Here is a 120,472-nt window from a genome sequence, read left to right as displayed (position 1 = left end):
ATTACATATTAATAATAATTATGAATAAGAAAATATTAATTATATAATAGTAATATATTATGAGATGGGCTATGGTGCATTGCAATGTATAGGCCATGGTGTGCATTGGACCATAAATCACCGATTCAAAGTCCAAATGACCGATCCAAACCGTTCATCTTGTTCTCCATATTAATATGTGTTACATTCTGAAATTTTAAAACATGATTAAAATTCTTAATCAATCATTTGGTTTAAATAAAAAGTTTAATTAATTTAAACAATCGTTCAGAAAACTTCTGACCGACTAAAACGAAACTAAAATTTCGAAATATAAAGGAAGTATGAAATTATGTATATTAAAAGTTAGAGTTAAACATAAAATAAAATATAGCACTATAGATAAATTGTGACTATTCGGTAAATTCATAACTTAGAAAAATTTGTTACGAGTTCATGGAATTTTAGAAAAGGAAATAAATTGACTCGTTAAGTAATTGACCTAGTTGAACTCTAGATTTAAAATATAACAATACGAATTATTTGTACACATAAATTATGAAATTTATAAATCTTGTTTATTAATGAATTATAGGAGTTTAATCAAATAAATATATATATATAAATAGAGATGTACAATTAATACCAAATGATTTGAATATTAGAATAGAGAAATAAAAGTACAAAATATTCATACGAAATTAATTGCAAAATTTTACGAAACTTCGATTCGAATTTATAAAAGAAACAAACTTTAAAACCAATATAAAGAAACAATGTTAAATTCTGAATTGTTTAGACCATTTGATTCATCTAGCACGGATCTTAAATGCTACAAATTAAGTGTTGGAATTTTATTAGCCACCCATCCCACCCAGCACGAATCTTAAAGCAACCCATTTAATATCCCACCCTCTCCCTTCTCTCTTTCTCTCCTCTCCCTCCCAACCCGTGACAGACCCAGCCCCCCCCTCCCCACCCGTCCCCTTCCCTCCCTGTTACGCCAAAGGAAAGGAAAAAAAAAAAAGAGGGGCTCCGCCCCCTCCGCCCCATCCCGTCGCCGGCGAGCCGCCCACGCCCACGCCCCCCCTCTCCTCTCTCTCTCTCTCCTTCTCGGTTTGGGAAACCCCAAACCCCACTCCCTCCCCTCTCTTCTACACCGAAAACAGGGGCTGGCCCCCTCCCTTCCGCCGCTGCCACGGCCAGAAGCGCCGCCGCCGCCACAGCCTCATCTCTCCCTTTCCTTCCCGGTCCGACCCGCCAGATCCGCCAGACCCGTCAGACCCGCCTAGGATCCGAAACCCTAGAAATTAGGGTTCGGTTTGGTGCTGCACGGGTGCTTGATTGGTGCTGCCTCGGTGTTGCTTGGTGCCGTTCTGGTGTTCGATTTTTCTGACAACCGTTCTATTGCCCTTTTCTTTGTGCTTGCCCTAATTGGGTAAATTATCGATTCTCTTGTTCAATTGGTTGTATTTTGTAAAATGAATTGTTGTTAATTTCACCTTTGCTCGGGTTGTTGATTTTCCCGGCAAAGGTGCTGACTTGTGGCTTGTGCCTTGCTACTGACTTGTTGATGCCTTGTTTGATGTATTGTTGAGTTAGTGGTGTTGTGCTAATTACCCGAAATTGGTACTGTCTGGTTTTACATGTTTACCAGAATATTGGATTGACAGGGACCAAAGTTTAAAACTTATGCTATTTGGGGCTGTCATGGGAAATTGTAGGTCATACGTGAATTGTAGAAATTATAAGGGCCTAAGTGAAAGAATGTAAATTTTAATAAGATGGCCAGCCATATACGTGATTTGAATAAAATGGGCCATGAGTGAATTGGGCTTGTATTTTATAAGCCTTGAAAATAAATTAATTGGGCTCTGATTTTTGTTGGGCCTATGTCTAATTTATTAATGAATTAGAACAAGGCTTGGGCCTTGGTACTAATAGGCTTGCCAGATTTTTAAAAAGGATAAAAAGAATTATTACGGTACCTGAAATTTTTCTAGAAGGCATAATTTATCGGATAAAACACGGCTTTAAAATTTAGGTTTTTATAATGTAAGTGAAGGGGGCCAAATTGTAAATGTGGTGAAATTTATGTATAAGACCGGCCATATGTATGCATTGGACTAAATTAAATAAGTAGGCCATTGGATTAAAATGTATGACATGCATGAGAATTTTATACATGGGCCTTGAAAGTGAAAATAGTTATAATGGACTTGAAATGAATTGTGAACTGTTAATTAGAGGCTTAAACCTTTGCTAAATTATGAGCCTTTAATTAAATTGAATTGAAATGATTGATTGTTTTGGACCTTATTAAATTGGACTTGAATTAAAATAATTATAAATGAGCCGAAAGGTATAAAAGAATTGACGAATTGAAAGACGGCTTTTGGAATTTAAGTTTTGAGAATGTAACCGAACTAAACCAAGTAATCGTATAATATAGGTGTAGGCTCAATCGAGCCAGATTTCGCGAGGCAATTCGAGACGCCTGATCTTTAAATTAAGCGGTACGCTCGTCATAATAAGGTGCGGGATTCTTGGACTTGTTTGATACTTTATTTTTAGGAATTAAACTGTGTTTTCGTTTGTCATGTTGAATATCATTGATTGCATCACTGAATTGCGTAGAGCATTTGCATAGCCCAATTAAATTAAACTCGAATTGATCTGAATTGAATGATTTGCATGCTGGTATGGTTATAGGTTATGTTGATCTATTGTGATATGATTTTGATTGAAAGTCACCACGAGCTGTGTATGTGAATGTATGTGAATGGATTTACGAAGTTAAGCACTTGGATCCAATGAATTTGCCAAGTCGGGCTGTATGCTGACTTGGATTCCCAGGATCCTAAATGGCCTTAGGTGAACGGCCCTCGATATTCCCAGTACCGGTTGGGACGAGGGAGGGTGATTATGTTATGAGATGTGTGATTGGAAATCGTGGGTGACATGTGTAACGTCTATGGCTCGGTGGCATTTTCCTATGTGTTAATGCATTTGAAAGGTCAATTGAATATTACGACTATTGGAATGATTCCAAAGTGGATTTTCTTTATATGATTCGAACCAGACCTTAATAAACTGTTAAGCCAAGCGATTGCAGATGGGTGTCAGATAAAGGGTCCAGCGGTTGGCCATCTGTAGGTGTCAGTAACCCTACAGATGTGGGTTTGATAAAGGTTCAGCTCGAAAGAACATCTGTAATTGCTACAAGTCCTAATGAACTGAGTTATGAATCGAGTTAAGCCAAAATATATGTTGTGTTTGAAATTCATCTTGGAAATTCCGTAAACTGTGTTGCAGGTTGATTTAACTGTTGTCGTGCATTGGCATTCTGTTATTTATGTTTATGATTATATGTATCTGTTTGAACTGTTATTGTTTGGGTTTCATTTTTGAATATAGAGTTTGATTGCAAGTCCAATAGTCTAAACTGTGGCAAAATTCGCACTGAGAATTTATTCTCACCCCCACCCTCCCGATTATTTTCAGGTTTGTTACTCGGACGCAGCGAGTGAGGATATTGGCAATGCATATAAAAAGATCAACTGCCTTGCGTGTATATGTGACCCCTGATAGATACACGCGGCAGGCTGTCAGACCCGGTGGATTTGGGGTGTGACAATATGTGCTTGGAGACCAAATTTTATATTTTTTGGAATTTTTTTACTATTTATTAAGCCACTTTTGAAAATCGTTGATCCAACGGTGGCTTCTGATTTTACTGTTCCAAACAGTCACCGTTGGATCAGCGATTTTCAAAGTGGCTTAATAAATAGTAAAAAAATTCCAAAAAATATAAAATTTGGTCTCCAAGCACATATTAATATGGAGAACAAGATGAACGGTTTGGATCGGTCATTTGGACTTTGAATCGGTGATTTATGGTCCAATGCACACCATGGCCTATGCATTGCAATGCACCATAGCCCATCTCATATATTATAATATTATTATAATATTATTATAATAATTATTTAATATATTAACAATATAGGGTATTAATTATATAATTATATATTAATAATTATTATTAATAATAAGATACTAATTATATAATATTAATATATTAATAATAACTATAAAATATTATAATAATTATTATAATAATTATTTAATATATTAACAATATAACATATTAATTATATAGTTATATATCGTTAATAAGATACTAATTACACAATATTAATATATTAACAATATAACATAATAATTATATAATTATTTATTAATAATAATTATTAATAAAAGGATATTAATTATATAATATTATTATAATAATTATTTAATATATTAACAATATAAGATATTAATTATATAATTATATACTAATAATAATTATTAACAATAATATACTAATTATATACAAATAAAATATTATTATAATCATTCAAGTTAGGCCACGAGATGGAATAAAAATTAAACCACCATGTGAGGTGGCTTAATTTAGGCCGGCCTAAAGATCGGCTTATGCCATCTTAGTACGGCTCAATTAAGACATGTTTGGTGGAATAACTAAACCTAAACTCCTTATTCCACCATTTAGGCCACAACCAAACATGGTGAAAGTGCTTAACAAAGATAAATCAGTTTCGAGGTACACCAATGTTAGTGTAATAATTTAGAAGTCAATCATAGAATAATATTATTCTAAATATTTTGTTCATGAATTGGATGATTAATAAAGATATTATTTTGTTCTTTGAAATTTATTGAATTTATGAATTCGAGTTCATGACTTAAAATTGTAGAACTTCATAATATAGATAATAAATATTCTTAATAGTCTCTAACAATGATAATTAGCAGGAACACTAATTTGCCATAAAAAGGTTAGTATGTGAATTAAATGATGGTTAAGTTTTACAGACCATAGACAAATGAGTTGTCATTTTAATCACATAGATACATATTACAGAACATAGTATTTGACAGACCCTAAAATGAAACGTTAAATGGATTGTGTTCGTATCATTAATATTTCATTAAGTGTTAAGTTCTAAAGTATGAAGTATTCGTCTTTCCTACATGAGAAATGTGTATTCGTGAGTATTGTCTAACACTATATGTAAAAAGCAGCAATAACAGTGACATTTCAGTATACATGACTTCTGCGGAGGGGAGATGTTCACCAAGACTACTATTGTCTCTCGTACTACTATACGAGTGATAGTATCACTAGGCCTCTTGATGAAGTAAGGTTATCTACATGCGGTATGATTACAGAGTTAATCATATTTGATAATCTGCTTAAGATCGAGAAAAGATTAAGTTTGCAAGGATGACACACGCCTACCTTGAAACTGATCTGATATTATGAGACAAAATAATTAACACGAGTAAATTGTTTACTGGATCGTGATATTGTAATGTACAAGATCATCTGGTTAAATTGGATGGTCATAATGCATTCTGCCAGATGTCACTTATGATTTGTAGAAGTTAAAAAGGTTTTAATTCTATTTACCAACATAACACAAATCCTATCGGATCACACCAATAGAAAGTTAATCAAAGAAGTTTATGATTAATTATAAATGTTATAATTAATATAAATGTCATAAAGATGATAAGTTTAAATATATTATATTTATAAGCGTGTATGACACGTTGTATAAATATATCACAATAACATGGGCAAGATATAATTGTTCAGAACAATTATATAGATATCAAATGAATTACAAATATTAATTATGAATTAATATTTTGGGCCTAAAGTCCGTTTCAATTTGGGCCTAAATAGTGATTTACTTACTGGCTTACAAATATCCTATCGGGTCATTTTATGTGTTGTAAATGATTTTTTATATTAATGAAATTAAACTACAACAAAGTAGATACTTTTTGCGAGGAAAAAAACGTATTTATGACGGTCGTCTGTCGCAAAAAGAAAAAGTTGAACAATGAGGGTAGTCCGTTGCAAAAGGTCATTTTTTTATCCTCGCGAAAAATGTCTCATTCTTGTTGTGTTATTATTAGACATTCAAAGCTACTAATTTTATAGAAAAAACAAACCATATTAAGAAATCTTTTATATCATAGAGTTGAAGATTTCAAGTCTTCTATCGCCTCAAATGTTGTTTGATTCGCATTAAGATTTTTAGAGACAATTTTAAATTTTTATGTGTATCAAATACACACGTATTTTGATGTGAATCGAACGACTTCGACTGAATATTAAATCGAATTTGATCTGATATCCAACCATGCAACCACCTCACTCCATTTGAAAGACATATCATGATCAGATAACACCCCAAATCTAACCAAAATTAACCATTGTTTCGAGTGCCATACGGTGCAAAGACTGCAAACCGTACCGGCGCAACCAGAGATGGAAGTTTGCCGCTGACACGAAGAAATGCACCGTCTGACCGGTGCTCAGAATCTGAACTATCCTAATAACAGCATGCTTCCTCAATCTATCAGCCTCATACAACACTGCACGTATCATCTCCACCACCCTCTGCTCCGCATCACCTCTCGCCTCTCCATTTCTTATCGGTCCATGCACTGCTGCCAGAGCCATCAAGACCATCATCGTCTCCTCCACCTGTCGCATCGTTTCCTCCAACTCTGTCTGTCTCTGCACTACCTGCCTTTTCAGTTTCTCCATCATCCTTCTCTGATCATTGATGAGATTTGATGGCACAAACTGAAAGATCGTGCTGGGTTTCACGTCGCCGAGCCAGAGGAACGACCGCTCAACTGGAGTAAGCCAGTAAGCTGAGAACACCTGAAAAATGTCTCGTTCTGCGAGTTGAGACTTGAGGTTGTAATACTCGGCACAGTGCGACAACATACGAATGATCAGAGGGATTTGGAGGTCCGGACGGTCTTGCGGTACAGATAAGAGATGAATCAAGAGGTCTTGTTTTTCAAGGAGCCATTGTGAGTACAAGGCATCCATAGCCGGGTGTTGAGGGGACAAGGTGCTCATCATAAATATCTATCTATCTATCTATCTATATATATATATATATTTATACAAGGGGGAGATATATGCGGACATGAAGTTCGTCTTTTACTTTTTTTTGGGAAGATGCATGTTTGGAGGTTTTCTTTCTTGTTTGCTTTGGTTTTCTGTTTTTTATTTTATTTTAGTGTTAAATTAAAAACCTTAGGAGACAAGTTACATAAATATATATAGTAGTGCAGTCAGGGATCGAACAAGTCAATTATATATAGCTTGCGTCTTTTGACTCTTGCAACTGTGTATATACTATGTTTAAGTGACGGTTCTTAATTTGTTGGTTGCATGCATGTAGGGGTGTCAATGACACCCGTTTACCCGTTTACCCGTTTACTCTATCCGTATCGTATTCGATAAGACGGGTATGGGTAAGGTTTTTTTTTCGTTAATTTATTAGGTATATATGGGTATGGGTAAAGAATTTTTTTCATTAGATAAACGGGTATGGGTACAGATAAAGGTTATTTCGTACCCGTTGGGTAATGGGTAATTATATGAAATATATTATATATAAATATATCAATATTATATTCAATTTATTTATTTTTCTTCTTTTCATATTGTTGTATACCTGTATCAACGCTAGAGACATATATATCAACGAATTCATTTCCTTGTTTCCTTCCTTATTCATCGTTATTGTCTTTTTCTCAATTCTACAAATGGAAATATTCCATGTTTCAAAGAAAATATATCCTCACCTTATTTTCTGACAATAATGTATTGTTTGGTCTAAATAAGTAATCCATTAATGTCAGCTCAGGTGTTAGCGTCTGAATTTTGCATTACATGTCACCTTTCTCAAAGTTATACTATGAATATATATATTTAATAATTGAATGAGATGAAATGAAATGTTAGAAGAAATAATGTAGCAAATGACAAAATTGACCATATGCTGTCCGAACCATTATATTGGTATTTTCGTTATTCGCCCACTACCGTTTCGTTACCTGTTAATCATAACGGGTATGGGTAGGGTAGGGTAAGACAAATTCTTAACGGGTATGGGTAGGATATGAGTAAGGTCAATTCTTAGTGGGTATGAGTATGAAAATGGTTCCACCCTCCCCGTATCGTACCCATTGACACCCCTACATGCATGTAACACATGGTACTTCATTTCTCGTGGTGACTTGAATAGTGGATACCATCGGTGTTCATGAATGAAATGAATCCAAATACAGGTCCGGCCCTCGTGCTGGGCAATCAAGATTCAAGGGGCAAGAAAAAATATATTTTGCATATATTAAAAAAATGTATATATTAAAATAAATAAAATTTGAGGATCCAGACTTTGAATATATAATGGTATGATCTATTGACATATAAATAAAAAATTGTATATATCAATATTATAAATAACAGTATGCGTTTGTCGAACGGACGAGATACCGTTAAGCGATTAATCGGTATGTGACAGATTAATCAGAATCATGCGGACAATTTTGTATTTTTATTAAAATTATGTGTATATATTCATACTTTATTAAAAAAAATTATTTAACTCATCAAATTTATCAAATAAACTTAATTTAACTTAGTTTTATTATTATAACATAACACTACGCTTAACAATACACACACTTTACATGTGTAAGTAACACATTGATTTAATGAAAACATAAATTCGAGAATTAAATATTTTCAAATACTAATAATATATTATATGAAAGACATGAAACATTTCAACATAAAATCACTAAAGTTAGTTTGTAATAGCAACTTAATTTAATATATGAACATGCTGTACTAATTGAAAAAATTACATCAGTAAGTAAGAAAAATATATGGTATATAAATAATAGAGGAATTAATCAATTGATTCAAAATAAGTAAGAAGAAAAAACATATATAAAAGAATTGAATGTATAGCCAAGCACAAATAAAACTGCAATACATATTTATGAAACTTATTATCACACAGTCACAAAAAAAAAACAATGTAAAAATAAATAATCACTGGAATAAACAAAAATAAATGAGAATAAACGAAAATAAACGGGTGATCAAACAAGAATAAACAGAATAATTGGGAATAATCGGCCGATTAATTGAAAAAATTCACTAATAGACCCCCGATAAGTGTATTCATAACAGTTTGACCGTCATTAACGATTAAATAGGCATATAATCGGTTGTTAAGACCGTTTTTTACAACACTGGTATATATAAAGGGTCCAAAATTTTCTTCCGCTCCGGCCCTCAAAATATTCAAGACTGGCCCTGTCCAAATATGATGTATGTCCTTTGACCTTTGTGAAATATAAAGGAACTAATTATACTGTTTTCATGTTAAGTAGTTAATTATCTTTCATTGGTCTTTATTTTGAGTTGGGCTACAGTGTTTTGGGGAAAAATGTATTTTATTTTCTGCTTATATTATCTTTTTCAAAATTTTAACTGTCGATTCAAAATAAATGTTCTATTCAAAGACCATAATTTTGCAACAGTCCACACATTCTACAATTTGTATTCTTTCTTTTTTATGCGCAAGCCAGAATCATTAGCGACAATCCAAAATTTAGATATGTTTGTGTGAGTGCGCGCTAATTTAGATTTTTGTGTACAGTACAAATTTGTAGCTCAAAAACAGAAAAGAAATAAGAAAAAAAATAAAATTAACTAGGAACATAACCCAAATTAGTGACATATATATCACTCCTCAGCTAAACATAACACAATTACGCAAAGAAAAAAAGAAAAAAAAACGTCGCTCTCAGCGACACATAATATTATTTTTAATATGTAAAATGATATAATAAAAAAAAAAGCGCTTGCTTCGGCTACCTAGTGGAAAGTCTTTTTTTTTTTTGGCGTTTATTAATACGTATAGGGATACTATTTTTTATTGCCTTTTATTTTGTTAAATAGATTTGGTTTCCGTTCAAGTAAGAAATAATGTCTTATTTTGCTATTTGCTTGTTGACGTGCATGGCTGTTGATGTTCACAGCAAAATGTGCCACACTGCAAGTGCCACAATAAATTATTATTGAATCTGTGTTTTCAAAGCAGGTGACGTGGATTCATCACATGCATGAATAACCCGATCAAGCAATATTAGAAATATTTTGAAATGTATCATGCGTTGTGGATCACAGATTGTACACGTAAATGCTTATTTTAACAAAAATTTCAACTTACTAAATAATATTTTATTTTCTAAAAGAAATCGATCAAAAAAAAAATTACAACGAATACTGATACAATCTTAATTTTATTAAATAATAAGGTCATATCAACAATTTTATATACTTAACAAGATTTAAAAAAATAGAATATGAACCTTGTTTATTTTTTAAGGTTTAGAATATGTACATTGTTGATGATGCAATGCGTGTTTTCATGAACAGAACATGTATTGTATAAACATAGGGAGCAGATCACCTGCCCCCCAGGGTGCAGGATTTTCCTGCCCCTTCAGTCACTGTGGGGGTGGGGTCGGGTTTAGAGTGGGTGGGGCCGGGTTTAGGGTTTAGAGTTTAGGGGGCCCACTAACAGTGACTCTGGGAGCAGGAAATTCCTGCCCCCAGGGGGGCAGGAGATTCGATCCCATAAACATATGTTATAGCGTGAAGCCAAGAGTGAATTGGGCCAAAAGGCCCATGTCGTTAATTCACGGAAATTATTTCCGTATGGAAATAAAAGGAAACGGTTAGAGAGTTCAAGGCGTGACTTCTTTGGTGTCTTCTTCTCTTAGTCATCTCTACTTTAGAGTTTTGCTCTTTTGATTCAAATCTACTTATACACTTGAGAATCTCATAAATTAGTGTATGAAATGGTAAGAGAGTATTAGAGTGTTAATGGCTTGTTATCTTCTTGTATTTGTATAAACTCCTTGATATAGTGAAGTTGTGTCGTGTGCTCTTATGATTTTTTTTCCGAAGGAATTTCCACGTAAAAACCTTGTCTCTCTTTCATTGGTCTTTATTTTGAGTTAGGTTACAGTGTTTTGAAAAAAAAAAGTTTTATTTTCCGTTCATATCTTTATTTTAAAATTTTAAATTATTGATTCAAAATAAATCTCCCATTCAAACGGAAAAGAAATATAAAAAAATGAAATCAAATAAAATCAATTAGAGACAACCAAAATTAGTGACATACCACTCTTCAGCTAAACATAACACAATTACGAAAAAAAAATAAAGGAAAAAAATAACGTCGCTCTGAGCGACACATAATATTATTTTTAATATATAAAATAATACAAAAAAGCGCTTGCTTCAGCTATACCTAGCTAGTATAATGTCATATTTTTTATCGTTTATTAATACGTATAGGGATACTATTTTTATTGCTTTTTATTGTGTAAAACTGATTTGATTTCCGTTCAAGTAAGAAATAATGTCTTATTTTGCTATTTGCTTGTTGATGTGGCTGTTGATGTTCACAGCAAAATGTGCCACACTGCAAGTGCCACAATAAATTATGATTGAATCTGTGTTTTTGAATTTTTGATTGTGCGGCGGCATAATTTATATATATAGGTCAATACAAAAAAGGGAGAAAGAGAGAGAAGGCTGGCCAAAGCTGGTGACGTGGATTCCATGCATGCATGAATAACCCGATAAAGCAATATTAGAAATATTTTGAAATATATCATGCGTTGTGGATCACAGATAGTACACGTAACTGTTTATTTCAACAAAAATTCCAACTTACTAAATAATATTTTATTTTCTAAAAGAAATCGATCAAAATATATATTATAAAATGTTTAAATATGTATATTGACTTCATTTACCTTATAAAATTAATTGCTCTTTGTCTATTATAATATGTAATACCATGAAGTATAAACTATTAAATAATGTTACTTTTTAGATTTTTTTTCCTTCTTATTTGCATAATTGATAAAAAGTATAGACTTAGATTAGTTGTCATACAACAATTCTCCAATATTGATTATGTTGATAATTAGTATAAATATAGAATATAAAGTTTGAAAAGGGAAATCGCTATGTGTGATAGCTTCCGCTATAGCTACGCTATTCGCAATAGCTTTTGTTTTTGGTCTCTCCGCTATGCCGCTATAATCGCTATTTAGAACCTTGTTATTAAATGATTCGGAACGGTCCGAGTAGTCAAATTTTCTGATAAAAGTTTACTTATTATCCGATTATTAATTAAACCGGGTAGGAAATAGAAAGAACAACGAGAAAACGTTGCTAGCTCTAGCTATAATTAACCCAATCATGACAGCAGATGCAAATTTCCCAGTAAACTGATCCCCCTCTGCTAATCACCACCCAGCTGAGTCCAGACATCCATCGCACCTCGCATCTCGCGCGCATTGCACAAAATTATAGAAGGCTAGCTTCCATGCATACAAAAAAGATCCATTAATCCCTTGCATTGTCATTCAAACCATAATGGCGCAACCTGAGATGGAAGTTTACCGCTGACACGAGGAATAGCACCGTCTGAGCAGTGCTCAGTATCTGAATTATCCTTGCAACAACATGCTTCCTCAGTGTATCAGAATCATAAAACACTACACGCATCATCTCAGCCACCCTCAATGCCTCCTCACCTCTCGCCTCGCCATTTCTGACATGTCCATGCACCGCTGCCAGAGTCATCAAAACCGTCATTGCCTCCTGAATTTGCCACATTCTCTCCTCCAGCTCTGTCTGTCTCTGCACTACCTGCCTTTGCAACTGCTCCATCTCCCTTCTCTGATCATTGCTATGACTCGATGGCACAAAATGAAATATGATGTCGGGTTTCAGGCCACCAAGCCAGAGGAATGTTCGCTCAACTGGAGTAAGCCATAATGCCGAGAACACCTGAAAAATGTCTCGTTCGGCAAGTTGGGACTTGCGGTTATAATACTCCGCACATTGTGACAACATGCGAGAGATCAAAGGGATTTGAAGGTCAGGACGGTCTTGTGGCACTGACAAGAGATCATTTAAGAGGCGTTCTTCTTCAACGAGGCACCGAGAGTAGAAAGCCTCCATTGAAGGAATGTGTATGAGGCAATGGCGATGGTGGACTGGTGGTATCCAAACAGGAGACATGCATTAATATAGAGAGAGTGCTAAACGTGTATTGAAATCGGTGCAAGGTTTAATTTGCTAGAAAACAAAAAAAAAAAGTGTTATTGCAGGAGCTTAAGAGGTAAGGTCTCTCAGTAGAGGTACATGCATGAACGCTAATGCATCCTGCAAGTCGGATTGATGGAGTACAGTACAGGGAGGGTAGATTGGGGATTTTTGGAATGGAGCGGCTGATAGCGGCGCCTAGGAAATCAGTTAATGGCAACTAGATCAGTGTGTTGCTGTTACAATGTTTATGTTTATGTCTTTGTAATGGTCTACAGGTCTAGCAGTTCAAAAGATACTTTCTTTGGTGGATGGATTTAGAAAATGAAATTAAGAAAAACATAAATGGCAATGTTTATGTAATTAATTAATGTTTTCTACAAGAGATATATACTTCTTTTATTGGCGCCTAGCTAGTGAAATTAAGAAGAAACATAATATACTTAAATTGCTTTGTTTGTTCTTAAAGCTCTAATTGATTATATATTTTTTTTGAGAAAAGGCCGAAGCCCAGTTCCATTAAACGAAACCAGGTTAAATTACATGCAACCAAACTATTGACTGTCATTTGCTTGAGCAAAGCTGACAAGCAAATCACACAACTAATTGATTATATATAATTCATTATAATGATTAAAAGAATATCCCCATATATTATTATGCTTAAATAAATTTTATTCAATTGAGATATTGATATAGGATGACATTAGGTTTTAGCTCTTCTTTGTTTCATATCACCTCTGAGGTGACATAATATTTCTATTTAGATTTTGGAACCGTCCAATCAAAATTCAAACGAAATTAAAAACCCTCCAAGTCTTAAATTCTGATCAAATGGTTCAAATCTAAACACAAATATTATGTTACCTTTATTCATGCTGCATTGTAATGGCCACAAGACATGCTACATTGTAATGGCCACAGGTGCTTGGGATTAAATTCCGGCGCTCTTGGTTTTAGACTTATAGTTGTACTTGGTAGCTTGGTTGACCTGTCTGATTGTGCAACCTTTAGGTTCGTTTACGAGGTCTCAAAGGGCAGAACGCGTATCCTCTGCATTAACTCCAAAGGGAATCTTTTGAGTTAATAAATTTCAACCGTTTGATTTTAAACGGAGCCAATCCGGCTACTGCCTATAAATATATGGAGCCTTTCAATATTAGCGCGGATCTAGTCCGCACTAATCTTAAAACAGATCAAACGGTTGAGATTTATTAACTCAGAAGATTACCTTTTGAGTTAATGCAGAGGATACGGATTCCAAAGGGCAAAGAAGCAAAATCTGGTGAAGCGGCAATGTGAGGTGGGAACTGGGAAGAGCGCATGAATGACACGATTCGCTCTCAAAACAGTTTGATTGGAAACGAAAGGTTTAGATTACTAATACGTGCCTCATGTTCTGACCATCGAATGGAAGCTGATTTCGCTTGACGTTCTCCTCTAGCGGCACCTGTACGCGGAATCGCTAGCGCGTGTGATTGCGTTTGGACCATGGATCGGGAAAAAAATATAGTAAAAGGTGATAAAAAAAATACAAAAGGGTCAATGAAGGCTAGCTTGTAGGGGTGAAAACGGTACGGATAATATTCAATTCGTATTTGATTTGTATTCGAAAATTTAGACGTAGATATATATTATTTGAATATATGTGTAGATAAGAATATTGATATAGTTTTACATTTTAATTATCTGTATCCGAATAGTAAATATATATTATATATTTTAATATATATTATGAAAAAATATGTTATTTATCATTATAATTAGATAATATTACGAATTATAATTTTTTTATATTATTTTAATAGATATCCGATCTGATCCGGATCCGTATCTGTATCTATCTGATATCCACTCCGTATCTGTATTCGAAAATTAAAAAATAAAATATAAATATGGTTTTATCACTATCCGCTACGCTTGTTTTCACCCCTGTTAGTTTGACCCTTATTTTTACTAAAAAAAAGAAAATACAAAAAGGTACGTATGCATAATTTATCATCTAAGATAATAATGTAATGCAAAAGGTAATAAAAAATGCTTTAAACAAAAACTTTTAATATATAACTTCTAAATAATTTGTTGTCAGTTACGTTTACAACAAACCAATTGAGAGTAAAAATGTCAGCTAGAAATAAAAATAAACAAGGAAAAGGGCATTTTATTCGTCGATCATTTGTTGTCACAAAGAAAAAATATTGCGAAAAAATATAGCGTGTGTGATTGCATTGACAAAGTTTTGGTGTGTTCTGTTTTTTATGACTGTTGTTAATTTTGTGATGTACGTTGCTTAGATTGTGCTGTAGAGAGGGGTAGAAACTCATTCATTAACGCCTTGTTTGGATGGAGAGTAGATCGAGGAAGGAAGGAGAGGTGAAGAATAGAAAAGAATGGAATGGAATAGAAATGAATATTAATATATTTAACATTTTTGTGTTTAGATGATTAATGAGAGAAAATAAATTTAATTTTTATTTCCGTCTTATTTGTTGTTTGGTTAATTAAAATTTAAAAGGTTAATGAGAAATTTGGTTGCTGTTGTATATTTGTGATAAAAAAAATTTGTATGAGAATTATATTGGTAAGATACAGGGTTGGATATTTGTGTTATTTTTTCTAAAAATATTTGCAATAACATTTCTTTCCATCCGTTACACTCCAAATTGGTAAGGAAACCAATTCAATTGATTATAATGATACAAGGTTAAACCTTTCACCTCCGATATAATTTTGTCAACCAAACACGATTCGAAGGAAAATTTTATTTTCTTTCCATTCCCTCCCTCCCTCTACTCTCCATCCAAACAAGGGAAGAAATGGGAACGAAGGAGAAGAGGAGAGGAACGCAAGTTGCCCATGCTGTTCACCCGCTCCAGAAGAACAAAATTGGAGAGGGAAAGGAGCGAAGGCGCTACTGTAGTGAGGATAATGCCCTATACAAAGTGTCCAAATTTGTACCTCCCAAATTAGAGTGTAGGAATCACTGTAGCGAGGAGAACTGCAGCTGCCTCCGTCCTTTCTCTTCCTTCTCATTCCTCTCTGCATGAATTTTGTGGAGCAGGTTTGTAATAAGGTGCACGACACCGTGGATTTGAATTTGAACTGTTCGATCAAATTCGTGTCAATCTGGCTCAAGTACTTTTTAAGTTTCTTGGTAATATATAACGAACGGATATATCGTATCCAAATTCAAATAATAAGGTACCTTAGGTGATATGATTCGTGTTTTGATATCATTGCATCATAAAAGTGGGTTAGTGTTTGGATGAATGGTAGGGTTAATGAGGTTAGCAACTAATTAAAGACTTAAAATAGCCGTTAATTCAACATTTTATTAAAGAATGCGTTTGGATCACTCAAAAATAGAGCTAATTTTGAATTAGCTTTACTATTTTTAAACTTTGGTGATCCAAACACAAATTAGCAAATTGAGTTAGCTCTGTTGGGGCAAAATAGAGATAAACAAATAAATGAATTACAAGAGAAACCAAGACAATAAGCAAGCAAGCACAAAAAATTAGAGATGACACAAGATTTTACGTGGAAACTCTTTCGGAAAAAAATCACGGGAGCACATGACACAAATCTACTAAATTAAAAAGTCTTACAAGTACAAAAAATTAAAATTCTTAATAGCACTCTCTTACACACTCTCTTATAAATTTTAAGAAGAAGTGAGCAAACTCTAAACAAGACTAAGTGAAGAGGCAAGAGAGAGACAGAGAGCAGCTTCTCAATTTAACTTACAAAATTGGCTCACTAACTCACAGAAGTAGCGCAGGCCCTTTTTAATTAAACTCAAATGAATCGGCATCAGAAAAAGTTGCAGCCGCAACTTTGATTAAACTCAAAATAACCAAGCACCATCGGTGCTATATTTTCTTTTCTTTTATTTTTTATTTTTTATTTTTTATTTTTTTGATTGAATCGGTGCTATATTTTCTACCGATAGAAAAGGGTCAAAGCAGCCTTTTAATTAAAAGCACATCACCAACGCTTCACTTCAATACCAATAGCAAATAAGTCAAATTACCATCGGGTGACTTTTTCTACCGATGCCAAAAACATCAAATGCCAGCTCAGAACCGATGGGAAAAGCCAAAAGGCCTTTGTTTGTCTTCAATCTCAACAAGCTCAAGTACAATGAATTATAATTAGCCAAAAACAAAAAGAAGATAAAAAATTCGGCCGATATGCTTTGAACCGGCTTTTCATCAAACTGGTTCATCGGTTTCTAATAAAATTCGGCCGATTGAACCAATTTTCACCGAGTCTACAGCATAAGCGATCTTTTTAACGGACCAAATCGGAAAGGGGACCGGGTCCGATTTTTTTCGGTTTAACCAACGGTCCGATCCAGTTCTGATGACACTGATATAGCCGGTAACTCGAGAGAATATAAAGAATTGTGTTCGAACACGGAATAGGGTTCCGCATTAGCGTTATTCCTGAGTTAGAACATAGAACCGATGAGAGATTGAAGAACAAACGATTTTGAATTATCTTTCTTGATCCTCTTTAGAGACTGTTCCCCTTTATATAGAAGTATTACATGTCTAACTATCAGTCAAACCAATTCAGAACATCTACATCCCAACAATTCAAATGAGTTTATAAAAAACTGTTAACTACTTTTTAAAAATTAAGGTCTTTAAAACTTCTAACTCTTACATTTCTAAAATTAATTTTAGAGTTTCTATTAAGTCACGTCAACAACAAATTAAAAAAGAGAAATAATTTGAACAAATCATTTAGCCAGTGTGAAATTTATAAATATTTTCTTAATAAAAAATTTTATTACATAGTTTTTAAATAAAAAAAATTTCAAACTGAATTAGAAACTACTGCATATTACTTAAATGGTTTGACCAGTCAACATCCCTAACAAACTTTCTAATACACTGTTCTATTATATGTTTGACTGGTCAACCTTTGTAACAAACCATCCCTATACAGTGATCTATAGTTCTATACTGAGTTTTTCAAAATAAGAAAACTTCAGATGCTACATTTTCTTGTCTTGGAGAGGTTTTTGATATTACACTTAACCAGACGTTTCCTAAACACAAATTAGGATCGAGCAAAACTGAGATTGATTAGAAACAGGTTACAGGTGATTTTAAAGCCACTTTTTCCAAAAAAAAATAATAAATAATTGTAAGAAATTGCTAACTCTATCGTATATCTTGATTGGAATCAGAGGACGGTCAATATCAACTCGGAGCCGTCCAATCCACATCTAGATTTGTACTAATAACTTCAAGATCAATGCGAATCAAATCCGCGTGAATCTTGGTTTAAATTTGGGTCCCGAGAAGGAGATCATTGAACCATACTTCATGGTTTTTTTAGAGAGGCCGCGTAAGATATCAACCGATAAGCCCAACAGGTCACAAAATGAAGCCCAGAAATTGGAGTTCATACAATATTAGAGGAACTCCTCTCCTTTATAGACCTTTCCATTTCCCTCCAATCAGTATTGCGCAAGTGATAAAAATGGAGAGACATTCTTCGAAGCAAATGGAGGTCAATTAATACACAAATCTAGAAACTAAAACATAACAAACCAGCTTCCCCCATTCCTTTTTTGTTTTGAATTTTAACGTCCTTCCCGCTTGCTTTTATGATATTTGGGAAAGCTTTCTTATCAGTCCTTTAATATTTGAATAAGCAAACCATTTGTTATAGAGCATGTTCAAATCTTAAATCCATTTTCCGTCAAATAGTTGCTATAATGAATGAAAATGCACATTTTCAGCACAACATTGGATTGATTTTTCTTCCCAAAACTTAAAAAAGTATAAAAATGTATAATTAAAAACAGATACAAGCGGGAAGCACAAATTAACCATCTTTCCAGGTAGCATCAGAATCATTATCAATAATTCAAACATACAGCTACACTTTTTCTCAATGATATGTATCCTTAAATTCAATTTTATAAGGCAAGTATAAAGAAAAGAGGAGAACGAAAAAATTAGAGAAAAAAGAAAGAAAAAGAAATGGGTCATTTTTTGCTTTTAAATAAGAAATGGACATTGATGGGGGGCGGCCATGTACGAAGGGAATGACTTTATTTTATTGCGAATGGAATGGTAATGGGGCAAGATGACCTTCAATACAGGTCATCTTTGTTAGATTGGCAAGAATGGCGATCTAATCAAGAATTGAAAAGAAAAATAAATAAAAAATAAGTCTACTTTAACCCCGATTAAGTATGGTCACGGCCACATCTCTGACAAAGAAATCAAAACAAGCTGAGCAAGAACCAGCCAGAAGAGATGTCTGTTCTGAGTCGCGAGTTTCATGAGAGCAACCAATCGGGGCAGAGATGGAATTGAAAACAAGGTGCCTGTTGTGTTCGACTCCAAATCCACAGGCCGCTAGAACTGTGTAGGTGGCCCTTCTTGCTACGTCCTTGAATGCATCCCGGTCTTCCCAATTTGCACAATGGCACAAAAAAAAAATGAGCACTAAGAACTCAGCTTCACTGTGTATGAACAAATTTATGAACTAATACAAATAAGAGAACTGAATCTTATCATAAGAGACTTTGCTTGATACCTAGTGGAGCGTTTGAGCAAATTTGTTTCAAGTGATTCTTCACCATTGACCGCACCTGCTCCTTTGCCCTGTCAACATCGTGGGGCCCACCTCGCTCTCTTTGAGGTGCCAGAAAACTGCGTTGCTGGCCAACAGACCCGCCAACCCGTAGGCCTAACCCAACACCATTTCGTTCCTCTCCATTCCTTCTGACAACCTGCATTGGCCGGGTGTTGGACAGTAGAATCCGTATCCGGTTCCGTATGGCCCGCCGGCCAGAGAGTGTGGCAGCCCCACCAGCTGATGGTGACGCCACCTGGGATGGGCCCACACCAGGATCCTCAAGAACGTCTCTGGGAGGGGCATTCAGATCGATTTCAAGTGGAGAAAAAGACGGAGCTGTCGGTTGCAGATTCGCAAACAGATCAAGCTCGGTAGGAGCAGGGTCGGCAGGGCCCATGGACGGTTGAGGTGGCAGGTTGGAGGGGCCCACACCAGCGGAGCGGCAGCAGTCACAGTACCAGTTGCCCTCTGGTACTGCGTTGCCAAGGCCCACACAATAGGTGTGGGCTGAGGAGTCACAAATGTCGCACAGCAGCATCAAGTTGTCGTCGCCGCCTTGCTGGCACTCCATGCACAACACGTTTTCATACGGGTCCAGCATGCCCCTTATATCCTCCTCTGATGGCTGGTACACCTGTTTCATTACATACAATAGAAATTGAGAAACTTTTTCATATACTGGAGATGAGACAAAAGTTGCTTAAAGGAGAAATTATTCCCAACCCAAATCTAGTACCCTGCCTTTGTGGATTAAAAACATGCTTTAGGACAAAGTTGGAGGAAAAGATGACAGAATCTTTTGTTACCAGTAAATGATTGCCCAAGTCAAATTAGATATCTAACCAGATAAGATAATTACTCTTTACAGGAGAATATGCCATCACTCATAAGTTCAAAGCAATTGAAATAAATTAAATCTATTTGACACCTTTGTTTGACCTATATGTTATATTACACCTAACCAAACAAGCAGAGAAAATAATCATAATTCTAGACAGAAAAATAATATATAGATAACCCAAAATAATTCAAAGAAGTTACCTGATCTCGCTTGGGAACCTTGATGACCTTCCTTGGGGCGCCAAACCCTAGATCGTCAGAATCTGAACTGGATGCCTTGGTGATGGTCTCAAACCGCCTCTTACAAACAGGGCACCTTGACTCTACCTTTGACCATTCGACTATACATGCAAAACAAAAGAAATGAGCACAACAATCAAGCACTCCACGCGTTGTTCTTCTCTGCTCCTCTGACAAGCAGATCCCACACATCTTCTTTCCAGTATCTTCCTCTTTCTCTCCCTCCTTCGCCTTCCCCTTTACATGCTCTCTCTTTCTCTTTCGCATCTCCTTCGCCACTTCCTCTTCCTCATAAATTACATAATCTGAATCAGATGAGTCAGATCCTGACCCTGACTCAGAACAGCATATGTTGTTCTTCCTCCTCTTTTTAGGTTCGATCTGTTCCTGGATAACAAATTCATCTTCATCAGAAGTAATGAATTCGAATTCTGACGTGTCAGAGTCTGATACAGGTTTTCTCTTGTTGTTTTTCTTTTTAGCCTCGACCCGATCTTCCACAATAAAATCATCATCATCAACGATGAAATCATCATCTTTGATCTGACCCGATCGTCGCCTTCGTTTAGTCGCAGGCTCTTTTGGGGAATTCCTCTTTCTCCCTCTCCCTCTTTTCTTTCTAGATTTCTTTTCTTTCTTATTTTTGGGGACAGTAGGTTTCTTTCGCCTTGATACTTTTGATTTTGTATTCTTTCTTGTTCTTTTAACAGGTGACCTACTAGCCTTCTCTTTTCTGTAACCTTTTATTCTCTTAGAAAAGGAAACAGATTCTTCATCTTCGTCTTCTACATCTGGTGTAAAATCTTCATCTTCATCCAAATCATCGAAATCATCTTCCTCTTCTTCCTCATAATCTGATCCTTCAGAATCGTCTTTTCGAGATTGCTTCCTTCTATTTTTGTTCGGAACTGATTTAATATCAAAATCTTCGTCATCTTCGTCTGAATCTGATACCTTCCTTCTAGCTTTCGTCTGTTTTTTCCCCGATTTTTTTCTCCCTTTCTTTGAACTCTTCGCCCGGATCTCCTCCTCTTCTTCAAATTCTGAATCATCAAATTCAAAATCCGAGTCTTCCTCAAAGGATCTATCAGATCCACTAAATTCCTCCAAATTCCCCCCAAATTCGCCACCACCATCATCCTCTGAATCTGACGACGAGGCAAGGAATTCGTCGTAGCTTTCAGATTCAAGCTCCTCTTCTTCTTCGGCTATATATTCTTCATCCTCCTCATCTTCTTCATCTCCTTTCCACCTCGAAATTCCCCTTCTTGATTTCTCCACGATCACTCGCCCTCCCTTCGCCATGTCCAATCCTACAAAACTAATTCTAAAATTCAAATTCTGAGGCCTAACATCTTCTACCTTTAATTTATACTTCGATTATCTCTCAGAAAAAAATTCTCTCTTTTTTTTTTTCCCCCCTCAACGCACGAGATTGAGGCAGCCAGAATAGTAGCTTTATTTATCCAGATACAATTACGAGATTACCCTCTCTCTATTTTTATTTACTTCAAGTTTTATTCCGTGGGCTGAACACTTGTATTTTTCTCTTTCATCTCAGCTTCGTTCCTTGTTCCGTAATTTCAGTTTTGTTCGTTATAATTTTTTCAAATAAGTAATTTTTTTTTTTTTGATAAAAAAATTAAGTAGATAGGTTCGGGATACCGTACCTCGCGAGAGAAAGAGAGAGTGGGGAAGGCGGCTCGGCTCCAATGAGAGGCTAAAACGAGAAAAGAAAGAAATCGCTATGAAAGGGTGGGGTCGCTTTTATCAGCCCCTGTATGAAGGAAATTATACCCTGCGCCTGGAGCACCAGCTCATCGAAAAGTAGAATATTCGAATCAACCCTTACCCATTCGGTTAATTTTACACCATCACAAAAGTAAAACATCCCGCTTTTATAGGTGTGCAAACAGATCAGATAATATTCGACCGTATTTGAATCCGTATCCAAAAATTAGATACTGATATCCGATATCCGATTATCCGTGCAGATACGGATACAGATATGGTTTTGAATTTTAATTATCCATATTCAAATAGAAAATATATACCATATAATTTAATTTAATATATATTATGAAAATATTTATGCATAAGTTTACAGATATCTAATATCCGATCTGTATCCGTACATATCCGTCAAATATCCGATCCGTTTGCACCCCTACAGCTTTATCTTTATTTTTTTTTAGTTTGCAGTGTTATAGCGAAAAAATATATAAATAGTAAGAACTAATATCATATCATGATGTTATAAATTAAATTAAAGTGCATTAAATAAATGGTAGAGTGGGAATTTTTTAAATGCATTTCCTTGATTAATATTGACATTAAATAGCAAGTCATGAATCATCAAGTTGTAATAAGTTATATTTTTGTACCGAATAATATATTGTATATTTAGCAACAAATATGTTTGTTTCTTACTTTTTTTTCCCTTTTTTTAAGGAGGGACGATTGTTTCATTTCATTATTAGATAACTTCGGTTATTCAAAAATAGAAGATCATAAAATTTTATTATACAACTTTGTAGAAAAAAAAAAATCAAACAACTTATCCAAACAACTCGTATTGCTATACGTGTTATATATTAATTTCTAGTAAAAAACCGTTTGTCAATATAATCAGGAGCGGAACTAAAAATTTAAAATTAAAGGGCTAGAAAATCAAGTTGAGTTTAATTTTATATTATAAAGGGGACTATAGCATATACAAAAATTATAAAATTTAATGAACAAAATTGTAAAATTTTAATTTATAGAGATGACTTGGCCACCTTTTTAATACATTATTTTTGTGCTGAATATAATTTAGTTACACTACTTATATGTTATCATGATAGATAATACAACACAAATTTGCATATCTATGGTTTTGAAATTATTGACTATTTAATTTCATACACAATGATAGAATACAAATTTAAATAGTATATTTATTGAACAGATCTTGAATTATTTCATTTGATATACATAAAAAATTGAAAGTTTTGACAATTCTTAAATGAAAACATGTCAGATCAGAAAAAAAAAAAAAAAAAAGTTAGATCCAAACACAGTTATACAAATTGCCAATTGATCACTTTTCGAAGACGAAGAGAGGCACATAAAACTAAATATATTAAGAATTTGAATTTTTCAAAAACAAAAATTTACATTTGTATCTAAATATTTACCTAATTATGCCACGAATGATTCAAATTGTAATAATTTAGGCAGTTTTTAATTATATGCAGGATTCGAATTGTAAAAAATCAGCTATTTTTTTTTTAGTTATATGTGGTACATTTTACATTTTAGAGAACGAATCATGACAGTGAAAAAAAATGAATCAAACTTGTCAATTTTGTTTTAGCATTCACCGATCAACTATACTAAAAAATAATTTGAAAGAAGGACAAAGATGGCACTGAATTGAATGGTTAGCTTAATCAATTAAACCAGCTTCCTAAAATATTCCCCATAAAAATATTAAATTATACATTAAATCCGATTTTTGTTACAAATTACACGAAACAAATCATGCATTATATTGTTTAAGAAAATACTTATAATTTGTACAAAATATAAGTTTTAATTGTTTTATTTCAATTTATTTATCACTGTACCCATTTGTTGTTGGACATAGATTTGCAAAAATTATAATTGCATAAAATTGATAATTTTCATATTTTAAGATTATCACAAACAAACGCTTACTTTCTCCAGAAACAATAAAATGTTCACAAGAATATAAGACACGTGTTTATTTTATTTTTGAACTAAAAATTTATTTATCTCGAAGAGTATTTGAATGATATTTATAGTTTATCTGTTGAAATTTAATATTGACATTTTTCAAGGTTGAACCGTAAAACATAACGGGCTCCCAAAGACGCTGTTCGTCTCCATTCCATCGTCTGTGTCTCTGTTCCTTTCGAGCGATTAGAACAGCTCAATATAAACTTGATCCAACGGCTTCGTTTTAAATGGAGAGAGATATCCGGTCGGGGACTCGTAGCAAAGCAAGGTAAATTAAGACAGTAACAGGGGACCACTGGGTGGTCCCACTTGTCGGTTTCATTGATCGCTTTTATGAGGTTTTACTTATGGAGCCACGATTAATAGTTTAATACTTGCCTCTAGTGGCGATAGGTAGGCTAATTGTTATTACCTATTCAGATTCCTGTGGCATAGAACATCATTTGTATAACTGACAAGTGGGCCTGAGGCGCAGAACCATCGGAGGGTTATACACCAAGTGGGAGACCGTATCAGCCACAAAGGATCTGATAGGTTAATAGCCAACTTGGCACGATCTAAGCGAGTCAGAGTCAGAGGGCGAGGCGTCGTAAACGCACCAGGTATTATTTGGCACAGTACAGTACCAGAACGCTGGTCCCACCGTCCAGAGTCCTGGTCCAGCTTAGCCAGGTGTCGTTTGTTTGGCGCCTAAATAAATAAATTTATTTATTTATTATTATCTAAAACCGGGCGCTGTTGTCTGTGTGCGTAAATCGTAATTATTGAAAAATTAATCGCCCGATTGAAACCGCGAGCTCCTGTTACATGTAATCAGCGTCTTGATTTCAATCCGGATTCGGATTTAAGCGCGTGAACCCGAAACCCGTTTATACAATTGATGCTTGAAAGCCAAGTCTTAGTTGGCTTGGATTAGATTGCAATCATTTGAATTATGGGAAATACAAAGACTGGTGCAATTTTGGTAACGGCAGTTGTTCAACAAACAGTTTGATTCTCTCCAAGCGCAAGATTTCATTAACAACATTAACGACTACCACACATCTTTTAACCTAAACAAGACTTCAATTCTGCTTATTTTTTAAAAAATAAATATAACCTTCCGTTAGCATTTTCACGAAAGCCCTTTTGAAATTTCTCATTTTTCTTGATCCAAAAAACTATTCCTTTTTAACCCGGAGAAAAATATATATTTTTTCATTGTTTATTAAAAGCATATGGATAAATTAGTATGAGTTGAAACTTGTATAGTTTTTTTGCATTTGAGTTTAAAAAAAGTATATTAGCATTTAAGTTTTGAAATTTTTAATTTTATAGTTTGTTTGTATATTTTTGTGCATTCATTTTTGTGAAGCAGACCGAAATGAACAATTTAAATTTTGACATTTAAAGTTAAACTCTATGTTTTTTTCCCCTTATAATGAATTTAAGGATTGAAAATTCTCTGCGGCATTACAGAGATAAAATAATTTCAACTGGGACAAAAAAAAATTAGAATTTACATTTAAATGTGCTTTAAAATTCGTACGAATTTAAGTGAAACAGTGAGATCTAACTTGACGTTATCAAGTACCGACTTCACACAAAATATATGAAGCGGCAGAATAATTATTCTTAAATTTTTTTTGGGTAAGGCTAAGGTGCTATGGGTTGCATAGAGACCTACAGTGCTACGGCTCAATATTCGAGTTTTCAAAATTCAAACGGTCGATCTGAACCGTTCATCTTGTTCTCCATATTAATATGTGTTTAGAGACCAAATTTTATATTTTTTTGAAATTTTTTACTATTTTTTTAGATAGGTAGAAAATCAAATATCTGAATGGTGCATAATTTTTTAGATCAACTGGTTTTCTACCTATCTAAAAAAATAGTAAAAAAATTCAAAAAAATATAAAATTTAGTCTCCAAACACATATTAATATGAAGAACAAGATGAACGGTTCGGATCGACCATTTGAATTTTGAAAACTCGAATATTGAGCCGTAGCACTGTAGGTCGCTATGCAACCCATAACACCTTAGCCTTACCCAATTTTTTTTATTAGCATGATTTTTTGGCCTTACATACAACTTTTTTGTACGGAAACAGAAACCCGTACTTAGAGAATCTAGAACTCAATTTAAAACATTTTAGAAATAGAAAAATTATGAGCATTCATTACAACCCGAATAATTTGGATAATGATCTATCCTAAGTTATTTCGGAGGAAAAATCCGAAATTTTTATTAATACCACTTAAAGAAAAAAAATTAAAACACTACTGAAATTGAAGATTTTGAAAAAATATCATGACCTCCAAATCAATATGCGACCTCATTCTATGGAGACCGCATATTTACGTTGAGCCCCTCAAAAACTTGATATTATATTACATTTTTGAGTTTTTGGAAGGCCTCAACGTAAATATGCATTCCCCAAAGAATAGGCCACATAATGATTTAGAAGCCCTATTATTTTTACGAAATCCTCGTAATCTGTGGTTTTTTTTATAGCGGTATTAATAAAAATTTCGGGGGAAAAGTATTATAAAAGTTTTCCACCGTGGAAGTCAAATTCAAATCATACTTTTGTAAATATTTTAATTAAACAATACATAATCGTTCTTATTTTATTGCACCATGTCTAGGCAGAATTAGATATCCAGACTTCAAATTTCAAAAGCCTAAATTTATAAAAAAATTAAAATTAAATTACTACTGATTTTGTGAGGTTTGGAATTCATTGATGATGATTAAGTTGACAATCATAATGATCTTTAAAATCAAGCTAAAACGAGTTTAAAAAATGAATTTATAGATGCATGGGTTCCATTTTAAATTTGGGCATTTGGTTCGTGCTATGGATCATGTCAAGGAATAAAAGGATTTTATTTGAAATAAAAGTAAATATTTTGTTAATTGAGTGAGTGATAAGGTGATGATTGATTTTTTTTTTTAATTATCAATTTCATTTGACTCTAAAATTCAAATACAAATGGTTCTTTTTTGGTCAGATGCTGATTTGTTTTTTTTTTTGGAAGCTCGTAGGCATAGATTAAAATTGAAAAATAAGTTTACATCATCACATTCCATTGGTTCTCCCTTGAGTAAATAATTCTAACTCCCAACAAACATACTGGTACCTGACAAACAAATTTGATACCCAAATCAAAAGACTGATACCAAACTGAAAATAAAGTAAAACAACCAAACTACTAAATCCTATTACAACAGTGAATCACTTGTGGGAGTGCCTGTTAATTCTCTGAAAATTCTCCAGTTTAGCATTATTTCTAATTGTAAGTGCGCCACCGTATTCAAAGGGTGTGTACCACTTCCCGATTGACATATGCTTGATTTAATCCCTCTTCTCATGAAAGCAAAAGGGATCTTTCCAAATACAATATTCTGGTGCACCTGACCTCAGCACACTAAGCATATCCTGTGCTGTTTCCGAAGCTGTACTCCACGTGCTATCTTAAGCCAAACCTGCTCTGTTGAAATCTTTACCCTTAGATTGCATCATTATTTAGTCATACAGAAAGGTAATATCATCTCTGGAGTGAGGCTCTGGTAATATGAATAGCGCAGATTGCGCCGTAATACGGATCAATAATTCCACTGTCGAAGTCCGAAATCATTATTTGATAGAAAATCTGTTCATCTACTCAGCTAAGAAAGACTCATCCAGTTATGTCTTAGTTTGCATTGTTTGGTTCGGAATGAAATCTCATAGGATTCACATACTTGGACATAATTATCTTCTATGAGCTTCTCTTGTTTGATGATTCAGGTGGCTTTATTGGGTCGTAAGCATAAGCAATGACATATATGCTCGTCAGGTTTGAGGAGAACTGTGTCTTTATCTTCTATTCTCTCTCTCTCTCTCTCTTTTTTCCCTTTCTAGGGTTTAGTCTAAGTTTCATGAATGCATACACTGAACACAAACTAAACAATAAGATACTGGTTCAGTAATAAGATTTCAGGGCCAGAATGAATAAAATAGAAGCATTTATGAACAACTTTTAGACTCTATCACTTAAAAACCAGCACCTTACGGTATGGTATGGGTAGGTCCCGTCCTAACCCTAACTTTCCCAGCCCTGCGGCTCAACCAGTCAGCAGCCTCAAATTTACCATTGGATCTCATCTTTTGTGCCATTTCTTCTAACTTATTGGGTTCTCCCACCCGACAAAAATCGGCTACAAATTTGTTGTAGTCAATCAGAGGTGCCTTCATGTCTTTGTTTACCATCTCCAATATGTACCTTTCCGCTTCTCTAACTCGACCATGCTGTATATGACCCGCTATAAAAACAGTGTAGGAGTTTGCATTAGGAGAGACCTCTTTCTTGCTAATCTCCTTCCAGACCCAACAACCCATTTCATGATTTCTAGAGAACAACGACTTCATGATCATGTTATATGTGTTGATAGAGGGTTCAAATCCTCTCTGTACCATGCTTTTGTAGACCCGGTTTGCTTCTTCAGGCATGTCGTGGCTCGTCAAGAGCTTGCTGATGGCATTGTAAGTGTGCAAATCAGGTGCAGGACCTGATTCCTCCATTTGACTTAGTAAACTGATAACCCGATCCATTCGACCCGCATTACCAAACCCGGTAAGCAAGCATGTGTAGATTGCAACACTTGGTTCACAATTGGCCACCTGCATTTCTTCAAAAACACTAAGGGCCAAATCCATCTTTCTTCCTGTGCAAAAGGCGCGAATGATTATAGTATAGGTATGTGTATTAGGAATTGGCCCCTTGGCCTTCATTAAATCAAACAGCTTCACGGCCTCTGATCTCTTTTGACCGTAGAGTAACCCTTCGAGCATTATATTATAGGTAGCAATATCGGGCTTCAAACCACGATCCAGCATCTCGTTCCAAACCCGACATGCCTCAACCAGGTTCTTCACCTTGCACCAGCCAGCTAACAGTGCTGTATAAGTTCTAATATCAGGGGTGTACTGGCCCGACATTTTGTCAAACAGCTTATGTGCCTCCTTCCCAAGCTTTTCTCCGGCCAACATATCCAACAAACAGTTGAAGGTCTCCAAACCCGCATCGAACCCAAATCTTTTCATGAGTTGAAAAACCCATAAACACCTTTTAATCTGACTGGAAGAAGAAAAGGAGTGGATGGCAATTTTGAAACTTTCCAAGGACAACAATTGCAATGTTCCCATTTCTTCCAGAAGGTTCGCCAGGATTTCGAACTGCCGGTTTCTACCTAACACATTGACCATTTTATTGTAGGTAACAGGATCATGCGCAAAACCGGGCACAGACCCGGCCCAGCGAAAGAACCGGTAAGCCAGCTTGTGGGCATGGTGAAATCTATCTATGACACTGACAACTAGGGACTGTGTGGGGCCAATGCCACACTCAGTCAGCAGCAAGTCCATGTCACGGTCAGAGGTTAACGACTCATTGATAACCTTACACATCTGCTCCACCTCCAGCTCAACCTTATCGGGTACCGGATCTGGTTGAGAACCCAGATCCAAACTGGAATCTTTGTTGGATCTGGTTGTCAGGTGGAGCAAGAACGCTTGGAGAGGAGGTGAGAGAGAGAAGGGAGGTAGCAAAAGAGGCGGAGCTCGAAAAAGAGAATGAAGGAAGTGACGATGACGAATCCCTGTACTAGTAAAAGTGATGGCAGCTGCTGGTATAGTTCGCAGTAAATTTGTTGCACAACCACTGTAAAAACCAGAGATGCCATCTTTGTAACGAACCTTTCTTATGCAATCAATTACGCCTTTGTACTTGTTTTCTTGATGGAATCCCTGCTCTTGCACCACCTAACATTTTAAGAAGTTCTCAGAGGCAAATAAAAAAAAGGTAGACATGATTTTGGTGACCAGATAGGCATCTGGGAAGCAGCCTCCAAAAAACCTCAGTATTCCCTTTTTGGTTTATTATATGATTTTAACAAGTATACCATTTCGATTTAATATCATGTTATACCTTATTCCAATCAACTAATTTTGTTTATTTTCACTCATTAATTTTCATAACAATGATCATCGAACAGCAATTTTTAAATTAATAACTCTTTGTGCAAAATCCAGAAGGAAAAAAAAAATGTTCAAATTAGAAAATTAAAATGGCAGACGTTTTCTTAATCTCTTACGTAGTGTGTATCAAATTTGGGCCGATTTGAAAGATGTTTAGCCTTCCACCAAACAATTAAAAAAATTTTAAGGTCTGGGTGAAATGTCCACTAATAATTTGGATTAAATAAGAAAATGTTTACAATTAAGCTATACAGTACAATCCCATTATAAAGTGATGACAAATTTTTTAACAGTGGAGTTAATTACTTTATAATGGATGACAAATAAAAATACCCACTTTACTTCAATTTGATACGCGCTGTCAAAATAATTAAGAACACATTTGCAACTGTAATTTTCAACTACAACAATATTTTTCATGATATCAAATTGATGCACCATAAAAGTTGGATATATGCTAGAATTACCCTAATGAATAAAGAGAGGGACAACAAAAACCTACACTTAAATCCCTCTAAGAGGAAAAAAAAAAACTAAACACCATGAATATAGAAAGACATGAAGTACCTCATGAGGGTATGTCAATGTGGAAGCGATTATTTTTGAGACCGATGAAGCAATAGCAACGTCACCTGAATGTAACGAGTCTACAGTAGTGTTATATGCATAAAGCAAAGTCATTGTAATTTGGATGTTTTATTGTTTTTCATTTCTTCATTCAATACAAGAAATGACACTGAGAAAGTAATTTCTTTCTTGTCTTATTCTGAGGTCTTGACATTCCTGGCCTGGATAGTTATTGGTTCTCCATTTTTTCTTCTTCCTGGTTCTTTTTCTCAGAAAAGAATCTCTGAATCCAGATTTTTACAAAGCCCACCCATTGTTTGATTTTTTTTGGGTGTTTATTTGCTATCCTTTTTTCTTATGTTCCATCAAACTATATTATTCTATGCTGTTTTCATTAATATACGAAGAAAGGGTACCTCTCTGTGCAAGATAAAGTTTGATTTTTTCATAAATAGGGAACTGGATGGCCACATGGCTGATACCAGCCAAAGCCAGAACAAGACCACTGTAGAAAAATAAAAAGGAGAGAAATCACAATTTAGCAACAATAATTTGAATGGATATGAAATTTGCAGTTCTCGTGATTTTAAATAGAATAATGATAATGGTAATAATAATAAGAAAGTATACTAATAATAAAAATAAGGTACCTGTATAAACCTCTAACGCCTTCTTCATGAGCTATTCGTCTAAGAGCATCTGTTATTCCTTTGTATGGTATGACCCCAATTCTCATTCCTTGAGTCTACATTCAACGGATATAATAAGTAGCATTTAGTAAAACAAGTTTTGTCCAAAAAAAAAAAAGATTAATTTCCAGTACTCATCAACACATTAAGTGGTGCAACTGCAAAAATCATTACAGCATATTCCAAAATATTAATGGTGTTAGGAAATGGGAAGTACTACAAACTAGAAGCTAGTAGAAAATTTTGGTTTGACTATTTTAATTCGGTTTTAACCGGACCAACCATTAGAACACCCCTACCTCCAACTATCCTTGATTTAAGGAAATAGCTAATAAAAATGAGAAGGACTAAGAGAAACACCAAAAAAGTATCAAAAATGCTATTGCAGCCAGATTGCAAATGCTATCACGAACATACTGGTAATACCTGGCTTCTACAGTATGATTTGTAGCAACTAGCAACAAAAGCCCAATTATGCAAGCAAAGATTACAAAACAAAAGATTTGGAGCAGAGAGTAGACTAACCATTTGAAGACAACAAGCTCTTGAGCTGCTCGTATATGCTAAAATACACCTGGTATAATACAACACCATGCAATAAAATAAAATATAATAACTGAAAAAATTATTCAACTCAACAAATTTTCAAATCCATCACCAATAGGTGCATGACATAAACCAAATTTAATGTTGGTACTGAATATTAAGAATAAAAATAAAGCAGGAAAAGTCAGACAAGTGGGCCTAAAGTCCAACAACTTCCTGTTTGGTCCATGGAATTCAAAGTTGCCAATTTAAACTACTGAATTCAAACTTTGTGCTACAGAATTACATAAAATAAGGAATATTTCCTGTAGACTTTGCACACACACATTATATCATGCATGCTACTAAAAGCATAAGGACTGCAATACATACTCCGATAAGATATGAGAAGTGTTTGAGTATCACTCATTCCTTCATTAACTTCAAATGGGGAAGGAGGGATCTTTCGATGCTAAGCATTCCTACTTTTTGCAACCTTTATCTATAGCAGATCAGAAACTTAATAGGCATAATTCACAAATTTTAAGGAAATTGAGGGGCATGATATGATGTGATGTTCTATGTTCTAGCTGGGTATATGCCTAGGTTTTCAGGGTATTAATTGATGAAATTGTCACAAAAAAAGAAAAATATATCCATGCATGATGAACTAGAAGTTTACCCAAAAAGCATGTTTTAAAGCATACAGAAAAATATTTACGGAAGAATTCTCACCATTTTAATTTGTCCAGGCAAACATACAGAAACTTAGATCTTTATTTTGTACTCTCCAAACTAATTAGGTAACTGATAACTCAAACGGAGCAAATAAAATTGAAGCTAACTCCGCACAAACATAGCAGTTCCCAATTTTAGTCAAATGAGAGTATCAATATCTAAAATCCAATGATCAACACCTTTGGTCTTGTTTATAACACTTTTCATGGGATAAGTTTAAGGATCCATCAGATAAGTGTCATTCCCTTAGCGTCAATAATTGCCTGATTAGGAAATAATTGTTCTTATAATTACTTGATTCCAAATTTGAAAAGCACTCACCTTTTCTACCAGGGGGCAAACCCTGAACTTGTAATCTTGTTTTGATTACATCCAATGGACAAACGAAAGTCGCCGCAATTACACCTTGTTCATAACAAAATTGATTCAAATTCAATAAATCTCAAAAGAAAATTAATATAGATTAACAAGAAGTAAACGACATTTTAAACAACTACAAAATCGTACCTGCGGAAGCACCAGCTACGGCATTAGAGAAAACGCCCCATGTCGAAGGATCAAAATTATCGCGCACCACACGAAAAATCAAACTTAAACCGAGCGTTGTGATCCGATTCTAGGGTTTCCTCTCTCCAGACTCCAGAGGAATCGATCAGACAAGCAAGCTCGCATGGCCAGAGAAAAGAATTCGAATAAATCTTCTCCTCGAGGAGGCGCGAAATAGGAAGTGAAGAGGCGCCGGAGACTACTTTAGGTTATGGTTTGTCAGTTGTCACGAATTAGTTCAGAATTGATTTGTTGCAATCAAGCTAGGTTATGGTTTGTCACGAATTAGTTCAGAATTGATTTGTTGCAATTAAGCTATGTTGCATGGATACGGATACGGATATCATATCGGATACGATATGAATACGGTGATACGGCAATTTTTAAAAATCTCGGATGCGATACGCCTACTATACATATTAATATTAATTATATTATTAATTCAATATTTATATTATATAAATTAAATATCAAAATCTTCAATAAAGTATTTTATGGCCGTTATATATAATATGTTACAATGTAAGAACAATAAAATTAAGTTACTGCAGTGGTTGAGCCGTTGAGGTTTATGTCCGTTTACCCTCAGGACATGGGTTTGATTCCAGCTGGAGAAGGATTTTTGCTTAAAATTTGCTGGTCTATGCTTGGTCTATCTGCGGCGTGCACACAGAAGAAAAATGGCCGGTGCACACGCGGCTCACAGATTTCTAAAGGCGTATCCGATCCGTATCTGACAAAATGAGTCGTATCGTCGCGTTTCAGTGATTATCGTTGACCGTATTAGACTGTCAAGGATATGCCACGTCAGCTGGCGTATCCGATACATATCATGGCCGTATCGGGTGCGTATCGGATACGGTGCCTAAAGTGAAGTACCGGAGTAACATAGCAATCAAGTGACTTAATTTTCTATTTGTTTCAAATTAGTCATCTTATAACTTAATTGATTGTTTGAAATTTAAAAATAAAAATAAAAATATAAAGTATACTTGAAAAATAAAATCCCATTTTAACCCTACTCTTATTTAGTTTTAATATTTAGCTTAAAATTTCGAATACTGCTACCGAGAGGTATTCAAGTAGCAATTTATCTTTACTTTTTTTTTATTTAACTTTTTAGTTTGAAATGTTAGAAAGCAAGATGCATGTTGCATTTTTGTTTTAGATTTTCACCGACGTTAAATTTAATTTTGAAGTCATAGTTTCCTTAATGCAATAAATATTGCTGTGATCTTAACTTTTTAAGTTTTCCTGTACCCTGCAAAAGTGTTCTGCTAAACTAGGAGCCGATTTGTTTATTAATTGAAAATAAAAATAAAAATATCGGTGGTATTTTTGTTGAAAACCAAAATATAAGTAAAACATAATTATTTATTTAATCTAATTAACTAAGAAGATAGAGAAAAAAAATTTGTGGAACGGATTAATTTATTCTATCCCACATTTTTTCCCTCTACTTAACGCAACAAGAAGGAAATTATCCCTCAAAATTAATTGTCAATTTTCGCATAAAAAAATCAATTTCCCCATTATAATTAAGAGTCATTTTTTTTTCAATCCTTTTCAGTACGGTTTGTAGGCACTTTTGAAAACTAGACATGATATATCATATATGTTTTTTAGTGACAAAAATATTCTTCCAATGAGAATACTTATCTTAGCATTTAGATTCGGTGAGGAGTTAGCGAGATCAGCAGCTAACTAAAGAGTTCGAAATAGCTTTTTTTTTTTTTTTTTTTTTTTTGAATAAATACCAAGCAGTGGCTGCCAGGTTTTGCATTAATAAAGTCAAAGAAAGAATACACACCACATAGTCAATCCCTACAAGTCAGTAGCCCCATCACTAGCATAACTCCATTCAACTTACTAAGACAGCTACAACTCTACTAGCAATCAGAACAGTATAAATGTAAAGGCCGTGTATCTATGTTTGTATTAGTCTTCATGCCTGTCTATTTGCACACGACCTTTCCCATAACGTGGCCTGCCTCACAATCCACATCGCAACCCAGTCAATTGGGTCTTTCTTTCCTTCAAAAACAATATTGTTCCTTAGTCGCCAAATCGACCAACAAGCTGAAGTAAAAAAACACTGCCATTTCCCTGTCAGAACTTTGCAATGCCTGACCAGGTTTGATGATCTACACCATACTTGCTGTACCGAACCACCCTGTACCAGTATGGTACTGTGAACAAGTTGCGCCACTTTGACCCAACTACTTTGGCTATACTGACATTGGAAAAACATATGCAGTGATGTTTCCAAGACCCCTAAATTGCACAGGGGGCATGAGTTGTCCGGCAGATGAAAATTCCTTCGCATTAGAACTTCTCTCATCAAGAGCTTGTCTTTAAGGAGAAAGAAGACAAAGATCTTGGCAGAGGGGGTAATTGCATATTTCCAAATGGTGCTGAATTCCCATTTAATTCGGCCACCCATTGCCAAAGTCTGATAAATGGATTTAGCACTATAAATACCCATGGACTCCCATTTCCATGTCAGTTCATCCACTTGCCTATCATGCAAGGCAATGGTTAAAGGACGTTGTAAAAAAGTATCTTGTAAGGAGCATGCTTGGTTGATACATCTACTTCCAATTGGTGCCAGAGGCATCTCACCCCAATGGTAATACCAATAGGATATCAAACTGTCATCACCAATACTCCATGAAGTGGACCAATTAAAGAGATGCTTGATACTGATGAGGTCTCCCCAGAAAAAGGAACCCTGTTTCTACCATAAAGCTGGGCCCACAACAAAATTCCCTTGCCAACTTATTTTCACGATCATCTCAGTCCACATCTATTGCGGTTCTTTGTACCCCTTCCACCACCATCTCATTAAAAGGGAAACATTCCTTAGATATAGATAAGCCAAACCTAGGCCCCCTACCTTCTTTGGCAAACATGCAACTTCCCAATTACAGAGAGAAATACCCCTTCTCTGATCTCTTGATTTGCCCCACAGGAAGGTTCTTCTCGCCTTATCAATTCTGGCTAACACCCACTTAGGTAATTTGAAGCAAATCATATAATAAATGGGTATCATGGATAGAACCGACTGAACCAATTCCATTCTGCCTCCCCTAGATAGCATTTTTGATTGCCATCCTTGTAGTCTTTTCTCTACCCTCTCAGCCAAAGGCACAAATAATTGTTTGTTGGGTCTTTTTAGGGTCAATGGCATACCTAAATAGGTCACAGGGAAGCTTGTTTCTTTGCACCCCATCACGGCTTGGATCTACGGCAGATCCACAGAATGGATATTCAGGGGAATAAAATGTTAGTGTAATAATCTAGAAGTTAATAATACGATAATTTATCATAAAGCTTTGTTCATGAATTGGATGATTAATATCATTTTGTTGCCTTGAGTATTATTGAATTTATGGATCATTTCGAGTTCATGACTGAAATTGTGAAACTCCATAATATAGATAATATATACTCTTAAAAAGTCACTGACCAAGGTAATTAGCAGGAACACTAATTACCACGATAAGGTTAGTATGTGGATTAAAAGATGGTTAAGTTTTACAAACCATCTGACACGAGATGTCATTTTAATCACATAGATACATGTTCTAGGAACATGGTATTTGACAGACCCCGAATGAAACATTAAATAGAATTGTGTTCGTGTCATTTATGTTTTCATTCAGTGTCAAGTTCTACAGTATGAGGTATTCATCTTTCCTACTAAGAAATGTATATGTGTGATTGTTATCAAACGCTGTTGGTAAAATGCAGTTATAACGGTAGCTCTTCGGTATACATGGCTTAGCTGAGATAGTGATGGTTTACCAACAATACTATTTGTCCCTCGTATCTCTATACGAGCTATAGCATCACTGGGCCCCTTGATAGAGTAAGATTATCTGCTAGCGGTATAATTACAAGAGTAATTATATTTGATAATCTACTCAAGATCAAGAAAAGATTCAGTTAGCAAGGATGACACACATCTACCTTGAAACTAATCTGATAGCTATGAGACAGAAGAACAGACACAAGTAAATTGTTTACTGGATCGTGATATTGTACTGTACAGCATCATCTGTGTAATTGGATGTTCATGATGTGTTTCCAGATGCCGCTCATGATTATAGAAGTTAAAACAGTTTTAACTCTGTTTACCAACATAACACAGATTCTATTGGGTCACACCATATAGGAGTTAATCGGAGAATCTTATTGTGATTGATTATAAATTGGTTATGATCAATAGTAAGATGGTTATAATTAATTATACGTGTTATAATTAAATTATAAATGTTATGTAAAAATAACAAGCAAAAACATTGGTTAATTTATAAACGTGTGTGACACGTTGTATAAAAGTTAACCGGTTAATTTATAAATGTGCAGGACACGTTGTATAAATTACCGAAACAAACAACCGCAAGAAAAATATATATAATTGTTCAGAATAATTATACGAATATTATTTGTATTCGGGCTGAGGGCATTCGGGTCCTTTCAGATTCGTCCTTATCCGCATGACATGTCATTGATCCTATCCAGATGACACGTCATCGATACTGAAACAAACAACTGCAAGAAAAATATATATAATTGTTCAGAATAATTATACGAACATTATTTGTGTTTGGGCTGAGGGCATTCGGGTCTTTTCAGATTCGTCCTTATCCGCATGACATGTCATCGATCCTATCCAGATGACACGTCATCGATCTTATCCGCATGACATGTCATCCTTATTCATTCAATGGCATATCTTGTAAATAGGCCGAACTTGGAGGGCATTTTGGTCTTTTGGCAACCGACTCTAAACCCTATAAATAGGGGTGGAGGGGTAGAGAGATAAATCGCTAATTCACTCATACCGTTTTGTGTCGAAACGGATCGGTATTTTCTCTCTTTCTCGGTTTCTCTCCCAAATAGTGTTTCGGTTGAGAAAAGAAAGTTATACGTAGTTGACGTATAATCTTGCGAGTTGTTGTGAAGTATATTTACGGGATCGATGAATAGTGTTTTACCGAATTTCGCGGTATGTCAGTTTTGCTTATTGATGAAACTGAGCAACCAAAAATTCGTGTTTACAGGTTTTCGTCTTTTTCCCGTGTATAGTGTTTTTGCAGAATTCCGCGGTTTACGGTATTTCTGGCAGAAGAAATAAACCGCTCTCCGGTTAGTCCTGGTGGATGACCGATAGAGGTATCACACGTGTGATACTCCGAGTCGATTCCTTCCCTGGTGAGGCTCTACTCGCTCGGTCTGCATTCCAACTGTGATTTGGAAACAAGGTATAAATATGCTATATTAATCTATTTAATTGGTAAGTAGATTAAAGTTTTAGAAATCAATCATGGAGTAGATCTGTAAAAAGGATTAAATTGGGTTTTGATACCAAAGGAATACTGAAGGTGGACCGCCTTGGAAAGTTTCCTGACATACCCCGTTTAATCCTGAGCTTAAGTTGGCTGTAGAAATTTTTGTTCTACGGTCATTCCGCAGCTTAAGCCTAAACGGGTTTTGGTTAGCACCGTGAAACCCCAACATAAAAGAACTCTTGTCATAATTCACCTGTAAACCGGACATTGCCGCAAATGATCTCAATATCAGTTTGAAAGATATAAGTGTGTCCAAGTCAGCCTGCGCAATAACTGCCGTATCATCCGCATATTGCATTGCCACCACTGCTTGATTGATTTTATTTGATAAGGGTCGTTGCAAAACCGAATTGGCCACTTGAACCATACGTTGGAAGACATCAACGGCCACATTAAAGAGCATTGGCGAGAGGGGATCGCCTTGTCGAAGGCCCCTTTTGTGAAAAAACAGTTCTGATTCCATCCCGTTGATGCACACCTTTGAAGAAGATGAACACCACAATGTTTGAATCCAGCCTACCCAACGTTCCGGGAACTGTCTTGCTCGGATGACCCTAATTAGGAAATCCCAATTTATAGAATCAAATGCTTTTCGAAAATCAATTTTGGCAAACACAGCTTGTTTCCCCGAGTGCGAGATATGTTGTATCAGCTCGCGTGTTGTGACAAAGTTCTCCGATATTTGTCTTCCGTGAATGAAAGCTGTTTGATTTGAAGAAATGAGGTCGGGTAGCAACAGCCGCAGTCTATTGGATAGGATTTTGGAAATCAATTTGGGAATTAGGCTAAGAACGCTGATTGGGCGGAAATCTGAAGTAGTGATTGGAACCTCAATTTTGGGAATCAAGATTATGTTTGCTTGATTGAAAGGCCGAAGGTCTAACCCACCATCATAGAACTTGAGCAGGATTGAAAAGATTTCACCTTTAATTTCATTCCAATATACCTTGGCGAACTCATTTGGAAGCCCATCTGGGCCAGAAGCTTTGTTGTTTGCGAGTTGTTTAACAGCAGCCTCCACCTCTTGCAATGTGAAATTGACAGCCAATTGATCAAGGCAAGGGTTAATTGGGTATAGCCTCTCTGCAGTGAATGGTAATACAAGCTGATCCGTTCCCAACAGACTTCTCATTGACTCAGTGAAGGCATGCAAGATCTGAGGCGGCTCTGTGACTAGGCAGCCATCAACTTCCAGTTTTGTAACTAGGTTCCTTGATAAGCGGGATGATGCAAAAGCATGGAAGAACTTGGTGTTACGATCACCATTAGCTAGCCAGTTGCATCTAGATCGTTGCTTCCACTTCAATTCAATATTATTCGCCAACTCAAAGGCCTTTTCCCTTATTTTTAGTCTCAATTTGAATTCATGCTCAAACAACACTCTCTTCTCTTCAATTTGATCAAAGAACAACATTGTTCTTTTACAACGATCAAGAATTCTTTCCATTTCCCCAAACAACTCCTTCTGCCACAAAAAGAGAGCCCTCTGTAAGAGTGTCACCCTGTCATGGAATGCAGCGATCGAGCCTTCATTGGTATCAGATAGGTTTTCCCAAACCTGCTGCACCATGGTTTTAGGTAATTGGTATCTGAACCAAAAGAGCTCCATTCTTGGGTTTCTTCTTTGTTGTTGTACCCCTTTGCAAGTGAGCACTAGTGGGGTGTGGTCAGAGACAAGCAATTCTAGAGCCTCCAGTATGACTACCGGGTAAGTGGTGATCCACTCCGTTGAGACAAACACACGGTCTAGTTTGGAGAAGGAAGGCACCGGTCGCTTGCTTGTCCATGTGAAAGATCGGTTTTGTAATTGGATATCACTGATACCCGCATCCGAAATGAACCCATTAAAGAGATCCATCAAGGCAAAGCTATGGTTGCCGCTTGATCTGTCAACAAGCCAACGGGTTAGATTAAAATCACCTGATAGGATCCATGGGTGGGTATTTAATTCGGCATAGAGCCGCAATTCCTTCACAAAATCTCCTTTGAGAGCATCAGCTATTGGTCCATATGTGTTTGTGACACAAAATTCCTTGTCAGAACCCACTTTCTTTAGCCGAACTGACACTGTATGTCTAGTTGACCAAGAGGATAATAATTGATAAGAGTGCTTCCATGCAATAAGAGTACCACCTGCCGAGTTGATTGCTAAATTATACACCACGTCATTGCTGAAAAAAGAAGGTAAAAAACGCACCGCATAGGCAAAATCCATTCTATTGCATTTAGTTTCTTGAAAAATGACTACATCACATCTCGACTTTTTAATCACATTCCGAACCACATTGCATTTTTCATCTCCACCCAATCCCCTCACATTCCAACTCATTAATTTAATTTTTTTTTCTAACATTAAGAACATAATAAAAATGACTAACAACTGATCAACAATTATTCAATTATTCTGCCTCATCCCCAGACAGCAAGTCTTCATCTGAGTCAAAGTCTAGTGTTGGCCCTTCATGTTCTTGAGATGGATTACCTCCTTGTGAATTGTTTAGAGCCGCGTGACACCTTTGCATGTTGTCATCTTTTAGGGCCCGAGAAATATCCTCAGATCTTAGGCCACAGCCCATTCCCAACTCAGAACACATGTCGTATTGCACTGCTACCTCAAAGAAACCTGAAGGATTTAAATTAATCTCGGCCCTGTTGGAAGGTTCCCTTTGACTGGGCTGCTTGGGCCTATTAGTGTGTTTAAAAGAAGTTTGTTCTGGAGGAACTTGAAGATTTATAAGTCGGCCTATCTTAGGTTGTATTTTTGCAGGCCTGTTAGGTGCTCTCTTGGGCTTGGGCTGAGTCGCCTTATTTTTTGAAGGCCCCGGTTATCTCCCACTGATTTAAAAGTTCGAAATAGCTAGTAACTCAATTTTTCATTGGAATAACATAATAGCAGAGGTTAGTTGCTATTCAGAACAACTTTACCCATTCAAATCAGAATAGAGATCGGAATAGCTCCCTAGCTAACTTGGATTAGCAGTATTCTTCTATAATTCGAACGTATTTGATTTATGAATCGGGAGCAGTTTGATGTTTGATCAGTGTCGTTAGATCCTCATCAAGATTTACACAGGCAGCTTTAGAATTCCTGCTTATCAAATGTGTATAAATTTTGAACACCTCCAATCGGTCATCGGACCCAATATGATACGCACAAATTTTGACTGTTAAGCTGGTATCGTTACCAGTTCTGTCTGGTTATATAAAAAGTATACATTTGTAAAGGTAACATCTACTTTAGTATCCCTCCTGGTTTCCGATTATTTTATTAATCGAGATAAAAAATAAAATATCAAGGGATTGATTTGGTAAAATTTTGATATCTATGTAAATCGGGATTGATTATCCTGTCTTGCGGAACGGGACAATTTATCCCGTCTCACTAATTCAAATTCATAACTCCGCTAAATTAACTAAGCAGCAAATAAAAAAAATTGTAAGACCAGATAATCTATCCCGTTCTACAATTTTTTTCTTCTTCTTTCTTCTTAGTTAATAAATTAAGCAGAGAAAAAAATATTTGTGGGAAGGGATAATTTATTTCGTTCCACAATTTCTTTTTTATTTCCTCTCTTCTTAGTTAATGGACTAAGTAGAAAAAAAAATGAGACGGAATAAATTAACCCGTACCACAATTTTTTTTTCTCTCTTCTTAGTTAATTATATTAAATAAATAATCCCGTTTTACTTATATTTTAATTTTTGAACAGAAATACCACATTATTGTGATATTTTTATTTTTATTTTCAACTAATAAAAAAATCGGCTCCTAGTTTAGCGGAACACTTTTGCAGGGTACAAAGAAACTTGAAAAGTTAAGATCATAGCAATGTTAATATGACTTCAAAATTAAGTGTAACGTCGGTGAAAATCTAAAAAAATGTAACACACATCTTGGTTTCTAACATTTCAAATTAAACAGTTAAATCAAAAAATAAATATAAATTGCTACTTGAATACCTCTCGGTAGCAGTATTCGAAATTTTAAGCTAAATATTAAAACACAGAATTATATAGTAGATAAATAAGAGTAGGGTTAAAATGAGGTTTTATTCTCCAACTATACTCCATATCTTTATTTTCGTTTTCAAAGTTCAAACAGTCAATGTGAACCACTCAACATGATATCCATGTTAAAATTTGCTTAGAGACTAAATTTTATATTTTCTTTGAATTTTTTTTACTATTTTTTTAGACTGGTACAAAATCACTGTTTTAGAATGGTCTAGAAGCAGTGGTTTTGAACCTATCTAAAGAAATAGTTAAAAATTTCCCAAAAATATAAAATTTGGTCTCTAAGCACATTTTAATATGGATATTATGTTCAGCAGTTCAGATTGACGGTTTGAATTTTAAAAATAAAAATAAAGATGTAAAATATAATCAAAGCCCATTTTAATCCTACTCGACAAATAAAGAGCAAGAATTTAATGCGGCATGTATATATAGTAAAATGAAATTATTTTCCCGAGTTTTTTACAAATATCCATTTTATAAAATAATTTAATAAAAATAATCAGGTTCCGGGTGAAATTTTAAAAATACTCAAACTGCTGAAAAAATTTGCGGCTCTGAATTTTTATTCCCACCCGCGGAAAATATTTGCGGCCCGGGGTATAAATAGGCAGGAGCAGTGGTTTCTCTCTCCTCTCATTTCATTTTCTCAAAATATCTCTCTCTCCTCCCATCCTAATTTTCTCCTCTCTTCTCCCAATTTGCAAGTAAGTCCCTATATTTTTTAAAAATTTCATTTGTAGTGTAAAAATAGTTGTAGATTAGTCCAATTAAGTTAATAAGGTACTAAAATTAGTGTTAATTATATTTAGTTAGTTGAGTTAGTGCTAATTAGTTATAATTAGAGTTAATTAATTACGGTACCAATTTAGTGGTAATTAGTGTTAATGTAGGTACCAAAATTATTTGTAATTAGTGATAATTAAGGTACCAAAGTTAGTTTTAATTTTATTTTGAATTTTATAGTCCAAAATTTTACATAATTAGCGTATTTTAGCATATTTTAGCATATTTTTACCGCAATTAGCGTATTTTAGCCAATTTGAGTATAGTTTTGCTTGTTTTAGCATATTTGACCTGAATAAGCATATTTTTACTGTAATCAGTGTATTTTAGCAAATTTTTTTACTGCAATTAGCGTATTTTAGTAGATTTGAGTATAGCTTCACTTGTTTTTGTTATTCTTAATTCACCGCTAATTACTCAAAAACTGATAATAATTGCAATTAAAAGTAAATAAATGAGTTTAGAGAAATTTGACACGCGGGATGATAATAGAGTTTAACAAAACAAAGGTCTACGTCTCCGGGGCGTCACAACCTCTTCTAGGTGCGCCTTTCTATACCAAACAAGAAAAGTTTACAACTTGTGAACCGATGAGCCCTTACAACCAAGGGAAGTCACACGGCCAATTAGAGATGAGAGCCGGCGAGCCCTTACAACCAAGGGAAGTCACACGAACAACTCAAGAAGAGAACAAAGTCTCTAAATCAATGTTCGCAAGAGAAACACTCAAAAGCTCACTCTAACCTAATATAACTCAAGATTAGTGAAGTGGATTTGAGGTTGTTTGAGGGATATTGAAGTTTTAAGCTCTCACAACAATGGAGGAACTCAAGCCCACAAAAAATAGGTTTTTGCAATGTTAGAGGCGGCTAGGTTACTTTGGGAAGAAAGCCCTATTTATAGAGACAGCTGTTTAATGAGTTGTTTGACTTAAAACGTTACCAATGTTTTAGTTCAAAATGCAATTTAGGGTTTCAATTTTCTGATAGCTCAGTAAAACGTTACCAAGGATTGTAAAACGTGATCAAAATCAGAAATTTTTGAAGTTTGGAAATTAATTAAAACGTTACCAACTTTTTAAAACGTTATCAACGTTTTAAAACGTTACAGCTTTTTCCACAAACGTTATAACTTTTTAAAACGTTACAACCATAACTTTTTAAAACGTTACAGCAACATTTTCGATTCCTTTGACTTTGATTGAGTTGTTTCACAATATTTTCTTAAGGTATAATCGTTATAACGTTTTACAAATGTTACCAACGTTTTTATCATGTTGAAACAACATCAAAAACACTTTACCAAGTTTAAAATATTACAAATTAAATTATTGATAAATATCTTCATGATTTCTTCAGTTCAAGTATTCTACATTGCAATTCCAATTCGGCTTGAACCTACATAATTCTAAAATAAAAGAAACCGTAAAATTCAATAATTGTATGTTTAGCAAATTAGTCAAATAGACGAAAAAGATTATTGCTAGAATAATAGTTTTAGCATATTTGACCCGAATAACATATTTTTTTTTTCATATTATAGTATATTTAGCTTATTTTTACCGCAATTAGCGTATTTTAGCATATTTGACCCGAATAATTTTGTTTTCCCATATGAGCGTATATTTAGCATATTTTAACCGCAATTAGCGTATTTTAGTAGATTTGAGTATATTTTTGCTTGTTTTAGCATATTTTATCCGAATAACATATTTTTACCGTAATTAGCGTATTTTAAGCCAAGTTGAGTATATTTTTGCTTTTTTTAGCATATTTTACCCGAATAAGATATTTTTTTTCATATTAGTGTAATTTTTACCGCAATTAGCTTATTTTAGCATATTTTGACAGTAATTAGCGTATTTTAGCCAATTGTAGCATGTCTAAATTTTTTTTCAACGTAGGATGGCTAGGGGACGACCTACGAGACCACCACCAGCCGACCCTGTTGATGAGCCCATTCCTGTGAATAGCACGGAATATTTCAGGCCTTTATTATGGATGAGTCACAGTGAGCACCGAGTCTCATTGGCATCCCAAGAGGTACTTTATTACTTTTTTCTATTTTTAAGTTTAAATTTTTTCGAGTTCTCGTATTTTCAAGTTTTTATGTTGTTTCTTTTTTTCAACGCAAAGTGAGGACATTGTAGATGTCAGGAGTCGGTTTTATGGTATGCAGTACTACTCGCAGATGGACCCGTATCTACGAAATTTGGGGTTGTACCATTTGGTCGATATTTTGGAGGAAGAGGCTAAGGCAATTATGTCAAGTTAGTTAAAATTTCCCCCTTCGGTAAATTAAGTCAGTTAAAATTTATTGGTATCCTTGCAGGGTCCTGCCTACATGCTGGCATGCTGCCACCGCCTGAGCAGCATGAGTCTCCTGAGATCCAGCCTACGCATGAGTCTCCTCCACAGATCGACCCTGATTTCCATATTAGCGTTGATTTTTTTTATCATCCTTCGCTCAGCCGTATCCAGCGAGGGCTCATGATTGGGAGGCCTCTGGTAGCGGGACTCAGCCTGACTATGCGTCCCAGCTTGCGGATTCCATATTCCATACCCCCGCCGCCGCCAGCTACCCACGCGCCCGAGGATCCATGGAATAGAGCACTCATGATGAGTCGAGCCCGAGGATGAGATTACACCAGCTCGCAGAGCGCAGGATGGAGAACTACAGTGGAATGAATGGCGTCGTCAATTTTCCAGAGAGAACAGGGGTAGACCAGCTAACCGTTTCACCCCTTCAGAGTTCCATTGATAGAGAGTTTTTTTTTATAGTTTTAGTTCAGTTTAGCTATGTTATTTTTTATTATGTTTTAGTTTAGTTTTATAGTTTTTGTTTTAGTGTAGTTTAGTTTCGTTATGTTTTATTATGTTTTGGGTTGAGTTATGTTATATTTTTTTTTTATCGTTTTATGGTAGTATTTATACAACAAAAAAACATTACACTAAAAAATAAAAAAATAACAACCAAAAAGTAAAAAATAACAAAAACACAAAAATCACTTGTTAAGTTCGCAAAGTTAAACAACAAAATAAAATTAAGAACAACAATACGATATATTTTAAAAATAACAAAAATTAAAAAATTAAATATAATGAAAAAACTAAATGCATTGCAAAATAAAAATTGTTTCGGCTCTGGTCGAACCATACCATTTTCTGCACTATCCAGGAACAATCTGTTTCCGCCAGGAACAGAACCTCCTTTAGCAGTTCGGGTAATTTTTAAGAGCTGATATCTCACGATCTGTTTGGAGATTTTTTATGAAACTTCACAATCTTGTTATACGATGTCAAGACTACATGTCGGTCAATTTTCATGATTTTTGGAGATGTTTTGCTATGTTAACCAGAGGAGCAAAGTTGGGCTCAGAGAACCTCCTTTAGCAGTTCGGGCAATTGTTGAGAGCTGATATCTCCCGATCTGTTCGGAGATTTTTTGTGAAACTTCACAGTCTTGTTATACGATATCAAGAATGCATGTTGGTCGATTTTCATAATTTTTGGAGATGTTCTGCTATGTTAACCAGAGGTGCAAAATTGGGCTCAAAGTGAACTACTTTAGCAGTTCGGACAATTTTTGAGAGCTGATATCTCACGATTTGTTTGGAGATTTTTTATAAAACTTCACAGTCTTGTTATACGATGTCAAGACTACTTGTTGGTAAATTTTTATGATTTTTGAAGATGTTTTGTTTTGTTAACCAGAGGTGCAAAATTGGGCTCAGAGTGCACTCCTTTAGTAGTTCGGGCAATTTTTGAGAGCTGATATCTCACGATCTGTTTGGATATTTTTTATGAAACTTCACAGTCTTGTTATACGATGTCAAGACTGCATGTCGATCAATTTTCACGATTTTTGGAGATATTTTGCTATGTTAATTAGAGATGCAAATTTGGGCTCATATTGCAAATTTATACCCCCGGGCCGCAAATATTTTCCCCGGGTGGAAATAAAAATTCGGAGTCGCAAATTTTTTCAGCGGTTTGGGTATTTTTAAAATTTCACCTGGAACCTGGTTATTTTTATTAAATTATTTTATAAAATGGATATTTTTAAAAAAACTCGGTTGTTTTCCCGTGATGTGATTATAATATGCAAGCATTTTTTGGTTGGCAAAACCTTTGTATGTGCCAATTGATACCATTTAATTACTCATGGCTGAACTTTACTATTTTGAAAATTAGAGCAAAAAAAAAAATCATATTATAATTCGATTCATTAAATCTTGGAAAAAGTCCTTGCCAACCATGAATGCTGTTAATAACAGTGCAAACGGATCGGATACAAATCAGATAGTTGTAAAACTATATCTGTACTTGCTTTTATTTTTCGGATATGGATAAATAATTTCATAACATAGATATTAGACGGATACATATAGATACGGATCAGATATTGAATATCCATAGATATATACATAAATAATTTCATAATATATATTAAATTATATAGTATATATTTACTATCGGATAAAAATTCAAACTATATGTCTATATTCGTATCTGTATCCACACGGATATTCAAATATCGGATATCCGTATCTAATTTTGAGATGTGGATTCAGATATGATCATATATTATTGTTGTTTCTAGCAATAATATTTTTCGTCTATTTGACTAATTTGTAAAATATACAATTATTGAATTTTACGATTTCTTCTATTTTAGAGTTATGCAGGTTCAAGACATTTGGAACTGCAATGTAGAGTGCTTGAACTGAAGAAATCATGAAAACATTTATCAAGAATTTAAATTGTAAAATTATAAACTTGATAAAGTGTATTTGATGTTATTTCAACATGATACAAACGTTGGTAATGTTTGTAAAACGTTATAATGATTTAACCTGTGGAACAACTTGGTCAAAGTCAAAGGAAGCTAAAACGTTGGCTCAACGTTTTAATTAAATTTCTAAACTTCAGAAATTCTTGTTTTTGATCAAGTCTCCATAGAGTAAAATCGTTTGTAACGTTTTATAAACGTTAGTAACGTTTGAACTGAGCTTCCAGGAAAAGAAAACCTAAATTCAAATTTTGAACTAAATGTTGTAACATTTTAAGCCAAAAAACTCTTTCTGGAGCTATCTCTATAAATAGGACTTGGGCGTTCTTCCCAAAGTAACTCAGCCGCCCCTAACATTTCAAAAGCAGATTTATGTGAGCTTGATTTCCTCCACTGTTGTGAAAACTTAAAATTTCAAATTTCTCAAACAGCCTCAAACCCACTTCACTAATTTTGAGTTATATTAGGTTAGAGTGATCTTTTGAGTGTTTTTCCTTGAGAATCTTAAGTTAGATACTTCGTTCTCTTCTAGAGTTAGCCGTGTGACTTTCCGTTGGTTGTAAGGGCTCACCGGTTCTCTTCTCTAGTTGGTCGTGTAACTTCTCGTTGGTTGTAAGGGCTCACCGGTTCATAAGTTGTAAATCTTTCGTATTGGGTAATAGAAAAACACACTTAGAAGAGGTTGCGACGCTCCGGAGACGTAGGCCTTTGTTTTGCTGAACTCCGTTATCACCCCGCTTGTCAAATTTCTCTAAACTCATATATTTACTTTTAATTGTAATTATTTTTAAATTTTGAACAATTAGCGGTGCATTTAGTATAGCAATTATCCTATCCATTTACACCCCTAGCTGTTATGTTAAAGTATAGGGCTTTATTATGATGAATTAAAACGTGCTTTGCAACTGGACCGTTAATTTCTTATTTTCATTTTTTTTTTTTTTTTTTTTTGGTTTTGGTTTTGGTTTATGGATTGAGCCCGCGTGTTTGTTTCTCTGAATTAGAAAGAGGGGCTTGAGAGAATGCGTAAGGTTGAAATGGAGACCATAGTTATGATAGTTTCTCTTTAGTTTGGCTAATGTGTTTTTGGTAACATTTTTGTTAGTACGTTTTTAGTTCGGAATTCATTGGTTTGATTTTAAACGATAAATATAAATCTTTGAAACTGATCTTCTTCAAGAGAATTTCGTTTACATATAAATTTTTAAATTCACCTAATAATAAATCAAGCGGTAAAAAAACAAAAAAGTTACAGAAAAAATAATATATTAATATACGCACAAAAATTATCAACGGAGGCAGATGCAAAGATAGACTCATAGACGAAGAAAGGAAATCACATGTCGCTACCGAAGCTGATGGAGTCGTACTTAAGGCACGCCCTCCTACCTAACCGTGCATAATATTCACGGTCGGGCCAAATCAATTCAATGCCTATTTAGAATCTCATTCTACACGGTTAGGTAATGCACTAGATCTGAATTTGGCTAGTAATAGTTAGAGCATTTTCAATCTTGCAATTGGAATTAATTGCTAAATAGCGGTTATGGAAATTTTAGGAATTAATCTGCTGCATTGGTGCAATTAAATTAAATTGTTTTTTACGTCCACATCAGCGTATCCTTTTTTATTATTGGAGAGAGAGCACTAAAAAAGATTTTGAACTAATCAATTAAACAACGCGTCATTAAATAAACATTTTCTTATAAAGGAAATTTATTAATTTAACAATTGTAACACATTCCCTCAATTATATTAGCAATTAACACATCAAATCAGTAATTTTAAAACAACTATCGTTGTAGATACTCTTGGAATCCTGATCATGGATGCTTGGGTCTCACCAGAGACGGATCGAAACTGCTTAGAAGAGAGAACTGGGGCATAAGGTTGGAAATTCCAATAATGGGCTTCTTGATTTTCCGAGTAGAGCCTCGATTGTAAACTTCTGAAAACCGGAAATGGTCGACATGTCAATGGTATTGGCACAGTTAGTTCTTTTGTATAAGTTGAATCTGGACTCCTTTTACCCGTTCCGTGACGGATTGGTTTAATTGATTTTTCGCCGAGGACCTGGACAGACTTGTCAAGACTCGAGAGAGTTGAAAATGCTCTTTCACAAACGAACGGTTGTGATGTTCCTATCTTCCACACGGATCCGCAGCGACCATCTCTAGACCCCACCAAGCTAACTACGACCCACACCTGGAATATTTACATGACGGAATTTATTATTGGTGGACCGCACATTTAGGCGAATGAGTGTATGCGCCGCGCCTATTCGACGCGTATATAACAATTTTCCGCGAGATCCATCGAACTGTCAACATAAAAATTAATAGCCGTTTGATTTGGTCCAGTCAACAGATCCAACGGAATGGGTTACGCTCCGCGGCGATTCTCTCTGCCTCGTAAAATCTATAAATAAAATAAACAAACTCCAACAAATTCTCTCAACCCGAGAAGAGGTGGCCAAGACAAAGGTTGCTACTTCTCTAACCAACCAAAACCATACTCTCTCTGATGCCGATTTCTCTTTCGCTCTCGATCCAATAGAAACCCTAGAGAATTCGAAAGTAGTTTCAGGCGCCTCTTTACTTCCTATTTCGCGCCTCCTCGAGGAGAAGATTCATTCGAGTTCTTTTATCTGGCCATGCGAGCTTGCTTGTCTGATCGATTCCTCTGGAGAGAGGAAACCCTAGAATCGGATCACAGCTCTCGGTTTAAGTTTGATTTTTCGTATGGCGCGCGATAATTTTGATCCTTCGACATGGGGCGTTTTCTCTAATGCCGTAGCTGGTGCATCCGCCGGTACGATTTTGTAGTTGTTTAAAATGTCGTTTACTTCTTGTTAATTTATATTATTTTTCTTTTGAGATTTATTGAATTTGAATCAATTTTGTTATGGACCAGGTGTAATTGCGGCGACTTTCGTTTGTCCATTGGACGTAATCAAAACAAGATTACAAGTTCAGGGTTTGCCCCCTGGTAGAAAAGGTGAGTGTTTTTCAAATTTGGAATGAAGGAATTATAAGAACAATTATTTCCTAATCAGGCAATTATTGACCCTAAGGGAATTACACTTATCTGATGGGTCCTTAAACTTATTTCATGATAAATGTTATAAACAAGACCAAAGTTGTGATTATTGGATTTTAGATATTGATACTTTCATAAATTGGGAACTGCTATGTTTATGCGGAATTAGCTTCAATTTTTTTGCTCCGTTTGAGTTATCCGTTACCAAATTAGTTTGGAGAGTAGAAAATGAAGATCTAAGTTTCTGTATGTTTGCCTGGACAAACTAAAATGGCGAGAATTCTTCCGTAAATATTTTTCTGCATGCTTTTAAAACATGCTTTTTGTATAAACTTCTAGCTCATCATGCATGGTTATATTTTTCTATTTTTGTGACAATTTCATCAATTAATTCCCTGAAAACCTAGGCATATACCCAGCTAGAACATAGAACATCACATCACATCATTCCCCTAAATTTCCTTAAAATTTGTGAATTATGCCTATTAAGTTTCTGATCTGCTATAGATAAAGGTTGCAAAAAGTAGGAATGCTTAACATCGAAAGATCCCTTCTTCCCCATTTGAAGTAAATGAAGGAATGAGTGATACTCAAACACTTCTCATATCTTATCGGATTATGTATTGCAGTCCTTATGCTTTTAGTAGCATGCACGATATATTGTGTGTGTGCAAAGTCTGCAGGAAATATTCCTTATTTTATGTAATTCCGTAGCACAAAATTTTCAACGGACTTGAAGGTTATGGTACAATTGCAAAGATAAGATTATTTAAAACAAAACTTCTTTTTAGACATTATTTTATCTTTCGTGTTATACTACTCCAGGAAGTGTAATCCTCAGGAGCTTCAATCAAATAATACAACAGGAAAGTAGTGTACGTGGCCTATACCGCGGCCTTTCACCAACTATTTTGGCATTGCTTCCCAATTGGGCAGTAAGTTCTCCCTTCTTTCTATTACTCAATGAAATTGATATTTCCAGGATCAATTTCAATGGAATTTATTTATCCAAATATTGTGTACTTAAGTGACCATTCAGTCTTCCAACTATTTCCCACTTGTGTGGCCATTCAGTCTCAATGAGGATATTGTTGCACTCAAAATATGGCCGCACTTGTGCTATTATTGAAGCACCAATATCCCCAAATAGAATCCAAATCTGTTTTGGCCCCTAACAATTTTGAAGTTCTTTTTATTTTGTCAAGACATTTGGATTTGGAAATTTACTCTCTTGGGACATGTTCAGTGAATAAGTGGTTGGAAATGCCTGGCAATTATGATATGAACAAAGTTTTCTTTTTTCCTTTTTAAATTCATTACATATTAGCTTTTATTTAGGTTTCATTCATTTTTTATTAGAAGTTTGTAATACCAAATGCTGCAGATCAGAATTTTTGGGTGTCAAATTGGCAACTTTGAATTCCATGGACCAAACAGGAAGTTGTTGGACTTTTCCTGCTTTATTTTTATTCTTAATGTTCAGTACCAACATTAAATTTGGTTTATGTCATGCACCTTTTGGTGATAGATTTGAATATTTGTTGAGTTGAATAATTTTTTCAGTTATTATATTTTATTTTATTGCATGGTGTTGTATTATACCAGGTGTATTTTAGCATATACGAGCAGCTCAAGAGCTTGTTGTCTTCAAATGGTTAGTCTACTCTCTGCTCCAAATATTTTGTTTAGTAACTATTGCTTGCATAATTGCGCCTTTGTTGCTAGTTGCTTCAAATCATACTGTAGAAGCCAGGTATTTACCAGTATGTTCGTGATAGCATTTGCAATCTGGCTGCAATAGCATTTTTGCTATTTTTTTGGTGTTTCTCTTAGTCCTTCTCAATTTTTATTAGCTATTTCCTTAAATCAAGGATAGTTGGAGGTAGGGGTGTTCAAATGGTCGGTCCGGTTAAATCCGAATTAAAATAGTCAAACCAAAATTTTAATCAGTTTTTTAAATTTAACCAAACCAACCGAACCAAAAAAAAAAAATTGAAGTAAATTTCGATTTGTTTGGTTGAACCGAAATAAGAGAGATTGAATTTCAAAAGGTCAAAACTCAATACATACACAGATACATTTAATAGTCATAGAAATAAATATCAAGATATATATCAGTCAAACCAAAATAAGAGCGATTAAACCGAACCAAATATAAAAAACCAAAGTAATTCAAGTAAATATTAAGTAAATTTTTGTTTGTTTGGTTGAATCAAAATAAGAGAGAGACTAAACCGAACCAAATATCAAAATATCAAAGTAATTCAAATGTTTAACCGAACCAAACCATTTAATCCAAAGTTTATCGGTTCAATGGAAAACCAAATAAACTGGATCCAATGAACACCCTAGTTGGAGGCTAAAATGTATAACTGCAACCCAATGAGTATTTTAGAGGATGGATTTGGTGCTGGTCTATACAGGGGTATTTGTGTGGTTCTTAATTACAGTTAATGTCCCTTGTGAATTTGTTTGTTTGATTTGAAGTAATAGTTAACAATTACATGTTTGCACCTACAACAATTAAATTATCTTGTATACCCTTAGAAGATGATATATGCACCATTTGCGGCTATAACCCCAGCAAATATTATATACACTCTTCCTCTCTAAGTTGCATTAATAATTTTGGAAATTTTGTTTCCTGTAAATACAAATAGTTGGGATGGAGGATAACTAATTACACATTTAAATGGTGAATGAGAAGGACCCCCGATATGCATTATTCTTGTATTACTAGAAGATACATGTCTTTTCTCCTAGTCATTTTACTGTTTTTATAATGAAAAAATAACGTAGATGGAAGCCACCAGCTGTCAATAGGGGCAAATATGATTGCGGCATCTGGTGCTGGAGCTGCAACCATAGTTGCGACCAACCCCCTTTGGGTTGTCAAGACTAGATTTCAGGTGTGCCGTTTATTTATTTATTTTTCTAATTTTTACTTTATTGATCCATCTGAGGGATTTCTAATTTTCGGCCTTTTGGTTTAATTTTTTGGGTCATACTTGTTGGATATCTCTTTTCCAAGGAGTGCCTATCAAATTTCCTATCATAATTACTCTAATATCCTTCTAAGTTTTGTAAATTATAATGATTCACTAGTTGCTAAACATGATTAAAAAAATTTCTATCTTTTTTTTTTTGGACAAAACTTGTTTTACTAAATGCTAATTATTATATCCGTTGAATGTAATAGACTCAAGGAATGAGAATTGGGGTCATACCATACAAAGGAATAACAGATGCTCTTAGACGAATAGCTCGTGAAGAAGGCGTTAGAGGTTTATATAGGTACCTTATTTTTATTATTAGTATACTTTCTTATTATTAGCATTATCATTATTCTATTTAAAATCACGAGAATTGAAAATTTCATATCCATTCAAATTATTGTTGCAAATTGTGATTTCTCTCCTTTTTGTTTTTCTACAGTGGTCTTGTTCCTGCCTTGGCTGGTATCAGCCATGTGGCCATCCAGTTCCCTATTTATGAAAAAATCAAACTTTATCTTGCACAGAGAGGTACCCTTCCTTTGTATATTAATGAAAACAGCATAGAATAATATAGTTTGATGGAACAACAACAACCAAGCCTTTAGTCCCAAACAAGTTGGGGTAGGCTAGAAATGAAACCCAATAGTTTGATGGAACATAAAAGAAAAAAGGATAACAAATAAACACCCCAAAAAATCAAACAATGGGTGGGCTTTGTAAAAATCTGGATTCAGAGATTCTTTTCTGAGAAAAAGAACTAGGAAAAAGAAAAAAGGAGAACCAATAACTATTATATATATAAGAGGAGGGTTAAAATGCACCCTTCCTGTTGTGCTCGTAACGTGTATCCTCCCCTCATATCTTCATTTTCAAAGTTCAAATAGTCGATTCAAACCTTCCAACGTGTTCTTCATATTAAAATGTGCTTGGAGACCAAATTTTACATTTTTTACTATTTTTTCAGAATTTTTGAAAATGATCACTTTGCTGAATTTTTTATTATTGTTTTAGTTTAATCAAAAATTCTGAAAAAATAGTAAAGAGTTTCCAAAAAATGTAAAATTTGGTCTGCAAGCACATTTTAATATGAAAAACATGTTGGAAGGTTCGAATCAACTATTTGAACTTTGAAAATGAAGATATGAGGGGAGGGTGCACGTTAGGAGCACAAAAGGGAGGGTGCATTTTAACCCTCCTCTATATATAATTATATATATCCATGCCAGGAATGTCAAGACCTCAGAATAAGATAAATAAGAAATTACATTATCGGTGTCATTTCTTGTATTGAGTGGAGAAATGAAAAACAATAAAACATCCAAATTACAATGATTTTGCTTTATTGCAGATAACACTACTGTAGACTCGTTACATTCTGGTGACGTTGCTATTGCCTCATCGGTCTCAAAAATAATTGCTTCCACATTGACATACCCTCATGAGGTACTTCATGTCTTTCTATATTTGTGGTGTTTTTTTTTTTTTGTTGTTGTTGTTCTTCTTCTTCTTCTTCTTAGAGGGATTTAAGTGTAGGTTTTTGTTGTCTCTCTCTTTATTCATTAGGGTAATTCTAGCATATATCCAATTTGATATCATGAAAAATATTGTTGTAGTTGAAAATTACAGTTGCAAATGTGTTCTTAATTATTTTGACAGTGCGGATCAAATTGAAGTAAAGTGGGTATTTTTATTTGTCATCCATTATAAAGTAATTAACTCCACTGTTAAAAAAAATTTAATCACTTTATAATGGGATTGTACTGTATAGCTTAATTATAAACATTTTTTTTTAATCCAAATTGTTAGTGGACATTTCTCATATAATTGTTTGGTGCAAGGCTAAACATCTTTCAAATCAGACGAAATTTGATACACACTACATAAGAGATTAAGAAAACGTCTGCCATTTTAATTTTCTAATTTGAACATTTTTTTTCCTTCTGGATTTTGCACAAAGAGTTGTTAATTTAAAAATTGCTGTTCGATGATCATTGTTATGAAAATTAATGAGTGAAAATAAACAAAAATTAGTTGATTAGAATAAGGTATAACAGGATATTAAATCGAAATGGTGTACTTGTTAAAATCATATAATAAACCAAAGAAGGAATACTGAGGTTTTTTGGAGGCTACTTCCCAGATGCTTATTTTGGTCACCAAAATCTTGTCTACCTTTTTTTTATTTGCCTCTGAGAACTTCTTAAAATGTTAGGTGGTGCGAACGAGGCTTCAAGAGCAGGGATTCCATCAAGAAAACAAGTACAAAGGCGTAATTGATTGCATAAGAAAGGTTCTTTACAAAGATGGCATTTCTGGTTTTTACAGTGGTTGTGCAACAAATTTACTGCGAACTACACCAGCAGCTGCCATCACTTTTACTAGTTTCGAGATGATACACAGATTTCTGGTCAATCTAAATCCTCCTAAATCTCATCCCCAAATTATTTAATTTTTAAACATTGCTTTCTATACCATATAAAGGTTAGCTCCATTTAAAGCCATTCTTCAAAAGAAAATGGATATGAACAATTATGCAACTAGTTCCTGGCATATTCAATGATAGCAATTCTCTGACCTCTTGTTTTAGCGTTTCTGTTTCTTACTGATGATGATGAAAAATTAGTATATTTCATGTTAGATGTAAGTATTACACTGGGATATTAATGTGCAGTGAAAAGTCGCTGTTTTGTTTTACATTTCAGTGTGTTGTTGTATGTAAGAGTACAGTTAGAAATTGTATGAATGATACATGTTTCTTGCTTTGAGGGAAGTTAGTTAAAGCGAACTTCTAGGAGATAATTTTTGCTGTAGACGCAGATTGTTGTCAATGTAATACCTTGTTGGTCAAATTATATGTTTTTCAAAGTTTCCTAAGTTTAAAAATTATACAATGTGATGCCTTGTTGGTGAAATTATACCGTGTGTCATCCACATTTTTTATTCGACGTATATTTAATGATCTACTGTCCATTGCTGCTAGCAAATATTCTCCTTGACAAACTTATATGGTCAACAGAAAACAATTAATGCAAGCAGATACAGAAATCATTCGAATTGGGTCGCTTGTGTGATCGGATTTAATTCAAGGATCATTTATAAATCACGGTAGTGTATTTGAATATTTATAACTACCAAATAATGTTTTCACGGTAATAATCACTGCCAAATTATGTAAAAGAGTCCCGCACAGATGAAGATCTCGAATTATTTTCTAAAATTAATCATGCAAAATTCAGACACGATAACGTATAAACCAGTGTTGTAAAATGCGGCCGCATGTTTATGCAGTGGTATTTTGCATACAAAATCTTATATAGTCAAGTTCATGCAGTGTTGAATATACGAGCACATATACAGTTCATATAGACTTGAAAAAAATCTAAAAATTATTTTGCGGTGGAGGAGATTAAAATCTATAACTTTTATAATATAGGTAAAGAGCACAAACTACTAGACTAAATAAGTCTTTAGATATAAATTAATTTTATTTTATTTATATTTCTTTAACAAAGCATAGTAAAATCGCATATGTACTTCTGCATACAAATTTGCATATGCGGTATGCAGTGGCCTTTCGCATGCATGAACAAAACCATATTTTACAACATTGGAATAAACTAGTATTAAGGACTGCAAGATATTTGATACCTAATTATAGAAGTTCTCGTCAAATAATAGTAATAGTAGATCGATTTCAATTATAGAGGTTATTGTATCATGCATAGCGCATATTGGTTCATTTTTCACATATATAAAAGTCAAACTTAAAAATCCATAGAAATAATCTATTCTAATAAGATAAAAGGTTTGAATTTACTATTCTAACTATTCTAATTCAATCAAACACTGAATAAGTTATTCCGAATAGCCTAACTCCAAAAATAACTTATTCTCATTCTAACCAAACATACTCTAAAGAAATAGTTTAAAAAAAATACTAAAAAAATATAAAATTTGATCTACATGCATATTTTCATATAAAAATTATATTAAAATGTTCAGATCAATTTGTTTGAATTTGAAAACAACAATATTAATCCGTAATACATGTCAATATTAATATAAGCTATACATATTCGGAATAGTCTAACTCTAAAAATAACCTATTCTCAATCCAACCAAACATACTCTAAAGAAATACTAAAAAATATAAAATTTGATCTGCATACATATTTTCATATGAAAATTATATTAAACGGTTCAGATCAATTTATTTGAATTTAAAAACAACAATATTAATCCGTAATACATGTCAATATCAAGAGTAGAACTAGGGTGCTCTTAAGCTTACCAAAGTTTTGGTGAGCTTAACTCTAAAACTCATCAAATCGATTTCAAATGACAAATCCGAACTGTTGAAACCCGCCTACCTTACGTGTAATGCATCTACATGTGAAATTTTAAATATTCGAATTAATTTAGTATAAAGTCAAGTGGTCAAAATTAGAAGGTTAATAAATTAATTTTAGTGCATTCATTTTTTGAACTTTTTTGACCGCTTGACTTTATACTAAATTAATTCGAATGTTTAAAAATTTCATATGTAGATGCACCACACGTAAGGTAGGCGGGTTTCAACGGTTCGAATTCGTCATTTAAAATCGATTTAATAAGTTTTAGAGTTAAGCTCACCAAAATTTTGGTGAGCTTAAGAGCACCCTAGTTCTACTCTCAATATCAATATAAGCTACACATATTACCCAGCGTCACACATTATTCTTTGCTCAATTCACTAGATTTTCCTTTGGACGAGTGACATGCTTGCCGTCAACTAGTTTGCAAGTTGCAACCAAAAAAAGTAGCAAGAAAGGTGGATATATGTATAAATATAATAGAAAATTTTGTTTCTCGGAATAAACAAATGACACCCATATTTGGAACTTTTCCAGCAAGTGATGGAACCAACCAGACTTGTATGATAGAAGAAAATTTGGTTACCAGTTACAAATATAAAATTTCATTAGTGGTGATAAGCAAATTTGAATCTGAGATGAGAAAAAACTGGGGGTAGAAATGGAAGAACAATATGAGCGCTGTTCTTTTCTGAGAATTAAATAAAGTAAAATCCAGCGTAGGAAAGGATGAAGATAATTGAGAAAAAGCGATGATAAATAAAAGAGAAGATAATTGAGAGAGAGAAAAGAAAAGAATCCTATAATTGGCATCTCTAGATGATATCTTGCGTATTGATTATTTGAACCTAAAAAGTTGTATGCAAAATTAAATACATATATTATGCAAAATCAAAATTTAGACGCTTCAAATATATATTTTGTAAATAAACTTACTCCATAATCATAATAACTGGTGTCCAATTTACATTGTCGAAAATTTGACATAGAATAAATTGTGTATAATATGTAGCAAATTCGAATAATCATCTGATTGTTGAATGAAGTTTTAATAAATTTATATTGTGAAATTTTGTAAAAAGGTCGATAGATATCAATTTGTTTTCAAATTGCTTCAATTTTAAAATGCATTTCTTTCAATAATAAAACTATATCAATAATTTTAAATAATAGCAGACGCGGAGATTCCACAACTCCCGTTTCTGTAGTCCAAGTGCATCTACAAAACTTATATTAGGCCTACGGGCTGTCAGGAAAGCAAAAAAAAAAAAAAAAACAAAACTTATATTGGGGAATATTCACTAAAATATTATTAATTAAATCATTCAAACAAGGAATCAAATATTCTGAAATTCTTGGAGATTTCAGGACCCTGAAATCCAAAATTCATTGTCTAAATTTTTCTAAACACAAATCTCGTAGCAGAATCACAAAAATATATCGACGGTTAGAATTGATAATTTCAGAATTCCTGAAATCGCCGAGGATTTCAGTAGATTTGTTTCCTTCAAACAAATCAAAGAGAATTCTCTTTTAAATTGTTCTCTGTTCTCCATTTTCTCGAATTCCTCTCTATCTCTCCCCAGTCGCCATGAACGGAGTTTCCGAGCCACCACTGGAAAGCAACAACAAGTCGAGACCAACCATCGTGTCGGAGCGACCTCCCAAACCGATCACTGTTTCACCTCCTCTGCGTCGTGACTTCCTCCTCCACCTCGAGGCCTATCTCGCGCGGCGCGATGGCGTCGACAAACTCCTCAAGATCTCTCGCTATGCTGCCAAGATCCTGCTTGCGACTCCCTCCCGTGGTGGAGCGCTCGCGCCTCGCCTTCAGGCCTTTGAATCCAGTGTCGGTCTCAGTCGAAAAGCGTTTCGATTGGGTAAGTTTATCCAGGATGTGAATTCTCTCCGTTTTTTCTCCTTCTCTAAAACGCTGTGCTCCTCTCCTTTGGATCTCCTGCTTGCGATTGTGGCCTTTGGTGGAGAAGGGGTCTATTTCTTTATTGAGCAGTTTGTGTGGCTCACAAAAGCTGGGCTCCTGCCAAGTGAGATTGCTCCTCCTTTGCAAAAAATCAGCACCTGGTCTGAATTGATCGGGTATTTTGGGAGTGTGGCGCTTAAGACCCGAGAGATGAATAAGATCAAAGCTTCGATTGAGGCGAAGAAAGAGGAGGCGGATGATGATGAAATGGAATTGGAGAGATTGAATGCAAAACTTGAATTGAAAAAACTGTCAATTGTGCAAGATGCGGCGGATGGTGTGATGGCATTGTCAGATGTAAAGAGCTTCCATTACGGGACGGGATTTAGTGCTGCGGTGTGCGCCACTGCCGGAATGATTTCAGCTCTAATTAGCACACATAGGAACTGGAGAGCATGCTGATCAAGGTACTGTTGCTCGGATTATTGTGCGTCTTTGTTTAATTTTTTTTGCTCCTGCTGAGTTATTGGTTGTAGGATGTTAAATTAGAGATAGATATAATAAAAAGCTCTGATCCATTTTTAATTAGAAGTAACTGTTCTTCTCAGAGTGAAATAATGTGAATTGTCATAGTGTTTTGCCATGTATACAAAAGGATGGTTAATATCAAGGGGAAATATGGCTTCTTAATCACAGAGGCCTCAAATAATTCATATAATTTTGTTTGTTTTTCATGACTGTCTATGTTTTTTTGGCGTGTAGAATCTTAGCTTTGTAACATTTTTTTGATTGATGGTTAAAAAGAGGTGTATTGTACCAAATTCTTATATAGAACACTCGTATGGTAGGGCTAAGAGCTAATAGAATTTGATTATTTTGACAAAGAACAGAATATTTATCTTTCATCAGCTAATTGGAATTTTGATTTCCTTGATAACTTCCATGTCTAAGCATATTGAAATTTGTAGTTATGACTGTGAAAGTTGTTAACTAATATTTTGAACAAGCCAAAAGCTGGAATCCCTGGCTGGCTATACCAGTCTAGTTTGTGCCAACCCTGGTTTTGGGTTTTGTCCAAAACCAGGGTAGCTTCCTGTTAACATTTCTAAGAAGCAAAAGTGGAATTTGAGTGTTGTTCATTTTTCTGTGTTTTGCCTTATTATCCCACTATTGATATTTGTTTCAGCTAATGAAACAGGTGGGTCACTCCCACTTTATTCAAAAAAAAGAAGGGACTGTTAGAGATAGTGATGTTCATATCTTGGATAAATACTTGCTTGTGGGAGAGTTACTGCAGACGATGCTGACTCCGTTTCTGTAGTCCAAGTGCATCTATAAAACTTATATTGGGGAATCTTCACTAAAATATTATTAATTAAATCATTCAAACAAATCAAAGAGAATTCTCTTTTTAGTTGTTCTCTCTTCCCCATCTTCTCGAATTCCTCTCTCTCGCTCCAGTCGCCATGAAAGGAGTTTCCGAGCCACCACTGGAAAGTAATTCAAGTTCAAGACCAACCATCGCGTCGGAGCGACCTCTCAAACCGATCACTGTTTCACCTCCGCTGCATCGTGACTTCCTCCTTCACCTCGAGGCCTACCTCGCGCGGCGCGATGGCGTTGACAAACTCCTCAAGATCTCTCGCTATGCTGCCAAGATCCTGCTTGTGACTCCCTCCCATGGCGGAGCGCTCGCACCTCGCCTTCAGGCCTTTGAATCCAGTGTCGGTCTCAGTCGAAAAGCGTTTCGATTGGGTAAGTTTATCCAGCATGTGAATTCTCTCCGTTTTTTCTCCTTCTCTAAAACGCTCTGCTCCTCTCCTCTGGATCTCCTGCTTGCGATTGTGGCCTTTGGTGGAGATGGGGTCTATTTCTTTATTGAGCAGTTTGTGTGGCTCACAAAAACTGGGCTCCTGCCAAGTGAGATTGCTCCTCCTTTGCAAAAAGTCAGCACCGGGTCTGAATTGATCGGGTATTTCGGGAGGGTGGCGCTTAAGACCCGAGAGATGAATAAGATCAAAGCTTCAATCGAGGCGAAAAAAGAGGAGGCGGATGATGATGAAATGGAATTGGAGAGATTGAATGCGAAACTTGAATTGAAAAAACTGTCAATTGTGCAAGATGCGGCAGATGGTGTGATGTTATTGTCAGATGTAAAGAGCTTCCATTACGGGACGGGATTTAGTGCTGCGGTGTGCGCCGCTGCCGGAATGATTTCAGCTCTAATCAGCACGTATAGGAACTGGAGAGCATGCTGATCAAAGTACTGTTGCTCGGATTATTGCGCGTCTTTGTTTATTTTTTTTTGCTCCTGCTGAGTTATTGGTTGTAGATGTTAAATTAGAGATAAATATAATAAAAAGTTCTAATCCATTTTTAATTAGAAGTAACTGTTCTTCTCAGAGTGAAATAATGTGAATTGTCAGTGTTTTGCCATGTATACAAAAGGATGGTTAATATCAAGGGGAAATATGGCTTCTTAACCACAGAGGCCTCAAATAATTCATATAATTTTGTTTGTTTATCATGACTATGTTTTTTTTGGCGTGTAGAATCTTAGCTTTGTAACATTTTTTGATTGATGGTTAAACAGAGGTGTATTATACCAAATTCTTATATAGAACACTCGTATGGTAGGGTTAAGAGCTAATGTAATTTGATTATTTTGACAAAGAACAGAATTAGTTGGAGGCAAATTTATCTTTTATCAGCTAATTGGAATTTTGATTTCCTTGATAACTTCCATGTCTAAGCATATTGAAATTTGTACTTATGAGTTATGACTGAAAGTTGTTAACTAATATTTTGAACAAGCCAAAAGCTGGAATCCCTGGCTGGCTATACCAGTCTAGTTTGTGCCAACCCTGGTTTTGTCCAAAACCAGAGGAGCTTCCTGTTAACATTTCTAAGAAGCAAAAATGATATTTGAGTGTTGTTCATTTTTTCTGTGTTTTGCCTTATTATCCTACTATTGAAGGGACTGTTAGAGATAGTGATGTTCATATCTTGGATAAATACTTGCTTGTGAGAGAGTTTTAGAGTGTACATAAAATATAAAAGAAGGATGGCAGTTAATCATAAAAATTTACATTTTTGTTACTGAGATATAATAATGTATAATATAGTACTGTTTCAGAACATGGGTTTATGCTGGTAATATTATTATCCTCTGTAAAGAAAGCAAAGTTATCATAAGAGTTTCTTTCTTAAAAGTTTCCACAGTGATTGTGATAATTTACTACAGAATGTGGTAAAAGCTACAAAATGTATACCAAGATTAAATACTGATGTTGCAAAATTTTAGAGTTCTAGCTGCTCCTGTAAGGTAATTTAAATATTTTAAGGGTTGTCATTGTATGTCTTGTTGAGACAAAATGGGACTTGACAAAACGAGGCCAAATTATATAATTTTAAGTATCTACCGAAAATTTCCAGGCGGATTTCGAATATACGATTCCAGGGTTGTCATTTGTCTATTCTTAAAGATATTTTCTCAAAAGTGGTCAAATTCAAGGTTTCTAGCACGTAGATTGACGCTTAAAAACAAATGAAAAAATAATAATAAACAAAAAGGATATTTAGGCAGACATGCTTCTAGTCGTGTGTACGCCTTGTATGTACTATATTTAAATCAGTATTGCTCTTTGCTCATAGTTTCAAAACAAGTCATATAATTAACAAACGATCTTTCTCTATTGTTGGAGTCAGACTTTAAAATCATATTTGGAATTGAGAGGATTCAAATGTCTTTGTCTTTTGTGCTTTCACTGTGCATTCATTTTTAAAAACTTTAATAACTCAAAATTTAAAACTTAAAAATCAAAATAAAACCGTTAGATGTAATCTATGTTCTCATAAAAAAGTATTACATTTCAATTTTGTTTAAATGTGAATAAATAAGTTAAAAAATCAACGTCTATAAATTATCCATATTAGTGTGTTTTTCACAAGCTCTTGATGACAATCAAAACAAAATTGAAATGTTATAATTTTTTTACAAGTACATAGATAAAATGATATAGATCATATCCAATGATTTTATTTTGACTTTTAAGTTTTAAATTTTGAGTTATTATTATTTTTAAAAATGGAGGCATGGTGGAGGCATTTGAACCCTCCTCTTTGGAATTATGGATTGTGTGAACTGGCGTTTAAAAATATAGGACAATTTCATGTATATTCTTTAATAACTTTGAAATAACTCCTAATATCATACTTATCCTCTTAAATTTTCAGAATTTACAAATTTATCCAATTAATCACCTTTTCTATAACCCATTTTAAATTTACATAGTACATATTTTATCCTTTATTACAAAAAAATAATAATAACGTAGTATGCTTGAGAGAAATATTTTTTCTTCTAATTGACTGGGTTTGTGAGGATAAATTGTTCGTTTTTTTACATGTGATACACACGCAAGCGTATGCCTCACTATGTATGCATCATGAGTAAAGAAATAATCATATGCCATCGAAAAATGACCAACTAAAATACTGAACATTTTCTTACACAAATTATATATTTTCATTTTTAACAAAGAGTACAATGGGTTTTTCTATAAATATAAAATAGATTGTTAATTGAAGATGCAATAAATTGAGTAAATTTGTGGGTTTCTATAATTTAAAAGGGTAAATATGATATTATGAATTTTAGAGGGAGGGATACATAATTTTTAAGATTTTTGAAGGTTGTATATGAAATTCCCCCTTAAAATTATTTTTTATTATTATATATTTCGGAATTCTTTTAATAATTCAACTGAGGGGTTAACCGCTTAGCCACAAATAGATGCTAAATTGCTAATTTATTATTCATGCACTAGTAGAAAGTTCTCAATCAAACTCTATTTGAATATAAATATAATAGATGTCTTTTGTTTTAAAATAGTATACATTGTAGGTTTCAATTTCGGTGGTAATTTTTTATTTCAGTTGAAAAATGCAGTCAAATGTTTGAGATACCATATGCGATAAAGGGAGAATTACTCATATTACAGGAGAGAATTTTGCACAGAGTTCCATTACGATTAATGGGTGGCTTAGAGATTTCCTATCGGCACATGCTTCTCAAGTAATTCAATCTTATGATTTTTCATTATTTGCATATGGTCTTTTTTTCTTAGGTGCTCATTTTGTCTGGACTTTCAGTTTAATGTTTCTATTTAGTGGCTGTGGTTATTGACAAGAACTTATTGAATCCATTGTTTGGGCTCATAACAAATTAAAACCTCCAGATGTAATGAGACTAAAGATCTATCAGGAGGGTATTACCAAATTAAGCATTCTGTTTAAATTGCATCAAATAATAGATAAAGTGTAGGGATCCAACATTAAGTTCTCCTAATCTACAAACTTGTCTAACCAACTTATGGTTTTTATAATTACTTGTTTTAGCGCAAAAAAAATAAAAATAAAAAACACAATCGATTGAGCTATAAACTGACTTTATAGTGCAACTGTAAAAAAATGATGATATTAGGCAGGAATCATATTGGATCAATATTTTGTTAGGTTTCCAAATTTGATTAGTTTGCTTCCGATTTTAAGCGAACGCACATCAACGTTGATAGAAAATATGATGACAAGAATAATATAATATTTTTGTTTAGAAAATATGATGACAGGAGTAAAAACATGAAAACCTGGATAGTTTCTTAAATTTAACTTTTTTTTAATATTAATAAAAATTTCGGAGATTCTAATCCATTTTTTTTTTTAAACCAGATAGGGACTATCTGGTTGGTACAGAAAAACTCTAATCAAATTGTTAATTGTTTTGGTTATTATAATGGCGTCTGTTAGAAAAATATATGGAATGAATAAAAACGGAAAGGTATAGCTTGTGTTTAATATGATACTGAATTGGCTCAGTCTAAGGCGCCTTTTCAATATAATGTATTTATATGTATAATGTATTTTTCAGATTGAACCTGTAAATATTAAATATTATATTTGGTCTAAAATATATATCAATGATTATATAAAATGAGGTTAATGAATACATAATATATACACTTATCAATCAATCTGAGATTTTTTTTTTAAATATCCTGTTGGATGTGCAAAAAAGTCTCTGAATTCAGCTCAGACTTTGACTGGGCATTTTATACCGACATTTTTAAAAATATTCAATTAACTAAATTTTTTAATAATAATAATCAGGTTTGAGTCAAATTAATAAAAATGTCCAAACCGTCGAAAATTTTCCATGTTTTTTTTTTTTTTTTTTTGCAAAACAATTTTTTTTTGTATTAAAATATTAGAAATGTTAAATATATTTCTTTAAAAATAGATGGAATACAATATAATTTGATTTATTAGAAAGACTGTAACAAATAAACTGATCAATATTTTTCAGGCCGGATTTTTCGCGGCTGTAAGAAAAATTAATATATTTCTTTATGTGTTATTGGAAAAAAATAAAAATGCTTGGATTCTAAGTTATTGATCCCGGTTCAAAAGTCACTTTTAGGTAATACATAAAATATTGTGATCCTTCTAGTACATTTAATTTCTAAAAAGTTGTATCTATTTTTGAAAAACAAACAAAAACTTTAAGTTATTTAATGATTGTTATTCAAAAAGAATTCTCAAAATAGATACAACTTTTTAGAAATTAAATGTAATAGAAGAATCACAATATTTTCTATATTACCTAGAAGTGACATTTGAACCGGGATCAATAACTCAGAATCCAAACATTTTTATTATTTTCCAATAACACATAAAGAAATATATTAATTTTTCTTACAACTGCAAAAAATCCGGCCTGCAAAATGTTGATCGGGTTATTTGTTACAGTCTTTCTAATAAATCAAATTATATTGCATTCCATCTATTTTCAAAGAAATATATTTAACATTTCTAATATTTTAATACAAAAAATCAAAAAATTCTATTTTGCAAAAAAAATAATTTCCACGGTTTGGGCATTTTTATTAATTTGTCTCAAACCTAGTTATTATTATTAAAAGATTTAGTTAATTGGGTATTTTTAAAAATGTCGGCATTTTATAATTACTTGAATTCTTTAATTTAATTAAGGAAAAAAAAACGAAAGAAAGGAGGCATTAATGGCCTTGCAAAAAATAAAAAATCGCCAATTTAGAAATAATATGATTGCAGTTGAACATTATCCACTCATATATATTTTTTTCAAATAAAAAATTGTTAAAGAGAAATTGATTTATTTTTATCTTTTGTGTGATTTTGGAAGAGAGACGAACTTAGTTTGATATGGGCCTTAAAAATATGGGCTTGAGCTTCATAGAAGAGTAAACAGTTAACATATTATCAGGCCTATTTTATCAAAACCCATTTTGTAAGATCACATGAATAAAATGGTCTTTCTGATGACCAGTGTTGTAAATAACGATATGCGGTCATCGGACGGACAAGGTACCGTCAAATAATTAATCAGAAATAAACTATCATATTTGGAAATAATTATCTGATTAGACGAAAAAATTCATGACGGTTTGATCACTGTTAACGACTAATTGGACAATTAATCAGTCTAAACAAATGTTTTTTACAACATTGCTCATGACAGTTACCTTTGAATCTTTTTTTCTTTCTCTGAGATGAAGATGGAATTAAATACTTAATACTTTTAAATATCTATATAAAAATTTTCAGCTGGGTTTGAACTTTAGATTTCAGTCAGACAATTTGCACTTTTTCCTTTTTTTTCTATAAGGTAAAGAAGCTACTTTTCTTAATTAAGTTAATTACACCTTTTGTGGTTACTCTTAGTAAAATTTAGGCAACCTTTTTTATGGTTGGTGTTATCAGGTCTCTGTCTCAAAATAATATCTAATATTTTATAAAATTCAATGATTGTTCAAAGTGAGATATGAATCATATGATCATTTATACACTATTATTGTTATCTTTATGTGTTAATTTAAAATATCACCTGTAAAATTTGAACATGTGTCTTTCTGTAAAGAAACGAGACCCATCATAATTTATGTTATGTTTATGATAGTTTTCTTTCTTAAATCATGGGTTGGAGGTATATTACAGATGATTTCTTCATTTCATGGATTTCGAACCTATAACCTTTCACATAGGAGCCATGTACCTTTGTCATTAGATCAAAGTCTGGTACGCTTATGACAGTTAATCGTATAAACGAGTAAGACCGTGATATTATGCCAATTCAATAACTTTAAAACTCAAATTTTTAAAATTCAAAAAGTCTATTGTTCCACATATAAAAAATTTATAGAGTCAATTTTTTTTAGTTTTTATTATTTTGTCTAAAAGAGAGAAAATCATTCTATGGTTTAGAACTTTTTAAATCATTATTTTAAATATTTAAAGAATATGGAGACTAGACTTTCATATTTTCTCTAAAAAAATAATAAAAGAATCTTAAATAATATAAAATTGTGCTTCTCATGTCTGATATATAGAATCTGAGAACTTGACTCCTACATTTCTCATCAAAAATAAAATTGTGCTTCCTACAAAATGTTTGACATGTAAATTAAATTGAGCGACTCGGATTCACCATTTAAATTTAAAAATTAAAATTTAAAACTATAATATTGACCGAGTTAGGCTGGGGTGCTATGGATAGCATAGTGGCCTCCCGTGCTACGGCTCAATATTCGAGTTTTCAAAATCCAAACGGTCGATCCGAACCGTTCATCTTATTCTCCATATTAATATCTGCTTGGATACCAAATTTTATAATTTTCTGAATTTTTTTACTATTTATTAAGCCACTTTGAAAATCGCTAATCCAACGGTTTTACTGTTTTGTGCAGCCACCGTTGGATCAACAATTTTGTAAAATACTTAATAAATAGTAAAAAAATTCATAAAAATGTAAAATTTGGTCTCCAAGCAGATATTAATATGGAGAATAAGATGAACGGTTCGGATCGACCGTTTGGATTTTGAAAACTCGAATATTGAGCCGTAGCATAGAGGCCTCTATGCTATCCATAGCACCCCAGCCTAACTCATATTGACCTATCAGTGATTGTACCATAAACTCACTCCACGTAAGATTAAAAAAAAGTCTAATTTTAGCTTCCTAAAAGAATCATGGACGGTTTGCTAAAGTTGCAACACTTGGCATCGCTGGGCATTTAGAATATTTCTAAAGGGCATATATACCAATGGTTATGAGCAAAATCAAGTAATACATTAGAATTTTGAAACACATGCTTAATGGAGCATCATACGGTGAGATAATTAATACAAAAGTGGCTTAAAATTGAATGGGCTCACTTTTAAAAGACAAAATCCACAACAAATTATATTATTTCCTGCTAAAGTTGCATCATGAATCATGAATCTACAACCCCATTGATCCGTTCTTTTGTTTATGTACCCAAACAATGATGATAAAAAAAAATGTACTAGCTGTTTGGTATCGCAAAAACATAGCTTGTTTCGATAAAACAGGTGGAATACCAATACCACTTTGATTGCAAAAAAAGTTGATTAAGAAATAATTAAACACATTGGATGCTAAAAAAAAAAAAAATGGAAAGTGCCATGTCTCGGTGACAACGCACCGCCCATTCTTCTTCTTCTTCATTTTTTTCATTTTTCCCTTTTTCTTTTTTAATTTTGGCACCTCATGATCTCATTTTCTGGAACCCTTTTGAAGCAAGTTGAGCTGTCTGAATCGGAAAAACTTTGCATTTGGATGTTCCCATATACCAAAATTTTTATTAATACACTAATTTTTTATTTTTTTAAAGAATATGCCCTCACATTTTTTTTTTAAAATGCCCCAACCGCCCCTATGCCCCCCTATAGGGGTGGTCCACACTGAGAACCTGACCGCTCCAGTCAGAGGCAGTCAACTATGGAAGAAGTATATATTAGTTTTTTTCTCTCCTACCCACTCCAAACTCATTCCAACATCATAGCAAAGGCAGAGAGAAAGAGAAAGAGAAAGAGAAAAAGAAGAGAACGGCGATTTCGGACGATTTTTTTAGCGACTACAAGTATTTTTGGGCGACTACAAGTATTTTACCTTGTGAGTACTTGGGGTGGATCTTTTTCATTTTTATCCCAACCAGTATGCGTGGCCTGCATATGTTGAGAATAGAATACTCCCTGCAAGCGGATGAATAAAAATGGGGAGGAGGAAACACAAGCGTGCTGTAATGACCATGGACCAGATGGCTGGCAGGCAACCAGTGGGCTATTATTGACATCCCAACTCGAATTGATAAAAAGCTGAACTTCAGTTGGCTTTACAACTTGTTATTGATATCCCAACTCGAGTTGACTCGTTCATTTATTAAATGAGCTGAACACGAGTTGGAAGAAACTCACTTAAACTCGACTCATTTACAGCCCTACCACTAACAAAGTGAAATAAAATACAAAGACAGCTGGTGGTAATGAGCTTAAACTAAAAGTGCTAAAAACTATGAAAGTAGAGAAGAAAAGGAAAATACAAGACAAAAACAATGGTTTCCAGATGACAGAACTGAGCAAATGCAAATGCAAATCAGTCCCGGTGTCTTTTTCAGAGTGCATCTCAATACGTTTTCATCTGTGAATTAATATCGATATTGAACTGTCACTTGCTCCATCAGCTCATCCACTGTAGCAGTTAAGTCTCAGAATGCCTTGGTGAAAAATTATATCTATTTTAATCGGTGGGTGACGGTAAACTTTTTTTACTGACAAGATCGTGTGACAAACACTTACAATGCATGAGAGCATCTTTATTTAAAAATTGCAAAAAAAAGAAAAGAAAAATGGTCTTTTAACACATTATCAATTTAATTTCTGCAATTTTATTATTCAATTAATTTCATATCATCGCAATTAATGTATTTTTAACTTTATTTAGTAATTTACACTTCAAGCAAAATTGCTTCATAATTAAATTTATTTTATCTCTATTCATGCAATTTTTTTTTATTAAAAGTCCCAGTTAAGAATTGAACTTACATCTCTTTGAAGAGAGGAGAATTTGTATCACTTCACTAAGACCGCAGTGCTTTTTTCATACAATTTAATTATGTCAATTACCTAAATCATATGGCTTGCATATATATTTTATTCAGATAAATTAAGGAAGATTATTCTTTGTAGTCATTTGTCTAAATGAAAAATATTAGCGTAACTTCTTACCTTACCAAAACACCAATGCAAAAATTAAAATATACTCTAGCATATCGTCACATTAATTTTTTTTTAAGTATTGGATTTATAATTTGACGATGCAGCCCACGTTAAAGCATGAGCCGCTCAGCACTGAACAATGCTTCTCATTTGCATCCGCTAATTGCATTTTCTTTTTTCTTTTCTTTTTCCATGTTAAATATCACTCTTTGTTTGTGTTGTTTAGATAATAAATTATCTGCAGAAATTTCATCAGGATTTTCATCGGTGCTAAGATAAAAAAAATTATCTTAAATATTACTCTAGCCAACTAGTCAACACGATTTTCATCCAAATAGCATAAGAAATTATCAAATCAAAATTAAATAGCTAATTAATTAGATTCAAACTCATTAGATAATTAAACATTAGATAAAACGCGATAGAAAAACAACAAAATAATATTATTTATATAATAAGAAACAAAAAAAATTATCCTTCCACAGTAAAAAACAACAGAAAAAGAAGACTAGTATCTAGATAATTAAATCAATGAAGCGAACATTTCTTTACGTATATTTATAGTTTTAAATCTTTGCATAATTATTTAATCATCTACACTATTAAACAAATCACTCTCGTTGAAACTAACCAAACAAATATTTATTTATTGATCTCTCGTGGTACTTCTTAAGTGGATTTTAATTAAATTAATTGTCGAAAATACCCTTTCAACAATATCAGTAGCCACCGACAATATCAATCTGAATTTCACCAATTTGTAAATTAAGAGATAAACACTGTGGTTTGTTTTCACTATTTTTTGAGAAAGTTCAAATAAGCGGAGAGCTTCTTTCTGTCGCATTTTATTTTATTTTAACATCACCTTTATGAGTCGCTGAAATTAGGGTATTTTTTGTTTTTATTTTACTTTGCGTACTTGCATAGTTGCATTATGTTTTGTTGAGAAGCGATAGGTCGCTAATTTGAAGTTTCGAACTATGTCCCGGATTATTTTGTTTATTTTTTATTTTTGGACTACATTTTTGGGTTGCACACATAAAATATCAATTAGCGTACAAATGTCTTTCTTTTGAAATTTTGGATTGTTGCTAATCTTTGCGTTGAAAAGAAAAATTCAAATCATTAACTGTGGGTTCTTACAAAATTTCAATGGGGTTATATAAGCAAAATAGGGGCCGCAGAACGCCTTGGCAGACTTTAGACTGGGGTCGCAACGTTTGTATGTGACTCAGTATTTGGAACAACAGAATACTAGAGCGTAGGGTGGTAACGAGCTGGCTTGGTCCGAACTAGGTCCTAGCTCGGTTTGTTAATTCTGAATCGAGCTACAGTTAAGCGAGCTGGATATACGGCATTCGAGCTAAAATCTAAGCTTGAACTAGCTCGAGTTGGCTCGATGGGTCTGACTGAATCTTGTTTTAAGAAAAAAAAATTATACAAACTTTTTGGATCAAACTAAATCGAGTTAGACAGTATAAAATGCACACAAATTCATACAAATTCACAAATTGATGCCTAGTAGAGCTAGCTCGTGAGCTAGCAAGCAAGCTAGGCCCCAGCTTGAACTCGTTAATTCTTGACCCAGCTAGTGGCGAGCTGGCTCGTTAACAACTCGGTTCAATAAACGAGCGAGTTGTTAGCGAGTGAATCAGATGCAAGTCACAATCAAGCCATGAGCTACGAGCTTTTTTGCCAGTAGTGCGGCATGAGTATATATCGAATTCTCTAAAAATAGAGGTGTTTTGGTTTATTTTATTTTATTTTTTTTGCTATAAATAAATTTTTTGGCACAGGGGTGGATCATAGTGGATGCTAGAGGGTACTAAGCCACTTCTAATTTTTAAAATTTTATTATCAAGTATATTGAAATCTTAATTGTTTCTTTTATATGTATTAGCCCTTCTAATATAACAAAGTTAAAGGGGCTTGAACGTAAGTTTTAGAATCCAAAATTATGGACTGGGCTTGTTATTACCTTGTGTGCACAGTGAAAAAAGAAAAATAATATTTTTCAATTTGAAATTGGGCTTGTTATTTATGTTTGAACGCATTGATTTACGTGTGTGTGCAGTAAAAAAAGGAAAATAATCTTCTCCAATTTGGAATGGTCATATAGTATAACTCGTACTTTTGTTTTAATGAAAAAGAGGAAAAGAATTCTGAGGCTTTTTGTTTGTTTTTAATTTTTTATGGTAAACGGTAGGCTGCTTGCTGCAAATCTATGCATAAAGATTTAGGGTAGCTCATAGGATGCTTTCAAAGCACTTTAATTTTCATCATGTAATGTAATTTTAATAAATATAAAATTTTAGGAGCTTATACGCTAAAATAAAAGTATGACTTGTACTAAAAAGAGAAAATAATGTTTGATTCAATAAAAAAAAAAAATTAAAATATTATTTAGCCCCCACTATGCTTAAATTCTGGTTCCGCTTCTATTTTGGAAGGCTACCAAATAATTTGACATTGTTTATAATTTTCATGCGACATGCTTCATGTTACACGAAAGTATAATAGCATATTAACATTCGGAAACAGAACCAAGTGAAATCAAGACGTAGGCACTTATTCACCTCTGATTTAAAAAAAATTGAAAAATATACTTCTATTAATATTTGTTTTCTAAAAAAAATTATGAAATTATACATAAGCTTCGAAAATTTATAATTTTTCCTTACTGGCTTACTCCTAATTTTTATCTTGTAAAAATATACTATTCTATATTCTTCTAAAAATACACTTTCAAGGGATCAAACATGAGCAGATGGATGTCTCAGCTTAGTTTCCTTTTTTTGGTGTTTTCTAACTGTTTTGTTTTGTATGTTTCGCTCTATTATTAGGTGACTATTGATTTTGATAATTTGATGTATTTACATTTTAGTGTTTTCTATTTTTTATAGTTTTTTTTTTATTAAATTTCTGCTTTATTTTTGGTATTAAGTTAAGTTTGTACTTCCTTTTATATTGCTAAATCAGCAGATTTGTTTTAAATGATAAAATTATGGACTTATAATTGTTGAATTTTTTTTAATTTTTTTAATTTACAGATTATTAAAATTTATTTGGCTATAATTTTATATTTTTATATATTAGTATAAATTTATTACTTATAGAAAATTATTTCATATATCGTTATATTAATTTTATGCGGTTTGCTCAATTTTTACATCTTACTTTGTTATTGAGGATATAAAAAATATTGTAAATAATTTACAAGGTTAAATTAGTCATTAAGCAAAAGAAGTCCCCCGCCCTTCCAGAATCCGTAATCTCTACAATAACGCACTGTTTGAGGTAATTATTTAGCCGTGTGATCTAATTTCGGACCAATCCGGCCCACGAAACGGGCCTTTAGTATTAAAATCGAACGGTCCATATCTTAACTCAAACGGTGCGATAATGCAGAGGATACGAATTCCTCTTTCCAAACCAATTTATTTATCTATTTCTCTGTCGTTTCTCAAATTTGAGAGCGTTGCTTCTGTTAATGGCGGCGGAGAAGAAGAAAATCTCACCCACATCTAACGACGACTCTTCTTCCGTGTCCGAGTCCGAGTCCCATCCGTATCCGCCGACAAAAACTCTCAACGCTCCCGAGAAACCCTCCGAGCAATGTTATAAAGAAGAAGACAAGCAGAATAAGAAGGCAAAGTCACATTTTCTGAATTTCACCAACTTTAGAAATCTTAATAATTTACTTATACGAAGAAGACCAAAAACATTTGTCTTTTATTGTTTCCTATTTGATTTATAGGAATCGAAAGGGGTCCAAGTCAAGTCAAGCCAGAAACTGAAATCTGAAAAAAAGGGAAACAGTGGACATGAACTGGTATACACCGAGGTATTACATTTGTTTCAATACTAACTCTTAGAAATTCTGAACTGAAATGATTGGAATCTGGGATATTCAGAACTGAAATGATTTCTCTGAAAAATTCCAGATTATTGATGTCCTTTATATTGTTTCCCTAGATAGCAGATAGGGATTAGTTATTTAAATGGCCTGTGTCTAGTAATCAAATGAGAATCGAAATTAATCTTTTATATATAATATATATACCAGAACCAGACTTTAGTTTCTGTAACACAACTGAGTACAAGACCTCAATTTCAACTTGCCCCCCTCAAAATAGGTTCATATTTGGTGTTTTCAAACCAGCTATAGCAGTTGCGTCATTGCACAGTATCTGTTTCACAAAGCAACCTAAAGAACAGAAACATTTTATTTAGTACCACCACCCCTAGTAGTATTTAAGCTGCTTGCCAATTTAGGAACCAAAGGGTCTCATATACTTCGCATAGGCTGGCATGCTAGTAAAAACACAAGAGCCTGTTTGTCATACTGCCCTTTAGATTGACAAGTTTGTTTAAGAGTTTGCATCAATGTGTTTATTTTTTATTTTTTTGCCGTTGCTGATAAAAACAAGTCACTGGAGGAGAGACAGGATACACACTTGAGTAAGAGTAAAGAAATGAAGAAAAAACATCAGGAGAGGAGTTCCCGAAAGGCATTCCATGTAGGTCTACGTCTTTATCTTTTTAGGAGGGTTTTTTGGAAATTTTATCTGCAATCTCGAAGGAGGCAAAGCATTCGGGTCTCTGTACCTGCTAATAACAAGTACCTAGAGAAAGACAGCCAGAGATCCAGCAGTAAGCAGGACAAAATGGATAAGAACTACTATGCCAAGAGGGTTGTTATGACGATAGCAGGGGAGGATAGCTTTGAGGTAAATAATTAGATTACTCTATTGGAATTTAGGATATTCAGAACTGAAATGACATCTCTGTAAAATTCCTGATTACTGTTGTCCTTTACATTATTGGTCTAGATAGCTTCTGATTTGGAATTAATTATATGACCTGTGTCTAGTAATGAAATGAGAACTGAATTTGATCTTTATACACTAGAATCTGTTTCACAAAGCAACCTAAATAATGGGTTTAACACAAAAAACATCTATTTAGTACCACTATCCCTAGTAGGTTTTTAAGCTGCTTGCCTGTTTAGGAACCATGTTCTCGTTCAATGCAAAAAGGGTCTCGTTTACTTTGCATAGGCAAGCATGCTAGTAGACAAAGGCCTTTTTGGCAGTACATACTGCCCTTTAGGTTGACAAATTTGTTTAACGGTTTGCATTAATGCGTTTATTTTGTGACCTTTCAATCCTTTCATAATGCAGTTTTAACAGTGTTGGTTCTCTTCTTCATTATATCTGTAGGATTATTCTGGGGGAGTAGATACACAGCCGTCATGGAGACCTCCAATGCCTATAGAAGATGGCATTTGGAAACCAATTCATGTGAAGACAAATGGCGAAGGGAGGGAGAGTCTCTGGGATTCAGATGTTTTGATAGAGGTTTATGATGTGAAAGTGGACCTATGTGGGAAGGCGTCTGGCAATATCCATGGTACAATCATCATGGACTGCACTACGTACCTTATATACCTCTTCAATCGGGACAAAGAAAGTGCACTGATGATTCACAAAAAGGTAAACGGTACACTATTAATATCCTATCACATAACCCCACCGCCACCCCCTTCTCCCACTCTCTCTCAACATTTATTTCTTTTCATTCTTCTAGGGTTCTTTGCCGTTAAACAGTCCTGATAGAGCCCCTTTGGCTTATGAACGAATCATGACCTTTCTCGACCTCAACATAGATGACGACTTACTATGTAGAGGTGTTGTGACATTTAATCCTATTCACCATCCCGTGAACAAGTGGTTGTGTTACGAGTATAAAGAAAGGAATTGTTCCGTGCACGTGACCTTGTCTGTGATGGAAAGTGCTTGGCTTGCTGAGCTTGATGTGAAGCTAATCAAGACTACTGAAGATGAAACAGTAGCAGGATTCAGAATTCATGGTGATATTATCGCTTACATCAACGATATGCCATACCTAAGAGACTTCATCTTCAGCAAGAAAATCGATGATTGCTCCACTGTCAAGTCTCTGGAGTCCATCTCCTTGTCTAGATCTTTGTTTTGTTGCCGTGATGGCTCGTCCATCGTTGTTAAGGTTGATCTTTGGAATTCTGACACCAACGAACCCTTTGTACGTGGTGCATTGCTTTTCTCGCCAGAGTATTACGGCGATTCTGATGTGGGGAAACTAAGCAGTCAGTATGGTGAGATTCAAATAAAAGTTAATTGGTCCACACATTTGAAACATCCAAAAACACGTGAAGCCATTAGATTACCCTTGCTTTTAGACATGCATTAGCTAGTTGTATATAGAGTCAAAAGTGAAGGTGAAAATAGTAAACCAAGCCTCTCTTTTTTTTATTTATAGAGGGAATTTCATATATATAGTGACAGTAAAGAGAAAATAATTCTCTCTTCTTCCTCATCTAATTAGCTAGGATCCAAGATAACGAGATTAATGTGCAGTACAGAAAATAAACTTGAGCTTGTATGAGCATGGGCTTTGCAATCTTTCTATGGGTAGGCTTGGAATTTTTTTTCTTTTTAGTAAAGCAATGCCTTTTTAATGTTCTCTCTGGCGATTGTGAATTCAAATCAAGTAATATATTAGAATTTTGAAACATATGCTTAATTAAAAAAATATGGATTCTTAGTGGAGCAATCATACCGTGAGAGTATAATGCAAAGGGGGCTAAAAAATGAATGCACTCCCTTTTATGCATGATTTTAAAAAAATGCAAAAAAGGGGGCTAAAAATTGAACGCATTCCTATAATAATACAAAATCCACAACAAATTCTATTATTTCCTGCTAAAGTTGGTCCATGAATCTACAACGCCATTGATCCGCTCTTTAGTTTATGTTTTCTCCAAACAACGATTAAAAAAAAAATTGTACTGACTGTTTGGTATCACAAAAAAATATCTTGTTTCAATAAAACAGGTGTAATACTCCACTTTGATTGCAAAAAATGATTATTAAGAAATAATTAAACACAGTAGATACTAAAATAAGAAAATGAAAAGTGCCATGTCTCAGTGACAACGCACCGCTCATTTTTTTTTCCCTTTTGAATTTTGGCACCTCATCTCCTTCTCTAGACGACCCTTTTGAAGTAAGTTGAGCTGTCTAAATTGGAGAGCTTTGCATTTGGATGTTCACGTGTCAAGCTGCCTCTATCTTTTTAATTGAGTGTGTAATGGAACAGCCTATCTGGCCAACAGATTGTATGTGAATTATTTCCTGTAGTGAGGATTGAGGAGCCAAGAGATTGTATGTCTGTGACTCTGTTCCAAACTGTACATATAAATATTCATAGTATATAAAGAATTTTAGTCATTAGTCATCTAATAAATTATGTATTATATTAAAGTATTTTAACAATATAATAGAGATGTCTTACATGAAAATTTATACAAAAAAAGAGATTATTAGTTGTATGAAAGATAGAGTTATTACTTATTAGTTGTTTTTTATATTTTACGAGTACGTATGTGAGGTGGATAACAATTTTATCTCAAAAATAGAATCTGCGAAACTGGACATTGTCAACTTCTTGAAAAAATAGTATATCGTGATAATAATTTTTTTTTTTGATAAAGTAAAAAAAAAACATCACTTCAAAGATTATTAAGATAATAAAATCATATCAATGTTCTAATTCTACATCTTTTGAAAGTGAACTCGTGTAAATTATTACAGAGAAAGATGTCTCATGAAGTAAAGGAGGTTGTGATGATCATGTTCGGGTGGCTGTTTGCCAAAAATACAGGTTTCCACAAAGTCGTAAGACTATGTACGATGTATGTTCAATTTGAATGATTAAGAGAATTGGTGAATTGATGACAGGAATGCTAGTGATCAAAGTCCTAATTTACAACGATCGTAATTATAATGGTGCTAAGATAAAATAATCATCATAAATTTATTATTTCATTCATAATACCGTTAGCGCTCACTCAAGATTTCAAATACAATTCTACTAAAATTCTTCTATTCCATCAAGTTGAACAACTCCTAAGAGATGAGCACCAGCAAAAAGTGAAAAGAAAAAAATGTTTTCTCAGAAATAATGACTCGCTACATAGAATGCAACATAATTTTTGTCTCAAGGAATCAAATGCTTTGAGCAAAAGTGCAAAACCTATTCATAAGGAACCGGAAGAAATAAAGAAGCACGGTGGCTTTTTGATGGTTCTCAATCGCATCATGTGCCTCTGAAAAGAAGACAGACAGCACAAATGTACAATGCCTTGAGTGAAATAAATGATAAATACTAAAACAAAAAAAATGTGATTAATTGACAAACTATTTTCTGTATATCCCTGGTTTTGAACGAAGAGAGCTGCCAACTCCATCAGCATTATTTGGAACAAGACACTTCTCCCTGACTATTCTTCGTAAATATGAATTATATATAATTTGAATTATTTAAAATTTAAATATGATTTATCTTCTTCTTCTTCTTCTTCTTCAAAGCCTTTATTCTCAAACAAGTTGAGGGATGCTAAAAATGAAACCCAACTGAAATCAGCAACACATAGACTTTTCAACAGTGGCGGAAGTGTGGAACTACATGGTAAGAAAAGGAGGCTAATCTCCCATATCCTTTGAAAATTTTGCATTTTTTACCTTGAAATTTTTTAATTTTACAAAAAATATCACTATTAGCCCCCTTCATAAAATAAAATTACATGACGCTTATTCATCCAGCCCCCTCTACCTCAATTTCCTAGTTCCGCCCCTTCTTTTCAGAAGGTCACCCATTCTAGTACTACTCCTGCTCCAATTCGTGAGGATTTTATTTCCATAAAGATGTTTTTTTACCGTTGGCTCGCCAAGTCTATCACAAACCCTCCTCTCTTTTTTTGACTTGATATAGGCTATGTAAAAACTACACATACGAAGTTTGTATATGATTTATACTTAATTTAATAACTAAGAAATTAAATATATATTAACGCAACATAATTGGTGAGCGGATCCGATAAAATACTTCGAAGAAGTAAGAGCATCTCTCTTAAAAAATAATTTCATCACTACCAAGTTTTAAAAAAATAATAATAATAATTTGAAAATTATATGCACGGTTATGTGTAAATGCATGATTATATTTTTTTTATCGTTGTGGCCCCGTTGGTCTGGTCGTATACGGACCATTATAGCCACACATGTCATCCAGAAATCCTAACAAAATTTTGGAATTTATTTTTAAATAGACATATTATATGAACTTTAGAACATCTATATCTCTGAAACTATTAGAGTTTTTAATCTGATGTGGCAGTTTCTAATACAGTTTCAGATATGTGAGAGAGTTTATTATTTAGAAACTATGTAGGAAAGTTTCTTATTAAGAAACTGTTTATAAACTATATGTTGGTTAAATAATTTGCTGAAATTGTTTCTCTTTTTTAATTTCTTACGGATGTGGCTTAATAGAAACTCTACAATTAATTTTAAAAATGTAAAAGTTAAAAACGGTAAAGACTTTAATTTCTAAAATGTGATTAACAATTATTTACAAACTAAGTTGACTTTCAAAAATGTAGATGCTCTTGTATTTTTAAGCGGGGGATGAGGATAAAATATTTTACTGACAAGATCGTGTAACAAACTTTTACAGTGTATGAGACTATGAGAGCATCTTTATTTTAAATATTGCTTAGCAATTTAGTTTCTTCAATTTTATTATTCAATAAATTCCATATCATCTTAGTTTAGGTAATTTTAGTTTTATTTAGTAATTTATACTTGAAGGAAAATTACTTCCTAATTAAAATATATTATCTTTATTCATGCAATTTTTTTTCTACATTACAACATGAGCCGCTCAATTGAAATGGGCCCAATAATAAGTGCCATTTGCTGCTTAGCACTGATCAATGCTTCTCAAGTGCATCCACTAATTGCCTTTTTCTTTTCTTTTCTTTTTCTTTTTTCCCTTTTTATTCCTTCTTAAATATTTCTCTTTGTTTGTGTTGTTTAGAACCCTAGCCACCTAGCCGAAATGAAAGACTACGGGACTTTATCCAGCATATTCCTTTTTTTTCTAATTTGTTGTTTATAATTTTCATGCGGCATGCTTCTTAAAAAAAAAAAAAATCATGCGGCATATGCTTTATCATATTATTGGACTGTATACGAGTCGAGCTAGTTGGTTAACAACTCCTTCGTACTGTGAATTTAGAGGCCGAGCTAGAAATTTTGAATATGAGGGACTAATCTATAAAATGTAACATGTGAAAAAGACAAAAATAATGTAGTTAATGCGAATTGAACCTATGACTTTACACATAACAATTAGAACTCAAACCTCTAAACTACCAACAAAAATTTGTTATTTTATGAGGGGGCTATTATATACTTCAAAAAACTCAAAAGTTTAATTAAATTTTAATATACATAATTAAGAATTTTAAAATTATAAGTTGACTTAGCACCTTGACATATACGTAAATCCACCCCCGTATGAATCATATATAAATTGTAAATTTTCATTGATTTGATACTGCGAATCACGCATATATAATTCACGAGCCAAAAATTTCATCGGTTTTCTTGTAATAAGATTCATCCTCGTATGAAAGACCAAAAAAGTGACAGTAAAAGAATAAAAAATAACTTTATATTTTTTTTGTACAACGAGCTGAAAAACAAGTCAAGCAGCATGAGCAGAACTAGATTTAGATTAAGCTTGAACTCGCTAATTACGAGTCGAACTAGAATCACACAACTAAATTATGAATTTTTTTTATCAACCCTATATATATTCATATATGATACATTATAATGTAATAACATGCAAGTGAAATTAAGTTGGTGAATATTTGTATAGTTGATTAGTTAGATGCTAGGCCTTCAAAGCTATTTTTGTTGTTGTTAATTGGTATTGAAATAGGTTACTAGAGCTTTGTCAACCACTAAGTAGTTCAATAAAATTATGAGCTGAATTAAAACTTTATTACGAATATCTTGTGCATATTGCGTTGAATTGCTACAAGAGATTTGTTAGGCAACCAACCCACCCATGTCAATCTCGTACCAGTATATGATGGTAAGTAACGAAGGGCAAAAGAACTTACACTAATATGATGGTAGTTGGTACAGGTTTGATGAGTTAGACTAATATGACGTTAGTGTTATATCAAACTAAATAACACCACATCTTAAACTCTTAGATCTGCTTTAAGATTCGTACAAAATGAAGTGCTTGAACAGTAAAAGCGAATAGTACGAATCTTAAAGCAGATCTAAGGGTTTAAGATGTGGTGTTATTTAGTTTGATATAACACTAGTGTCATATTAGTCTAACTCAGGTTTGATATATTACTTGTTGAAGCATATAATATCAGAGAAATTGGGAAAAGGAGTGCAACCACTCCAAAATTTTCTGGTACTGTTTCCTAAAATCCCGCAAGTAGTTTTCATGTGACGCTGACTAGTCTGGCAATACGAGTAAGAAATCTCTGCCTTGGTAAGTTAGTATGGCACTGATCTAAGTCAATCGAGTGAGAGGCGGTCTGATGCCCGATCGAAGCTGTTCGATTCACATCAAGATTTGTGTACACTTAATTTATATGCAACCAGATGAACTTTATTACTCGATGGCATATTGTGTAGAAAAATTATAATTTTGTAGAGCAATAGTAATGGACACTTTCAAAGAAAACAGAACTTGTAAATTACCTTCTAATTAATGTCTTTCTATTGAAGTATGAGGTTACATGTTTATACAACAAGTAATATTTTGAATTTTTCAGATTAAAAACATTACAGCTAATTGATTTTATGTTGCTATTAATTGTAAATTAAGTATTTTTTTTTTTCTATAGTGCAAGTCTGTGGGCATTTTATGCTAAAATTTTAGAGGGTTCAAATATCTTTATTTTTTATTCTCCATCGTGTCCTTCATTTTTAAAATTTTAATAACTTAAAAATTAAAACTTAAATGTATTACAAAATAATACTATTAGATATGATCTGTATTATTTTTTTTTGATGCACACATAAAAAGTTATAATATTTCAAGTTTATTTTAATTAGTTTATTTTAATGTGATATTTATATAAAAATAGATCAAAAAGTGATAATTTTTTATACACATTTAGAAAAATCTAACGGTATTATTTTGACATATAAAAAAAATGTTATTGAAAAATTAAAAAGTGGAGCCAATAAATGTATAAAAATTAGAGGCATTTGAAGTCTACCGTAGAAAATAATTTCACTATCATTAATAAATAGATTCGATCGGCGACAAATTAATTATCAACAGTAGTATAAAAACCATTTTACTTTAGAAAAAATATATACAAAATATAAACTTTTTTTTAAAATAAAATAAAATTTAATATTTTTAACGAAACAAGCACCATTAATTTGAATTTTACAAAAAAAATATTCCATCGAGATGTTTGCTCCACTGATTCATTGGATCGGTGGAGCCATTTTATAACTCATATATACAATCTGACTACATAAATCAATAGTAAATAGCTCCACCCATTATGCGAATCGGTGAAGCTATTTTTTGTAAAAATAAAATTAATAGTGATTGTTCTATTAAAATATTTAAAATTAAAATTAGTTCTATTTAAAAAAAATTCAAAATATCTACGCCTACCTACGACTAGAGTATTAATTTGTGCAGATAATATTATATATATACCAACTTTTTTTTGTTAAAAAAATCACGAGCAAATAGTTGGCCTCTCTTATATTCAATGAGAAAGCGAAATCATGGACATGGATGGTGCGGTGGTGGTTTAGAGGCTTAACCTAACTTAAAGTTTGACATCACTTGAAGGCTTACTCTTTAAAGATAAGTGAGAAAAAGGGAAGCTTCTCTGATTTGTAATACAAAATCTATCTTTATGTTGTATCAGTATTCAGTAACTATTCACTTTTATTGCTTTCGTTGTCAGTTGTCAGTTTGAAGCTAAAAAATATGCTCTTGAAATAAAATAAAAAAAGTTGATGTTAATTTTCTTTTTAGACGTAAAAACCGACTTGTGATTTTCTAATTAAATGCACGATGTTTGTGCTTCAGATTTCATCGTGTAAAAAAATGAGGAAGAACAAGGGAGGGAAGGGATCATCGTAAAAGTTTATCTTTTCTATATAGGATTCAGAATGTCTATCTGCTAATTGGAATTAAATAGCTAATTGAATTCAAATATATTAACTTATCGGATACACAATTGTAGCTCAGTCTTATAACTATGTTTATTAGTTATTACAAAATTTGTTATAATTATAAAATTGATTAACACAATATTGAAATAATTTTTCTAAGTTAATTAAAATTTCATTTGGTACAGTTTAAAGTGTGATTGTTCTTACCAAATTGAACTAAAACTTAGATAAAATTTTAACCGAAATATATGTATTGAATAATAAAAGGTTCAAAAAAGTTCAGCCAACCCATTTTCTTATAATTGTAATGACAGGTCCAACTGTCAGATTTTTCTTGTTCTCTTCTTCTCCAACATTCTATTTGCAAAATAGAGCATCGCATATCCGAAAAAACGAAATACGCAAAATCAACCAAAACTCAGAAAAAATCGGTTCAAGAACCATACTATTTCAGGCCAGAAGTAGACATTACATTGAACCAGAAATAAGTACACTAGCTGAACAATTGTTACTGAATCAAAAATAAAAATTCAAATCTAAAAATAAATACTTCCCTACCCCCAATTTCTTCTTGAATCCACCATTATCTATATCCAATTTCGATCTTGTTGTTCTAAAACATGTAAATAGATACGATCAAGTACAATTTTGTTGCTTCTTCTCTACTCCTCTTCCCTTTATTTCCTTTAACAATCTCGTTCTGGAGCATGTACTTAGAGATCCCAACTGTCAAGATCTGTGGTCAAGTTTAGGTTTAAGTTTTGTTTACACTTTCTTTTTTTCCCTTTAGTTACAATTTCTTAGCGAAGATTTTTTTTAAAAAGTAGAAAATCTAATTTTCAGAAAAATGATTAAATTTTTTTCTTCAAAAAGTAGATAGCAAGGATAAATTTCACTCAAAAAAAAATTATATTGATCAAGGTTGTTTTTCTCTTACATGAGCTCTTCTTTTATAGGCTATAAGGAGATATTAACTTTCAATATGGAAATAAGCAAACATAAATTGCTACTTAGAAAATGTAAACATAGAAAGAAAGAAACATAAATATTTATCTAGAAAATGTAAATACTATTAATATTTCTAGAAAAGGTAAATAATCAAAATAGCAATTGCACGCTTCTCAAAGTGAATCAGAACTCGAATCTAAGTCCGACTCGGGATGGATCTCGTCACTAGGGTTTTCAATCGCACTGGTGGTATAGTTCCACTATAGATATACTGATAGAATTTGACATCGACATGAGATTTTATGACAGAAAAGGTCTAAAATTGTATGGTCTCATAAACCTTCAACTCATGCGATTCGATCTATTTTTTAAAGAAAAAACAATCATTTTCTGAAGAATTAAAATTCTAATTTATAAAATAAAAAATCCTTAACGAAGGTCATTTTGTACTTCTATTGTTTTATCGAAATAAGGTGGCAAAGCTTACGAGCTTTTCTTATATAAAAAAAAAATGCTTATGGAAGTAAAATATTTAGAAAATAGTTATATTTTCCGATATAAATTTTATGGTGGTGACAAATTATTATTATCTAATAAACAACAACAAAAGTAATGTAGATAACATAATAATAACAAAATAACAATGTTAACAAAAAGAATAATGATGCGATAGAGAGAGATTATAATTTATAGCATTAGCTCGCAACACCTATCATTTTCAACATAGATCCAATTTTCAATATCAACAAATTATGAACCTATTTTATGATAACATTTATATTTAAAAGAAACCATTGATGTAAAATAATATTTACATTTGCATTTACAATTCATTTTGAATTGTAAAAATAGTTATTTAATTTGTCTATTGTGTAGAATTCATCAAATAATATATAAATTATTACAAAGTGTGAGCTAATAACATAAATCAAAATAGATTGCAAATTAATACAAAACATTAAACATTTATCAAGTAAATATAGTGCAAATTATTTTCCCACGGTGCAAATTATTTTCTATACAAATATTTTGAATTATAAAAATAGTTATTTAAACACTTAACAAATTGTTAAAATAGTCAGTTAAACATTTTTATAACATTTTTTACGCACATTAGTGTAACTATTTTCTGTACATTTTTTTAATTTTAAATAGGGTAATTAAGCTGGAGGTCACTAAACTTTGTCATTTATCACGAATTGGTCACTCAAGTTTGATTTGTTCATTTTTAGTCACTCAACTTTGTCATTTATCCCAATCAAGTCACTCTATACTTTTCCGTTCAAAATGCTAACAGAATATGCTCTTATGTTAGTATTTTGGACGGAATATGCTCATTTTGTACAAGTATATTTCGTTAATATTTTGAACGAAATGAGAATACTCCGTTACATTTTGGGACGAAAAAGTATAAAGTGACTTGATTGTGACAAATGACAAAGTTGAGTGACTAGAAAGGAACAAATCAAACTTGAATAACTAATTTCGTGACAAATAACAAAGTTTAGTGAAAAATTTATCATTTTAAATAGGTGAAAATTTTAAATAAAAATACATATTTTTAAAATAAATTAAGATTTTGCATAACTAATTCCACAATACAACTGAACACTCATTTTAACACATTCTCATAATTAATTATGTACATACTCATATTCATGAGTTTCTATTTTTTTTCAAAAGTAGATTCTCATCCGTGTCAAATCCCATCCTATCTAATTCGCGACAAACGAACACGCCATGCAAAGGATAGCCGTTGGAACTGAGTACGTATCCTCTGAGATATCTCATATTTAGCGTGACCGACGTGTCCGGTGCCTATTCGGGGTGACGTAGGGGGCCAATATTATTTGATCTTTGAGATTCGCGCAGAACGAATTGCAACGGTTGAGATTTTCCAAAAAGTCACGCAAAATATGAGATATCTCAGAGGATGCGAATTCGTTGGAACTTGGGAAGTACAAATCAGACAATCATTTATTCAGTGTGTGTGTATATATAGCGCCCTCCGCATGTCGTGTTTACAAGCGTTAAATGACGACAAAAAAAAAATAGATAACTTCCGACGGTCCGACCGGTCACAGTCAGTGACTATAAAGAGAGCGAGCGACGCAGAAAACCCGGACTGCTCGCAAGGTGAAAGGGTCGACTCGCGGATATAACTGGCACAGTGGGTCCCATATGACGGTACATGTAACAGTAACATGACCTTTTTGTGGGCCCCACCAGAGAGCAGGCTTTTGCCCGGCTATTGCTCGCGCCACTGTCTTTTCCACAGTAGGCCAACAAGTAGAAGAACCCCCAGGTGGGTCCCACTCTTCAGAAATCCCCTGAGATATCTCATTTTGCGTGACCTACGTGTCCGTTGCCTATTCGGGGATAGCGCAGGGCCCAGTATTGCTTGAGCTTTGAGATTCGTGCAGAACTTTTTTGAACGGTTGAGATTTTCCAAAAAGTCACGCAAAATATGAGATATCTCAGAGGATGAGAATTCCAAAATTGCTTAGTTATCTACTTCCAGAAAATCGGGTAATGATTTTAACATAGCAGTTTTAGCTGTATACAGCGCACAGACGATAGAATCAAAACGGCCTTGTAAGTAAGTTGTGCGCAGTATAAAGCCAAAACTACTCTGTTAAAAGCATTATCCAGAAAATCTCTGGCTTTTTTTTTCTTGGCATAGTCATAGCATTATCAAGAAAATCTTTGACTTGCATGATACCGACTTTTCTATTGGTAAATGGCAATTCAATAAGTATTGTCTTAAAATAAAATGAAAGCTCAATTTTTGTACAAAATTGAGAGAAACCCAAATGGGTTCGCATTTATGAGACCGTTGTGAGACTTGTGCCTTCACGGGAGATTTTATGCAAGTCAAAATCCTTACTAAATCACATCAAAATCAACTACCTACTAAAACTCGATGAAAACGAATGAAAAAAGTTCCCAACAAGAGGTCTTAATCAAGCGCTGTAAAAGTAATTCTGCCTTCTCTTGAATGATAAGCAATCACAAACCGACAAACAAAAATTGAATCTTTCTTATATCTCAATTTTTGGCGTTTGGTAGTTTGGCACTTTGGCTGCATGGCCGTTGCAGAGAACTTAATTTAAAATACAACATCTGAAATTAATTTAAAATCCATCATCATGATTTTAAATTCGAAACATTTCCTAAAGAGCAGAGTAGAAAAAACACATCATGACATCAGTCTCGTGCCGTGTTGTGACTAAGTTAATTTTTCATTTATTGTGATTAAAATATAAAAAGATGGTCACACGAATGATTACGCCACGTGAGTTATGTCATGTCTAAACGTGCTGTGACCAAACGTGATTTGCGAGACCATTTAATCATAATTTATGTTAGTTTATTTAAGATTTACTATTTAGTCAAGATCTAACAGTCCTAATTACACATAATTCACGTGACCACATGCCGTGCTGTGCTGTGACTAGATTTTTTGCATGACGTGACATGCCGTACCAAATTTTCAAAAGATCACAGCATGCGAATCACGGTACGTAACCGACAAATGTACCATGTCATTCTGTACCGTAACTGTATCATTCTGTGACGAAATTTCTCACTCTATTTTGTAGTTCAAACAAGACATGTTATCAAAATCTTCAAGCTCTTGTTCCATTAGAATTTCAATATTTTGGCTTTTGCAACTTTTTTTTTGTTATATTTCTTTTCACCTCCTTTGTTTTTTTAAAATTAATTAAACGGTGTGGCTCCCGTGCAGCATTTCTCTGATTAGAACAGAAGAGCATTCCACTTTACTCTCTCTACCGCTAAACAAAATATACAAACAAGCAGCACAGCCGAAAGGAGCCTCTTCTCTTCTCTTTCTTTTTAGTTAGTAATAGGGGCTCAGCTCCTTTCCCTTTCCATCTTATAACAACCGCTCTCCCAAATCATCTCTACCAAAGCTATCAATGGCAGTCATATGACTATGAGCTTCATCAATTTCTCTTCTCTCTGACACACACACAGTCACTAATCTCTGCCGTCTCTTTGACCTGGATTAATTAGATTAGAATTAGAGAGAGAGAGAGAAATGGCTCCGGAGTCTCTATTTTCCATTTCAGCGGCTACAGTTATAGAAGATGTGCTCAGACAACATAGCAAGAAGCTCAGCGATCGTGATTTGGCTTCACGCAAAGCAGAGGAGATAGGTAACTCTCTCTTTCTCTCTCTCTCTCTCTCTAAAATCTCACAATGCTGAAATCGATAAAATGTAATATCTTATATCCTAGTTGTATTTATCAGATCCTTTCTTGCCTGTCTTGAATGCCTATTACTTCTAAAAATACAAAATTTATTATTATAATTTCTTTTGTGAAAATGAAGCTATTAGAAGGTATGAGGCGGCAGGATGGCTGAGACGAACAGTCGGGGTGGTTAGTGCGAAAGATTTGCCAGAGGCGCCGTCAGAGGAAGAGTTCAGACTCGGTTTGCAAAACGGATTGATCCTCTGTAATGCTCTCAACAAGGTCCATCCTGGTGCTGTACCAAAGGTACATTTTCTCACATTGCACCACCAGATTTTTTATATTCTTCATTGATGTCCAAGTGTTCAATTTTGAAGATTTTAGGGAGCAATTTCATAATTTGACTGTTTTTTGGTTGTTTCTTCAGGTAGTTGTGAATCCGGGGGACCCGGTGCTTCAGCCAGATGGAGCGGCTCTATCTGCTTTTCAGTATTTTGAAAATGTGAGGAATTTTCTTGTAGCAGTGCAAGAGTTGGGTATACCAACATTCCAGGCCTCTGATTTGGAACAGGTAATTTTGAAATTATTTATTTTTGAAAATTTTCTGTTTCTGCATTATTTTCTCTACTTTTGTATTTTCCGTATTCTTGATTTTCTTGATACCAAGCAAATTGTTGATATCATTGTAGTAGTCTGTTAATTCTGTGATCTTCAATTTAATGTTTGAGATTTTAATATATATATTGTTCATTTTCTTGCACAATTCCACTTAACTTTTTTTCCCCCCTTTTTGCATATTTAATGCACATTATATTCCCTAAATTTTCCATGAAGTCACTCATCATTTATTTCAGGGAGGAAAAGGTGCAAGGGTTGTGAATTGTGTTCTTGCTATGAAGTCCTACAGTGAATGGAAAAAAACAGGTGGGACCGGATCATGGAAATACGGTGGTATAATTAAACCGGCAAATTTGAGCAAATCATTTCTAAAAAGAAATTCTGAGCAGCCTACAAATTATCTGTCAAGGAGCTTATCAATGAACGAATGCGAAATTTTGCCTGACGATCATAGTTTGTGTGGAAATATTTCGGCTGATTCAAATGAATTGGTTAGTTATGAATTTTTCGAAACATATCCCTTGATTTTCTTTAATATTTTTGCTTCCTCACTTTAATTTTAACTTATTTATTGATGGAAACTTAGGTTACAACACGTCCATTGAGAATGTTAATTACTGCAGCTCTGTCAGACAAAAGGCCTGACGAAGTTCCAATGGTACATTGTAATTAATAATTAGTTAATATAATCTTCTTGCCCTTTTGTTTTGTTATATGATGTTGATATTTGATTCAGCTCTTGGAGTCCATGCTAAATAAGCTTGTTGAAGAGTTTGACAACCGGATGAGCAGCCAAAGTGAATTGGTACACTCCTTTTCAATGAATAGCAAATAAGGGAATTATTTTTATGTTTTGGAAGCTAACTTGGTGATATTTTTATCTTTGTATAAATAGGTCAAAAGTACTCTTAAGGGCTCTGCTGATGGTGGCAAGTCGTTTTCTAAATCAAAAGTGTCAACAGAAATGGCTCTGGGCTTTTGTGATAAAAGAGTAAGCTTTCATATTAAATTAATATATGTTTATATTATACAGTAAACTTTAATTAATGTTGTCTAACTTCCACTATGTTATATTTCTTAAGACGGAGTCAGTAGATACATATTATAAGGCAGATAAAGAGAAAGCAAAAGAGAAGGCACTGAGACAACATTCAATTTTGGAGCAACAACAGATTGATATTCTGGTAACTCATTGAACAGCAGTTCAATCCACTTTTGAACCTAGTTATTGAATTAATGAGAAGGGTTTTAAATAGCTAACTATAAATACAGGAGCTTAGGCAAATTCTAAGAACTACTAAAGCTGGATTTGAATACATGCAAAAGAAGTACACCGAAGAGCTTAGCATGCTTGGTAAATTATTCCAAACTCCAAAAGTTACTATTGCTAAAATAAAAATAGAATCCAAAACTAATGTCCAGTATGCATAATCTCCCCTCTGTTATATATAACTTTTATAGGACTGCATGTATATGGGCTTGCTAATGCTGCATCGGGCTACCACAAAGTTTTAGAAGAAAATAGAAAACTATACAACCAAGTGCAAGATCTTAAAGGTAACGTCCTTAAGTTTCATAATTTTTTACCAAAGTTGATAAAATATGTAAAATCCCTGTTAAACTAACTCACATTTATTTTAACTTTGTATTCTATTTTAGGAAGTATAAGGGTTTATTGTAGGGTGAGGCCTTTCTTGCCAGGTCAACTGAGTGGCAACACCGTGGGATCCATTGATGAAGGAAATATTACGATTCTAACCCCGTCAAAGCACGGGAAAGAGGCACGCCGAGCTTTTTGTTTCAATAAAGTTTTTGGACCTTCTTCTACTCAAGGTACAAAGATTTAATGCTCTCTCAAAATGTTTTCCATGAACTAGGGGGAATTATGTCATTATGACCTATGCAATTTTAAATGAATGTTACAGATGAGGTGTTTTTAGATACACAACCTTTGATTAGATCTGTTCTTGATGGTTACAATGTTTGCATATTTGCATATGGACAAACCGGGTCTGGAAAGACATACACTATGGTAAGTGTTTCAACTTCTGACTAATTAATGAATTATCTTGTGCTTTTATAATTTTTTTCTATATATTTTAAATCCTACATGCAGAGTGGTCCAAAGAATGCAACTGAGAAAACTCAAGGTGTGAATTTTAAAGCACTGAGTGACCTATTTAAGATCGCCGATCAAAGGAAAGGCATGTTTGTATATGAAATTGCAGTTCAAATGATTGAGATCTATAATGAGCAAGTGCGGGACCTACTTGTTAGTGATGGTCTCAACAAAAGATATCCTTTCAACTTGCTTCTTTTGAAGTTACCATTATTTTTGTCTATTAATTTTAAATATTTCCATTCTGCACAATAATTAGTAAATGACAGATCAGTATAACCATATAACATAGGTACTTACATAATCTTCGCTGGTTATATACCAAACCAGTTGGCCGGCTAAATGTTTTTCCCTTAACAAAGTGTTTACATTGGAGATACGAAACAATTCTCAGAATGGGATAAATGTACCAGATGCTAGTCTGGTACGTGTCACGTCAACGTTTGATGTGATAGAATTAATGAATGTTGGTCTCAAGAATCGTGCGGTGGGCTCCACGGCACTTAATGACCGTAGTAGCCGTTCTCACAGGTGCACTTCCGTGCCTCAATTTTTCTATTTGTGGATTATTTGATCTTAATATGCTCCACATTCAAATAAAAATGTCTTAATACCGGTGATTGTTACCCTGCTCTCTGTAGTTCCTATTAATAAAGAAATGTAAGAAAGAGCATTTTCTAGATCAATTTTAAGACCAGCATGAGTATTAAGTTATCCAATTTTACTTCGGGTAGTCCTGATATAGCTATTAATAAATTCTATCATTTTAGGTAATGACACTAAATAATATATTATTATGAGACTTAATATTTTCATTTCAAAGTCCAAATAATCGATTTGAATTGTTCACTATGATCTCCATATGACTTGCAGACTAAATTTTACATTTTTTTAGAATTTTTTTACTAAATTTTTAGATGGTAGCAAATCACTATTTTTTTAATGGTCTAGAATCTTAGATCAAGTGATTTTGTACGTATCTAAAAAATAGTAAAAATATTCTAAGAAATGTAAAATTTGATCTACAAGTACATTTTCATACAGAGATCATGTTGAACTGTTCAAATCGATCATTTGAACTTTGAAAATGAAGATATTGATCCATATTCCATAGTATGGACCAATATTTGCTATGCATAATACCATAGCCTCACTCTTTAATTATTGTATGTTAAAAGTCCTTTTGATCTTGAGTCTATTTTATGGGCTTAGGTAACCTGTGACATCGCATCTTTCTATTGTAAACTGTAATGCTCTAATTTTGTGGGTGCAGTTGTCTAACAGTGCATGTTCAAGGTAGAGACCTGACGGCCGGTACAATTGTTCGCGGGTGCATGCATTTGGTTGATCTGGCCGGAAGTGAACGGGTTGACAAGTCAGAGGTCACAGGAGAGAGGCTAAAAGAGGCACAACACATCAATAAATCCCTCTCTGCTTTAGGAGATGTGATAGCGGCACTGGCACAAAAGAGTTCTCATGTCCCATACAGGAACAGCAAGCTCACTCAGCTGCTCCAGGATTCTTTAGGTACGTTAAACAATTGGGTTTTCTAAAGTTTTCTGATCCATGTTACGAGTAGGACTAGGCCGTTTAACTCCAAAACCTATAGAAATGACTTCAAATGATGAATCCAAACCGTTAAAACTGATCTACTTCACGTGTGAAGCATTTAAATGTTAAATTTATAATTTTCGATTTAATTTAGTATAGTCAAGAGGTCAAAAAAGAAGGTTTTCGAGTTAATTTTAATACGTTCATTTTTCATCATTTTTTTACCACTTGACTTTATTTCAAATTAATTCAAAAATTTATAAATTTGACATGTAAATGCATCACGCATGAAATAGACTGGTTTCAATGGTTTGGATTCATCATTTGAAGTCAATCCGATAGGTATTGGAGTTAAGCTCACCAAAGGGCTTGGTGAGCTTAAGAACACCCTTGTTCTACTCTCTATGTTACATTATTTGCAACTGATATGGATGTTCTTTTTGGGTAATTTTAAATGACCCCAACTTTAGCTGAGGCGATGTGAAAAGGAAGGTACCGTAATGCCTATAATTTAGTCTTTGGTTTTTCTAAGCCTCAACAGATCAAAATCAAGCGAAGTGTGTGATTTGAGATAATTGCTAATTCATGGGATGCGGGAAAGCTCAGCAACCTACTACTACATCCAATAATAATTATAGAAAGAAAAAATTTACAAGATAACTAAGATGCACAAGACATGCAAAATTACATTTCTTTTACCAGTGAATATGATCGTCATGGATTTTGGCATAAACTGGTAAGATTCAGGGCCAAGATGTACTGAATTTTGTACTCTCCCTACTCTAAATGGAGCAACATCAGCAAAACAAGAATGAACTGACTGTTACTTCTTAGTACCACACAATTTTTCACTCGATTAATTACATGTTTACACCTTTTATTTTAATTTGGTAGGTGGTCAAGCAAAAACATTGATGTTTGTGCACATCAGTCCGGAATCTGATGCAGTAGGGGAGACAATCAGCACCTTGAAATTTGCCGAACGTGTTTCAACAGTTGAACTTGGTGCAGCCAAGCTTAACAAAGAGACTGGAGATGTCAGAGATCTTAAAGAACAGGTTTTTTTTAGTATAATTGCATTTGTAGAATTACCCCACCTCCCCCGGTTCTTCTTACTGTTGATATTCTTCGTTGATTTGTAATTTGTTTTTTGTTTTTGTAGATAGCTAGGCTGAAATCAGAACTCACAATGAAAGAGGGAGGATCAGGACACACTCAAAGCACCTATTCCAACAATCCAGAGGCGCTCAGCACAAGGGCTTCATCGCCGTTGATACCAGAGAGGCGATATGATGCCGATTTTTTAAGTAGGCAACCAATGGAGGAAGTGGGAAATATAGAGGTAATGAACCTAAAAATGTAATTTTGTTTTGTGGGTTTTTTTGTAAGTTGCAATAAATATTACTATATATGCATATAATACTCAAAAGTCTATTGCCTTTGCTGAAACACTCAAACTTGTTTGGTTATTTGTAAATTTCACCTGGTTGTTACCGGAGTTTGATTTAATTAAACAATCTTCGTATTAGGTCAGCGTAATCTACTAGAAAATTTACAATTTCACTTGGCTTGATTTTGGAGTGGAAAGAGGTTCATGGAATTAGAGGTAATGAATGTTCAAGGCATTTGACCTGTCACTGTACCAATCTAAACAATGGTTTCTATGCAACTCTGAGAAATGTTGGGTTTTTTTTGTAAAATGATTTTTGTTTTGGTGCTTCGCCTTTCATCCATTTTACTTTTAACCATCACAAGTCTTCTACTTGTAGCTTAGAAGCACCCCACCATTGAGACAGAAGAAGCCAAGTTTTGACCTCAATGATCTTTTGCGAACAAACTCTGTGTGGCCTAACATGAACCCGAGACTAGAACCGGAAGACAAAGAGATCTCATGCGGTGAATGGATCGACAAGGTTGTGGTCAACACTGCCACTCAGGTTGCCAGAGGTTTAAATTGGGAAGAAGATACAAATAATAGTAATTCCGCCAAAAACGAAAAATTACCGGAGTTCTTTTACCAGAGATACCAGCAGAATAGCAAGGATAGTAAACATTTCGGAAGGAAAGAGAGTGTTGATTTTGGACAGTTTTATATGAATAACAATACTGACGAGAGTGATGATTTGGATGTGGCAACAAGTGATTCATCAGAGGCTGATATGCTGTGGCAATTTAATATGCCTAATGTCAGTGTTAACGCCTCCTTGGGAGGTAATACCGAAAGCATTTCTAAGATTAAGAAGCCTCAAGTTAGGCTTGCAGAAGGCTCTAATACGAGGTATCGTTGATTTTGTAGTTATTTTTCTTAAGTGAAATGTTTAACTTTCTCATATATTGCTCAACTTATATTTGTTTTAATGTATTATTTTAGGACTCTGACTCAATCGCACATACCATTGCCGTCATCGAGAAAAATGTCAAATGGTTCGTCCCGCTCAAATGGAAAGAGAATTCCATCTAATGGAAAACAGAGCATTAAGTGAGGTCCCTTACCATCATGACAGCGTGCTAATTTTTTTTCTTTCTTTTTTTCTTTTTCAATTGATTCGTTTTCTCCAAAGTTTGGTGTGATTAGAGATTGGAGAGCATGTTCAGGTATAGTGATGAGTGGGGGTGATAATAAAGCATAGTTGCTTTGTATTGGTGTGGTGTGTTGGTTATTTTTTATTTTTATTTTTTCCTTGTTTATAGATCATAAAGAAAAAAAGAAAGGTGAGGAACAACTCAAAAGCAAAAGGTTCTTACTTGATTTATAATACAGTCTTCTCTCTCTTTCTGGTGCCAACTTCTCTATTCACTTTCTTTCTTTCTCTTAATGATTATGCTTTAGCTTTCTCTTTGCCACTTCATTTCTAACTAGTAAATTATATAGTACGTCAATTAGGTGAATTGTCTAGTAGAGTGCTTAGTACGAGAAAGATCAAACTTTTTTCATTAATAATTGCTTATTTGTGAACTCCTTCCAATTTTTTTGTGGCATTAAAAAAACAAATTAAATACATGGTATCGGACGGCTCCTTTTTGAGTAAATAAGTCAAATTAGCACAGTAGACAGTACCAGCGGTCCCATTTCAAGCAAATGTTGGGTAAAGATTTTAACAGAACAGTTTTGAGTTCATACGAAGTAACATGTTATCAAATTTTTTTTTACTAATGTGTGAGCTAGACTGCCAATCTATTTATAAATACCAAAGGTTTAAATAGCGTTTACCGCGTCATAGCGAACTGGTTAAAAAAACAGTGCTATGCTGGAATAGCGCGTTATAGCGCTGATAGTGTTATAGCTTTTGTGGTCTGAAAACTCTATAGCGCGCTATTTAGAACTTGATATTAAATACAGTCATGTTTGACTTAGAATGGCAAATTGTTTCTTCAAATAAGTTACAAGTACGTCATGCATGTTTATGTTAGATTGCCAAAATATTTCTTCATTAAGTTAATAGAAGTTTGATTGCTATCGACTTGTAATAGCACAAGAGAACATGACATCAAAGCGTAATCAGGAAACTTCATAATATGTTTAATTTTGACGGTTATAAAAAAAATAAACATTTTCATCTTATCTGAACTTTTTTTTCTTTTGCCAAATATAATATTCACTATTCAGCAATATGTATTTAGAAAAAGATATTTGTTGTTTTAATTAAACAAATACTTCATTAGTGGAGGGGACAAATTATAAATTTATTAAAACTAACAAAATTACATAAAGTTGGCTACTCTGCATAAATCAAGGTTATAAATAGCGATTATAGCAGCATAGCAGGGAGACAAAAAAAAAAAACTATTGCGAATAGCGTAGCTATAGCGAAAGCTATCATACATAACGATTTTTCCTTTTCAAACTTTATATTCTATATTTCTAGTAATTATCAACATAATCAATATTGGAGAATTGAGATAACAACTAAATGACAACTAATCTAAGTCTATATTTTTTTATCAATTACGCAGATAAGAAGGAAAAAAAAATCTAAAAAGTAATATTATTTAATAGTTCATACTTTATAATATTACATATTATAATAGACAAAGAGCAATTAATTTTATAAGATAAATGAAGTCAATATAGATATTTAAACATTTTATATATTATAATAATAATCAAAATCAGCTTTCAATTGAAACGAACGATAATAATTTTACAAATGAATACTATACAAAGAGCGATCAAAATGAAGATTAATATTTGAATATTTCTCGATATAGAATGAGAAAATAAATCACAAATAAAAACAAAAGCACATGGTTTGGTCAAGCATCCTTATCATAGAAGACCATGTAGCATATGAAATAAGAATAGAAGTACAAAAGCCCATATAAATTGCCAAAAAAAAATTCATGTAACATAGCGGTAGCTATAGCGAGTCACACATAGCGGTAATAGCGGTCAGCTATTGTAGCTATAATGGTCGTAGCTGAGTTAGCGCACTTTTATCTCATAGCTTAGCGTTTATGGTCCGAAAAAACTATAGCGCTGCTATAGCTAGCTATTTAGAACACTGGCATATATATAAGCATATGGTTGCATATGCTTATAAGTCATTGTTGCATTTATAAAGTCCAAATAGTCGATCTGAAGTGTTCAACATGTTCTCAAATGTACTTGCTACTTGGAGACCAAATTTTACATTTTTGTTTTTTACTTTTTACTATTTTAGTATTTTTTTTAAATTCAAAACAATGATTTTCAGATTTTTTTTTATTATTATTATTTTAGATTTTTTTTTTACCATGCTAAAATACTGCTTTGAAAAATTCTAAAAAAATGCAAAAAATTTTCAAAAATGTAAAATTTGGTCTTCGATCTTATTTTAATATGGAGAATATACTGGATCAACTATTTGGACATTAAAAATGCAAAAATGACTTATAAACATATACTTATATAAGTAGAGTAGCTAACTTCGAATCACAAATATAGTCTATGACTTTTTTAAAGCCTAAATCTCACTGTCCCTGTAAATTTATATAAGAGTTAACACGTGCGAAAAACACATCAAACCGTACAATCTTGTGCTTGAACGATGGCAGTCATTTAAAAATTGCCAACAGCTTGATATGTTATTTCAACATATAACACAGATTTAAAAATTATTTATGTGTGGGAGCTCATAAGTTCGAAACTAGAATAAGAGAATTTATTGTGAATATTAAATAATTGAATGGTTTGACCTTCAATTTTGACTAAAAAGAAGCATATAAAAAATATAAACTTCTTTCTTCTTTCTTTTTATAAAAAGAGTAAAGATATCTAAGTATTGCTTCAAATAGAAAGTGAATATTCATATTTCCCAAATTAATTCTTAGATCTTTCAAAATAAACGTCTCAATCAAAAATAACCCTTCGCTTCTATATAGTTTATACTTTATGTAGTTTGGGGAAAAATGATAAACCGGTTCAGCACAAATTAATACTATTAAAAACCTTATCTAAGGATGTGTAAGAACAGATAGTTTTGATTGTTTATTCTATATCAAAGTATATGTAAATTACTGTGACCAACAAGGAACCGAATCTTCTACCTCTGTGTGGGCAGAAAATTACTGCCTCTAAAGTGACTGACACGTGAATTTGAAATGAATTTTGAGGCAAAATTATATCCAATATTTAAATATCAAAATTCACTTCGGACCCATGTGTTAGTGACTTTAAAGACAAAAAATTTCTGTCCAAAAATTTCCTGCCCACAGCAGGTGATCCAGTTCCAACTAACAAACCCAAAACCCTTGTGCTTTAGTAGCATAGCATTTCCTTTTGTTTTCTTCCTTTTGGCATATGCCTATGTTATGTTGCACAAAATAAACCATTCAAGGCGGAAATTTTGGCATTCCTTTTAATTTTTGGTTTTTTTTAATTCGATGCATCACTTTCCATTACATATACTATATGTCCTTGTTCATATGATCATATCATGTCTTTTGATAATGGCTTCGTAATGATTAATTGGAGCTTGAGAGGACCCATTTCAACAGAAAGAAAACAGTACCTGTTTTTGTTCTAGTGTACAACTGTTGGATGAAGTTCAGATAGCCCCAAAGGAACCATGTTATATGTACATGGCCCATAAACACAATTCAGGCCCAGATGGTTGTATCAATACCTGGTTGTAGGCCCTCCTTGAAGAGGAGAGGGGGGCGTCTGACGTCCATCGGACCACTTTTGTGTTCGATGGATTCTCTCACCGTTGGATCTGCTTTAGGATTCGCACCCGCAATTTCGCGTCTGCTTTAAATCCGTACACACGAATCCTAAAGCAGATCTGATGGTGAGAGAACCCATCGAACACAAAAGTGATCCGATGGCCATCGGACAGCCCCCTCTTCCTCCTTGAAGTACTTCCTAAATAGAATTTTTATACACTGCTGTTGAACTGATGCAGAGTAGTAGAGTGGAAAAAAACATGCCGTGCCGTGCTGTGACGTAAGTAACATGTCGTGTTGTGATCAAGATAATTTTTCACGTGTTGTGTCGTGATGTGATCAAAATATCAAGGGGTGGTCACAGTGCACAAATGGTTACGCCGTGCCCAAACAAATTGTGATCAAACGTGACTTGCGTGACCATTTGATTATAATTTAGGTTAGTTTATTCGAGATTCATTATTTGATCAATATCTAATAGTTCTAATTACACGTGACTCATGCAACCGCGTGCCGTGCCGTAACTAGATCTTTAATGTGACGTTCGTGTCAAAATTTCAAAGATGATCACAGTACACAAATAATCACAACACGAAATACGCAAGTCACATTACGTAATTGACATACGTGTCATACTGTTCCGTGACAAAACCGGCTCCGTTGTACCATTTTTCTCACTTTTCACACTCTACGCAGTAGGTTACCGAGAAATTTATGGACCTGATTGACGAAAAGAAAAAAAAAAAAAAAAAAAAAAAAAAAAAAGGAAGCATGCCGAAAAAATTCAGAAATGAAATTCGTGTTCCTGGAAGCTTTCTGTTTTGACCGCAAAAAGGTATATTTTTCCCCACCAATTTCGCTCCTAATCAAGATTCTTTATACATTCGCTAAAATATGCGGAAAAGTAATGCATTGTTAATATCCTAATTCTTTTTCTATCAAATACGATGCTTCCTTCTGTTTTGAGGTCATTCTCTATCTTTACAGGAAAGAAATTCCAAAAATATTAGTTGAATTTGGTTCAGAAATTTAAAATATAGAATTTTTTTTTGTAATTAATACATTTTAAATTTCGAGTCATATCAACACTACCTGAAAGAAAAAACAGAAACGAAAAATTAGACGCATGAATGCTTGGAGAAAAGGAAGTTCTCTCTTTTTAATAAGTTTGACAAAAAAAATATTGATCTTATTGTTTATTCTTTAATAAGAAGAAAGGATCAACAACCATTAATATCTAATATTTATCTTCTTTTTTATTAGATAACTTTGGAAGTTATCATATTTTTGTCTGATTTGTATATTAAAATATATTGAAATTTTGATAAAATTCGCGTATACTCTAATATATATACCTGTGAATCATTTTATTTTGAGCTGAATATTCTCCTTTGATATGTTATTTTTTTTTTTTCAGAAAATTTCAGCATCACCTTCCAATTTTCTGTGTTTTTGTGCATTGGTTAGTGTTTTCAATGTTTTTGTGCATGTTAATAGCAAATTAGTGATAATTAAATATTTATTTGCAACTATTGACAACATACATGGTATTCTGTTATTTATACACTTATTTTTGTTATTTTTATATGACAATTTTGCATTGTAAAGAACTTCATGTGCACAATAACACTTGACTTAAATGACAAATAAAATATTAAATTACAAGATTATTTTGTATGTTATAATAAATTATTTATGAATAAGAATATATCACTTGATCACATAGCAAAAGTTGTCATATACATTTTAAGTTGCGATTTGTATGAAAGTAAGTAAGTTTAATCGAGAGTAAAGTCAGACTTTCAAATTACGAAAATTAAATATTATCAATTATATAAAATTTTCGTACTACATACACGGATCAATTTTACAATACTCACAATATTTTACTCTATATACTTCAAATTATATAGAAAATTGTGTATATATATAATTTTTTTATTGAATGTGGTCAATTGGTCCGAATTTAATCATTATTTATGAACTACATTTTTTTTTCCTCTTTAGTGTAATATATATAGGTAAGGAGGGTTCCAATACCTCATATATTTCACACCTCATATTTTATATCTTCGTTATCAGAGTTCAAACTATTAATATGAACCGCTCAACATGATATTAAAATATGCCTGAGGATGAAATTTAATAATTTTTGAATTTTTTTTTTACTATTTTTTAAGATAGGTACAAAATCATTGTTTTTGAATCGTTCAACTCATCTTAAAAAATAGTAAAAAAAATTCAAAAATTATAAAATTTCATCTCCAACTATATTTTAGTATGAATATCATGTTGAACGGTTCGGATCGATAATTTAGACTTTGAAAACAAAGATATACAATATGAAATGTGATAAGATATGAAAGATATGAGGTATTGAAACCCTCCTTGTATAGGTATATAACCATAATTTACTTTAAAAAAATAATAATATTAAATGCGAGTAAAACCGATATAAAATAACATTTTTCCTTTCAGTACTCGACATTATTTATCAAAAATATCTCCATTGGGATTTGCCGAAACAACTTTTCCTCCAAATCCGATCTATCCTTTTGTTTTTATTGTTGGCAGTCTTGTAAAATGTAACAGACAAGGAGCCAAAGACAGCTGAGAAGCATGGCAATTTCTCCATTCATGTAAGATATCTCTGAATTTTTTTTGGAAATCATAAATAAAAAATAAAAATTTAATAAATCAACTTGCTTTACTTTTTAAAAAAATTATAAGAATCGAGATGTTATTTCAATCCAAACCATTTTCACATATTTCAATCAAAAAATAATGTAGTTGTTGGGTAAACTTGTAAAAATATTTCGGACCAAAATGGCATCTTCGTTTTGAAAAAAAAAAATCGGACCGAAGCTGCATCTCGGTTCTTATGATTTTTGTAAAAACCACAACAATCAAATTGGTTTGGTAAAATATTTTTTTTATTTATGGTTTCTAAAAAAAATTTCATATCCCTCGGAAAAATGCAAATCATATTTCTTTGGCCAAGAGCTATTAACCACATTCACCCCTGAGAACTTGAAAATTCGACCGGCCTCATAATAAAAATGAAAGCTTTTCCAATTCAGCGGCATCTATTTTTTTTAGGCAAAGGCTTCTATGGACATAAGGACCTATTTGTAAAATGAACATATTTTTATTTTCAAAGTTCAAACAGTCGATCCGAACCGTTCATCTTGTTCTCCATATTAATATGTGCTCGGAGACCAAATTTTACATTTTTCTGAATTTTTTTACTATTTATTAAGATGGGTACAAAATTCAATGGTCTGAATTTGATATTTTTTGTACCCATCTTAATAAATAGTAAAAAAATTCAGAAAAATGTAAAATTGGGTCTCCAAGAACATATTAATATGAAGAACAAGATGAACGGTTCGGATTGACTGTTTGAACTTGGAAAATAAAAATATGTTCATTTTACAAATAGGTCCTTATGTCCATAGAAGCATCACTCTTTTTTTTATTATTATTTTTCCAAGAATCGTTTCTCCCGTCAAAATCTCGAATTAAACTTATTAATTTATCAACAAGAAACCGAATTTAAACTTAAGTCAAAATTTGAAAATAAATTGAAAAATATTTAAGAAACAAGATTTGCGACTTGCGAGTAACGAGGAATCTGAGCATATAGGGACCCATTTCTCTGACAAGGAGAAGAGACTTTTGGGGTGGCATCCATCAATCCATAATGCTCTTTAATGGTGGAGAAAAAGCGAACAAAAAAAGGGAAAAAAAATAACAGGGGAGAAAAAGCAAGAAGACATTCCTCCTCTCGAGCACTGCAAATGTGGGACCCACTGCTCCTATCTAGCTGTAGATTCGGATCGGCGAAGGAAAATAAATCACATCACCTACGGTAATTCAAATTTTGAGTTAGATCCGAACTGTCCGATCTGTTGTGGCACGAGTATTAAAGGGACCCGTGCATTTTCACCTCGGGGCGGGGATGTCGTGATCTGATCGGACGGTCTATATTTAAAGTCAAAATTTGAGTTACCTCAGAGCATCAGGACACGGAAAATACGGAACCTCCACTTTGGGTAGCCGGGCAGGTACAGAACTGCTATTCGGTCATATCCAATAGAAACCGTCCGATCTTATATAAACGGTTGTGATCTACCCGTGTAGTCCATTAAACTCCATCCAGTTGAATTGGAGCTGGTAATCTTTTCTGCGGAGAAAATAATTGGTACAGCTATGGCCTATGGCGCACAATTAGCCCTGGAAAGAAACCAGTGTGGGCTCCACTAACTGGGACCCGCCCACATGGCCACGTCATCACATCCCGCGTCGTCGTGTCCCAGATTACTTTTATTTTCATTTTGCGGCATTCTTCAAATCTCCTGCATAAAACACAACAACTGATATGTGGGTCCATCACTCCACCCACTAAGAGAAGCTTGCATCTTGGGGACAGAAGAATACCACACATGTGATTATACGGAATTAAGCGCAAAAGATCTCCACCTGTCATTCTCCAATACTTTACAAACTCCTTTCCCTTTCCAAGCGACCGGCCTTCTATATTCGACGCGTTAAGTCGCTGGCGCCGAATTTGTTTTTATGCGTTGATTTCCGATCCGACGGATGTGAAACCGAATTGCATGGTTATTGGTAGCAATTAGCAAAGCATAGAATAAGGGATTTTATGCGTACACCGAAGTAATGACAACCTATAACTGGATTTCCAATGCTTGGCATGATTACATCTGATGTTGTTCAAATTAAATAGATATTGATTGCGATTACAAAGTAGTATTAAGTTATCATATCTTATGAGTTGTTTAATGCGCGAACTGGTTGAAGTTAAAGAACTCATACCATATAATTGAACGGCGAATTGGAATCCGTGAAGCTCAAAGACATTAAAAATAATGAAAAATAAAATTTTATAAATTATTTTAATATATTTATTTTTTAATTATTTTTGACTTATTGATTTTGTACTAAACAAATTTGGAAATTTTGATTTTTTAATTATTTTTGACTGATTGATTTTGTATTAAATGAATTTTAAAATTTTGCATATAAACACATCACTCGTGAAGTAGATCAATTTCAACAGTTTAAATTCATCGTTTGAAACTAATTTAATGGATTTTGAAACTCATTTTCACCAAATTCTCTTAATAAGCATAGCACACGCTAGCTTTATTTCTCAATAAGTGGACAACCAGAAAATTTTAATGAGCTAAACTGATTAGGATTTAGGATAACATGATGAACATTTTTTAGATTGCATGCATAAATCAGACCGAAATTTTTAAATATACCATGGTTCAAAAAAAGATAAACCCAAACACCCTTTTTTTGAAAATTTTTGAATTTTGACACGGCTGCATCCCGAGGGAGCGGCCACCCTGTTTTCAGTTCAAAGTCACATGAGAAAAAAGCAAAAAAAAAAAAAATGGGCCGCTGCCCCTAGATGCGACCCGCAAAAAAGTTGCCGCATCTAGGCGATGCGGTCATGTCAAAATTCAAAAATTTTCAAAATCGGGGTGTTTGGGTTTATCTTTTTTGGGATGATGGTATATTTAAAAATTTCGGTAAATCAGATATTTAGAGAACACGAAGTACAATTATAGGGTGCGAAAATTAGCTCCATAAAAAAATTATACGGCGCAAGTTATAATTGTCTCTTAGATCGTTTAGCTTATTTGATTTAAAACGATAATTATTTTCAAGTCTCAAGCTCAAGTTCTTTACATTATTATTTCTCCATCAAATCAACTTAATATAAGAAGTTTGTTTTATATGACTATCATACCTTTTGTCCGCACATAGTTTTATATAATCATTCGTGGAATTTAAAATTGTTATGTCATGAGTAAGTTAGATATTAAATACTTACAATATAATTATATAAATTGATATCAGATTTTTCTCGATTAAGGTTAAGTAATTCAGAGCTTAATTCAATTGATTTTAATCCGATTTCTACTCAATTTTTTTTTGTTACCGATAAAAATCTGTGAGCTCGGAACTAAAATTCACGACTTAGATATATTTTTGTTATATGTTGTTTTTGTATTTGACTGATATCTCGAGTAACTATGCTTTATATCGATTAACAAATAGTCACATCTTAGAATCAAATTTCCTGCCCACAGACTCTATCTGTTCATTCATTTTATGTCTGCTTCAATATGAAAGATTAATATAAAAATACAGAGAGTGTATTTCAAAATTCAAATACTATTCATATTATAATTATTATCGTTCAGATTAAAATATACATAAAATAATTACAGAGATTAGTCTATGAGCATAATTTTTCTGTCAACATGTGGACAGAAGATTTGATTAATAACATAAAAAATTATCTCTTATTATCCGGAAAATTACTCCTCAAATTTGTGGTCATTCGAAAAATTACTCCTTTTTAATTTTGTATTGCATTTAATTTTCAGTTCAGTTATTATCCGTTGATTCGATCCGGTCCTGTCCCCAGCAAGCAACCATCGGGACAAATAGGGGTACATTAATTGCGTACCCGTAGCAGTGCGTGCCTTGCTGGAGCCAAGCCGTCAAAGCACCCATGATTCCTTCGGAAGCGTATCCTCTGCGGAGCCAATCGCTGCGGAGCTTTTAATCTGGTCCGTTCGATTCGGATCGGACGAACCATATCAGATTTTGCAATTTTTGAAAATATATATATATTTTTTCAATTCGGACAAGATCTGATCTTGTGTGTCCGATCCTAAACGAACGGAACAGATTAAAAAATCCGCACAGCTCCGTAGGAATTGGCTCCGCAGAGGATACGCTTCCTGATTCCTCCTCCCACACAATTTCTCTCTCAATTTTTTAATTCAATTTTTTTTTTTTTCATTACTCGTTCGCCAATCCCCTCTGTCCCTCTTCTCTCTCTCTCTCTCTCCCTCTCTCTCAGTTCCTCCGTCGAGGTCCCTCAAATCCCCAAATCACCCAAAATCCAGCTATATACATACCCTCTCTAATACCAACCCTCTTTCTCTCTCCTCCAGTTCTCCTCTTCTCTTCTTTCATACCATCAGATTAGATCCCATCACACTCCCATTTCCTTCTTTCCCTCTCCAATCGCCGCTCGGAGAATGCGCATTTCGTACAACTGATCCCTGCCACTGCAATGCGGATGGATTAGGTTCTCCGATTCCCTCCGCAATGAGCGCCGCCACGGCGATCTCGCCTGACTCCGGTCCGATCGGACGGCCGCCGCTCGTCCCCCTTGCTACGCTGATCGGTCGTGAGCTTCGCGAGGAAAACTCAGATAATCCAATCGTGAAGTACGAGTATTACAACTACGCCAAGCGTGGGGAGGATTTGGTCCTTATCAAACCAGATTGCCTTCGCGTGCCTAACGATCCCTCCACCTCTTTCTCTGTCTTTGGTGTATGTTGTTTCTGCTTTTTGTTGGGGAACTTTTTGTTTTGTAATTAGGCCCCTGCATTGTTGCGTACTTTGTATGAGACTCCAGCTAGCAGAGGTTTATGTCTTATTTTGGGGGTTGCCTGATGGAAATTATACTTTTTTGGAATGGACCTTGTTCCTTCACTATAATTGTGAAAATGACCTTGATCGCTCTAGTAACTGCTAGTTTTTCCTTTCTTAATACAATGTGTTTTAGGGAGTAAATCCCTATGAATATATTTATGTTAGTTTCGGTTCTTATCTGATATGATTTGTTTTGTATAGGTATTTGATGGACACAATGGGGTATCAGCTGCTGTGTACTCAAAGGAGCATTTATTGGATCATGTGATGAGTGCAGTGCCAGAAGGGATTAGCAGAGATGAGTGGTTGCAAACTCTACCTAGTGCACTTGTGGCTGGTTTTGTCAAGTGCGATATAGATTTTCAGAGAAGAGGTATTTATTTTATTTTATTTTTTTGTTCTTATTTCACTGATCTATACATCTCTCATGGATGCTGTATTTTTGTGCTCTAAATGAACATAATGCTGGTATCTACCTACCTTCTATGCACCAGCATCAGTCGGTATGGTAATCCAATGTCTTCTATGGTGCTCTGTCTTATGTTTATGTCCTTTATATCAGACCCATGTTTTTCTTTGGATATTTCTGTGTTATGATGTTTGTCGCATCAGTAAGTTTTCTTACAAATTAAGATTCAATGATGCAGAGCAGAAATACTGGCAGTTGATTTTACCAGTGTGCATAAATCAAGGTTGTCTTGCAAAACAGACAAAATTTGAAAAAAAAAAATTCAAATTTGTAACATTTTATCCTTAACAGGAGAGGTGTCGGGCACCACGGCCACACTAGTAGTCATCGACGGGCTCACTGTTACAGTGGCATCAGTTGGGGATTCAAGATGCATTTTGGTGACGCCATGTGGCGAGCTCTCATTGCTTACAGTGGATCACCGATTAGATGATAATGAGGATGAGGTCAACCGTGTCAGAGCGAGTGGCGGTGAGGTTGGAAGACTCAACATTTGTGGTGGCCAGGAGGTATGGAAGTGTGTCACCTAATTTTATTTTTTTTTCTGAAAAGTGTTGCGCCTCTCCTAGAAATCATCAAATGTCATGTGTAGCATGGGAAAATGCAAATTATCATACACATTCAAATGATGTGACAAAATCAGGATAGCAATTTCAAATTCTTTACAGTTTGAGATATCATTTGAGTCCTTCAAAATGGGAAGACTCATGCATCACTGAGCAAGCAGAACGATGTCACATCTGTATCTTTAAAACATGTAAAATTCCCATAACGATCCTCTACTAATCAACTCTGGCAACATCTTGGTGACAGTTATTATTAACATTCTTTTTACGGAAGTAGGTGAAGAGTAAAGACTAGTGGTATACACAAAAGTTATTGCTTTGTCTTTTCTGGGCTTGAAGCCATTTATTTTTGTACTGTTTTTTTAAGTAATAACCTATTATTTATTTGGTTTCAGGTTGGTCCGCTCCGATGCTGGCCAGGTGGGTTGTGCTTGTCAAGGTCTATCGGAGATATGGATGTTGGGGAGTTTATAGTCCCAGTGCCTCATGTGAAGCAAGTCAAGGTAACATCACATTTTGTACTGGCGGATTGGTCTATGCTTTGCTTTCACTCGTGTGTTTATTGTATTGCCTGGTAGAGGGTTCAACTGTTGCGTGCCTCCATCTTGGCTCCATTTTTTGCAAGTTAAATAAAATTAGAAAAACAAATAGCAAAATGGAACTTTAGATATGATTTACATCCCTTTTCTCTACATTACATAGAAAAATTACAGCATTTGGATCACATCTAACAGTTCTATTATGAATTTATGATACTTCAAGTTACATATCTTAAACAATTAAATTTTTAAGATGAAGGCTGGTTTTGAGGTAACCAAAGTGGAGCCATTTGAAGAGTACATGAGGAGTGGAGCCAAAATGGAGGCTGGTTTTTGAAAGTACCAATTCGTTTAGGGACAGCAATGTATTGAATATATATTCTATACATTTGCATATATTTCAATAAGAATAATTTGTTTCTTGACAAGTTTGCACCTCACATAGCTTGCACCTCACATTTGTTTTATTTCAATTTTCACATGAAGTAACAATTAGGTTTAGTTTTGGAGGCTCTGACAAAATATATTCCGAAAGTTAAATACATGAATATGGAGAAGAAAAATTGTCTCGGTCATTGCAATTCCAATATAAGCTCTGCCATGGTCAATTTTTTTCAGGATTATTGGTGACCTTATAATTTATCTTCTTTGCGAAGACTGCCAAGTAATTGGCGCTGTAGCAAAAACCCTATTGCTTTGTGTTTTGTTGACCAAATTTTTATGGAAAAAAGAACAATGGACTAACTTCGGTTGGGTCGTTTGGTTAATAGAACTGATACAACAACAACAACAACTAAGCCTTTAGTCCCAAACAAGTTGGGGTAGGCGAGAAATGAAATCCAACTGGAGTCTATATGTTTTCCATTTATTCAGTTCATTGATATCTCTTCACAGTAGTTCTATATGTTTTCAAGGATATCATTCAGTTAATTTACCATTTATTTAGCTCCCAAATACGGGTGGACGGCTAATTATGGCCTCAGATGGGATTTGGGATGCAATGAAGAATGATGTGGCTGTCAAGTCTTGCCGGGGCTTGTTTACCAAAGAAGCTGCAAGAACAATCGTTAAGGTAAAGCTACTATTGCACTCTTTTACTTTAAAGTCAATTTACATGTTTATGTATTATATTCATATATTGGTAATTCCGAAGCCCTTGAACTTAGTCATCACCTTCTGTCTTCTCTGGGATTAGAATCTGTCACCTCATGGCTTGAAATTTGGCAGAGATCTGGTGCTACAAATGGTCAGACGTGTGATTAACCGTGTTTAACTGAAATTTGGCAGAGATACCTGTTTAACTGGAATTTGGGGACCCAGTGCTCAAACTGAGGATGTTTTTTTAATTTTTGGTCACTCAGTCCTGACCAAGTGCACTTGGCATGAAACTCAAACTGACTTGGAACACGAGATTTGCTATGTATCAAAACAAATGGATGTAAGATTAAGTACCAGTCCTGGCTACTCAACATAATGGAAGTACTAGGATAAGATGCAACTGATTAACACCAATACTAACTGATCTGACTGGACCAGACGTGAGAAATTGCTTAATATAAGAAGGGAAAGATGATTATGTTACTTAAAAAATACATCTCTGTGGTTTAGAAATGATGCTTTCTTAGTTTCTCTGTTGTCCATAATTTTTATCAAACTATCAGAAAAGGACTTGCTTTCTGGAAAAATACTTGGTTTTGGACAATGAAATTTACCTGTGGCATGCATTATTTTCAAACTGTGCTATATGAATTTGTAATTAAAAATGTATTCTTTTTCTAGACTACAGTAGTCAAATCTAATTAATTATCATTTCAAAAATCAACTTAGGGCAAATCTAGAGGAGGTTTATCAAGAGTTTAATTTATGTTGAAAATCCTTAGTTTTTCCTTGAACTATTCAATAAGTCATTTTTATGTTTTCTTTTTAGAATGCATTGAGAACAAGTGGATTGAAAGATGACACGACATGCTTGGTGGTTGATGTAATCACAACAATTCGCAATGTTACAGCTGGCGCAGAGCTGTCGCTGCCTTCTCCAAAGAAGGCTCAGAAGCTGAAGGCTCTGTTTCTCGGCAAAAAGTCACATACAATGAGTGATGAGGGTAAAGCAGGACGCTCTTCTCGCTCTGTTGGTTCAATTGAGGAATTATTTGAAGAGGGATCTGCCATGCTTGAAAAAAGGCAAGCATTTTTTTTATTTGTGGAATGGGAATTTTGGCAACTGTCAGACTCGATAAAGACCAATCAATGTTTTTGTTAGGAACAATTTTTTTATGAATGATCTATCTATTTCGAGGCATTTAATATTTATACTCACCATAATTGTTTTTTTGAAAAAACATAAATTGAGATCAACTCATCCTGGGGTTTTTTGTATTACAGGTTACCATCCAGGGCAAGCTCTGATCCATTCCGTTGTGCAATATGTCAACTGCAACAATCACCTAGTGAAGATCTACTAACGGATAATGGCCCCAAATTGAGCCAGAACAAACTGGTGGGTCCATTTCTCTGTACCGACTGCAGAAAAAAGAAGGATGCAATGGAAGGAAAGAACCGCCCTCCCAAACCACCTAAAAACAGATGAAATCTTTGCTAATATTTCATGCAATTCAAATTTGGTTGTGCAGTCAGATTTTTCTAGTAGTTTTCTGTAAAAATGGAGAATAAACCTTGCTTTTGTTTGGTGAGAGAAGAGAGAGAGAGAGAGCAAGAGAACTAACCAGTGCACCAGGGAAGTTGAGGGGTCTAAATCTAATTTTAAGAAAGTTGAGGGTTTGAACTGGCTAACCAACTTGGGAGATCTGTACTAATGTGTGTTGTTTATACACTGAGAATGTTTGAATTGAAAGAGCTAGAGGCCATTTGTTTTGATGGATTTGACATGTATTTAAGAGAGCTTGAACTAATGCACTATATAATTTTTTTTATTTAATTTCTTTTTTGTTTTCTGTCTTGGCATATGTACCATATATAATATTTTACGAGTGAGGCCACGGTACTATGCATAGTGCGTATTGGTCTATATTATGGATCAAGATTTTCATTTTTATAGTTCAAACAATTGACCCGAAATGTTCAATATGATTTCCATATAAATGTATACTTTTAAATCAAATTCTACATATTTTGGAATTTTGTACTATTTTTTTAAGCTAGATCGAAAACACTTGATATAAAGATTCTCAACCATTCAAAATCAGTGATTTTTTACCTATTTAGAAAAATAGTAAAATTGATTCTTAAAAAAACGAAAATTTTAGTCTGAAGGTACATTTTTATATGAGAATTATGTTGTGCGGTTCAAATTGACTATTTAGACTTTAAACATAAAAATACTGATTTGTAGTATGAACCAATATGCTCAGTGCATAGTAAGAGTTGAATTAAGTGAATTTGCACGGGACCAGTAGTACCTGTCCTCTGATACTGGTACTGGTCCTTTTATTTTGAAATCCTGACGCAATTGATGCCCTTGAGTCGCTGATATATTTCAACATATTGATTCCTTTATTCATCAAACACTAATTTCACAAAAAAAAGGGAGTTAAAATTGAAAAAATAAAAATATTGGAGGAGTCTGTCAGACAACCACTGGACCACCCCCCAGCAAACTGGAGCAAGCTGGGAACGATCCTCTACAGCCACAGATGCCTCCCTGAGGAGAAATCAGAACGATTAATTTCTTTTTTGTTTTCCTTCCAGTTAAATTATCAGAGGTTTGAGATACAACTATTCTATTTGTTTAACTTTGAAAAAAAAAAATTTGGGTGGTCGTGTGTCGGGGGGAGGGGACGCGGGGGGCGGGGGGGTTAGTTTCCTTGTTCGATATTCACGTGGTGACGTATAATGGCTAACTGTGTATAGAACAACGTTCGCATTTGTGATAACAAGCTCAAACTGGTAGGCCAAAAATGAATGAAACAAAAATGTGAGATAAACATTGCTAAGTTCCGAGTACAATTTAAGGAATCAAAACTAGCACCTCATCACTAAATAATTTACAATTTCAATCATGTACAGAACTGCCAATTACAGAGTACAAGGAAACTAGGAAAGAAAACACAGCAACATCAAAAGATGAGGAAAAAAAAAATGTACTCCCAACCCCCAAAAAATACCTACTAAGTTATCATTTGGGCACTACAAACCTGTGTAAAACCGTCAGAATGATCCCAAAAAAATAGAATCGCCACATGAGTTCCTCGTATCCATTTCTGAATAACACCCCATAATGTTCTTATTCTCACCTCTAACACCAGAAAATAATAGTCCTCCAGTATCGGCAATACTGCCTGCACTGAAAGCACTTCCTGAAAATGAATTGTACTGGTTAGGAGCCGTAGGTGACTGTGGAGGAACTATTCCAGTTATCTGCAACAGATCTTCTATGACTTCTGACGGTGCGTGTGGTAGTGCAAAGTTCATTCCAGGAGTTGATTGTTCTGTCCAAAAGCAAATATTTAACAAATGCTTAGCATTTTCAAATTAATAATTGTGGAACACGCCCATATTTTGATTTGCAGGAAACATCCATGATTTTTGGTATTTGCAGAAAGGACTTCATTAGAAAAAGCCAAGGAATTGTAGTAAAGGTGTACACTTTTTTGTAATGTAGAAATATTTCTTTCTTTCTCAGACCAACATTTTATTTGGATTGTCTTTGCAGAAAGACGCTAGTTTTTACATAAATATAACTGATTTCAATCACGTTTTTAAAAAACAAGACAAACAAAAGAAAGTCAAAATTCAAAACTAATTTAGAGGAAAGGCCATTTTATTTATGTTGTTTAATTACAGAACCAAGGAAATTTTTTCCTCCTTTTTGGTTTTCCCTTACACCCAGTTAAGTTCGAGTTATGGATGTTTTCAAATTTCAAATATCACAAATAACAATGGCACTCCTTTTATGTATATAAACCCCAACATTGAGAATGCCTTACCAAGATTAGTCACGAGCAAATCCGAAGCATCAACAGGCACTTGCACATTCTTCGCTTGCTCTTGATTGAGCTCCATTATTTTTTCAGGATATTTGTAGCATTCGTACTTTAATCTGTCCACAATTGCCTAAAAAAAAAAAATTTGTACCCCACAATAAAGATTTGGGCCTTCCTAGAAAAAAAAATGAAAGAATGAAATAAAAGAAAAAGATGAAAAGGCATAAAGAGTGTACCTTCTCGGGTAAAGTAAGCTCTTTCAGGCTGCAGTAACTGTTACCAAAAATAGATCCGACAGGTTGGTAAATGCAATTTAATAAAAGAACAATTCCTTGGCCGCTATTGTAAGAATAGAACTTGTTATAATCCAAGCAGCACTCCCTTGCATGCTCTATTGTAGCTTCCCACATTTTGTTTGACATTCCACTTCCAAGTAACTAGAAAACAGTAGCATAAAAGAATTTAAACATAAACTCAGAAAATAACATTTTTCAGTTTATTGGCAGAAAATAATTTTTTGTTAAAATCAAAGTGTATTTAAGCCAGAAAGTAACCATTCTCCCCTAAAATTCCTTTCTAACGAATGTAAGATTAATACCGGTGTTCTGAATATAAATTTTATGTCCATGTAATATAACCTGTTCAATTTCTAGTTCTACGAATCTAACAGTTGTGTGTATCTTCAAAAGCTCAAAAAGTAATGGATCATGCTTTAACAAATGAAAACCTCTGGGTATTTTTTGCAGTTAAAAGAGTAACCAATTGTAATCTACATTTCTTACATTGCGTAAGCCTTCTGGATCAATAACGAGTTTTCTCAAGAAATCTTGAACAGTGCTTATGTTGCAATCAGCCAATCTTTTATGAAAGACCCCATCTTTTCCTATTTTCTCCAATCGCCACACGTCATCCAATAGAGCAGGAGGATGATGCTTCTTATATGCTAAAATAAAATAAAAAAAATACAAAATTAGTGTTTGATACGGTACTTGGTTGAGTTTCAAAAACACAGAGAGACAACCGTGATTGTTATGGCTAAGGTACAAGCAAAATACCGCTATATACCATATTATACCAATTTATGCCCATCCATTATTCAAGGCTCTTCACTCTGATTTTTTTTTTTCCCTTTTTAGCAATTGTCTCAGATTGCCTGGAGGCAAATTGGTACTGCCAAATATTATATTTTGCTATTGGCCTCAAGTCCTTAACAGAAAGTAAAAAAAAAAAAAAAAAAAAAACGCATTGTAAAAGTACCGTTAAGGAAAAACAAAAATACTTACACTCGCCACGATGATCTTTGACCATGAAAGCACTGCTAACTCCCTCTTGCACTTTCTCTTCAGTACCATTAACACCCACAAAAACCCTAGCACCCAGTCTAAATCTCCTGTTGCGCCTCCAGCTGGAGTTGTCAGTGAAGGCTATGTCAGTAATGAACCCTACCCCACCAGTCAGTTTAATCTCGACCTCACCTGAGAGAAGTGGCCGCTTCCCTTCCCTTTCCAGAACTATACTTTCTGCAAATTCAGTTTCAGTCCAAGAATTTCTTTCGTCGCTGTTAAAATCTCCATCAAGTACTACAATTTCAACTCTTGCTGAGGAGAGAGGGGAGGAGGTCACAACTTGGTTTACAATAGCGTCAGTAAGGCAAATTTGGATAGGTTGGTTATTTTGGGTTTTTATGGGGCTGCTTGTGAAAAGTGTTTGGGGTAATTCCGTCTTGAAAGAAAGCTGGTACTGGTGTCTCGGTGACCCTGCCGGAATCTGAAGTGGATATCTACAGTCAAACCATTCAAAATTGAAAATCAGAAACGAAAACTTTCTGATAGTTAAATTTAAAACTAGAAACTTCTATTTAATTCTGTTTTATATACCTGTGTGTCACATGCACATGGCGTATAAGAGCATTTTGCACCTCTTCTTGGACCTGAATTTGAATTTAACAGAGTCAATAAATGAATAAAAGGCCATATAGCATTTTGTCAAACATCTTACATGCAAGGAGAAAGGTTACTATAGAAGAGATCTTACAACTTTGCGCAGAAAAGGTTCAATTTTTGGCAAATTGAGTTGCATATATCTCGCTCCCATTGCTTCTTTCACAGAACTGTAATTAAATTGAATCAAACAAGAGAATTAGCAATATATTATGAAATATAGGATTAGCTTCAATTAAGAAACCATTAGCACACAATGCAGTGGTTCAAAAGAAGGCCAACATTAAAACTACAAAAAACAAAATCACACACAATGCTCAAACTACAAAGCCAAGTTTAATTAACAATTCAAATCAAAATCAACAGTCAGATTCAAAATCTACTCACTTGACAACAGCCTTTCTTCGTTTAGAGTCTTGCACCAACAAATCATCTTCCCCATCCCCTTCATTACTCAAAACCCTCTTTAAATCCATATCTAACCAATTGAAGATGACTAAGACATAATTTGATTGGCATCATTATGTCAGATATATATACGAAGTTAACAGAGAAGCAGCGGAGAAGCTTCTCATGCATCGTGACGAAGAAGCCCTCGCGCGCCCCGAGAAAAAAAGGGAGGGGAGGCAAAAGTAAAAACAACAAAGATTCGGACTTTTTCAAAAAGGATGGAATTTTGACAGAGGGAGCAAAAGGTGAATTACAGTAGTTTCTCAGACTGCGCACGTAGCGCCAGTACACATATCAGATGAGGAGGTTGTCGAAAGCGATCTTGGCGCTGAAAACCAAGAGGAGAAAAGAATGTCGCCACGAGAAAGTTCGAGGAAGCAGGGAAACTGGGGTCCCTGTCTCTGGTAGTTTTTGGTTGTTAGGGTTTAGAGAGAGAGAGAGAGGGAATGGAGCGAGTCAGAGAGGAGGGGAAGAGGGAATTCATATCAACTGAGGTAACAGAAATTTTTATGTTTAGATCTGGACCGTCCCATCAGCTTTGGCACGAAAAGATCCCGTGCATTTCACCTCGTCCCTGATTGATCCGGATTCTGATCGAACGGTCTGAATATAAACTCAAATATTATGTTACCTCAGAGAAACGAAGAAGAAGTTAAGATCCAGTAGATCCATTCGGAATCTCCCATAGTTCAAAATTCATTTGGATGGTCCAAGATAAATCTTGGTCGTTCATTTCAGATTGAACAGTATATGTTTAAACCTGGCTATTAACTGATTTAAATCTTGCGGCTTGCCTACCGACGCCTGGTCTTTTTTATTGATAGCATTTAAGAAAAAAAAAATTAAATCTGTAATATAAATATTTCCAAAATATTAAATCTGTAGTATTATTTTTACAAAACATTTCAAACTAATAAAATCGCAATAATTCGTTGATTGGATATATTATAAAATACGCATTATAAAATACCATAGCCTTACTCAAATTATATATAATTAATGTTAATTTCATTTGGGATTACTCATCACATCAAGTGATCAAGTATATAGTGAGATCACAATTTTTTTCATATAAAAATTATAATATAGTACAAAAATCATCATTTCTTTGTCAGAGAAATTTATTCCCCCGCATTATTTTACTTGAATCATAGAATAGAAAAATAAATATTCCCACATGTATTCTTATAACGTGTTTTAACTCATTATTAAAAAGAAAATATAAAATCACAAAATAACAATTAAAACAGTATAAAGCAACATGAGACTTCACAGCTAGTAAATATAAATTAAAAAATTCCAAGTGTGCCAGCCATGTCTTTGTTATTTCTTTCTTATCTTATTTTACATAAGTGGGTTGATTTATCTTTAATTTTTTACGAACAAGTTGATATTATTCTACTATTTCTGACGTGGCAGTGTATCATTAGCTGAATTTAAAATCATATTAGCTCGTTCGTTATATATATATATATATATTCTTAATAGTTGGTTGTTGGAATTTAAACCAGACTATTTATTGTGTATATACAAAATTATATACTGAGAGATAGATACACAAAATTTGTAGAACGATAATTATCATCTCTTAAAAATATATATAATTTTTTTGTAAATAACTTTTTTCTTAATCAATGAAAATATCAGTTTCCAGTTCCACTGACCTTAAACAAAAAAAATATTAATTTGTATGAAGAAAACAAAAGGTTTCTAAAAGAGTACGATTTTGGCTGTTCATTTTATGCTTATTTTTTGTTAGATAAAACTTTATGTCTAAATTAATATATCTCTATTGGTATTAGTCAAATGGTTTTCAAAAGGCTATGATTTAAAATGAACTTATGCAGACTGAAGAAACAGAGGTAAAACTTGTCAACCTCAAAGTTATATTATTAGCCCCTTGCTAACTTAATTTATTTGATTAATTAGACTATTGGCTATTGCGCTCTCCATTATTGATGACAAATCATGAGACATGATTTGTCATTCAGTTTTTATAATTTATTTATTTTTTGTATTGAAGACAAGTATTATAAATATTTAATATTTTTTTAAAAAATAGATGGAATACTATATAATTTGATTTATTTGAAAGACTGCTACAAATAATCCGGATCAACATTTTTCATGCCGGATTTTTTACGGCCGTAAGAAAAATTAATATAATATAATATATGTATATGTATATGTATATGTATATATAATATATATGTTAAAATGTGCTTGCATATCAAATTTTATATTTTTTTTAATTTTTTTACTATTTATTAAGTATTTAACAAAATCGCTATATTCAGACCATTGAATTTTTGTACCCATCTTAATAAATAGTAAAAAAATTTAGAAAAATATAAAATTTGATCTGCAAGCACATTTTAAAATATCCATCATGTTGAACGGTTTGGATCGACTGTTTGGACTTTGAAAACTTTGAAAATACCGATCGTTGAATGCCTACTGTTAAACGAAAACTTAAACTGAATTTTTGAGGCACTAAACGAGGGTTCCAATGCCTCATTTTTTTTATACCTCATCATACCTCATATTTTATATCTTCATTTTCTTCATATTCAAAGTCTAAATTGTTGATCCGAACTGTTCAACATAATATCCATACTAAAATATGGTTAGGGATGAAATTTTATAATTTTTGAAAAATTTTTACTATTTTTTAAGATGGGTAGAAAATCACTGTTTTTTGAACGGTTCGGATCGAATAAAATTTTTTGTTGAACGGTTCGGGTCGAACAAAATTTTTAACATATATATTATATTATATATACATATACATATACATATACATATACATATACATATACATATACATATACATATACATATACATATACACATATTATATTATATATACAGGCTGTGGCTAATTTGCTGCCGGCAGCATTTCTGCCGGCGGTGCTGCCACTGTTTTTTCTATTTTTTGATGTTCAAATGACAAATCTAAACCGTTAGATGTTTAATCTATATTATAATCTACTTGGAGACCAAATTTTACATTTTTTGGAATTTTTTTACTATATATTAAGCTGGTTTGAAAACCGCTGATTTCAATGCTGCAGAAATTTACTGAAATCAGCGGTTTTCAAACCAGCTTAATATATAGTAAAAAAATTCAAAAAAATGTAAAATTTGGTCTCCAAGTAGATTGTAATATAGATTAAACATCTAACGGTTTGGATTTGTTGTTTGGACATCACACGGCTAAATATAGCCCCGGCAGCACCTCTGTCGAAATGCTGCCAGCAGCAATTTAGACAGACCCTATATATACATATACATATACATATACATATATTATATTATATTAATTTTTCTTACGGCCGTAAAAAATCCGGCATGAAAAATGTTGATCCGAATTATTTGTAGCAGTCTTTCGAATAAATCAAATTATATAGTATTCCATCTATTTTTAAAAAAATATATTAAATATTTGTAATACCTCAATACAAAAAATAAATAAATTATAAAAACTGAAAAATGAAAAAAAAGAATCCGAAAAAAAAATATCCTAAA

General features: G+C 33.7%; 10 protein-coding genes and 1 long non-coding RNA gene across 13 annotated transcripts; 6 read left to right on the top strand and 5 right to left on the bottom strand.

Annotated features, from left to right (window-relative positions):
* Positions 1-12,265: 12,265 nt before the first annotated feature.
* LOC144555949 (protein ZW2-like) lies at positions 12,266-12,965 on the bottom strand. Its single transcript, XM_078304397.1, has one exon. It carries the CDS (start codon positions 12,929-12,931, stop codon positions 12,311-12,313), a length of 621 nt encoding a protein of 206 aa, XP_078160523.1. The 5' UTR covers positions 12,932-12,965; the 3' UTR covers positions 12,266-12,310.
* A 6,110-nt stretch (positions 12,966-19,075) lies between these two features.
* LOC144555176 (RING/U-box protein) lies at positions 19,076-22,452 on the bottom strand. Of its 2 annotated transcripts, none has more exons than XM_078303420.1 (4): positions 22,372-22,452; positions 20,663-22,014; positions 19,580-20,255; positions 19,076-19,449 (listed from the first exon to the last, which is right to left on the bottom strand). In XM_078303420.1, exons 2-4 carry the CDS (start codon positions 22,004-22,006, stop codon positions 19,217-19,219), a joined length of 2,253 nt encoding a protein of 750 aa, XP_078159546.1. In that variant the 5' UTR covers positions 22,007-22,014; positions 22,372-22,452; the 3' UTR covers positions 19,076-19,216. The 2 variants fall into 2 exon arrangements, with proteins under 2 accessions (XP_078159546.1, XP_078159545.1); XM_078303419.1 differs by having other exon boundaries at positions 20,663-22,022; positions 22,372-22,443.
* A 5,008-nt stretch (positions 22,453-27,460) lies between these two features.
* On the bottom strand, positions 27,461-36,746 carry LOC144555187 (uncharacterized). The gene is made up of 9 exons (XM_078303430.1): positions 36,340-36,746; positions 35,466-36,033; positions 33,476-33,584; positions 33,208-33,373; positions 32,231-32,279; positions 31,667-31,761; positions 31,433-31,521; positions 31,017-31,111; positions 27,461-30,233 (listed from the first exon to the last, which is right to left on the bottom strand). Exons 1-9 carry the CDS (start codon positions 36,744-36,746, stop codon positions 28,482-28,484), a joined length of 3,330 nt encoding a protein of 1,109 aa, XP_078159556.1. The 3' UTR covers positions 27,461-28,481.
* Positions 36,747-50,882: 14,136 nt separating this feature from the next.
* On the top strand, positions 50,883-57,294 carry NDT1 (NAD+ transporter 1). Its single transcript, XM_078303685.1, has 9 exons — positions 50,883-51,273; positions 51,376-51,459; positions 52,327-52,436; positions 53,107-53,155; positions 54,301-54,410; positions 54,701-54,795; positions 54,937-55,025; positions 55,846-55,940; positions 56,710-57,294. Exons 1-9 carry the CDS (start codon positions 51,204-51,206, stop codon positions 56,944-56,946), a joined length of 939 nt encoding a protein of 312 aa, XP_078159811.1. The 5' UTR covers positions 50,883-51,203; the 3' UTR covers positions 56,947-57,294.
* LOC144555382 (uncharacterized) lies at positions 56,773-57,614 on the bottom strand. The gene is made up of 2 exons (XR_013512037.1): positions 57,538-57,614; positions 56,773-57,485 (listed from the first exon to the last, which is right to left on the bottom strand). It is a non-coding gene; the product is annotated as an uncharacterized LOC144555382 (long non-coding RNA).
* Positions 57,615-60,358: 2,744 nt separating this feature from the next.
* On the top strand, positions 60,359-61,500 carry LOC144555673 (peroxisomal membrane protein 11-3-like). The gene has a single exon (XM_078304075.1). It carries the CDS (start codon positions 60,441-60,443, stop codon positions 61,230-61,232), a length of 792 nt encoding a protein of 263 aa, XP_078160201.1. The 5' UTR covers positions 60,359-60,440; the 3' UTR covers positions 61,233-61,500.
* A 469-nt stretch (positions 61,501-61,969) lies between these two features.
* On the top strand, positions 61,970-63,810 carry LOC144555674 (peroxisomal membrane protein 11-3-like). The gene is made up of 2 exons (XM_078304076.1): positions 61,970-63,033; positions 63,748-63,810. The coding sequence occupies exon 1, from the start codon at positions 62,237-62,239 to the stop codon at positions 63,026-63,028; it is 792 nt and encodes a 263-aa protein (XP_078160202.1). The 5' UTR covers positions 61,970-62,236; the 3' UTR covers positions 63,029-63,033; positions 63,748-63,810.
* An 11,555-nt stretch (positions 63,811-75,365) lies between these two features.
* LOC144555482 (uncharacterized) lies at positions 75,366-78,298 on the top strand. Of its 2 annotated transcripts, none has more exons than XM_078303826.1 (5): positions 75,366-75,534; positions 75,643-75,717; positions 76,316-76,615; positions 77,108-77,380; positions 77,475-78,298. In XM_078303826.1, exons 1-5 carry the CDS (start codon positions 75,376-75,378, stop codon positions 78,114-78,116), a joined length of 1,449 nt encoding a protein of 482 aa, XP_078159952.1. In that variant the 5' UTR covers positions 75,366-75,375; the 3' UTR covers positions 78,117-78,298. The 2 variants fall into 2 exon arrangements, with proteins under 2 accessions (XP_078159952.1, XP_078159951.1); XM_078303825.1 differs by having other exon boundaries at positions 75,643-75,729.
* An 11,417-nt stretch (positions 78,299-89,715) lies between these two features.
* On the top strand, positions 89,716-97,166 carry LOC144555706 (kinesin-like protein KIN-14F). The gene is made up of 19 exons (XM_078304111.1): positions 89,716-90,084; positions 90,260-90,426; positions 90,548-90,691; positions 90,975-91,229; positions 91,325-91,396; positions 91,475-91,543; positions 91,634-91,729; positions 91,821-91,922; positions 92,011-92,092; positions 92,200-92,295; positions 92,398-92,571; positions 92,664-92,770; positions 92,855-93,033; positions 93,227-93,388; positions 94,131-94,384; positions 95,303-95,466; positions 95,571-95,750; positions 96,178-96,686; positions 96,780-97,166. Exons 1-19 carry the CDS (start codon positions 89,967-89,969, stop codon positions 96,889-96,891), a joined length of 3,042 nt encoding a protein of 1,013 aa, XP_078160237.1. The 5' UTR covers positions 89,716-89,966; the 3' UTR covers positions 96,892-97,166.
* A 10,205-nt stretch (positions 97,167-107,371) lies between these two features.
* LOC144555369 (putative protein phosphatase 2C 33) lies at positions 107,372-112,575 on the top strand. Its single transcript, XM_078303667.1, has 7 exons — positions 107,372-107,938; positions 108,242-108,413; positions 108,801-109,018; positions 109,471-109,578; positions 110,561-110,686; positions 111,542-111,795; positions 111,997-112,575. Exons 1-7 carry the CDS (start codon positions 107,711-107,713, stop codon positions 112,199-112,201), a joined length of 1,311 nt encoding a protein of 436 aa, XP_078159793.1. The 5' UTR covers positions 107,372-107,710; the 3' UTR covers positions 112,202-112,575.
* A 1,020-nt stretch (positions 112,576-113,595) lies between these two features.
* On the bottom strand, positions 113,596-117,390 carry LOC144555367 (calmodulin-binding protein 60 B-like). Its single transcript, XM_078303666.1, has 8 exons — positions 116,882-117,390; positions 116,589-116,664; positions 116,432-116,484; positions 115,838-116,334; positions 115,337-115,497; positions 114,791-114,991; positions 114,558-114,684; positions 113,596-114,059 (listed from the first exon to the last, which is right to left on the bottom strand). The coding sequence occupies exons 1-8, from the start codon at positions 116,968-116,970 to the stop codon at positions 113,779-113,781; spliced, it is 1,485 nt and encodes a 494-aa protein (XP_078159792.1). The 5' UTR covers positions 116,971-117,390; the 3' UTR covers positions 113,596-113,778.
* Between the last annotated feature and the right edge of the window lie 3,082 nt (positions 117,391-120,472).

The sequence above is a fragment of the Carex rostrata genome, chromosome 6, assembly GCF_964058835.1.
Source record: "Carex rostrata chromosome 6, lpCarRost1.2, whole genome shotgun sequence".
NCBI classification, from domain to species: domain Eukaryota; kingdom Viridiplantae; phylum Streptophyta; class Magnoliopsida; order Poales; family Cyperaceae; genus Carex; species Carex rostrata.
The sequence above is the reverse complement of the archived record's forward strand: the minus strand, read 5'-3'. Positions and strand labels throughout refer to the sequence as shown.

Coding starts and splice junctions, on each gene's coding strand:
- LOC144555949 (XM_078304397.1), bottom strand. CDS start 12,931: ATGGAGGCTTTCTACTCTCGGTGCCTCGTTGAAGAAGAACGCCTCTTA.
- LOC144555176 (XM_078303420.1), bottom strand. CDS start 22,006: ATGGCGAAGGGAGGGCGAGTGATCGTGGAGAAATCAAGAAGGGGAATT. Junction 20,256..20,662: donor AGGTTCCCAAGCGAGATCAG/GTAACTTCTTTG, acceptor GTAATGAAACAG/GTGTACCAGCCATCAGAGGA. Junction 19,450..19,579: donor TTGCTCAAACGCTCCACTAG/GTATCAAGCAAA, acceptor CAAATTGGGAAG/ACCGGGATGCATTCAAGGAC.
- LOC144555187 (XM_078303430.1), bottom strand. CDS start 36,746: ATGGGGTGCAAAGAAACAAGCTTCCCTGTGACCTATTTAGGTATGCCA. Junction 33,585..35,465: donor GGTCGTGTGCAAATAGACAG/GCATGAAGACTA, acceptor AGGAAACCCTAG/AATCGGATCACAACGCTCGG. Junction 33,374..33,475: donor CGTAGCTGGTGCTTCCGCAG/GTACGATTTTGT, acceptor GTTATGAACAAG/GTGTAATTGCGGCGACTTTC.
- NDT1 (XM_078303685.1), top strand. CDS start 51,204: ATGGCGCGCGATAATTTTGATCCTTCGACATGGGGCGTTTTCTCTAAT. Junction 51,274..51,375: donor CGTAGCTGGTGCATCCGCCG/GTACGATTTTGT, acceptor GTTATGGACCAG/GTGTAATTGCGGCGACTTTC. Junction 55,941..56,709: donor CATTGACATACCCTCATGAG/GTACTTCATGTC, acceptor TTAAAATGTTAG/GTGGTGCGAACGAGGCTTCA.
- LOC144555673 (XM_078304075.1), top strand. CDS start 60,441: ATGAACGGAGTTTCCGAGCCACCACTGGAAAGCAACAACAAGTCGAGA.
- LOC144555674 (XM_078304076.1), top strand. CDS start 62,237: ATGAAAGGAGTTTCCGAGCCACCACTGGAAAGTAATTCAAGTTCAAGA.
- LOC144555482 (XM_078303825.1), top strand. CDS start 75,376: ATGGCGGCGGAGAAGAAGAAAATCTCACCCACATCTAACGACGACTCT. Junction 75,535..75,642: donor AAGACAAGCAGAATAAGAAG/GCAAAGTCACAT, acceptor TTTGATTTATAG/GAATCGAAAGGGGTCCAAGT. Junction 76,616..77,107: donor CAGGGGAGGATAGCTTTGAG/GTAAATAATTAG, acceptor TTATATCTGTAG/GATTATTCTGGGGGAGTAGA.
- LOC144555706 (XM_078304111.1), top strand. CDS start 89,967: ATGGCTCCGGAGTCTCTATTTTCCATTTCAGCGGCTACAGTTATAGAA. Junction 90,427..90,547: donor ATCCTGGTGCTGTACCAAAG/GTACATTTTCTC, acceptor TTGTTTCTTCAG/GTAGTTGTGAATCCGGGGGA. Junction 92,771..92,854: donor CTGGAAAGACATACACTATG/GTAAGTGTTTCA, acceptor TCCTACATGCAG/AGTGGTCCAAAGAATGCAAC.
- LOC144555369 (XM_078303667.1), top strand. CDS start 107,711: ATGAGCGCCGCCACGGCGATCTCGCCTGACTCCGGTCCGATCGGACGG. Junction 109,579..110,560: donor CTCATGTGAAGCAAGTCAAG/GTAACATCACAT, acceptor CCATTTATTTAG/CTCCCAAATACGGGTGGACG. Junction 111,796..111,996: donor TCTGCCATGCTTGAAAAAAG/GCAAGCATTTTT, acceptor TTTGTATTACAG/GTTACCATCCAGGGCAAGCT.
- LOC144555367 (XM_078303666.1), bottom strand. CDS start 116,970: ATGGATTTAAAGAGGGTTTTGAGTAATGAAGGGGATGGGGAAGATGAT. Junction 115,498..115,837: donor CAAAGATCATCGTGGCGAGT/GTAAGTATTTTT, acceptor ATTTTATTTTAG/CATATAAGAAGCATCATCCT. Junction 114,992..115,336: donor ATCCAGAAGGCTTACGCAAT/GTAAGAAATGTA, acceptor ACTGTTTTCTAG/TTACTTGGAAGTGGAATGTC.